The sequence below is a fragment of the Pogoniulus pusillus genome, chromosome 28 (genome assembly GCF_015220805.1).
Source record: "Pogoniulus pusillus isolate bPogPus1 chromosome 28, bPogPus1.pri, whole genome shotgun sequence".
In the NCBI taxonomy this organism is placed as follows: domain Eukaryota; kingdom Metazoa; phylum Chordata; class Aves; order Piciformes; family Lybiidae; genus Pogoniulus; species Pogoniulus pusillus.
Window position 1 is genome coordinate 9,039,691 of NC_087291.1, and position 121,896 is coordinate 9,161,586.

The 121,896-nt window shown below is 42.1% G+C and overlaps 1 protein-coding gene across 6 annotated transcripts; it reads right to left on the minus strand.

The window, feature by feature from the left end:
- Positions 1–12,570: 12,570 nt before the first annotated feature.
- STK31 (serine/threonine kinase 31) lies at positions 12,571–121,666 on the minus strand. 6 transcript variants are annotated; one of them, XM_064166957.1, is made up of 28 exons: positions 121,547–121,666; positions 121,357–121,409; positions 119,888–119,986; positions 118,652–118,726; positions 117,730–117,888; positions 116,027–116,370; positions 114,021–114,189; positions 112,620–112,705; positions 111,645–111,804; positions 109,061–109,183; positions 106,373–106,552; positions 103,727–103,843; positions 102,687–102,806; positions 102,107–102,238; positions 100,971–101,072; positions 100,453–100,533; positions 98,976–99,101; positions 98,180–98,305; positions 97,773–97,859; positions 96,735–96,884; positions 95,199–95,324; positions 94,000–94,068; positions 89,977–90,050; positions 55,373–55,491; positions 20,948–21,038; positions 16,330–16,484; positions 13,788–13,873; positions 12,571–13,013 (listed from the first exon to the last, which is right to left on the minus strand). In XM_064166957.1, exons 1-24 carry the CDS (start codon positions 121,572–121,574, stop codon positions 55,467–55,469), a joined length of 2,811 nt encoding a protein of 936 aa, XP_064023027.1. In that variant the 5' UTR covers positions 121,575–121,666; the 3' UTR covers positions 12,571–13,013; positions 13,788–13,873; positions 16,330–16,484; positions 20,948–21,038; positions 55,373–55,466. The 6 variants fall into 6 exon arrangements, with proteins under 6 accessions (XP_064023027.1, XP_064023028.1, XP_064023024.1 ...); XM_064166958.1 differs by lacking the exon at positions 89,977–90,050; XM_064166954.1 differs by lacking the exons at positions 12,571–13,013; positions 13,788–13,873; positions 16,330–16,484; positions 20,948–21,038; positions 55,373–55,491 and having other exon boundaries at positions 89,910–90,050.
- Between the last annotated feature and the right edge of the window lie 230 nt (positions 121,667–121,896).

Here is a 121,896-nt window from a genome sequence, read left to right on the forward strand (position 1 = left end):
AGATCCAATCACACTTACTCAGAGAACTGTCACACATCTTACCTATAGGGAGTGAATCAGAGGCAGATACAAGAAAGACATCTGCAAAGGCTTCTGAAAACATTTGCTATGTGTATGCATTTGCAGAATATTACCACTTACTGATACGTGCACAGAAGTGAATTCAACTGGAGCCGAAAAACATCCTTATGCTTAAAATGCTGGTATTACACACCACCCCAGAAAAATTCTCCTCTGCAAGCAGAATCACAATCCAAACAGCCTGGATTACTTCTGCTTCCTGTCCTGCAGCACTGTCACATTTGAGAGTTAACTTTCTCCAGTATGGTTTCATAACTTTGCACGCATCGAATGTTTTATTGCTTGTCGTGGCACGACGCACAGGAAACCTTCAGTGCCAAAGCTGCAGCACTTTTTAAAATCAGATCTAAACATGGCAACAGGGGTGACAGATTGATTACATTTCAAAGTAATACAAGATGGGATTCTCCTCTGCTAGCTTTAGCTATCCAAACTGTAGGCTCTTGCTTTAAGAATTGGTCCAGGTTATCCTTACTGTCAACAAATGAAGATAAAAAAGCAGTGGCTGCAGAGCAGTTCACCTGGGATAAACATCTATCACAACAGGGAACCCACCAGGAGATGCTCCTTTCTCCCTGACATTTCAAAATATAGAGATCAGAGGCTACTCAGTCATAGACAGTGGAAGAAACTGAAGAGCAAATGGCACACAGGTGACAGAGAATCCTTCACCACCAAAAGGACTTGGATACCGCAGAGGATCACAGCAATTGTTCATACTAGAGGCCCTTCCTCATTTATAGCCCTATGTGCAACACTTGAAATGACAGACCTAGGATTTAGGAAAGGGTCAGAGCTGTAGTCACTACAGTGGTCTGACAGAGCAGTGACACGTGGAACTGTTTTGACATATTCCTAAAAACAAACATCCAAATGGTCTTAGTTATCCACCAGCCTTATGCAGTTTGCCTGTGTCTCAGCTAAGGGTTTTTCACTCCTGCTAAATGGATGAGTTCCATCAACTAAACTCCAAGTTCAGCCATCAATTCAATAATTCTAATACCAGGAAAATAATGTTTACCCTCTATTCTATGGGCTTTCCCCTTGCATATTGGTGCAGTTCAGAGCAAAAAAAAAAAAGGCAAGAGAGCTGTAACAGTAACGGCGGGCTTATTCTATATATGACAAGCATAACAAGAATATGGATTACAGACTCTAGCATTGAATCATGCCTTCTGAAGTTCTTACACTGTTAATTATCTCTATCATAATTTACTTCTGATCATCTCCTCTTAATCTGCTCAGGCATATTGCTGTCAAGCACTAGGGTCTTGGTAAAGTAAATTAAAATGCATCCTCAAGAAACACGACTGCAAATCTATTCTGCCTAAGTACATTTATTCTTTTTTTATCCTTTTGCTTGTATTTTGATAATAATTTCTCACCTACTGATAGAATACATTATTTTACTTAAATGAGCAGTGACATTATTTATACAAATAGAAGCAGTTGAGCAAGGTGTGATATGGTGCCTCTCATCCTACAGCTGTGGTGTCTGTAGCGTCACCTGGTAATTGTTGCCTGCTGATAGACTGTGTGAGTAAACATGGGAGTTACTGCTTTGTAATCATCGTGGCTATATTTGAGTTTAATATGTTGTGGTAATGCCTTTCTTTCTACGCTTTCCCATGAGAGAAGGAACAGATTTAAACACTTTTGTCTCTCTCTCTGTATTATACTAATCTCCCCTCAAAGCAGGAAAAGACAAAGTTTTTTTGAGAGCCATAATGCTTGAACGGGAACAAAGTTCTGGGAAGCATCAGTGTGGGTCAGATGAAGGGATCAGCTGCAGGCTGGAAGCCAAAGGAAAATGCTGCCAGCCATGCTACATGTATAATACCAGGGTTCTGCTGACAGCTGGAGTGATGGTCTACAGAGAAGACAGCAGACCAGGCTTCAACTCCGCTCAAAAGCTTCAAGTAAATTCTTCACAAGAGAAAATTGTGGTACAGCTTTTGACCTTTGCTCTGCAAAAGGCACCTGGCAAAGCACAGGTTTGCTACACAGGGCGTCTACCCTTCAGCTCCTGAAAGGTCTGTGTGGATGACAGCACTGTTGTTGTTTATGTAGGCTTGACACTCTCACTCCCATTTGTTGCCCATGTGTGTCTGAAGCAACTGATGTGAGGAAGCTGTCATTTGTCAGCACTTATCACAACCTCCCTCCACGATTTCTCAGCCACCTGGCAATGGAAGGCTGTCACCTCACTGCTGAAGAGTCAGCACCCATTCACAACAAATGTATTGGCACAAAATTCACAATTCTTACACAGGGATTAAAGTATTATTAGTAAAACATATTCAGAACCGTGTTCTTCACTGAGGAGAAGAAAAGACATCCAAGACTTTTCTAAGGTGCTCAGTCCCACAGTATTTCTCTGTAGCCATATGAAATATGCAGGCCTGTGAAATTATCTCTGCATCTGTTTCTGCACATATAAGAACCTGCCACACCTGTGACCATTCACACACTTCAGCATGTTCAAATGGAACCAATAAAGAATTGTTCCCAAGAAACACAACCTCAACTGCACAGTGCAGTTCCCTAGATGTGTTTCATAGCAGATTTGATAGACATTTATAAAATCAGAGGAAATTTCTCCAGTCATAAGAACTGACATGATCACTAAATATATTACAAACATTGTCACAGATATCTGTTCTGTCTTTTTCTTCTGCTCTTAATTGCTCAAAGTGTTTTCTCATTTCTCAGTTTTCAGACAATTTGTTTTGGTTTTTGTTTGTTTGTTTTGTTATTTTTTTTCCAGACAGAAGAAAATCACACTTTAATGATTATCCATTACTTAGCAGTATTCACAGAATCACAGAACGTCAGGCACTGGAAGGGACCTCAAAAGATCACCCAGTCCAAGCCCCCTGCCAGAACAGGATTACCTGTACAACATCAATGTCTGAAGGAAGGCTGGGGAGGAACTGTTTAGAGGAGCTTGTAGTGATAGGACAAGGGGCAGTGGTTTGAAACTAGAGCAGGGTAGATTTGGGCTGGACATTGGAAGTAAGTTCTTCACAATGAGGGTAGTGAAATACTGGAGCAGGTTGCCCAGTGGGGTGGTTGGGGCCCCATCCTTGAAGATATTCAAGGTCAGGCTCAACAGGGCTCTGGGCAATCTGATCTAGTTGAGGACGCCCCTGCTTACTGCAGAGGAAGTTGGACTAGGTGAGCTTTGGGGGTCCCCTCCAACCCAGAGCATTTTGTGATCCTGTGATTCTATGATTACAGATGCATCCAAGCATCTCATTCACAGCAGCAAATTCACCTCCATGGTGGCCTGTGAAGTGGGAAAGTGATGGGTTTGTGTTCGGGGAAGGAGTGATGAGAACCAGGGGAGATGAAGAACCTCAGCAAAGGGATCCCTAGCAAGAGTTAAAACGCAGACTCAGAGTGGTTTCATTTGCCAGACTAAAATACAGCCCCATTTACTATTGAAAGCAAGCTGCTAACAGTTAATGAGCACTGTCTTTGAGGCAAAAACCCTGCAGTGTCTTCTGCAGGAGTTCAGCATGAATCTCCTGTGTGGACTAGAAACTCAGCACACCCACTGAAGCTGTTACTAGACAAGCAAGTGGTCCCTCAGGAAATGCACAGCCTCCAAATCTTGGCCAGTGACTTAGGCACCCATATCACACCCCACTTCCAGCTTAGGTGGAACACAGACAGTGGAACTTATCCTTATTTTCATTCACTATATTAAAACTACTCCTGAGAACAGCATTGGCACCAGGACCAGACTGTGCAGCATGACTCTGCAAGCATGAACACGGAACTAAGCTAGGATCACCCAAAATGAGGAGCTACCTGCATTTCTGCCTCTGAGGAGTGCTCTGCAATTTCTCCATAATTTCAGATTTCTAGGGGATCAGGTCTGCATCGTGCTGGAGCTAGTGCAAGAATTGTACCTGTTGGTGACTCCATAATTCCTCTCACCTGGCTTCAGCACTGCTGGTGAAGATACACTAATTCTTACCAAAAGTACATTTCCACATGGAGGAACTGTGTACAGGAGGAACTGGAGTACTCTGTGCAGTTCTGGAGCCCCCAACACAAGAAGGACATGGAACTGCTGGAGTAAGTCCAGAGGAGGCCACAAAGATGCTCAGAGGGCTGCAGTAGCTCTGCTACGAGGACAGGCTATCAGAGTTGGGGCTCTGCAGCCTGGAGAAGAGAAGGCTTTGAGGAGACCTTATAGTGGCTTCCCAGTGTCTGAAGGGGACCTAAAGGAAGGCTGGGGAGGGACTATTGACAAGGTCTTGTAATGACAGAACAAGGAGTAATGGATTTAAACTGGAAGAGGGGAGATCTAAACTAGATGTTAGGAAGAAGTTCTTTCCAGTGAAGGTGGTGAGACACTGGCACAGGTTGCCCAAGGAGGCTGTGGCTGCTCCCTCCCTGGAGGTGTTCAAGGCCAGGCTGGATGAGGCCTTGAGTGACTTGTTCTAGTGGGAGGTGTCCCTGCCTATGGCAAGGGGTTGGAACTGGTTGATCTTTGAGGTCCATTCCAACCTAAACCATTCTATGATTCTAAGTTGTGCCCACTGAAGGAAAAAAAATAATGCTACTGCAGAGCACACTACAAAAGAAATCATCCTCCCTTGGAAAGTGTCTGGGTGTCAGTTTGACACCAATTTATGTGAACTGCCTGTTTTGCACAAGTTTCTTAAAACCATAATGGATGCAGTTTGCAATGGTGCAAAAACCTATCATAGCACAGTTGAAAAAGCATCTGCATATGCATGAAGAAAATTTTCTTCTTGTTATGTTCAGACTTCAACCAGTGCTGGACTCCAATATAACAAACAGCATCCCAACACACCCTTCCCCAAGCCATAGTGTCTGTGCAGTCAGTCACTAACATCTGGTTCAGTTTCCTTTCTGGTTATTGCATCATTTATGCTGGCAAATAAAGCTGTACCAGGGTCTTCAGAAAGGTGCTGTCTTCATTGGGGTTTAGCCTGGGCCCATGTAACTTCAATGAAAGCTGAACATCACCAACACACATGTGTGCTCATGAAACACTTACAACTTGCTCCAGAAAGGGCAGAGGAAGGCTGTCCTGGGTTAACACAGCCTGCTCTCACAAACCACACTCTCTACAGACACCCCAGAACAGCACTGGCCTTCCTGGCCACCAAAGCACATTGCTAACTCATGGTCTACCTTCCATCCACTAGGACCTGCAGGTCTTTTCCCCTTCACTGCTCTCCAGCAGGTCAGTTCCCAACCTATGCTGATCTATGGAGTTGTTCTTTCCTTGGTGCAAGACTCTACACTTGCCCTTGTTGAACTTCATTAACTTTCTCCCTGCCCAGCTCTCCAGCCTGCCTTAGTCTCATGGAATGGCAGCACAACCCTCTGGTGTGGCAGCCACTCCACTCAGCCTTGTGTCAACTGAAAACTTGCTGACAGTGCACTCTGTGCCCTCATCCAGGTCATAGATGAATATATTGAACAGAACAGGTCCCAGTACTGACCCCTGAGGGACTCCACTTGTTACTTGCCTCTAACTAGACTCCATCCCATTGATTGCAATCAATTGAGACTTGACTGTGGAAATAGGAACGTACAGGAAAATTATATAGAGCCACATAGCAGAAATGACTGCATCTGCATTACAAACTGCAATGATCCAGGTCACCCCTCTAGCCATGAAGGCAAGATGCCAACACAGCTTTTGTCCATGCAGCTCAACTGCTTTCTCATCCCTAAAACAGACTGGTCTTGTGTGAATAGCCTGTCACTTTCCTGGTCACCTCCAACACGTGCTACCTCTTGAAAGCTTACTGTTTGCAAAAGCAAGCAGCTTTTCTTTCACAAGATCACAGGATGTTAGGGGTTGGAAGGCACCCAAGGACATCATCAAGTCCAACCCCCTGCCAGAGCAGGACAATCCTATCTAACACAGATCACAGAGCAACACATCCAGACAGGCCTTGAAAGTCTCCAGAGGAGACCCCACAACCTCTCTGGGGAGCCTGTTCCAGTGCTCTGGGACCCTTACAGCAAAGAAGTTCCCCCTTGTGTTGAGGCAGAACCTCTTTTGCTGCAATTTACACCTATTGCTCCTTATCTTATCACAGGGAGCAGAGAGCAGAGCCTGCCCCCCCCCCCCCCCCCATCCTGGCCAGCCTTCAGATACTTATAAACATTTATCAAATCCTCTCTAAGTCTTCTCTTTTCCAGACTAAAAAGTCCCAAGTCTCTCAGCCTCCTCTCATAAGCCATGCCCTCCAGTCCCTTAATCATCCTTGTATTGCATCCATTCACTGCAATTACTTTTTAAGGAAGTTGCTAGCCCTCATGAGTCCAAATCACTGGAGATAATAGGATCAGTGAGCCAAATGTGAATGACTATTTGGAGATGTTTCTAGAACAGATACAAACCAATTCTTCCTTATTATAAAAAGTGAAGCTCACAATTGAGAAATAAATAATGGAGGGGGGGGGGAGGGATTATGTAGATTTGAATACAGATTATGAGCTAAGAATTTTAACACAGGAAAACTGGTAAGTGAAGCAAAGGGATGCAAATCTATGGTAAATAAGGCAAGCAACAGTCAGAAAGATGCTTTGAGCATAAAGAGAGCAAAAGAAATCCTAATAGTGGAACTGGAAATTATACAATTGCCAAAAATAATCCGGAAAAGGCAGAATTGTTCAATAAGTAACTGTTGTGTATTTGGCTAAGGATGAGATGATGTGATCATTTCATAAGAAAGTCATGAAACAATTTTCACTCCCACAGTGCATCAGAAGGACGTCAAGTAAGAGCTACTGATTTTAGATGTATTTATAGCACTGTCACAAACAGCATATGAGAGTTTAAAAGGAGCTCCAGACCATTAGTGCTGATTTTTCAGTAACTGCCTTAATATTGAGGAAGTTCTAGAAGATGAGAAAAAGAAATGCAAGTATTATGACAACAAATAAACAAGAGAGAATAAATGATACTACTCAGATAATAACAAGATTCTCAGACTAACATCAATCCCAGGCAAATAAAGGAATGGCTAATATTGGATGCAATTAAGAAGGAATAAAAGAGAGGCAGCATAATTATTGTTACTCGGGGGGGGGAGGGAGTTGGTTGGCAAATAGATCATGTCAACCAGATATCCTCTGATGAGATAGCAAGTTGGCTGATAGAGGTAATGGTGCCACTATATTTGGGCTTCTACAAGGCATTTTATGCAGTCACTACCATATACTGCAAACAGCACTGATTAGGAATGCTGTGAATCAACACTGCACACACTAAATGGATTAAAACTGGCAAGTGGTTACTACATACCAAAACATCACTGTAAAGATGTGTGGTTTAATGAGGTCCAGTGGGGATCCATCAGTTAACTCTTTTGGGGCTTGGGGTTTTTTGGCCTGAGATGTGGAAGGAAGCATAAAGTTATCATTGGCACTTAATGCCATGGTCTAGTTGACTGGATAGGCCTGGGTGATAGGTTGCACTGGATGAACTTGGAGGTCTCTTCCAACCTGGCTGATTCTATGATTTTATGATAAGAACTGTAGATAAAACAAAGACTGGGTGATAAGCACCTAATTAGGATGATAAGTTGCTGATGCAGAGGGATTTCTGGCGCTTTATGATGTAGCAGATATATCAGATCCATGACATTACCACTCATCCAAAAATGCACATTTTCTTCTGTATAGACATAGACCATCAGGAAGGGACATAAAACGGGGAACATAGAAGTAAACAATCAATGCTTAGTCATATTCTACCACATGGCAAGGTGGGCAGAAGAAAAAGACATGGTATTAAGACCAGCTGGTGGTCATATGTCTAGAAACAAAGGAAGGCATGCATCTCTGGGGACTTGGTTTGGAGAAACAATGTCCCTTATGAATATGAGATCACAGCCAAGCAGGAAAATAATTCCTAGGAAGGAACATGTGTGCTCAGTTCAGTTCTGTGGCCAAAAAAAGAAGCCTCAGATCTCCTAAAAAGATGAGGCACTGGTCCTGCTTTTGCACTGAACACTGACGTAATCATGACTGCAAGATCATGTTCTGGAAAGGACATTGATAACTGACAGGGATCAAGGCAACACTGGGAAAGATTAAAGAACAAGAGGAAGCAGCTGTTAGCAACACTGCAGGAACTCAATCTCTTCAGTTAATGAAAGAAAAGGTTAAAATGTAATTTGATGAGTTTTTAAGTGCCTACCAGGCAATGTGACTTTGCTAATGGGTTATCAGTTCAACGGACAAAGAGCAAGTAGCTGAAAATTAAGGCTGGAGATATTTACAAAAGAAATGAGACACAAAATCTGGGTTTGGTATAAAACAGCCTTTGAAGCATGTTTTCTGGCAACAGCACTTTTTAAACAAAGGCTTGACTGTTTTTCAAAAGTCAGCACTCTAGATCAAACCCAAATCAACTTAGGAGAGCCCTACAGCCTGTGACATATAAGAGACCAGACCATGGGGCATATTTCTAACCTTACCAGTTATTTATGAGCTAAAAGTGAGTATAATTTTCTAGGGAGACATTGCAGAGATGGCAGAGAACCTGAAATAAACATCAAAGAGGTCAGACAGCACTGCCACTAAGCTCAATAACGTTACAATTGAGCTTGCCGAGCTGGAGTGTCCAGTGTGACATCAGCAGAAGGTTGCAAATCTGATAGAAGGAAACAGAAGCAGACAGCCATGAGCCTGCAGGTGTATTGCAGTTGGCTGTTGAAGCAGTGAGATGCCGGAGCCCAGTGAACTACCATCCCAATTAGGTGACAAAGTGTGTTGGGGAAAGGAATAAAGCTATAGAACAGGATTCAGTGGTTCCTAGGGCACCAAGATGGTTTAGCCCTCCCTGGAGAGTGATGCTACAATAGACCACTCACCTTTACAAATTCTCTTACAGGAACTGTGAATTCTAGATGCTAAAACTGATGTCTTTATTATCCCTTTTCTACTCTCAGAGCACAGGTATATAAGGAAGGGGAAACACTGTTAGCCCTGTAAGACTAACATGCAAGAGATAAGCAAAGAGGAAGAAACTAAAGCTGGTCTATAAACGATGAAAACCTTTTTTGTATTTATTATCAAAAGTTACACACATTGAAATGTATAGAACAAAGGTTGGAGAAAGAGTGTGGACACTGAGGAACCATAGAAAAGGAAATGAAGTAGTAAGAGGAGAAATGTTTAATAGAAGCACCTTGTAAAGAAAAGAAGGCAAAAGCCATATCTAAGTCTGTGTTGTGTGGTGTATAATTCAAGATTTAATCTAGATGTACCTATTTCCTTCACAAAGCAATAGGTGATACTCTAAACTGTCAAATTAAAATGGGGGTAAAACATTATCTGCCACCTACTGCTTCTTGTATTTTGATGGTTAAAACCCTTCACTTTACTTGCAGAGCGCTTTAATTTGAGCCTTATGTTTTCATTTTCTCTCAGATCAAGTCCCTCACCTCCCTGAATTCTCCACAGATTTGAGGCTGGCACAAGAACAACAGGCAAATCACTCGTTTTTAACAATGGCAAATAGAAAATAAGCAAGAAAAGAGTCACACTCCTTGCCAGGTCTTGCAATTATGAGTTTGGCTTGGTTCGTGCTAGTTCAACTCAATCCAGATTTTTCTGTAAATGCTGCAAGTCCAAATCCTTCAGAAAAAATGTTGCTGGAATTACACAAAGAATTAATCTAAGCCAGAGAGCTTAATGCTTGGGTGTTTCTCGTGTGCACGTCGCTGTTTGGTTTTGTCGTGCAGGAAGCAAAAGCACAGATTATAAACCACCAACAAAAGCGTTTCTGAATGAGGAGCAGCTGACATTTCTGCCAGTTCCAAAGACATTGCAGGTATGGGTCTTTTCAGTCAATGCAGAGGCTTTTTTGTGCTAAATCTTTCACAGTATCACCAAGGTTGGAAGAGACCACATAGATCATCAAGTCCAACCCTTTACCACAGAGCTCAAGGCTAGACCATGGCACCAAGTGCCACGTCCAATCCTGCCTTGAACAGCTCCAGGGACAGCGACTCCACCACCTCCCTGAATTGTGCATGGGCACAATTCAGTCATATTTCTACTCTTTTTCCTGCATGATCAATTATTTTTTTGCAGTCTCACCCCAGAGAGAGCCTCCCTTAGCCTTGTCACAGCAGTGTCGCATGGAATAGCCAATGTGCCTAAAATGATCACTGAACTGGTGCTCATCAGGAAGAATTTGATTCAAAAGTAGGTGGTAAATAGCCCCCCAAAAAGGGCCATTTCTAGAGCAGTACCAGACTCGAGAAACATACAGAGAAAGAGGTGAGCCAGAGTTGAACTCCAGCCCAGAAATATAGGTTGCCATAGCAAATGACCTTTTTCAGCTTCAGCTCAGGTATTGTAAATGCAAGCAAAAATGCAGCCAAGATACAAAGAGAAGAAGTGAAAATATGGTAAAATCAGATAGATTTTATTACTGCCATAAAGGCAATGCCAATTTTAGGCATGTTGAATTCACCTACATCTTTTCTAGACTTGCACATTGCACAGGTGTGGGCCTGTAATTATGCACCCTTCAGGATAGCATAAAATTTCTGCTGGACACATGAAAATACCATGATCCCCTCCTGTGCACAGGCCAGTTCTTTAGGCTTTTTCAGATCCAGTTTGACATCCTTACTCCTTATCTTTGACCCAAAAGGGAAAAAACACAATTATCTGTAGCACTTATACATTTGGTAGAAAGTATCCGCTTGTGTTTTGAATCACAGAATCAATCAGGTTGGAAGAGACCTCTAAGACAGGCAGTGTGCATTTGCAGCCCGAAAGGCCAACCAGATCCTGAGCTGCATCAGGAGAAGTGTGGCCAGCAGGCTGAGACCCCACCTGGAGTACTGCATCCATCTCTGGAGCCCCCATTACAAGAAAGATGTGTATATGCTGGAGCGTGTCCAGAGAAGGGCCACAAGGATGCTCAGAGGGCTGCAGCAGATCTGCTATGAGGACAGACTGAGAGAGGTGAGGTTGTTCAATCTGCAGAAGAGGAGGCTCCCAGGTGACCTTCTTGTGGCCTTCCAGTATCTGAAGGGGGCCTGCAAAAAAGCTGGGGAGGGACTTTTTAGGCCATCAGGGAGTGACAGGACTAGGGGGAATGGAGCAAAGCTGGAGGTGAGGAGATTCAGACTGGATGTGAGCAGGAAGTTCTTCAGCATGAGAGTGGTGAGACCATGGAATAGGTTGCCCAGGGAGGTGGTTGAGGTCCCGTCCCTGGAGACGTTTAAGGCCAGGCTGGATGAGGCTGTGGCCAGCTGGATCTAGGGTAGAGTGTCCCTGGGCATGGCAGGGGGGATGAAACTAGATGATCCTTGTGGTCCCTTCCAACCCTGACTGATTCTGTGATCATCCAGTCCAACCTGTCACCCAGCCCTATCCAACCAACTAGACCATAGCACTGTTTCATCCAGTCTTTTCTTGAACACCTTTTGTTTTGTTTTTTCCTAGCCTGATCAAGCACACAAATTATCACCTGGCTGAGAATTTTACAAAATCAATTGAAGAATAATTATTTTTTGACTAATAGCATTGTCTCTTAAATGCTTAAGGCAGGGGTAAGAAAGGCTTTGACATTTAAGGAAGAGATCAATTTCCACAGTATTAACTGGTAATTCAAAGATGTGGTTCAGCTCCTTCATAATCTGGACAGGTTTGTTAATGCTCTGAGAGTCTGCAGATTGATTTAACTCTGCATACTAGAATCTCTCTTTACAACATGTGGTGCTCACTCACAATTTTATTGCATTTGAACTGGAAAATTTCTTTCTCAGGCCTTTTTTTTAGGCCAGAAGTGTTTAGAAACCTCTTCCTGTCTATAAACTCCTTGAAAACGTGATTGTGACACAGGGAGGAAACTCCCTTTTGTCTGTTTTTGCAGCATAGAAATCTCATTTTTGTTCAATTCAGCTTAGTCAAATCTCCCTTATTTTTCAGGAAAAGAGAAGTTTTGACTAAGTCACATCCTTCAGGTCTCTTGCTAAACCAAAAACTGAGGAGCTGTATATAAAGCTATAGTCTTCCCATTGAAGTATCACTGCTCCTATAGCTCAGTCAAGCTCCTTTATTCCGTTCTTTGACCTCATTATCCACCTGTGGCTGAAAGTGGCCCTGCACCGAGGCAGATGATAAGCTAACATTACAGATTTCAGAGGCCACAATCTCAAAAACAGAGTAGTGAGTGCACAGACAGTTCCATCAATAGTCATTAGAATGAAGGTACCTAACTGATTCTAGGAAATTATATTCAAATATTTAAGCATAATGACTGTAAAAACCCTTACAATGAAGCACTGCCCACTTGTAATTGCTGATTTTATGCTGGGGTTTTCAACTGAGGCTTTTTCCTTATTTGCCTTATTATCACAAAATTGGGCAGAGATAGTTAATATAATGCAGACATACACACACACACACACACAAATAGACCTTGCTTGCACAGAGCAATCTGTACTTTCTTTCCTCATTTTTAGGTTTATTAGAGATAGCACTAAACAATTTCATGTTAGGACAGAGTGAGGCATAATTGAATACATTTCCTCTCATGTTGCACATTGTTTTATATGGCAAAAATATGAAGTGGCAAAAATACTGAACTAAATAAGAATCACTTCATTAACATCTTAAAGCCATTGCCCAAAGGCATACGTGCACCTGCCTAAATTCTCTGTGGGCTTTTTCCCCCTCCACATAGTTGCTTGCAAAACATCTCCCTATCTAGGACAGAGAGCTGTTTACGTTCTAGCAGTGTTTACCCAAGCAAAGTTCTGTGACACTTCATGAGGACTTAGAGTACACAAGCTGTGGTATCCTGCCATCTACTTGCAAAAAGGACAGAAGAACCTACTGTTACCTTTATACACCAAGTGTCCACCTCAGAGCATCCTTGGTGGCTGACCTTCAAAGGCAGTCTGCAAGAACAAAGAGCAAGTAGGTTTAAGGGGGTTTTATGTCTGCTTTACTTCCACTCTTTGCCTAAAGGATCAACACACCCTCTCTGAGAGCCCTTTGGAATGGTAAGCTATGGTAGAAACCACAAGCTCCACACGTACTTTCTTCCCTGGGCTGAACATTACTCTTTTAATGAACTTCTTAATGACAAGAGTTGGGTTCCAAAGTTGCAACTGGCAGCCTGCAAGTTCTTTCCATTGCGTAACAGTATCTGCAGGACAGATGTTTCTGGATATACGATACCAGAACATATTTCTGTGTTCATGAGCTGTGTGCTGGATAGTAGCCTGGTATGCCTCCACGTTTAACTCAAAAATAGGAGAGAAATGGGGTGCTTCAGCAATGTTCAGAGAGAAAATGCATGAACAGCCAAATCCTCAGCATGAGAAAAGAGAAGAAACCACAGACATTTGGTCTTAGTCAATGTTTTTCAATTGGGAGCTCTCTGCATCATTGGCTTAGCTGTCCCCTATCTGCTCCAACCTCAGTCAAGTGACTGTATAGCAATAACCTTCAGCCCAATCTCTGTGAAGCTTGGACAAGCCTGTGGATGAATAATAAAACCCTCCTCAGAATGGGGAACGCTTTTGCTAGCTTGCACTGAGCGTCTTCACTGGACAAAACAATTTGAATGGGATCCTCAAATGCCATAACCAAATATGCACTGTTCATGCATCTTGCTGAGCTATCTTGGGTGGTTTTCAGTGTCTTCTGCCTCTCCTTATCCCTCTCACCTTAGCTGCATAAACAATCATGCTCTGCCAAACATGGAGATGAGCTTCACTTCAGGGAAATATTTCTCATGTGCTTTCTATTGACTCTGTGGAGAGAAAGAAGAGACTAAATTATGATCTCTGAAGATCCTTTCCAACCTCTAATATTCTGTGATTCTGAGGTTATCTAATATCCATGCATAGAAAGAGTCACTGAATTCTTGTTACAGGTGTAATTTTAGTCAAACAGCTAAAGGCTGAATAAAACTCTACTGTTTAAACTATTTAATCACTAATACATTAGTGTACCAGTAAGTCTGCATTACTGACATATAGGAAAAGAAACAGTACATTCAGCAGCAAAATATCCCAGCAAGCTGCTAATAAAAAATAAATTAGCATAATGTAGCCATTCTAATTTAATAATCTTCAGCTTCTCATGATAGATAGCAAAGTAAGAAAGCCTTGTTTGTTGCTTGCACATACACATTTCACACATAGAAATATATTTGACATCAGTTTATAGGCACAGTTGTGCTCTTTCCTAAGGATTCACACATCAAATGATATTCAAATTATATCTGGCTCCAGAAAATAAACCCTACTGGGATACACAGCAACTAATTGAGTTCATTCAGAACTATTAGTGATCATTTTCAAACAGGAATTTACAGAAATAAGCCTATACACATATTTTGTGTAATTAATTGGGACATTTTATCTACCAAAGCTTCTTAGAATAGCTAATTGGTTTTCCAGCATCTGTGCACGGTAGATCTTGGTTAGCTGTGCATTAACAAAGGGCAACTCACTGACCCTGCACAGTCAGACACCATTATTTTCAATTAGACCAGTCAGTTTCTAGGGTAAATTACAAATCCATCGAATATCTCTGTTTGTTGTGCCAGTCAGGGAGTTCATACATTTGACCCAAATGGAACCTCCCTTGCTTTCTGGCATTTAGAGATAAAAACTAAATTGAATTTCTTGTTTATTTGATGGTGTCTTTTAGAAAAATTACCACTTGCCTTTTTGTTTGGGGAAAAAAAATCTTTTCTAATTGGTTTTTTTTTCCTTTGGTGTAAAGTGAGAAGAAAATACACCTCTGATAACCCCTGTGATTATTGCCCTACCTCTCAGAAAGGTACCACTGGAAAGAGCAAACTTAGCCTTGACTGGTTGACATAGAAATGCAGTACTGCTCCTGTCATCTCTTCAAAACTCAGTGTTAAGTGAAGCAGGTCAGGAATGGATTCTGGCTTGCAGCAGGCATGTGTGCCTGCAAAGTTGCCCCTTCCTCTTTCTGGTACAGCTCCTCCTGTGTTTTAGCTCTAGCCAGTAAAAGCAGGTGTATGGTTTATGTTTGATCTCTTCCTTGGAGCAAATGGAAGAGAAGATCCTTTAAAACCGTTCAAGTCAATGGCAAACCTCCCCATGCCTTCCCCCTTCCCTTACAACAAGAGAAGAAACTTTAACAAAGATAGGTATGTTAGACAAGAAATTACCAAAGCTTCCTGTTTATAATGCTAACCTTGAAATAAAAATATGAGTGACCATCTCAAGAGTTAGCTGCTTTTCCTCCACCACCCAGCATGTTTTTTCAGCACTTGGTTTAAAGGATTCATAGGTTTTCTTTGAGCATATTAAGTAACCTTTGGAAAGAAAATCCAGTAGTATGAGGAAGATGATGTTGGTCAGCAATCAGAAGCCCAGGAACACACAAATTAAGGTTTTCTTCTTTCTGCTCAGGCACATGCAAGGCTTTCCCTTCACTTTCTGCCATTTGACAAACAGTGTAATGCAGGCACTGTGGCAAGGTGCAATGTTTGTGTTCCCAGAAGATAGGATATCAGCATGCTTGCTATTTATGGACCCCTGAGGACAGGAGAATCAGAAACCTGAATTTTTGAATTCTCAAAGAAGACACATCAAAGTATTTTGACTGTTTGTGAATGTCTCCAACACAGTGTTACACTGCTGCAACCTTCCCCATAGGCATTCTTGAGAGCACTACAGAAGACACAAGGGAAAGGAAGGACATATCACTACCATCAGAACTTATGCAGACACCTAACTCAGCCACTGAGATGTCTGTGCTGCAGAAGCCTTGTTCCCAGCCATGCAGTGATCACTAAAGGCCACATGAACAAAGGTAGACACATCTCTGCAGATAATCAGGACCATTCAAGTTAAAGGTTCACCTCTTCACTGACTTTAGAGAGGCTAACTTGGATATTGTCATCCTCCAGCTTCAGGCAGAATTCAAGAAAACAGGATCACACAGCTTAGATTATTGTTCTAATAAAGCAACACTTCTCCTTCACCACCTTCATTGATATCTATTGAGGATTAGCCATCTATGTGAAGGACACAAGGCTTCATAAGCCAGGGCAACCTCTTCCAAGATTTTTAAGGTGTTTAGGTTTCTCTAGAGCCAGTCTTCTTACTGTAGGCCAGGAGATGCTGCTACATTAGTGGTGGATATTATTAGCTGTAATGTGAATGAATTAGAACCAAAGGGCAGATCCAACAGTTTCCCAGGGAAACAAGACAGCTCGGTTACCTGGAGTTTAGGACAGCTGATCTTAGCTCCTCATTTCACCATTTTGTGCCCTTGTGTGAGATGCTGCATCTAAACCAAACAAGTTTACTTTCTCTGTTTTTCAGATTTCCATTGGTAAAATCAGAGTCAAGGCTCTTTGCCACTTCAGAGGGAGGCTGCAAACATATTACATGAAAAAAAACTGTGAAGCACCACTAACATGAATATTTAGAAGAACATCAGAAGGTATAAACCTCTCCCTGCTCCCAGACCAGCTTGCTCTTTCAACTTTTTGTTGTTGATGAGTTGAAGCAGAAATTGTAGCTGACCTCTACTACGCTTAACAAGATGCTCAAAGTATCCCTTTTAGAATGGTGATTCCTACACACTTCTCACTTCCAATCTCCCAGCTCCAGACCCAGATGCAAATCCTGGATTTGTGACAATTTCTTTTGGGCTTGCAGAGACACCTGAGACCCACAAAGAGCTACAGCTCAGTAAAATCACTCTTACCAGAAAGGCTTCCTGTTCCTATCAGGGAAGGAAACCTTGTTTCAACGCAAGTCTTAATTTCCAACAGTAATGGCATTTAAAACATTGTGGTATTATGTTAATATCACAAAAAATAATAATGCAATCCTGGTTTTGAAGCAAAAAGTTAGAGTGAACAACAAAATTGAGGTTTACAACTACATCCACCAGAATCCAAGTCATTGCTATTAGAAGATTCATCCATTTCATCAATATATACTTTTTAACTTTTCTCTCCCTTTTTTTCATTATTTAAAGTTGTCTTTACATCTCAATCCATATTTTTCAGTTCAAATATGTTCTCCCTCAACACTTGTAAGACTTGGCTTCTGTATAGAATCTTACTCATCTTTGCCAGGTCTGTGCAGCAGTGGAGAAAGTGACCCTCTCCTACTGTTGTACAAGTGCATTAAGTGAAATCAGACTGCTTTTATGACCTATTTTTAAAACATTCTACATTGTTTACTGTTGTGTTTATAACATTATGAGTAACAGGGCACATATTCTGAAAGCAGATGAATAAACAGGCTTGTTAGTGTATAATTATTGTATATGAGGTTCTGGTTAGCTGTTTCTATCTCGCAGGCAAATAGGATGCACTTGAAAGCTTCAGGCATCAATTCAGCTCAAATACTGGTACAGCAGATGGATATTTTCAAGGAGGAGTAGAAATGCCAAGTCCACTAACAAATTTACAGTACAATATATGGAAAGAGGAAAACAGTGTTTATGAATTATCCTCTCCAACCTGGAACTCTTTATCCTGCAGAATAACACTTTAAAAGCACATTGACTAAATGTTTCTCCTCTCAGTGGAGTCTGTATCTTTAGACTGGATGCTTATTCTATACGTGCATTTAGACTGGGATAGCAAAACTACAGAGCAAACTACAGCGAGAGAGTGGCAAAACAGAGGACACTGATGAAAATAAAGCATAGCCATGTTCTCTAAAAACAGTTTGTCCAAAGCAAGGTTACCAGCTTGAGACGTCTCTTAGCTGTTTGGTCACACTGCTGCCATGCTCTAGAGAAAGGGTTCTCTGATCCAACCTGAGTGGACACAAAGCAGCTCCAGACCAAAAGGTGGAAACACCTACTACATCTCAGTTGTGATGCTGGTCTCTTCTCACAGGTAAATAGTGACAGAACAAGAGGGAATGGCCTCAAGCTGAGACTGGGTAGGTTTAGACTGGGTATTAAGAAAACTTTCTTCACAACAAGAACAGTCAGGCATTGGAATGGGCTGCCCAGGGAGGTGGTGGAGTGGCCAAACCTGGATGTCTTTAAAAACCATCTGGAAGTGGTGCTTGTGGATATGGTTTAGGGTGCACCTTGTGGAGTAGGGGTAATGTTTGGACTTGGTGATCCTGAAGGTCTTTTCCAACCTGAATGTTTCTGAGATTGTGTGTCCAGTTCTGGGCTACTCAATTCAAGAGAGATGTTGAGATACTGGAACGTGTCCAGAGAAGGGCAACAAAGCTGGTGAGGGGCCTGGAATACAGCCAGGTGAGGAGAGGCTGAGGGAGCTGGAGGTGTGCAGCCTGGAGAAGAGGAGGCTCAGGGGTGACTTCATTGCTATCTACAATTATCTGAAGGGAGGCTATAGCCAGGTGGGGGTTGGTTTCTTATCCCAGGCAACCAGCAGCAGAACAAGAGGACACAGTCTCAAATTATGCCAGGGGAGGTCTAGGCTGGATGTTAGGAGGAAGTCCTTGCCAGAGAGAGTGATTGGTATTGGTGGTGTCCCTGGAGGTGTTGAAGAAAATACTGGATGAGGCAGTTAGTGCCATGGTCTGGTTGACTGCCTAGGGCTGGGTGCTAGGTTGGACTGGATGATCTTGGCAGTCTCTTCCAACATGGTTGATTCTATGATTCTACGATTCTACAATTTGCCTGAGCATGGTGCTGCAACCACAGAGTATGGCTCTTGCAGCACCCATCCAAAGTGAGCACTGGCAGTGTTCAAAGCAGCTAGAGCCGGAGCCCAGGGATTTGTCCTGTCATCACATTGTGCCTCTGGCCACAGGGCTCCAGACTCTGATCGCGATTTCTGCAGCAATGCTAAATTACTGAAGCAGCAGTAAGTACAAAAAAACAGAGGGTAGATGTACTGTGAAAAGAGTCGAGCACAAGCAAGTTCCTTATCAGGAATAACAGAAGGCATCAGCCAGGTCTCTCCCTGCTCTACAAAGTAAGCTACTGCACCTAGCCATTCAGTCAGTGAGCCTTTATTTCAGCTAGTAGCAGCAGAGACATGAGACTAAAGCCCCCCCAAAGACGCTCAGAATTCAGACCAAGTGTGTTTGTGCAAGGAGCTGATGCAACAGCTTCTTGCTCTTTTGACACACTGCCTACATTATCCTGCCTAAACCTGAGATCTGGATAAACACTTGGCAAAACAGCCATCCAGGTTCTGAACATGAAAGTGTGCTGGAGGAACAGAGCAAAGACATTCCATCTTTTGAAGTCCTCATCACATCAGATTAATTTAGCAGACCACACTTCTGTCTGCATTATCACAAAGTGCTTGACTGACATCAGCATGAAATAAATGGATATCAGTCAAAGGGTATGGATCATGAACCAGAGAGACAGATACAGGGATCAGACTGTTAATGTTTTTACACTCACACGTTATACACATGTTTATATATAAAAAATTGCTTTTGCAAACATCAGAATGTTCATTACACTATTCAGAAACTGTGACAATCTGCTGAAAACTGCCTCTGCAATGACAGCAGGAAATCAGTCACTTATTTTGCTGGATTGTTCATAAAACTGACAGGCAGGCTCCAACTGAATTCAAGCAGCCTGCACCTGGTCAGAAAACTGTGAGATCTGACAACAGTCTCTCTGTTGCTAATAATTATGTGCCAGTTTAATCACCAACGTCATGCTTAGCAAAATTGAAAGCAAAAAAAACTGGGCTAATGATGAAGCTATAGGTATTTAAATCATACAGCAGTTTTTGTTCAATTGGCATGGTGATGAGTTGCTCTTTTTTTTCATTCTAGATGCTGACAGTATTTAAAACCAAGGTTTGAAATCTACAGCAGAAGATTCTGACTTGTGACATATGTCATCGAATATGTCATTTTGCTCTGAGCCAAATACGGCTTGTTGATCATTAATAGCTCAAAACACCTGTGATGCAAGTAAGATTAAAGCTCTGTTTGTTCTTTCCTCTGCACAACGGCCACTTCTTTGATTCCTACTTTGCATTCAAATGAGTTCAACTGCAAAAGAAAGCATGGATACAAATTCTATTATGCCATTAAAAAAGTTGTTCTGCATCAACTGAAATCCATTACTCCATGCAAAGACTTAAGGGAGATGTCCATGGGAGGTTAAGGGACATTTCCAGGCACAAATCTCCTCTGTTGGCAGATGTGTGTATGTTTTGGGGTTGGGTTTTTTGGTTGGTGGTGGTTGTTTTGGGGTGGGTTTGGTTTGGTTTTCGCTTTCCCCTACAGGGAAAGTAGAATCATAATGGTTTAGTTTGGATGGGGCCTCAAAGATCATCCAGTTCCAACTCCCTGCCATAGGCAGGGACCCCTCCCACTAGAACAGGTCACTCAAGGCCTCATCCAACCTGGCCTTGAACACTTCCTAACATCTTGTTTGAATCTCCCTTCTGCCAGTTTAAACTCCATTACCCCTTGTCCTGTCACTACCATTTCTAGATGTTTAGGTGTCACTACTATTACTAGATGCACTACTATTTCTTCTTACACCTTATGTTCTTTTAATCATGTTACTCCTCAATGGCAAAGTACTTGCACTATGTCTCACATTTGACTGGCTTTTAACAGCAGCAAAGAGTTATAAAAGTGAAAACTTAGTTAAGTGTACTGAAAAAGAAAGCTTAAGGGGAAAAAAGTAGGACAACATGAGTCTCTTTTAGGGGCAATAAGGACACTGATCTAATTTCAGCCTCAGTGTTGTACTAACATAGCAAGTGTCTACTCGTCAGTGGCTGACATATACCAGATTGCTTTTGTGTATGGTACAGAACACACTGAACTGCTCTGTGTAGCTCCTGTTGCTGTAAAGTGCAGAGCTCTACTAACAGAGGCTGGCACTTCTGAACTCTTCTTTTGCCTACCAGGTACATGGTGTTGTCTGAATTCTGTGAGTTGCTCCACATTTTGCTCTCCTAGGGTCCATGAAAAGCCAGGTGAACTTTAGTCCAGCATCTGTCAAGAAGGAATAGGATGAAAGAAAGTGATGAGACCTCCCATGACCTTCACTGCTCCTGCAAAGGTGCAAAGGACAGCAATATAGCTGAGCCAAGCAAGCTCATCCTACACCACATAAGGGAACAAAAAGGAACAGCAGACAATGTCTGCTGGTGGTCCAGTCCCACCTCAGCACACAAACACAACTTGAAATAGCAGCAGGAAGCCAGGCTCTGTTCTGGTCTGCTATAGCTGGACAACATGCTCAGCTGCCCTAGCAGCATCTTAAAATAATCTAACAAGTTGCTTAGTTTTATTCCCTCTCCTGCTATAAGCCTGTCACACATACTGGACTGAAGCTATTTATCACATATAGAGAACTGACATTTCTTGACATCTGATAGCCACATAGTTTGCTGTGTTGATCAGATAAAACATGCATGCCAAAACAAGACTTGTTTAGGCTTTCAGAACACATTAAATAAAAACTTTAAGTAAATGATATTTAAAAACTTCTGTATCATATGATCAAATGCCTACATTTGCCTGAAGGCAGCCTACTGAGTTGCATTCTAGGTGACTATTCATCTCAGAAAAGCCACTGGACACAGAAGGACTATATTCAAGAGCAGCTGAGATCCATCAATTACTTTAAATCACCCTCACTCTTCTGCAATAATGTTTCCCCTGGGAAAAAGAGGTAGGAAATGGCTGGAGCTTTCCAGAGCAGCATATAAGGGAAGCAGAGAACTGCTTTCGTGCAAGAGTCCTATTCTGATAGAAAGGCAAACTGCTGCCACGTATCAGAAGGTGCAGACACTGCTGCACTGACGCAGAGGTGAGACACTGCTGAAGCACTCAGGAAATGAGAGATAATACTGGAGACCCTCCCATCTCTTGTTATTTTCAAAGATGAGTGATTCTCAGCACTTTAAACATCATGCTTCTGTGGTACAGATATATATTTAAATGCATCCTTTATGTCCTGTCATTTCCAGCCAGTTTAAATCAGCAGCATGGAGACTCTCCAGCCTAGAAAATTCTCTAAGTAGGCTTTTGGAGTGACAGATGTGTACATGAAAGGGTTTAGGGGCAGGGTGCACTGAGAAATCTCTTCTGAGTATCAAGTCTCTAGTGGGTGATTCTTTCCTGGTCTTAGAATGCTCCACTAATACTCTGAGGTTGACAAAAGATCCATCAGTCTCAGTGTGAGAGAAATTAGACTAAGGAGTCTAGATTGTTTTGGAAACATAAAACTTAGAAAACAATCACATCAAGAGATTCAGGAGGGCAAGAGACTGTTTTTCACCCCATCTCTGCAGTGGGGATAAAAGCTATGATACTGCACTTTACTGCTAATGACCAATTTACATCTGGTTCATCCTTGTTAACCACATAAACTGCCACAATAATAAATATATTCAACAAATATTATCACAGTACATTCAACATTGGACTTTTATAGTTTTATAAGGATTTATTAAAGACAGAGCCAATTATTCTCATGCAGAGTTATAGCTACTTAGGACTATTTTTAAAAGGGCGGGGTTAGTTTTCAAATCAGGCTGCTCTCAGCTCTGTGAACTTCTACTTAAAAGTTATTAAATAGCCAAATCATGCACAACAGTTAATTTTAGATACATACTGCTCTATTTATTATATTGCAGCACAGAACATTTCTGCGCAGGGACCTTATAATATCTCCTAACCCACCACCTCATGAATTTTAATCACATGTGGCAAAGTCCACATCATTGAGGCCATAAAAGATGTATTATCTTAGCCCTTCTTGCAATTGCCACCTCAAACCAGAGCCTTGAAAAACAGACACACACACACGTGATACACGTGATACAATCAGTATCTCCAGAATGATTCTGTTATTGTCTGGTGACAGATGATAACAAGCAAATACAACAGAACCATTGGATACGCAAGTGAGAGATGTCACAAGCAGCTCTGCCCTTCATTATGCTGTTTTCAGATGATTTATAGACACTTTGTCTGGAAAAAAAAATATATGAAAAGAGACTTACTAGAAACTGAAGTAAGAGAAAACCTGGGATATACTGAAACAGAAATGGGATAACAATACTTAGCAATTATTCCTTTGGTTTGGGAAGTCCATAAGGTCATCAGGCTGGCTCTGGCCAGCCTGATCTAGGGTAGGGTGTCCTTGCCCATGGCAGGGGAGTTGGAAATAGATGACCCTTGCGGTCCCTTCCAACTCTGACTGATTCTATGATCATCAAAACAAAAAGTCTTTTTCTCCTTAGGATGGATGTCTACAGAGACTACAGCACACGACAGAAAAACCCAACAGAGTCCTTCCACTTGTCATCTGCAGAAGAATTTATGTATCTCAACGGAAATTCTTTCATAATTTCAATAACTTGCCTTCTTATACATTGGTATTTATGGATGTCTATATTATACATGCTTCTAACAATGTCTGTGAATGAACTAAACCACAGGCAAACAGCTAAGGAGAAACCACAGGGAGCTCTTTTCAAAACACAACATCGTTCACAAGCTTTGTCCCACCTCTTCTGATGGTTATTTAGAACCACATTTTTACATACTGCCCACAAAGAGTATACTGCAGAATAATAGCTCTGTGAGCCAGCTAGGGCGAGATCATACTTCTAGGATCAGTTTCCCCTGCTTTTATCCAGTCATAGAAGCACAAATATGCATGATACCAAGAGAACAACAGCTTAAACATGCCCAACAGTATCAAGCACAACACCAAAAGACTGCACCATCTCGTGTGTAGAAGCTGAAACAGGGCTCTTAAAATTAGCACAGTAATTTACAGACATAAGCTTTGGGGTTGTTTTTTGTGGCGATGTACCTGCTGCCAGGTGTACTGGCGCAGCATAGCCTTTGGCCTCCTGTCACCAGCTTTTGCTGGTGCTGAAGAGGAGTCTTCAGAAAGAGCAGCCAACAGAAAGGTAATTCAGTTCTGCTCATCCATTATCAGGTCAGCAGCACACTGCTTTGGATGAGAAGCAGATTTTTGCCTCTTGGCCTTTGTAAAGGGTTAAGCCTCCTGGGGGGGAGTGGCCTTGAATCTGACCCCAGGTCCTCCTGAATCCTTCCAGGAGTGGGGCTGTACCTGGCCCCAGGTGTAGTGGTTCACCCACTCCCACCTCTTGTCAGGCCCCCTATAAAAACTGAGGAACTTCTGTTTCCCTCTTTCTTGCCCTGTCTCCCTGCCTGCCAGCACCCCCCTTTTGTTCCTGCTGCTCTTTGTTTTACCAAGAGCTGAACAAACCCTTTGCCATCAATCTGCTTATATATCTATATTTTGCTATCTTGTTTTTCCTTTCCTGTACCTGTTTGTATCTCCCCTACCTCAAATACCTCTTATTTGTTGTTAAAGTTTTCTCTCTTAACTTCCAAATCTAAGTGAGACTATTTATTTGGGTGTGTTTTACCTTTTCCCCTCTTCATCTAATCCCTTTCTTTCCATAAGAGGGGAAGGCATCCTATAATTGTATTGGTTCTGTTAGCTATATATATTTTAAGTCTCTGGTAAATTTAAACTTAAACTGAGATAGCCTTGAAAAAGGAGGCAGAGCTTGTGAAGAGCCTGAGAAGAATGGACTAATTCCTCTGTAGGTAAGCTAACACACAAGTAGGCAACAGAGCAAGAGCCTATCACTGCTATCAGAATGGTTGACACAAGCTCATCTTTACAAGCACAAATGTTTCACAGGTGGTGCTGTAGGCAAGCTGCATCAGAGGCTGCTAAGAGGTTTTTTAACTTTAAAAACCTATTACTTTTCTTCTCATAATGGATGTGTAAATATTTCCTACTAATAGCTCCATTTTGCAGTTCACAGAAATTATATGTATTCAAATTCCACATAATTAATTGTGTGGCATGTTATAACTTCTCTTGGAAGAGATAGGTGGTAGCTCTACTCCCTGGGTGCTTAACAGATTTGTACTTTGCCACATTACTAACCTGGGAGTGCTTAAAGTTCATTGATTTAGTGTTTAATGAAATGAATGAGAAAGGAGCAATATGAAGCCTAGCTGGGAAGAACTGTAGAGGTAATATACAACTGCAAGAAAAATAATAAATGGCACCCTGCAGTTATGAAAATTACTAACAAAGGTAAAGTCGAGATATACTTTCACACAGCACCACAGAACCTTAGAGGTTGGAAGGGACCTCCAGAGATCAAGTCCAACCTCCCTGCCAAGGCAGGATCCCCTGGGGTACTTCACACATAAATGCATCCAGGCAGGTTTTGAAAGTCTTCAGAGAAGATGACTTCACAACCTCTGTGGGCAGCCTGCTCCAGGGCTCTGTCACCCTCACTGTAAAGAAGTTTCTTCTCATGTTGAGGTGAAACCTTCTATGTTTCTATTTGCAGCCTTTGATCCTTTTCTTATTGCTGCTGACCAGCAAAAAGAGATTTGCCCCATCCACTTGACACCCACCCCTCAGATATCTGTACATGTTGATCAGATCTCCTCTCAGTCTTCTCCAGACTAAACAGCCCCAGGGCTCTCACTCTATCTCCATAGTGGAGATGCTCAAGTTCTCCAGTCAGCCTTATGGCTCTCGGCTGGACTCTTTCCAGCAGATCCCTGTCTCTCTTGAACTGGGCAGCCCAAAACTGGACACAGTATTCCAGGTGTGGTCTCACTGGGACAGAGTAGAGGGGGAGAAGAACCTCCCTAGGCCTGCTGGCCACACTTTTCGTGATGCACCCCAGGATGCCACTGGGTCTCTTGGCCACACTGCTGGCCCATTCAGAACTTGCTGTCCACTAGGACTCCAAGATCTTTCTCCACAGAGCTGCTTTCCAGCAGCGCAGCTCCTAGCCTTTACTGCTGCATATTGTTATTCCTCCCCAGCTGCAGGACTCTGTACTTGTCCTTACATGTGGTTAGCTTTCGTCCAGCTCTCCAGCCTGCCCAGGTCATGCTGGGTGGCAGCACAACCTGACAGGTGTCAGCCACCCCCCACCAGTTTTGTATCATCAGCAAACTTGCTGAGGGTGCACTCAGTGCCTTCATCTAGATCGTTCATACAGATATTGAACAAAACTGGATCCTATACTGATCCCTGGGGAACACCATTGACTACAGGCCTCCAACTTAACTCTGTGCCAGCTCAAGCAGATGCTGGAAACTAGCACTGTAAAACGCAGACATAATGAATGCTCATTATTTTAATTCATCCTTCAAAAGGTCTAAACTTTGCCTTCCTGAAATGAACATGTGTAAAGACAATCTGCAATTCAACCTTCTTTTACAGCTCTGGAAGAACAAGGCTTTGAATAAAATCTGTCTGAAGCACCACTACCGTTTGTCATGCAATTACACAGTGCTGCACAGAGACAGTAAGAAGCAGCCCTCCTGAGACATCTCTGCTCCAACACTGGTTAGTAGGAGCCCTAATTCAAGTCAGCCCAAGGGTTAAATGTCTGCCCTGCAAGTGATAACCAATTTACACAGCACCATAAGATCTGAAAATAAAGTCTTAATGTTCTGATATGGCTAAGAATTAAATGTCACCCCAAGAGCTCAAAATCAAAAAGTCAAAATATTTATCAGCTCTGGTTTTTAAATCAAGCCATGACTAAAGGAGACTGCAGATCAAACTGGACTTTGAATCCCCCTCAGCCCAAGCTCAGTGTCTTAGGAACACATGCATCCTTCCACAGCAATGAAAAAGACACCAGCTGGAGAAATACAGGGGATGTGCAAAGATTTAGCTCCAATCTGGCAGCATTTTTCAGAGCATGATTAAGAGGTTGGCTTGACAGGGAACACAGTGCTCAGCACTTTGCAAGTTCCAGTCTGAAACTGCTATGTCAAGAATCAGAAAACTGAGGAAGAAAAAAAGATCAAAAAGCTGTAGGATTTTAAAATGTACAAGCTGATTTAACATGAACCTTTCTATCAAAAGATTTGAGTGTGTTTCAAGGATAATTTTGGTAATGCACTGAGAAAAATAATCATTGATCTATGGTTACAGCCCCAAGGCAAACAACTTATTTTGATGTGCTCAGCCCAGTCCACTCTGTAAAAACTCCTCAGAGTGAAGAGCTAAAACACTCCTGGGAGACTGAATCAGATGATCTTTCGAGGTCCCTTCCAGCCCCTGACATTCTGTGTTTCTATGGTTCAATGTTTGAACAGCTCAGTTAAAAGACTAAATCGGTGGTTTATGACCTTAAGCATCTTTAAGTGCACCTTGAGTTTCTATGAAATACAGCAGAATTTCTAAAGCAAGGGTCATTAGAACATATTTTATGCATCTAAATATAAGATACACAGGCAAGCTTGCAAAGTATTACCTTGAAGAGCTTCACAGAGTACATATGGCCAAGGCAGTGAAGAGCATAGGCTTTGGCACGTGTGTCAATATGAGTTCCAGTAAAGGAGCTCGTTCTAAGTGCCTTGCAGGAGAACCAAGAAAGTGTAAGGGCTTAAGTTGATCAAAAGTGAGCAAATACCTGAACCTCAAATTTTAGAGAAGAATCTGTACTAGCAGAGTAAAGATGGCACAGAAAAATTGCATGGATCCTCCTGACTGAATAAAAAAAGATTCAAAATATTACAAGACATTTTCTTAGTTTCACTTCATTGCTTTGATTAAAAATACCACAGAATCTTAGAAGAAAAAAAAAAAATCACAGAGACACAGAATTAACAAGGTTGGAAAAGACCTCTAGGATCATTGAGCCCAACTTATCACCTAACTATTCTAATTAACTGAACCACTGCACTAAATGCCTCATCCAGACTCCTTTTGAACATCTCCAGGGATGGTGACTCCATCCAACTTCACAGGGTGAGGTTATGATATTTTCTTGCTTTAGCAGCATCTGCAATTATCTATATAAACTCTCTTCTGTATTACATGGAGAAAACTACTCACACTCCTGCTCTGAGGTAGTGGCACTGGCTCATGTGAGCAGTCCCAGCTCCTGCAGAAGTAGCATCTGACTTCTCCCAGAAAACCCTCAGAGCTGCCAGGAGATGAATAACTGTGTCTGAAGGTAGAGATAAGTTACCTACAAGTTCTCCCTGAGGCAAAATAAGGAGAAACATTTCATTTCTGTCAGGCTGCAACTCCCAAGTCCCACTACACATAAAGATATCACTTAAGGTTTATGAAGCAACGATGAGATGACAGGAGAGACAGAAACCTCCCAGGATAAAAACACTTATTTCCACACAGACTGTTAGTGAGGGGTCATTCAAAGCATGTATCTCTAGAGATAAGGCAGGACAGAAATTCTTTCCAAATCTCCATAACCAATGCAATAGAAGTTTCAATTTAATCTCTCAAAGTAAGCTGAATATAGAAAATTGGTCAGAGTCCCTGTCTTGAATCTCTAGTATCAGCTTGATCTGTCAGGAGGCCTCAAAAACAGATAACTTGTTTTCCTCTTGAAGTGATGTGTTCATAGGATCACAGAATGGTTTAGGTCGGATGGGGCCTCAAAGATCATCCAGTTCCAACCCCCCACCATAGTCAGAGACACCTCCCACTAGAACAGGTTGCTCAAGGCCTCATCCAACCTGGCCTTGAACACCTCCAGGGAGGGAGCAGCCACAACCTTCCTGGGCAACCTGTGCCAGTGTCTCAGCACCCTCACTGGAAAGAACCCTTTCCTAGCATCTAGTTTGAATCTCCCCTTTTCCAGTTTAAACCCATTACTCCTTATTAATGTTTAATTGAATAGATTATAAGGAGGTCTTATTAAAATATCACTATTATTATTGTAGGTTGATGATTAGATTCAGTGATCCAAAAGGTCATTTCCAACCAAAGCAATTCTATGATTAGCAATAACTTGCATATACTTAAGCATACTCTTGGGTGGGAGTCCAACAACAATGGCATTCTTGCCCCAGCTAACAGGACAGAAGCCACTGATGCTCCTAGCCTCACAGAAGGTTTTGTTTCCTTAGGGATTAAGTATTCATGTACAAAGAGAAAAAACGTTCCTTTCCTTTTCCCCCATTCACTGAAAACTGAATTTAAAAGAAATTTTATGTTACTGAGAATATTTGGGTTTAGTATCACTAAAGGTCAGCCACTCTGCACCATCACTCGTAGAATCACAGATCTAACTCCAAACCTCTACCATGGGTAGGGACACTTCCCACTAGACCACGTTGCTCAAGGTCTCATCCAGCCTGGCCTTGAACACCTCCAAGGCATCCACAACCTCCCTGGGGAACCTGTTCCAGTGTCTCACCATCCTCACTCTAAAGAATTTCTTTCTAATCCCCAGTCTAAATCTCCCCTCTTCCATCCCAAAGCCATTGCCCCTCATCTTGTCTATGCAAGCCCTTGTCAAAAGTCCCTCCCCAGCTCTCTGGGAGCCACACACACACTTAGGGTACTGGAAGGCTGGACTAAGGTTTCCCTGGAGTCTTCTCCAGGTTGAACACCCCCAACTGTCTCAGCCTGTCTCCATAGAAGAGGTGCTCCAGCCCTCACCTTCGTGGCCTCCTCTGGACTCTCTCCAACAGTTCCCTGCCCTTCTTGTGCTGAGGGCTCCAGAACTGGATGCAGTGCTCCAGGAGACAAGCTCCTGTTCCATTTGGTTAATCGATTCCATTTAGCATCACACACAACAATCAGACATATCCTTAAGAGTAGGAAGCAGCAGGAGAACAAAAGGCATGTGTGTGCTGTCTAAGATTTCCTTGGAGTGAATTACACTGCATGAATTATTTGAAATTATTCAGAAAGATAAATTGTTTACTATTCTATCATAACAGATGCTCCAGACAAAGAGAAGAGGAAGCTGCTGCAGGCTCTGATGGAGCCATAGCTTTCTGCAGCTGAGCATGGTTGTGCAAATGAGCTGGTAAACTTTATGGAAGAACCCAGGAAGATGCAATTAGAATTACAGTGCCCGTTAGAGAATCTGTAGTTTGTAATCAACCAAAATTGTGCAGCTTTCCATATTCTTTGCTGATAATGCAAATGTAACCTTTGAAGAAAACTGCTCTGCATGTAGCACATCCTGAAAGCAAGAAAAAAATACTGAAGTCCAAGCAAATAGCTTTGAGAACAGTAGCTTGTGTATGTCTTGGTCACAATCAAGAGACTGTGAACAAACTCTACAAAGTACACATTTTTGTCAGTGGCAAAAAAAAGGGCAGAACAAGATCCTCAGAGTAAACAAGAACCATAAGGAAACATGGACAAGCTTAAGAATAGTGTGCCCATGAGGGAAAAAAATGTTAGAATCTGCATTGCTCAGGTTGGAGAAGGCTCAAGGGAGACATGAGAACAGTTTTAAAACATACAGAAAAGTAAAAGAGGAATAAAACACCACCTCAATACTCTGGAATCAAGACAGAGAGCAATGAACATCAAATGTAAGAAGAGGCAATGTGTTAATATTAGGGAAAATCTTTTAATAGTAAAAATAGATAAGTATCAAAATTGTAAAGACTGTAAAATCTCAGGCCATGTGATCACAGAGTGGATCAGATTTGCCAGCCCAGATTTATGTAGAGGAGATTCTCTGTGTCACCAAAGTACCACAGAGTAAATGGATGTGTGAATACCTTGCAGATCTCTTATAGATTTCCCTGTTCTACCTTCTTATATTGCACCAGACAAAAGGAAGAAAAATCATTCCTGGGCTTGTCTCATTTCATCCCTACCAAAAATACTCTACTGAAGTTTTATCTGAATGTTTTGTGCGACACTTTTGTGCAAATTCCAGATGGAAAAATTGTCATTTGCTTAGGCCCTGCCTTGGAAGACCAAGATAATATTTAAGGATCATTTTCAGTACCTTCTAATAATTAGGCTGTCCTTCATTTTACACATACTGAACTAGTTGTGGATCAGATGTTACATCAATCCAAAGCAATTGGTTTCTTACCACAGAAAGCATTCCAACTCTTCAATCTCTCACCCTTGGCCATATCCTTCTGGCACATCTCTTGTGTAAAATCATCTGCGTACAGAATCAGTCAGGGCTGGAAGGGACCACAAGGATCATCCAGTTCCAACGCCCCTGCCATGCCCAGGGACACCCAAACCTAGATCAGGCTGCCCACAGCCTCATCCAGCCTAGCCTTAAACACCTCCAGGGATGGGGCCTCAACCACCTCCCTGGGCAACCTATTCCATGGTCTCACCACTCATGCCGAAGAACTTCCTGCTCACATCCAATCTGAATCCAGCTTTGCGCCATCCCCGCCTAGTCCTGTCACTACCTGATCCTGTTCGAGGCAAAAAGCAGGAATGGGTAGTTAAAGGAGATCTGGTTAGTGGAATCAATCCTTTTGGTATCTCAGCACGACATGCAATCCCATGTAACACGTAATGCCTCAGTGTTAGCTGGTGCTACGGCAGGAAAACCTGTTCAAAGCTACTGAAATTCACAGTCTGTCCATTAAAAGATACTGCAGAATTTGGAAACTGGAAGTTCCTGCAAGTACATCATAAACTGTACAATACTGATACAAACTGGCTAGGATTTCCAAATAACTCTAGTGGACAGACCACGTGGAAGTATTGGACTAAGTCAAAGCAGTGCGTGGCTCTACCGTCTCATTTTAGCCATCTAAAAGCATTTAGACCTCCACTACCTCCAGGGCCTGCCCTAGAGCAATCAACACTTGACTGCTACTACTTAACTTCACAGGGATGAGAGCAGCTTTAATTAGTACTCTCAAATGCTTTGAAGACCATTGGCTCAGCACAATGCATAATTACTCCATAAGTAATTACTACACAAAAGTTGTTTACTGTCCACAGTAAATAGGTTTCTAGGTCCCTAATTGTCAGAGTTTTTCACAGCTCTGCTTTACATCACTTTTATTGTAAGTTCACCTAATTCAGTTTCCTGTCCTCTTACCAGGGACAGATTATACAATGACATTTATCTGTCCCCCCAAGATTTACGGTTTGTTTGGTGGTTTATGTTTTCGGTTTGGTTTTGGGAGTTTGTTGATTTGTTTGCTTGGGGTGGGGGGGGAGTTGGGTTTGGGTTTGTTTTTCTTCTTTTTATATGATTGTCATAAACTCCAGTGTCTGGGTTTGGTTTAGATCCCATTCATTCATTTTTACAAGATTTGTTCAGTTGCCCAGAGTGCCAGCTGGAAACTTATAAAATTAAGTGAACATTCAGCTACATTGTATGGCACAGAGATACAAACCAAATACAAATAATTGCTTTCTTTGTCACTGCCAGTGTTGCAAGCTTTCCCTCCCACCACCCCATCCTGATGTGTGTTATTGGATGCAATAGAATTTCTGAAGATGAGAAAGGCTAAATGTCAAACATATAATGATGTTCCACAATACCAGAATGTGTCATTGCTTTAGCAAGGGAAAAGAATAAAGTTGCTATTGGAGTATATTGCCAGCACTCTGTAAAAACTGGCTAGTCACTAAAACGTCTCAGTCTTTCTCAGAAATCTTCATTGCTCCTGTATACAGGTAAGTCACAAACAGCACAGAATTCAGCACTGTAACTCCCATTTTCAAAAAAGGTAGGAAGGAGGAGCCAGGGAACTCCAGGCCAATCTTACCTCTGTGCCGGGCAAGATCAGCGAGCAGATCCTCCTGGAGGGCACTACTGAGACAGGAGAACAGAGAAGAGGTGATGTGGTACAATCAGCATAGCTTCACGAAGGGCAAATCCTGCCTGACAAACCTGGAGGCTAAGCTGGCAAGCAGTAAACACTTCACGTTCGTACCTAATTGTGTTTGCTACACGCTACTACATACAGACCAGTCACTCCCTTGGAACCTCAGGTCTTCCCTTTATTGTGATTGGTTTAAGACAATTCTCTAGGACTTTCTCTCCCATTTTTGCACTGTCTACAAAAGAAAGTAAATAAACAAATAAAATATGTCCAACAATTAAGATACTTTAGTAATGTGAGTATTTCCAGGAGCAGGCCACTACTGCTTCCCACACCTTACCCCAGAACAGTTGTTCTCTCCATAGAAGTCTTTTGGTAACATCTTGCTTGTTGCTGCTATTAAAACTTCTACTTCCTACTAAAACTGCACTTGGGTGCATACGAAGCTAAGAGTGCTGAGTACTTCTACAAATCCCTCTCACTTCCCTTTTCACCTACATGTCAGAAAAGCCAGCCCCTATTTACAGTGACTGGGCATTAAAATAGCAGATGTTAGTAAGGGGAATAATAATTTCCATCCCTGGAGATGTTCAAGAAAAGACTGGATGAAGCACTTGGTGCCATGGTCTAGTTGTTTGGCTAGGGCTGGGTGCTAGGTTGGACTGGATGATCTTGGAGGTCTCTTCCAACCTGATTGATTCTATGATTCTATTCCTTCTCCATTCTCTTTAAGCTCTCTTGATTAACAAGTCTATTGTGCTCCTTCCTCTGCACATCTCTTCTCTGCCCGGCTTCTCCTGTTACAATCAGCACAACACAGCACTAAAAACACCATAAATCATGCATCTTGGGGAACAATAATTCTGTAATCACCCTACTGCACTTGTAACATTAATTGTACTGACAGTTTAGTTTAAAAGCTAAACATGACACAACAGATGTTAGAATTGAATTTCAATGCTTAAATCAAACAAACACAACCTAATGCTCCCACCATTGGTTGTTTTAGGGTGATGCCATCACACTGACAACAGAGAGCTAAGATCTTTCCTTGAACTATCTTCTACACCACTTGGCATGAAGAAATGGACATGAAAATTTTAGTGACTGCTGATTTAAGTCAACTAGAGCAGCATGATGTTTTTTTTAAGAATGCAATTTAAAAAAAACCAAGGGTTTCTAAAATTCTTGGATCACAGTGTTCACTATCTTGTAAGCTTTGAGTTGCAGAGAACAAAGATTTAGAAATCTGCAGTTAATCAATATCAGCACACATTTGAGCCCAATTCCAGAAGACCTAGAGAATACCTTGAGACACAAGGAGTCTGCTGTGGCTAAAGCTAAACTGGAATGTAGGAAAGTCACTAGTGGTGTCCCTCAGGGATCAGTGCTGGGCCCCATCCTCTTTAACATCTTCATAGATGATCTGGATGAGGGCATCGAGTCAGTCATCAGCAAGTTTGCAGATGACACTAAGCTGGGGGCAGATGTGACTGAGCTGGAGGGCAGAAGGGCTCTGCAGCGGGACCTTGACCGCCTGGACAGATGGGCAGAGGCCAATGGGATGGGGTTCAATAGCTCAAAGTGCAGGGTGCTGCACTTTGGCCACAACAACCCCATGCAGAGATACAGGCTGGGGTCGGAGTGGCTGGAGAGCAGCCAGACAGAGAGGGATCTGGGGGTACTGATTGATACCCGCCTGAACATGAGCCAGCAGTGTGCCCAGGTGGCCAGGAGAGCCAGTGGCATCCTGGCCTGCATCAGGAGTGGTGTGGTCAGCAGGAGCAGGGAGGTCATTCTGCCCCTGTACTCTGCACTGGTCGGACCACACCTCGAGTACTGCGTTCAGTTCTGGGCCCCCCAGTTTGGGAAGGACACTGAGATGCTTGAGCGTGTCCAGAGAAGGGCGACGAGGCTGGTGAGAGGCCTCGAGCACAAGCCCTACGAGGAGAGGCTTAGGGAGCTGGGGTTGTTTAGCCTGGAGAAGAGGAGGCTCAGGGGTGACCTTATTGCTGTCTACAACTACCTGAAGGGTGGTTGTGGCCAGGAGGAGGTTGCTCTCTTCTCTCAGGTGGCCAGCTCCAGAACAAGAGGACACAGCCTCAGGCTGCGCCAGGGGAAATTTCGGCTCGAGGTGAGGAGAAAGTTCTTCACTGAGAGAGTCATTAGGCACTGGAATGGGCTGCCTGGGGAGGTGGTGGAGTCGTCGTCCCTGGGGCAGTTCAAGGCAAGGTTGGATGTGGCACTTGGTGCCATGGTCTAGCCTTGGGCACTGTGGTAAAGGGTTGGACTTGATGATCTGTGAGGTCTCTTCCAACCTTGGTGATACTGTGATACTGAGAAATTTGGACATGAATTTTGGCCAGAAGCAAGGTTCAACATCCAGACCAGCAGGTCCCAGGCAAGAAATCCATGTCACTTGAAGTATCCAAGGAGGAATCAGCAGTGCTAGGAAAACAGGCTCAGAGATTGGCTGTATCACAGAGTTTCTGCAATTCCATTCTCCCTCAGCAGGGAGAGGACCAGCACTGCTGAAATGGAGGCACACAGGCCCCAGGAAAGATTTAGGCTCCTTGTCCCTGGATGCCATGTCAGTTGTCCCAGGCACATGCTGAGGGGGGGGGCTGCCTACTCCCCCTCATGAGCACGATGCACACTGGCACAGATTCCACACAAGAGCATCTGATTGCTGTAACAGAGTCGTGACTATCCCTCCTCCAGCTGATGGGGGAGTGCAGTTCTACAGTTATGTCAACGCAGAGGTTGTCTCACAGGTAGCCCTATCCAAAACGTTTTCCCTTATGAACTTCCCTTATGGTTTTATGCACATAATCTAACCTGAAAATCTTATATCCTAGTCAAAGTCTTCCCTGTGGTCACTGAATATCCCAACACAGAAGTAGTTCACTGCTGCACTCCACAGCAGTTGTACTATTGAACAATCTCAGCATGTAGCCACATACTTTACAACTTCCCATCCTGGAATGGGCCCAGCTGGGATAACATCTGTACTGAAGAGAAGCATTTCAGCACTTGGCTCAAGCAACACAGACAGTGCTGCCTTTTCTGTTACTGCTGTAGCCAAATGCTTTCCCCACATCCAATTACTGTCTTGCTCAACCAGCAGCCATACAAAAGATGCTGTTTCTTCTGGTAGCTTCCTTCAGCCCACCACCACCATTGCTTATTATACTGCACCTAATTAGTTCAGTGCAAAACATGAGGTGATGGTTCTTCCCTCGGCCCTTTTAGTCCCACAGCTATGGGGACACCACTCTTCTCAGAGGCAGCTCATGTCTCTTGACAAAATTTCTATTTGGTTTCACAAAATCTCTGAATAAAAGAGTAAAGAGAGAGAAGCTCTCAATGTCCTAAAAGGCAGATTTAACTACTCGCATCAGCTGTCTTTGCATCATGAGAAAAGGAACAACCACCACCTCCTGCACTCCACTAGGCAACACAGCTCATTACTTATCACACAATCAACCAGGTTGGAAAAAGACCTTTGAGATCATCGAGTCCAACCTATCACCTAACACCTTCTAATTAACTAAACCATGGCACTAAGCGCCTCATTCAGTCTCCATATTATGGTACATCAAGTTCAGACAGATGAGCAGGGTGCAGGAAACCTAAGGAGCTAAAACAAGCAAACAAAACCCCAGGTCCTGCTGTCCAGATACCAGACTGAAGCACTGTTGTCCCAGGTACTGCTCTCATTACATGTTCAGAAACCATTGGCATTGGTTATCTTCCCTCACACATGAAAAAGAAGATAATCTTAATCAGTAATGGCTATAGTAGTGAAAACTGTGAGAGAATAGGTCTCATGTTGTTATGTCTTCCCATCACATAACCATAGCTTCACAGAGGAATACCCTGTAAGCGTATGGACTGCTTCCACAAGAGGTGGAAGTTCACCTGGAGCGGAAGTAACTTCACCAGGAAAGCAACATGAACTTACTTCACTACAAAGAAATGATTCTCCAAGTGAGCAGAGAGAGAAGAGATACCAGGCTTTGAACTCCTGAACTGTTGTGCTGTGACAGAAACTATAACAGAGAGACTAAAAGATACTTATAATGTGGAAATCCACCAAAAAGATATATAGACTTCAGAAGCAGTTGTTCTAAGCAAGATATTTTAATCTGTGGCTTTCCCTCTTCCTCCCTTTCTCATCTTCTCTGCTGTAGATCATGTGCAAATTACTGTGACCTCTGAAACAGATCAATGAAGAGGAAATTTAGAGGCCAGTATAAAGCATGAAAGAGGACACAAAATTATTATGATGCCCTACTAAGCTATCCATAGAGGCCAAAGTGAGAAGAACAGCCTGATCTTTTGAGGCTGCTTGTAACCACAGGAAGCTCCATTAACTCCTGAACAGTGCACCATAAAACATAAGCTCTTGTGCTGTGGGGTGGATGTAGAACAGGCACCCAACCAGGAGGGATAATGACTGTTCTGTGGCAACAGCCACTGTCCAACAACCTCAGCACTGCAGCTGGGGCACGAAGATGCCCAAATTTATCATCAGAACTCACAGTCACCTAGGACCACTTTGGTTGCAGAGAAGGCATGAAAATCAGAGTGAGTACCAAAGGATTGTCATGGGCAGCAAAACACTCTGCTGCAAGCATTGATCTGACTATTGACACAAGCTGGATCTAGCATCATTACTTATCCCGAGTTTGGAGTTCAGAACTGCTGGAACTGACTGCTAAGGTCTTCATAACTAACTCACCAAGATCCTTCACAGGATGGTTTGGGTGCTACCCACCCCCCCAGCTCTCATGAAATCACCCAGAGTAGACTCAGCCATGCTGAAAATTAAGATGAAGCTTTATATTTACAGCTTAGCACAATATACAAGCAGGTATTTACAATATATACAGATATAGACAGAAATACACAAGTTAAAAAGTAATAATGAAACACAACAGCCCTCCCAGAAACCTGAGTCCCCAGGAGGGGTTCCAGACCACCCTTCCACCCCTCTACCTTATTCCAGACTTTGCCTTACGTTCAAGGTGAGTTGGTTAGAAACCAGGATTAGTTACACAGACAGCAGGTTAGGGGGGAAAGTGCAGGCAGCCATAGCCAGAGAGCAACTCTGTTATCAATGTTTGTGTTCTTGTTTTTATCCATCTCAGCAAGCCTATGAGTGCAGTAGCCATCACCACTGTTTCCTTTTCACAGCCTATAAACTAATTCTTCTCACCAAAACCTTCCAGCTAGCCTCAAACTAGCACACCTTGCTACAAACCCTTTGGCTTAAATCTAAGGCATAAAGAGACTACAAAAGCATCTTTCAGGAAAGGCATCACACAGGCTTCAGCCTGTAGCTGTGACAGTTCAGGACATAGGATTAAATAAATTCTCATTCTGGGAGAACTGAATATCACAAACCGCACCATCACTAGAAATCCACTGGGACAAACACATCCTTGCTTTTCTCTTAAACTCCTCCAGAGATTTTCATTATTATTATTAGGATCATCCAATAGTTCTGCTTAAAAACTGAACCCACAAAAAATGATTTTGCAACAAATGGCACAAACAGGATACACCTAAATTACATCAATTTGTTTTGACAATGTGCAACAACAGTTTCACAGAAATCCATGTTACTGAATGTTTGGCAAGCTCTCCAGGAGATGCAGGTATGCTCACAGGACCACGAGATGTTAAAGGCTGGAAGGGACCTCTGCAGATCATCGAATCCAGCCCCTCTGCCAGAGCAGACCACAGAATCCAGTGTAGGTTGCACACAAACACATCCAGGAAGGTCTTGAAAGTCTCCAGAAAGGAGACTCCACAACCTGTCTGGGCAGCCTGTTTCAGCACTCCATAACCCTTACAGTAAAGAAGATCTTCCTCATGTTGAGGTGGAATTTCCTGTGCTGTAGTTAGCATCCATGGCCCCTTGTCCTATCACAGGGCGCAACTGAGAAGAGTTTGTCCCCTCCCTCTAGGCCTCCAGCCCTCAGGTATTTATAAACATTGACTGGATCACCTCTAAGTCTCTTCACCAGACCAAAAAGCCCCAGGTCCCTCAGCTTCTCCTCAGATGGCAGTGCTCCAGCCCCTTCATCATCTTCCTAGCCCTCCATTGGACTCCTTGCAACCAGTTCAAACATCATCTACTGGGTTCAGGACAACACTTGGGCAGCTGCAGTAAAAAACCCATTAAATAAACTGTATTACTAATGTCTGAAGATTTTGAACATGATCACCTTTCAATCACCCCTCTGAAATTTTCCCTTCATAATGTAGCTGTGAAATGATGCAAACTGCCTTGCTAGCAGGCCACAAAAGCACAACATGCTGCTTTTTTAATGGTGAAGTTTAACTGCAAACTCCATATAGGCCAGCTCTGCCTGTCTTAGCAGTGGGGTATTTGTCATGTGCCTCATATCAAACATTTCCTATTGACAATCATCTCTCCCATATATAGGCTCCAGAACTAAACCAGCACTTCAAGAATTAGAAGTTTCTTTTAGCTCCAAAACTCTGACTGCGCATGGAAAAAAGAAGTAAAAGAAAACATCCCTATCTGTAAAGCCTGCTTTAAACATGAAAAGGGTTTGGATCTTTTTTTTTTTTTTTGGCTTGGTTGTTTCATATTTCTTACATCTCCTGACATTCCTCAGGATGACAACAGTCACTTTTTGAGATACGATTTGCTTCACACTAACTGCTGGGACTGGCTGCCAATGTCTTCATAACTAACTCCCCAAGACCTCTCATGACAAAACCTTTGGTTTAAATCTAAGACATAAAAGGAAATTAGTTAGGCAGATGCCAGATAGACTTTAGCCAGAGCTTATTTGAAGAATATTTTTGCATAGTCTTGATAGAAATAGAGTTTATTATCTTCTAACCCACAGATGGCATTGTAACAAAGCATAAAGGGTTACGGCAAGGTTACAACAGGCTTAGTGTCCTGCTTTTAACTGGATTTACTAAGTCTTGAGGGGGGTGTTAGAGGAAAAAGGAAAAACTCAAGTATGCTTTAACTTGTATATTTATACTGCCTGTATGTTTCCATTACAATAATTAGCCAAATTGATTGGTTGGGCTATAAAAGTTGTTGAAATTACATTTTATGATATTGCAATAATGAAAAACACACAGAATATATATATAGGTTACTTCTGTTTTATAGTTCAAACAACGTTAGAAGCAGGATATAATTAGCTGCTTCTCAGTTTTTGTTTCAAAGGAAGGACAAAGTGGTATGTTCAGGGGGTGAGGTTACTGCTGACTGTGGCATTACACAAATTCACCTTAATAATCTCCACACTCTAACTTCACATGAGTCCTGCAGAGAGGACTCCTCACACAGTGAGGTTGTCCCAGTCCCGCACAACCAAAGCTCCAGACCTTCCAGGCTCTCTGTCACAGACTGCCACCAAGCTGAGCTGCCCCAGGGAGGTGGTTGAGTCACCACCCCTGCATGTGTTTAAGGATCATTTGAATGTGGTGCTTGGGGATATGCTTAAGGTGATTCTTGTAGAGTAGCGTTATAAGTTTCACTTGATGATCCTGAGGGTTATTTCCAACCTGGATGTTACTGTGATTCTTTGATATAATGATGATAATTATTATTACAGTCATTTTTTAACTCTACTTGTCATGAGTACCAGCAAAGCATTTCAGATTGGACAACTAAAATGAGAGGCACCCAAAACTACTAGATGCCATACAAAATTACAGTCTTACATATCTGGACCCAAATACTGCAAAACCTTTGAGTCTTCTGCCCTGTCTTCATTTCCCAAGTTCTATTCCCAGCCTCCACAGGGTTCTATAAAACTTGGTACTTCGAAGTGCTTTTGCCAGCTGCTGGGCAGGACCTAGGGCCGTGAGAAAAGGCATGCTGCCTTAACTGCTGCATGGTGCTACTTTCTGCCTTATCAGAGGTGGGACACTGAGACAGAAACCCATGGGCCTCCTACCAGCAATCAAAGGGCTGTCTTCCCTTGTAAAATCTCACCTTCACTTGCAACAGGTCACCTTAATCACCACTATTAATTTCTTCTAACTGCTTCTTTCAAGTTACCTATGAATTTGCTGTAGAGCATTTGTTTTCCTTTTCTTTCCAAAGAAAATGCTTCAGGAACTGTGATGTTACTTGAGGATTTATGGCTTGTATATGCTCTAGCCTATGACACTAGGACAATTCTTTTTCTTTACAGGCATTTCTTGGAAGGTATTTGTCTCCCTGAAGACTGTAGGAAATCTTGTTAATGCTAATGAGGCAGATGCCCTAATGGCAAAAGGGAACAAACGATGCTGCATTAGAAGATTAAGGGCACCTTTCTTTCTTTCTTTTCACTGAGCCTCTCTGAAGTCCTATTGTTCAAAAAAGCCTACAAGAAATTCGTATCTCTCTCCCACGAGAGTTACTCAACAATTATTCTGCTTCCAAGAGAAATTTATTTTGAGTCAATGTTTTTAAAATGTATCTGTTCATCGGGCTTACTCATGCATTAAGGTTGATTTTCAGTGTTCAGTAGAAGCTCCTGAAACAAGGAGCAATTAGAAGCATCTGATTTCATCATGCATTTTCCTTCCAGCAAACTGAGCAACTGTTTCCGGAAGGAAAATGGAAAAACTTTCTGTCCTCCAAGCAGTTATTAAGCTGTACAGCAGAAACAGCTACATTTCAAAAGCTGAAACACAATCACAACAACTTGCTTTGCAATGAAAGTTGTCAAATGACTGAATTTAGCTGTACAGCAGCAGAATAAACATAAACATTAACTCTGCTCAACTCAACCAAGCAAAGAAATGACTAACACAACAAGCAACAGCACCCATCCAAGAGCACAGGTCCAAAGTGGTAGTTTTGCCCTGGTTTTGTTGCCTAAATTCAGGCAAGCTTTGCAATTGTTTTGCTCCTGTCCTGAAAACCTGCAATGGGCTCTATTCCACTGATACAGCTTGCAAATTTACTGGATAAGAGTGAGCATTAAGAAATCAACTGTACCTTTTACAGGTGCCTCCAATTAAGCACATATTTAAGTATAGCAGTGATTCTGAGACCCAGACCTGCCAGTTCATGGGTTTCTGCTGTGAACTCACCTTCTGCTTCTGATCCTCTCCTGCATCCTGTGGCCTGAGCACAGCAGAAAAGAGAAACGTGCAGGTACATGGGAGTCCTCAGAGAGCCCTCTGATATGTATCTAAACATAGGAAATTCCTGGTGTCCATGACAGAAAAGCAATTTGTTTGGCCTTTTTCTTTTGCAGACAACAATCTGCTCACTAGCTCGCTGTAGTTTTTGAGATTAAAGATCAATTTATAGACAGCTCCATCCCTAGCAAGAAAAGAAACGTCCAAAAGTACTTCTGCCAGTGTTTCAGCTGGTAATAGTTTAAGAAACAAGCAAAATAGGTCTCAACAATATCTGGGCCTTTCATCCATTCTGGTTAATTACTTCTGACACTATAATGTCTAAGTGATGGTGTGTAACTAATGGCTGTGCAAACACAGCTTTTCTTGGTCAGAGTACACAGCACAGATATTGCATAGCACCTTTCATTGAAAGCATGATGGCCTGGCTAGGAAAAATGGAATCACAAAATGTTAGCAATTGGAAGGGACTTTGAAAGATCACCTAGTCAAACCCTCTCTGCCAGAGCAGGACCACCTAGGGCAGGTCACACAGGAAGGCATCCAGGTGGGTTTTGAATGCCTCCAGAGGAGGAGGCTTCACAACTTCTATAGACAGTATTTTGGTGCTTTTCTACTCTCAGAGCAAAAGGGTTTTTCCTTATGTTTCCATGGAACCTCCAGTGCTCCAGTTTGCACCCACTGTCCTTTGTCCTATTGTTAGACATCACTGAGAAGAGCCTGGCTCTATCTTCCTGACACTCACCCTTCATATATTTACAAATATTAATGAGGTCTGCTTATCACAAAATAAAAGATGCACATGGAACAAAGGAAGGAAACACTAGTAAGGATCTTGGAAAAGCAATTCTTACTACTTCACCTTTTTTTTCTCTGCCACATAAACAGATGCAGAAAAGTTACATCACAGAATGTGTCTACTTCTCCTATTTTTCTCCTCCTTGCTTTCTTTTGTGATTTTATTTCATTTCTCTCTTCTCTAGACACACAGAACTGGCCCTGTGGACACATCTAGTCAGATAATGTTCACAGGTGAACTTGCAGTATCATGGACAAGTTTTCTTGGGGGAGAAATGTCAGCACAATTCACCAGCAAGGAAAAAATAGGACTAAAGGGCAGGGACTGAGTGCAATATACTCTTCCTTTTCACCACCACTGAGAAAAACAGCCAAAAGATGATAAAATAGAAGCAGGCAGCAGTCTAGGGTACTAAAGTAAATATAATACCTTAAAATAAAGAGAAAGAGGGAGAGAGAAGAAAAAACAGAGAGAAAGAGGAAGCTATTTCAGAAACTATATTTGAACTAGGATTATCTTTACAGAGAACTCTGAACTGGGATGCGTTCCATCTGAAGACAAGGGTGAAGTAGTAACCTTCCTAAATTTATTCCTGCAATGTTAAACAGCTCCCATCAGTAAAATGTAACTCTGCAACAGTTACTTCAGTGGGAACATCAAGGGCAAACATCCTCATCAGCTGATAGGCAGAAAAATGAGGAACTGTGTAAAGCCTCCTGCGGTACGGCTACCAAGAGCATCCATGGACTGGGATCAAGAATCTCAGAGAGCTTTTCCATTCCTGAATGCTGGAAGTCTGACACTCTACTGCCCTGCCTGTGTAACACCCTGGTTATGCATGCTTAACACAGCATCAGGTTGGACTTGATCTTGAAGGTCTTTTTCAACCTGATTGATTCTGTGAAATTAATCAAGGTTTTCCTTACAGAACAAAGATGAGGAGGGAGCCCTCTTAGAGAGGTCACAGACTATATGAGTGGTGCTGTGGCTTCCCAGAATCAGCACGGGGAGACACTACAGTGAACATCATCTGCCTTTCCAACTAACAGTTGCTGCTATTTAACCATTTTCTTTATATTCTGGGAAAATCTCAAGAGAGCCAGTGCTTTGCCCATCAGTAACTGAAGAATGCAGAAGGAGCCGTTTTGCCACACAGGTAAATCTTGTGTCCTGTGACTATATCACCATTCGGATTAGTACCTAAACATTTCACAGGAGTTTACCATACCTGTCACTGTGTTAGGGAACCAGAAGCATCTCCAAAGAGAACTGGGATTACTATTAAATGACTGGTTTTAAGATGTAGATGCTTCTCTGTGTGACAGCAATGGAATAATGACTTCAGCAATGAGGTCATGATCTCAAGTGATTTTTTTTCATCTCCCACTCATGGAAGCCCTTCCCTACTCTAGCCTTCAGCCACTGTACATATCCCAAACAACAGCCCCCTCTTCTGAGAAGTTCCATGGAAAGGAAGTAAACAGCATTGTCAATCATTGAAAGAAAATAAATGCATACAATAATTTATTCTCACAGTATCATTTTGTTGCCGTCTCACTTGGACTGCAGGCTCTCAGAGCTGAACCAGACAGCATTTTCTATCTTGTTCAGCATGCTGTGGGCGCCAGTAGAGATGTTTAAAGTCTGTTGCAGTGCTCCACCAGATAGCAGACTCAAAAATTCAGGGAAGTTATGCAGCTGAATCCCTTATTCATCCATTTATGTTTCCCTTTCCTCATAAATCAAAGGACAGGAAAGCAATTTAATCATAAATAAACACAGAATTAGCAGTACGATTCAGCTCCTTACATTCTTTTCTCATTGCTTTTGATAAGTAGAGTCAGCAAACAGTCAAACAGCAAAAGGAAAAAGAACCATAGTCAAAAATTAAAACCTCAGTAGTATCACTGTGCTGCAGCTTGCCAGGCTGAAATAGAATATTTTTCCTATTTTTTCTAGTTCAGTGCAGTCTGGTTAAACAATTGGATTTTCAATTTCCTAATAAGGACCCAATACCATTTTTGCATTACTGCGAAGCTCTGCAGCTGAAGACTGCACTGAAGTATTTGTTTTATACAAACACACAGTCCAGTCACAATCAAAAACCAACTGAGTCTGAGCAAGCAGTGTTCCCAGGTGGCCAAGAAAGCCAATGGCATCCTGGCTTGGATTAAAAACGTTGTGTCCAGCAGGAGTAGGGAGGTGATTGTCCCCTTTTACTCGGCTTTGACGAAGCCACACCTCGAGTATTGTGTTCAGTTCTGGGCATCTCAATACAACAGGGACGTTGAGGCGCTAGAGCAAGTGCAGAGGAGGGCAACAAAGCTGGGGAAAGGCCTGGAGAATAAAACTTATGAAGAGAGACTGAAGGAGCTGGGGATGGTTGGCTTCAAAAAGAGGAGGCTGAGGGGAGACCTCATCACTGTCTACAGCTACCCGAAAGGACGCTGTGGAGATGCTGTGCTGGTCTCTTCTCACAGGTAAATAGTGATAGAACAAGAGGCCAAAACGGCCTAAAGCTGCCACTGGGTAGGTTTAGACTGGACATCAGGAAACATTTTTTCACAGCAAGAGTGATTAGGCATTGGAATGAGCTGCCTGTGGAGGTGGCTGAGTCGCCAACCCTGGATGTGTATAAAAGTCATCTGGATGTGGTGCTTGGGGATATGGTTTAGAGTAGGGATACGTGTTGGACTTGGTGATCCTGATGGTCTTTTCCAAGCAGAGTGTTTCTGTGCTTCTGCAAACAGGCAAACAAACAGATACTTTGAAAGAGGCTTATGAAGAAGAGCATGTGCTGTATTTTTGGCTGCCAGTAGCAGCCCTGTTGACCACAGAAGCTAGCTCCAGGGGATGTGACATCTCTGGTTAAATTCACTATGAGCTGTGGTCACTCCTAGAGCAGGTCTTTGCAGTCTCCACAATCTCAGATGCTGCTCTGCACTTTCTGACAGTCAGTATCCACAGCATCCAACTCCACAGAGCCCTCTTCTGAAATTATCCTATTACACCTAATGGACTTTAAAACTAATTAATGCTCATCTGCAGTAAGACGCCATAATTAAACTCTCTCTCTTTTCATTTAAGACTGAATGTGAATGAGGGCATGATGGCACTGCAGCACAGTAACATTCACAAAGGCAATGCCAACCTTTGCAATGGGTTTTTTTACATATAATTGCTATGGCTTCCAACAACATCAGGATTTTGGCTTTGAGCAATATACATTTCTATCCACCCCAGCTTTTGGCAGTATTAGATGAAACATGCATAGGTGTTGATAGAGATGTCCTCAAGGAGAAAACAGAAGTCTTCCAGACATTTTTCCCCTCAAACTGAGCCTGTCTATCTCCCACACACACTGAACAGTGACCCAGTCTGAGTGACAACAGAGAAGAACAAGGTGGCATTTTCTGACCTTTAAGATGCATTTGCTGATCAGCACTAACTGCACCATTTCACTCATCTTGTTACTTACTAGTTTAGCCATAAGAAAAAACAAAGGAAAGCTGAAATTCAGTGTATTTCACTCCTTATGGGATACTACAAGCACTGTCCTGTTCTCAGTGCTACAACTATGTGTCTTCAAAAGGAGGGGGAGGTCCCTGGACTGCTGTTTGCATTCAGCTCCCAATGGAGGCAGAAGGGCTGAAAATATCTGGCATCAGATAATGTACATACATTAAAGAACTGGATTTATTGGCTTGACCAGACTATTCAGATACCTTCCCTTTCTGGTAACCACTACTACCATTATAAGCTTTCCATTATAAGCTACATCCACAGGCAGTATCATTCTCCCACAGGGCTCTCAGAGGGATGCTGCATAAAACAACAGTCTAGTCAGGTCAAAAGACCAGGTTTCAACTATTCAAGCAAGCCTAGGCTAGTCAGAAGTATCTATTACCAATTATGGTATCAAGACCAGTAATTATATTTTTTTCCATATTTTTAGGCCTTAACTATTCCACAGCACACAGTTCCTTCATTATTGACAGGTACTTATGACATTAATTTTGCAGATATACACACTTACACAGGTGGGGGGTTGATTTGTTTTTTACATATATCACACACTGATATATCTACTGCTGTATATTAACCATAGGTTCCACCTCAACACAAGGGGGAACTTCTTTGCTGTAAGGGTCACAGAGCACTGGAATAGGCTTCCCAGAAAGGTTGTGGGGTCTCCTTCTCTGGAGACTTTCAAGACCTGTCTGGATGTGTGCTATGATCTGTGCTAGATAGTATTGTCCTGCTCTGGCAGGGGGTTTGGACTCAATGATCTCCTTGGGTCCCTTCCAGCCCCTAACATCCTGTGAGCCTGTGAAGCAAGCAGTATGCCAGGAAAACCAACATTAGTGGATATTTTAAAGTATAGAAGTAACATGGAAAATTGGGAAGTGTGCCTGTGTGAATCTCGTGAGGTTCAGCAAGGCCAAGTGCAAGGTCCTGGGTTTGTTTTTAAATAGCCACAAAGTAATCCAATATTCTGAGACAAAACTTCTACATCACACTTCACTCCTTGCTCTCCTGACTTAACTCAGCCTGAAGGCTCTTCTCCATTATTAACTCTTTTTCTCCTCATTTTCCCTCTTTTCCTTCATGTTCCCTGTTCACAAACTGTAAATTACTGTTTTGAACTAGAGAGTTAGTTTTGCAGTACAGCTTGATCCCACGGGCCACGAGGTCACAAGGTGTACTCATGCAACAATGCACTTCTCCGAGCAAGCACACCATAGCCTGCCTCATTTCATGAGTCTAATTAAAAGTTTTCCAAGTGGGATATGCAAACTGATTACCTGCTCTAAGAGCAGAGTTTCAGCATGAGCAAAAGGCATTTTAATCTGTCCAGACTGTGCTTCAAGTATCTTTAATTTCCCATTTTGAAAAAAAACCAAAACCCAAATGGTTCAGATTTTGTTTTTTCTACAAGTTGGCCATATTATTTTCATTTCAATATTCACATAGAGCAGACATTTATGTGAAGCATGAAGTTAGTAACCTTCTACCCTTAAAAAAGAAAAATTAAAACATTCTAAAGATGCCTGGCCCCTGTGCACCAGCCTAATTCCTACATTCCCTGTCAAGTGAATCTCTGACAGCAATTCTTTGAGCAACCTAAATCCCTTCTTCTGTGACACCTTGTCACACTATTTTTCAGCATATCCTTTCTCTTCCAAATTTTCAAGACCTGAATAAAAATGAGAAACTATTCTAGTGCACAGAATAAAAAGAGGCTGCTCTGTACATTTTCTCAGCAATTACATTTCATGCAAATCAGCACATTTTAACAAACAGATTGTTTCTCCGGCTTCAGCATGTATAATCTGATTTTATATCAGCTTGGGAACAGCTTTCAGACTAATCTCCCCTAATCTTTCAGATGCACCATTTTAGTGTACAATAAAGATCACAGTAAAGCTTTGGCAGAGTCTGAGGAGTTCTATGAGGTCAAGGTTCTCCCCAAAGAGCATAATTCAGATCTAATTTCAGAAGGAGCCAGGCAGGATTCACATTTCTTAATGTACATAGGACATACCTGTGGCTATTTAAGAAAAAATTCTTCAGATTCTCCCAGCAACTTCTTGTCCCAGTGTTGCTAAGGAGCCTTCATTGCCAAGATAGATAGGCAACCAAAAGGAAAAAGTTTTCCACTGTGAGGGTGACAGAGCACTGGAACAGGCTGCTCAGAGAGGTTGTGGAGTCTCCTTCACTGGAGACATTCAAAACCTGCCTGGGTGTGTTCCTGTGTGACCTAGTCTAGGCGATCCTGCTCTGGCAGGGGGCTGGACTTGATGACCTTTTGAGGTCCCTTCCAATCCTTAACATTCTGTGATTCCATGAAAAAGTTTTTGCTGTTTCTTAGGTTTATTAAACACGTAGTATGTATTCAAGCCATTGCACACTCCTAGTGCCTTAGGGGGAAAAGAAGTTTTCTCTGTTCTCCTTGTCTTTTGCACATTTTTTTCTTGGAGTTTCTCAAGAAGAAACATTTCCTTTGCTGGAATAAGGACTGATGCAGTTACTGTCTCAAGAGTGCTCCCTGTCTGCATGCACTGTAAAAGATAGCATCCCTCAAGAGAGATAAGGCTCCAGGCTATGAATCTGATGCTCTTTAAAGCAGAGGGCATGGTGCCTTTGATTCACAGGTTGATTTTAGCTACTTTCCTCTATGTCATAGATTAAAAGAAAACCACAGCAAACTACTAGCCCACCAGTGACAAACATGTCAGTGTCCACAAAACATTTAACTGCCACTGCCTTTCTCAATTATTACATTTCATAGCACTTGTACCATATGTATTTCTTCCCTCTGGCTCAGATACATCTCCCACATCACAGCAGGCTTTGTTTGCTTTTCAGAGGAAAGCACCAGGTGAGGCAGAGGGAATTTTTGGTCTTTGATTGCAAAGGTCCGAGACCTTTGAGGTTTCCATTTCTGTAAGTATATACTTGGGAAACATTCTGACAAGGTGAAATTGAACCATGGCTCACAGGCTACAGTGAATTTGATCTTGATTCCATCACTGAACTCACAACAATTAATTTTCTTATCTCTAAACCACAGAAATATGCATTAATTAGGTTGTGAGCATCTCTTTTACCTCCAGATGAACTAGCAGCCTCAGCTTTTCTTTAGCTACTAACACACACAAAGAAATCTGCTGACCTGGTATCTAGAGTATTCTTTTTCCATCCACCAGTCCCACCATTGCTCAGAGCCTCTATTTGTCCTTAGCACTGAAAAGTGATTTAAATGGGAGGGGAAAAAAAGCCTGTGCAAAATCCAGCTGGATGTAATGACACAGTACAAGTTTGTCACACAAAAGTAAAATGTACTTACCTGTCACTATCCAGTTCAAATCAAGACTTTTTCAGGAGGCTGAATGAAACCATTCTCTGTAAAACCACTTTTGCACCTCCTCTTTAACCAAAGTTTTACATGACAATACACTGAAACACTGTGTTTCCTTAGGGCAAGATGTTCAAAGTTATGACGAGCTGAGGCTTCCAGGGAATAGCAAGAGATGGATGCCAGGCACCTTCATCAACAGCCTCCAGCACAACACACCGAGACACACAGCAGTGCATGACAGCACAGCTGTGCAGGCACCACACTGCTACAGAGACAAACTACTCCAGGTAAGAATGCAGAACTCCAGGCACTTAGCCAAGTTACATTTGCTGTACCTCCTGTTGTCATTTGAGGCCACGAGCAACCCAGGGCTGGATGACAGAAGTGACTCTTACTCCTTTCAGAGCAAGAACAAAGATGCTGCGTGCTGACTGGAAGTTCGAAGAGAGATTCTATTTACAGGTGCAAAAGGCAATCAGGTAGAGCAAATACAGCCACAAGCCAGGCCAAGTCTATCAGACAAAACCCATCTAGAACCCTCCACCTGTTCCACCCTCGGCAGGCCTGAGAGTAGGCCACAACTGCTCCCCCACCCTCATCTTATCCCTACGAGGCCTCAGCAGGCCGCATGGCACAGCTCCAAATTCCCTGCCAGCCGGGAGCCATCTGCCCACGCACACCATGGGGTCAGAAGGGAGGTGTGCTCTGCCCGGAGACAAGAGGTGAAGGCAGGGAGGAAAAAAGAGCAATATCAACCAAGCACTGGCTTGATAAGCTCTGATACCAGAAAATGGGATGGAATAACACTATCAGAACAGCCTGGGACACCCAGATCCATCCCCTGGGATGGGTCTTGGTCCCTGTAGTTTTCTTAGGGGACTTTTCTTTCTCTAGGACTCATCAAACTGAGGCTGAGGGAGCTGGGGGTGTGCAGCCTGGAGAAGAGGAGGCTCAGGGCTGGCCTCATTGCTGTCTACAACTACCTGAAGGGACATTGTAGGCAGGTGGGGGGTGGCCTCTTCTCACAGGCAACGAGCAACAGAACAAGGGGACACAGTCTCAAGTTGCGGCAGGGGAGGTCTAGGCTGGATGTTAGGAGGAAGTTGTTGCCAGAGAGAATGATTGGCATTGGAATGGGCTGCCCAGGGAGGTGGTGGAGTCACTGTGCCTGGAGGTGTTCAAGAAAAGCCTGGATGAGGCACTTAGTGCCATGGTCTGGTTGCCTGGCTAGGGCTGGGTGCTAGGTTGGACTGGATGATCTTGGAGGTCTCTTCCAACCTGGTTGATTCTATGAAACTACAACTTTCGTCAACACCTTTCAGTACAACACACCAAGACATACAGCAGTGTATGACAGCACAGCTGTGTAGGCACAACACTACCATAGAGACAAATTACTCCGGCTAAAAATGCAGGACTCCAGGCACTTAGCCAAGTTACATCTGCCATACTCACCCATTGCATATTTGCACATATAGACACACCTGCATCTAATGCACTTCAACAAAATCTTGCCCCCAAAGATTTCCATCGTATTTGCTACCAGAGAGCTGCAAGATGATTGCACTGCAGCCACTGCAGCCAGCTGCTCACACGGTCACTCCAGCACTGATGGTTTAATCAGAATCTCCAACACAGGAAGGTATTTCTTCATCATCTATGTGATGGTTTGGGTGTTATCCACCCCCTCACACCTAAGAATATCACCCAGACTAAACTCAGCCAATTTGGAAATTGGAGAATGAAACTACATTCACATCTTAGCACAATACACAAGCAGATATTTACAATCTAGACAGCTAGAGACAGAAATACACAAGTTAAAAAGTAATACAGAACCATAACAGCCCTCACAGAAACCAGAGTTCCCAGGAGGGGCTCCCAACCACCCTTCCACCTTCTTCCCACCCCTCTACCTTACCCCAGACATTGCCTTATGTTCAAGGTGAGTTTGGAGGGTCAGCCAAGAGGGTTAGGAAGCAGACAGACTAGTCAGACAGCAAGCCAGGATAGAGAGAGAAGTGCAGCGCAAAAAGCCAGTCAGGAAAAAACTCTGTATTACCTATGTTTGTGTTCTTGTTCTTATACATCTCAGCAAGCCTATGAGTGAAGCAGACATCACCACTGTTTCCTTTTCACAGCCTATAATCTAATTCTTCTCACCAAAATACCCCAGCTAGCACAATCTACACCAACATCCTGCTCAAAACAATGTCAGCTACAGCAGGATAACAGGACTGTGCTCAGACAGGTTTTGGTATCTCCAAGGATCTCCTCAGCCTCCCAAAGAGACCTGCTTCAGAACTAACCACACTTGCAGTGAACAAGGTTTGTTTCTTGCATTTTAGTGGAAATATGGTGAACTTCCTGCCCTTCAATCTGTGCTCATCTTTCCTTGTCCCGTCGCCAGACAAGAATAAGAGTCTTGATCCATCTTCTTCACAATCCTACATCAGGCATTTACATGCACTGATGAGATCCTCCCTGAGCCTTCCCTTCTACAGGCTGAACAGTCTCAGCTCTCAGCCTTTTCTAATGTCACATTCTCTGATCTACTCAACATCTCAGTGACCCTTTGCAGGATCCACAGATCCTCTCAGGATCTTTTCTACAAACTGCTTGTCCATTCACATAAGTCTTCTGCCACCTTTGATTTCCTGGTGTCAAGATGGTCCACTCCTAAGCTTGGAGGTGATTCCTGAATAAAAATCAGTCATCTCTCCTGGACTGTACCCAGTGGGTTACTAATACCAGTACATATGGCAATGTCCACATACACCTACTTCCCTGATCAAATCATCTAACACACTAGCATCAAAGATTGACCTGATATAAATGTTGTCTTAGGAGAAGGTATCAAACTAAAGGTCCAGCCCTCCAGGACCATCAACATACTGCTAAAGTCATCAACCCTTAGGTGTCTCGAGATAGTCTGAGAAAGCCAACAGTAAAGCTAATGGGAAACCTATCCCATGGATACCAAGAAATTCACACAACAGAGTGTATTCAAAGCCCAGACAACCTGAGTCCCCTATGATGCTAGGTTATTCATTATCACTGTAAAGGCTGTAATTTCTGCATTGTTTGCTGCATCCCTGCACCTGAACTGACAATTTCCAGATTAGACAGCACCAGCTGGCTAGTTTTGGTATGACGACAGCTACACCATGTCAGACAAGAAGCCATTAATAGTCAGAAGCAGACACTGAAAAAGCATGAGAATATTCTGTACATGCCCTGGTTCCTCTTGAAGGTGTTATTCGCACTTCCTGCAGCCAGTACCTCAGTGTCTTCCTATAACCATGCTCCTGAGAAGCAAGAAATGATCACTTGTCTTCTCTACCCCTTTATTACCTCATAGATTTTTCCCATTTCTTAATATCTTTACAAGCTGAAGTCCTAATTCAGTTATTCTCCTCTCAAAAAAAAAGTTATTCCATGCCCTAGGTCATTCCTATTTGCCTTTTCTGCACTCTCTCCTAGGTCAGTTAACTTTCTTTATTAGATAAAGCAATAATCAAGATAGGAGCTTACACATGTGCTCATACAGTAGCAAAACAGCCTTTCTTCTTCAGTTCTCACCTTCCCTCTTAATTTTTAACGGACTACGTCTGACCATTGGAAAGCACTGAGTTGTGTTTTAAGAGAGCTGTATTTTAAGAGAGCTGTTTAGTATAATTGCTAGTAATTAGAGCCCTTAATTTTCTAGGCACACTGTGGAAATTTTTAGCTCCTGGGTTATTGCTTGACATTTAGTGACCTGGAGCTCCATCAGTCAGGCAGCACTTCTCAACGTTCCCCCTGATCTGGGGATCCTGACTGACTCTGGTGGGCTGTTCTTAAAGAAAAAAACACCATGTGAGGCCTTTCCAAGTTACTGTGGCTGTATCCTTGACAACCTTTAGCATTGGGGAACTAACTGTCCATTCTCATCAACCTAGAAATAACAACTGCCCCTTTACTACAACCTCTGGAAGCTGGGGCAGACTGACACTGGGTTTGGAATGCTCTGGTTCACCATGTAAATTGTTTGATATGGCCGGCCCAGATTGCAGGGTGTCAGATTCCTCAGCCAGCAGTAAGAACCCAGACTGTGTGCTCACTTGTACCTGTTCACAAACTCTGAGCCAAACTGGAGCCAAACTGAAAGAACATAAAATTATTCCTCTGGTACTGCAGCAACAATTTATTTCCCAACTGTTTTCATGTCTCAGGTGCAGGTTAAACACAAATCTATCCTTGACTAATTTTTTCAAGTATTCAGCACGTTCTAGAGCTCAGCAGACCTTCAGTCATCTCATACTGTCTCATCTTGCCCTACAGATTCCCCAAGTACGTGCCCTGTTTAATCCAGGATTTTGACAGAGAGGCTCTGGAAATACAAATTCAATTTCTTCACAGGCAGACATTTCCAAAGCAGCCTCACAGACCTATGTGCACATACATGCAGCCATCACCCTGTAACTACAGTGCTATATATACATAACTACACTGCAAGCACTAGAAGCTTCAGGTTTTAAAAATTCATCCTTGCTACACAGTTTTTCTGAGACAACCTTATGGAATGTAACTCAAAATGATCTGAACACAAAGAGAGTATCTCCAAGATTCCCTCCACTTTCTCCTTCTCCAATTAAGAAAATATTGATGATGATTTTTTGATCTTTTCAACAGAAAAAAAAAATCCATGGGCATCTGTTTATTTGAAAATGTGCTAAGGAAACCAGCAAGACATTTCCCCCTAGAGGCATCACCAGAAAAAAAATTATCTCCATATGAAGAATTCCATGTTTTTGTGAGCTCATTTAAATGTACAATGCTAGCCTTGTACTCCATAATGCTTACCCTTGCTTTCATTTTTCTGCCCAAGCTTAAAATGTTGGGCTTGACACTTTACCTCACAAAACTGTTGCTTGGTCTGCCAAAATAGAATCAGCATAAACTTTACTTTGGAGGTGAAATATCATTGTGCTTCTCCTACGTTTAAAAAGTTGTGTGTTGTAAAATCTGGCACTGAACACACTATTGTACATTCCAAATTCCACATATACCCAGCAAGCCTATCTAAAACAACACACACCAGGTAGTCTTTTAAGCAAAACCTACCCCTGGAGCAAAATCTGACAGGTCTGCATAGTTGGGACAGGTTTAAGCCCTGTCTCCAAAATACTTTGGGGAGCTTTTCTCTATATATATGGACTAAGAAGAAGAAATTCTCTGGAGTTGGTGTGAGTTTCCAAGACTGGATCCTGAAATTTTAGCATGGAGTATGAGAATAGCAAGAATTATCATTCATGGCAAAAGGAGTCCTGTGGAACTCCTTGGGGATACCTGTGTGTACACAGATATGTAACTCCTTCACGTGAAAGGTACATTGAGTGAGATTTGTGGCCATCACTCATGGTTTGTATCAAGTTAGTTGTGCAAAGGCAGAGCCCTAAAATCTATGCCTGTAGCTAATCAGCTTTCTTCAGACAAATGTCTTTCAGCATTTATTCCATATCCTTTAGCATTCTGCATCTCTCACTGTCTTTTGTAAGATTCAGTAAATCTTTTACACCGCTTTGCTGCAAAACCAGCTACAGCCTTCCTGGTTGTTCTGTGGCTAATGTGGTAAAAATAGCTCTTTTGAAGCTCAGGCTATTTCACAACATGACCATGCAATCTGTATTAACAGTGCTGGGAGTCTCCTGTTTTTGTCCAAGATAAAGTTCCATCCCTTTGTTAATGTACATTATATTGTCTCTGAACACATCCCACCATAAAAAAAAAGAGGTGTGAAACCAGGAATCTGTAAGACTGCAGACTCACATTGCTGTCTGGTTTTGCTTACATTCACTTGGCCTTCCCAGCATGCCACCTTCTGTGCTAATCCTACCTAGCAAGGAGAAAACCCTCCTGTGTTTCACTCTCTCCAGATGACACATTACCCCCATAGAAAAACAGTACCTTTAAGTAGTATGTTTATTCAGAGAGCCTTGTGGAAACAATCAGTAGTGTTGGAGTTTCTCTGCAGTCACTTTGTAACCTGGATCAAGTTTTGTCATCTTTCAGTACCTCCTTTTCTCCTGTAAAAACAATGTTCAAGAGTTAGAACAATTCATATCTAAAAATACGTTCTAAGTATATCTCAAGAACTTCAGCTTGGGTGCCCAGCTCTCCTACTGTGTACCTCAGTCAAATTAATGTTCCAAACATACGTGAACCCCCCATGAGAGTTACACAGCCAAAGTGCTCCTCTTGGTTACTTCCACTTCCAGAGGAGACTTCAGAGTGTTATAACCAATAGGAGATATGATAGCCTTCAAGCAGAGCTGGTTTCACATTGAGTAGTGTCCAGTTCTGGGCCCCTCAATTCAAGAGAGATACTGGAATGTGTCCAGAGAAGGGCGATGAAGCTGGTGGAGGCCTGAAGCACAGCGCTATGAGGAGAGGCTGGGGGTGTTTAGAAGAGGAGGCTCAGGGCAGACCTCATTGCTGTCTACAACTACCTGAAAGGAGACTGCAGCCAGGTAGGGGTTGGTCTCTCCTTCCAGGCACCCAGCAAGAGAACAAGGGGACAGTCTCAAATTGTGCTGGGGGAGGTCTAGGTTGGATGTTAGGAGGAAGTTCTTCACAGAGAGAGTGATTGGCATTGGAATGGGCTGCCCAGGGAGATGGTGGAATCATTGTCCCTGAAGATGTTAAAAACAAGCCTGGATGAGGCACTTAGTACCATGGTCTGGTTGATTGGCTAGGGCTGGGTGATAGGTTGGGCTGGATGATTTTGGAGGTCTCTTCCAACCTGGTTGATTCTCTGATTTTTATGTATCCTATGGGAAGATCTGAGCCTTGCTGAAGCAAGCAACTTTTTGGACTCACCCTAACCAGTACACACATGAGGAAAAAACTTTCTTCAGTGATAAATCTAGAGCCTACAGCTAGGCAGTACCTGATGTGGAATATGTGGAAGAGTTGTGCTGAGGTGATTGCTGGGATCAGAAAACATCCAAGACAACTTACACCTACACCACAAGAGCATTCACAGTGCTAGCCCTCCAATACAGAGTTAATGGAAAGCTGTTATATGCTGCCTCTCTTTCTTGGCAGTCCCTCAAATTCATAACTAGGAATGGTGCAAGTGTGATTAGAATATTCAGCAAAATCTGAATACTTTATGGCTTCTACTAAGTTATTTCCCATGAATCCAAGGAACTCATAAGATCATTCTGAATAGTAGGATAAGTTATTCTTACAGGGACAAGGTATCATTATCTAATATTCATCACGACAGAATATAGTCATCTTACAATTCATGCTGCAGTATCCAAGGCACTATCTAACATCCATTACCAGTGATGATTTCAAATGCTTACACTGCATTTACTTAAAGAAATTCAGGCAGGTGAGGTGTTCTACAAAGATGCCATTTCCAAAGCAGCAAACAGGAGGGATGAAAGGCATTGACTGCTATAATAATGTAACAAACTCCTAGTGACGTCTCAAACTCATTACAGTTCACTAACGAGCACAAAAGCTGATTACTTTGATGAAAGAAATGGAGACAAACAGTTTCCATGCCTGGAAAGGAAAGGAAGTATGATATCTAATCTTCACTGCACCAATCCACCTGACTGTTTCTCTTGGCCATCTGCTCAACATGCTTCCCAGCTTTTTTTTTTGTCAATGCTACATTCATGAAATAATCCTTCCCCCTTCACTTTGTCATGCCATGCTTTGAACACAATTTAAGATATAAGGGAGGCAATTTGCAGGGTTATATATTGACTATTTCTAGGGAAGTAATTTAACTGATTATTTCTTTTGCAAGTCCGAGAAGTTAAAGAAATTATACAGCACAGCTGATATGCCAGTTCCTTCCTCTAGCTTACTGATCATAAGATGCCAAGAAATTTAGCATCATTCAGCTAGGGAACTTGGTACCAAATAGATTTTAAAATATTTCATCCTGATGAAAGCTGTGCATAAAAATACAAAACCCAACAGTCAGGTTCATCTACAGAATCACCCTCTCAGCACAAGCTAGCACTAGTCAAAACCACATGGCTGGTTCCCCTGTGGAAAAAATGAGTTTAAAAAAAAAAACTATTTTGGAATAGTAGTGGTTAGTATCTGTCACATAAAGACAGGATCCTGATGCCAAAATATGTATCTGGAAAAGAGAGTCTTTTTGGTTTTTGGGGTTTTTTTCTGTGGTGACTTTCCCCATGTTTTGTCCCTAGCTCAGCCACACCATGATTTTAATCTTGCCTGAAATTTTCATAACCACATTCTTACTGAAAATGTTAAAGAGACAAAGTCAAACTCGGTAGCATGTCAGAGGACAAGTTTCCCTAGAGCCTAGGAAGAGTGAGAGCAGTTCTTCTCCACCCACAGGTGAGTTTCAGCATCAGGTGAGGTGGGCAGCGAGGTTGTGGCCTTCCTCCCTTGTCACCTCTCTACTCCAAAATCCTTCTACTGCCACTATAAAGCTCAATTTGCCAGTGATGCCAAGAAGCCTGAAGAGAAAACAGGACAGATAATAGAATCACAGAATCATAGAATCAGCCAGGTTGGAAGAGACCTCCAAGATCATCCAGTGCAACCTATCACCCAGCCCTGTCCAATCAACTAGACCATGGCACTAAGTGCCTCATCCAGGTTTTTCTTGAACACCTCCAGGGATGGTGACTCCACCACCTCCCTGGGCAGCCCATTCCAATGCCAATCATGCTCTCTGTGAAGAACTTCCTCCTAATATCCAGCCTAAACCTCCCCCAGCACAACTTGAGACTGTGTCCCCCTGTTTTGTTGCTGGTTGCCTGTGAGAAGACAGCAACCCCCACCTGGCTACAGCCTCCCTTCAGGTAGATGTCCCATGCTAAGTGCATTCATACAGATAAAGCTAGTTCAGTTTTGTTTCTATGTTATGAATGAAAAAGGAAGCCCAGACACTGCTGCTGTCAGATATCATTTTTTCTTTAAAGACAAATGCATAGGCTGATACTATCTAATGCTGCTATAAATCAGTAATTTGATACAAAAATGACTACTCATTTAAAGATTAGATCTCACTACTTTCATTCCAGTTTGGTCACGAGATGTGTGCAGCAAGTCCTACTTAATCTCTGGCCACAGTCATATTAGAAATTATTTAAGGGCTAATGCATTTAATTGCTGATTCACCAATCAGTCTTGACCTCCAAAAAGTTGAGGGCAAGTTACTTTCCCTGAAACTTCACTCACATAATTGGTACGCACAAGAAATGCTCTCTCCTAGAATTGTTCTAAGCCAGAGCATACGGAGTCAAGGACCCAATACATGAGTAATAAGGTGTCTCAGAACAGCCTCATACAAAACATCTGCCTTTCAGCTTTCTGAGACTAATAGAACACAAACATAAAACTAAAATAATAACAGAAATATAATCATCACAAAAGCAAGAGTATTGAGGTCATCTGAAGCACTTCCTCCCCTTCAATTTATCACAACGAAGTTTTTCCATATGGTTTTATTGATGCATCTCAAAATCTGTCACTAAAAGTTCCAGAAGAAACACAGGACTGAATTCTTGAAGCAGGTGTGAAAATCTTTACTGGTCTATATTTTCCCCTATAGAAAACTAACATAATAAAGAAGAGAAAGGGACATGTGCAACTGCCCTTTTCTATTTTCTCATACACAGGACACACAATCAGTTGACCCATTCATGTGACATTTCCCAGTCAGTGGTGCCCCAAGGGTCCTGCAGATGTCCTGGCAGCCCTCCATGGGAGATCTCCACCAGCCCCATCTGTGGCTGGGGTCTTAAGAGACTTGATCACTGCAAGCTCTGGGCAGCTGAAAGGCTGGAAACTCAGAGGCAGACCTCTGTGCTGCCTGTCCTGTCTACAGTCTTCTCACATGGTTTCCCAGACAGCCCTACTAACTGCTGCTGGTCCCACACGGAAAGAGGCAGTTGCTTTAAAACTTCTCATCCCAAATGACTCCTGGCAGCACCCCAAAACTGGCACCTAGCCCACATCCTGGAAATCCCATGAGGCTACTGGACTGCCAGCACCACCTGTATCCCAAGAGCTCTGAAGCAGGGATGGTCCATCACTGCCTCAAAAGACCCCTACAAGCAATGGGGAGCAACAAACTCCTGTTTCTGCTTAGCCATGGGGTAAGACTCTACATATCTCACTGAACCAGAGGAAAATAAACGCCACAGGGGTTGCAAAGGAAGGCTTCAGCCTCACACACCTCCGCGCAGTGGAGGTTCTCTGTGCCTGTAAGCACAACTTAAAGGACTGAGGTCAAAAAACATTTAAAGAATCCCTTTCCCCATTAATTCATGCATTTTTGGTGCTGCTAACAATTAAGGCATAATGCATTTAATTGCTAATTGCATTAATCAATCAGTCTTCACTTCCAAAAAGGCAAGGGAAAGTTACTTCTGCTGAATGCCTCTCATGCAGTTGGCATGCACAAGGCAGTGTACAGACCGAAATAGGAGAAGCAGTGGGTTTATCTGTTGGAGCCTATATCCTTCTTCAGTTCCAGGCTGCTTTGATGACAACAATTCTGGCAGGATTTGCTGCACAGTAGTTCTATACTGCAAAAAAATAACCAGAGAGAAAACTTTGCAATGCAAGCTTTTCTTTTAGGAAGATAATACCCTATTAAAATAAATGTACAAATGTGCAATCTTTTAAATACAAGAACTTAGAGGAGAGATGCCAACAAGTTTTTAGCAAGTAACATTATTTCATTGAGTTCTCTATGTGAGCTGCAAGCCTGACCAAAAAAAAGCCTTGCAGTGGTTCTGAGTTGTTGTTATTATTAGACAATAGCCTATGCAAGCATCTTTGACACATTCAGCTTGTCACCACATTTCAATCTCAGGGGGAGCCTAAATAAAATCTTTGCCAAGCATGCTCAATAATGGGCTCAACAGATAAGAGGGAAAGGGGAGGGCAAGATTAGGCATACAAGCTGCAGAGTCCTTGAGTCCCCCAAAGCAATGAGAGTCAGCAGTGGCTGGCTTAATCTTTTATTTCCTTTCCATAAGGAGCCTGCCTCTATGAATACAGTTCTCTTGCCTCTCAGGTGCTTTCTGTCACTTCATAAAGCAAACATAGAAAACTGCCAAAATTGAAGGGTTTTGGCAGTCCTAGTTCTGAAACCAACTCTCCTGTTGATCCAAAAAGCCAGCAGTTCTCAGTCCCATCCTGTCCTGATTAGTCTTGTCTCTCCAGTGCAAAGATTTTTCTTCAACTTGTTTTTTCCATGATTTATCTCCCACACCACAAACCAGAGAATCTCTACTAAGCCCAAGCACATTTTAGCCCTAATAAGGGAAACCAAACCTAGAGATGTTTCAGGACAGCAACACTGCACCCTATAAACTGCCTGGTCTACAGCTGAAATGAGTTTTTCCTGACAAAACTTCAACCATGAAGACTGTTACAGGACAAGGATGAACAGTAAAAAATTCTCCCAGTCACAGCAGCATTACGAACACCCAGAGAAAAATTGCTTGCTGCTTCTATTAACCAGCATCTGGGAGCAAGCACATTTTGGGTCTTGTCACTTCTTCAAGTTTGCAGCATATGAGCAGTGCTAGCTAGGTTTGTAACATCTTGTTGGAGCAGCTATATTTAATAAGAACAGCTGCTCTGGATCTGACAAAGGAGCTGTCGCCTATCCCACATCCAGGCTCCCACAGCAACACGTAGCAGATGCCTCCTATACAGAACAAGAACTGGGCAAGTATGTCACAATACCTCCCCCAGTGCAACTTCCCTGCTTCAAGCAGACTGAAATTCAAGCATATGCTCAAGCAAAATATATGATCTGCTTTGCAGTCAGAGGATTTGTCTTCCTTTTCTATGTTTCTGAGCACGGATAAAACATTGGGAATGAAGCCTTCTGTAACAGTGAACATCACTGTTAGCCAGATGCTGCACGAGGAAGGACATCTTTTGGCTGATTTGCAGCCTTCACAGACCACTTCAAAACTGCTCATTCTTCTAAGTATAAAAAGTTGTAACGTCAAACATTCCCTTTTCACTATACTGCTGCATTGCTTAAATCGTAGAGAATGCAGCATTTCAGCCACAAACATATTTTTATTGTACTTTTCAACTTCAGCTGATTTTCAAATTCATACTAATGAGCTCATCTTTCATTAAACTGACAAAAAAGGACATGCTGTCACTTTCCAAATCTGTGAAAGTCACAAATAGTTTGCTTTTAATCAAAAGCTTCTCTTTTTTTGTTATTTTAATAGGTAGAAAGAGATTAAGATATTTATAAACACTCACTGGAGAACAAAACAAAACAAATTAATCTTTTCTTTAAAAATATTCTTATCAAAAGAAGCTTCTGGATTCCTGCCTAAGAGTCAGGCATTAAAGAGGGATCTAAACATAAGTATTTTAGCTGCAGTGACTGGCCATCTAGTTTCTTGCAGATCTGCTTGGGTGCAAAGACCACCATAAGAAAGCTTCCTTGCCATTCCACATTAAAAAAGGAAAAGGTAAATGTTGATGTGGCTTTTCAGCTCTTTCACACATCACTTCTGCTGCAGAACCCTGAATGTGGCCTGCCTTAGACACAATCACATACATTGAAAGGAAAGGAACGTAAGAACACACAGGAAAATCACATGGACATTTGGCAAAGTAATCAAAGATGCACTTTAGATGTTTAAGAAATCCAAGAAGTTTGTTTAGGGTCATAAGAGACAACTGTATTCAGTATATACACTTAGAAGTCTCCAGACTATATAGAGATGTAGACTCAAGTAAAGAGAAGCAAACAGATCAAGCCAACAGCCTTAAAATCCCTGAAAGGCTATAGGCTGAAGACTACCCTTTATCATCTGTCACTCTCTGCCTGAAGCAAAAGCAGGAACGCATTGGTTTGACTTAATTAACTGAAAAGCACCTGCGTATTCTTTGCCTGGCACCTCAGCCTTTAACTCAACACTAAACACTCCAGCAGACTGCCTTTGCTAACACTGTCCTTGTGCAAACCCTGGAGATTTCAGTTAAGTACAAAAAGTCTGCCAAAGTACAGTTACACATTCTGGTTGATTCCAACTGTTCCAGGAAACCTTAGGTGAAACCAACACTAGAGCAAATCCCAAGTGCAAGGGACATCACAGAATCATACAATTGTTTCAGCTGGAAGAGACCTGTAAGATCGAGTCCAGCTGTTGACCTAACACTACCAAGGCCACCAAACCATGTCCTGAAGTGCCATTTTTGCAGAGTCACATGGTGGAGACAAGGACTAATGGGCACAAATTGCTGCTGGGGAGATTTGGACTGGATACCAGAAGAAAAAATATTCAGCATTCAAACTGTTAAACATTGGAATAAACTCCCAAGGGAGGTGGTGGATGCCCCTGCATTAGACACTTTCATGGACCATCCCATTTAAACTATGTTCTTACTCTGAAAGGTTGGACTAGATGATCCTCAAGCTCCCTTCCAATCTAGTATGATGTACAGAAGGTTCCATGTTTGAGGTATAGGAGGTTCCATGTGAATCTGAGGAATAATTTTTTCACTGTGAGGGTGACAGAGCACTGGAATGGCCTGCCCAGGGAGGTTGTGGAGTCTCCCTCTTTGGAGACATTCAAGAACCATCTGGATGCATTCCAATGTGATCTGCTCTAGGTGATCCTGCTCTGGCAGGGCAGCTGGACCAGATGATCTTTTGAGGTCCCTCCCAGCCTCTGACATTCTATGACTCTATGATTTCATGAATCTATGAGTGCCTACCTGATTTCTGATCACCTCCAAGGCTGGTGACTTCACCACCTCCCCAAGTCTGACCACCCTCTGAGTAAATATTTTTTTCCTAATATCCAAAATCTTCCCTGGTGCAATTTGAGGCCCTTTACTCACATTCTATCACTTTATACTAAGGAGATGAGATGGACCACCACCCCTGGAGGTCCTTAAGAAAAGACTGGATGTGGCATTTGGTGGTATAGTTTAGCTGATGCCATAGTGTTAGGTCATAGGCTCAACTTGATGATCCGAGAGTTCTTTTCCAGCCACAATGACTCTGTGATTGTGACCCCCACCTCTCTACAACCTCCTTTTAGATAGTTGCAAAGAGTGATGAGGTCTCCTGTGAGCCTCCTCTTTCCTAGACTCAATGACCCCACTTCCCTCAGCTGCCTCTCACAAGATTTTTTTTCTCCAGGCCCTTTACCTGCTTCATTACTCTTCTCTGGACATTCTCCAGCAACACAACGTCCTTGTAGCCGTCAGAGGCCCAATTACATCACAATGCCACATGCAAGACACAGAGCAAACTCTCCACGCAGATTTATTCATCTGCACTTGGGGTTTGGTCTTTACCTTAGGGAAAAGTTAGCAGAGGCAGATCCAGTATCACTTCTTCCCTCACTCCACCTCCCAGGTCACTCAGCACACACGTCTCAGCGCACCAAACATCCTAGTCCCTAACAGACTTGTCTGCACAGTTGCTTCTAGCGCCAAGCAGCTGTCACTAAAGCAAAGTTAATAATGCATGTAACCCATTTGTGGATATTGAGTCTGCAAAATGCTTCCACTTGCTCACTTTTTAGTGAAGCAATCAAAGCCATGCAAACTACTGTGTTTGGACATGCAAGCGCACACAGGCAGAAAATGCTAAGAAAATGCTTCTAATTAAAGGGTCTGATGGCGAGACATTTCCCAGCAAAAAGCATCTGGACTTCAGAACAGAAAAGCTTTAAAAGCCCTCTGTTAACTTCAAAGCATTAAGGGAGAATGGCAAAAAAATCTGGAGATACTCCAACATTTACAGATGCATTTTTCTCCCTTTGAATTAACATGTTAAGGAAAAAAAAACTAGAACACAAAGTGCAAAACCTTATTAAAAACATCACATAATGAGGCTAATCAAAGCTTAACTGGTTACATTCATTCATAATCACTACCACTGCAAAGCTTGCTACTGGAGCAGCTCAGGTCTGGAATTCCTCCCCCTGATGGTAGTACCAGCAGAAATGGTTAAAAAGCACTCCACAGCAAAACTAATTGAAAGAGAAAAAGCTTTGCAGTGGGATAGGAGAGGTGTTCAGAGGGGGAAAATTACTGCTTACAGTCTTAATATGCAAGGGGCTACTTTGAGTGCCACTATCTGTTCACTCTCTATCTCTCTCCCACACAAAGCAATTGTTCCCACTATGAGTGCTGCTGCTGAAGTTAACAAGTTAGATCCAAACAAACTTGTTGTTCATTACCTGATAAGCCCCTTGCACCAGCAGATTGGCCTATCCCCTCCTGGTGCACTTTCACAGTTGGATGAAGATGATCTAAAGCCACCTTGTCACCAGATAGGATAGAGCAGCCCCCCAGCTACATGTTCCTGTCCTGTGCCAGCAGCAGTGCTCACACAACCATCTGGCCAGTCAGATCCATGAGCTGATACACAGTTGGAAATTAACCTTGAAAAATAAGATTGCTGACACCTTAACACTAACAGAAAACAGCTAGATGAAAACAGATTCAGCTCACTGCACAGCTGCCCTTAAGTCAATGCTGGCACAAGGAAAGGGGCAGAAATAGGTAGGGCAAGCAAAGGGCAGCAGCAAGCATTTCTAGATGTGGCACAGACTACGATGAACTTCATCTGTCGCTGAACTAGCCCCTGAAATCAAGCCCTGCACTGCCTGTGAGGCCCTGTCTCCCAGGCATGTTGTTTGTGATGTCTTTTGCATCAAATTGTAGGTTTAGAACAACCAGGGGCACCTACCCAAGGACTATCCCCTCAAGAAGCCCTATTCAGTCTCCTCTGCTCTATAGCCCATCCATACATTACAATGATACATAAAATTAGCTCAATCCCCAAGGATTAGCACCTGAAATAAATCACCATTTTAAAACTTCTCAGACCACATGAAAGCACAAAGAATCCTTCTCTTTCAGTGTAGCTTCTCCTGAGGACATTCCTTTTATGACCATGTTCAGCTCTGGCTTAATGTAACTGGGAGACCCAGTGCAAGTTGCACAAACACAAGTGTGCAAGATTGGTATAAGGTGGTGATAAATGAAATGTGGAAAATTACCTGAGTGCCATTTATTATCAAAAGACTATTGATTCCTCATCAGCTCAGCAGCTAACGATTACTGGCTTCATCATGGTATGCAACAAGCTTAGCGCTGCCAACTCTACAGAATCTCCCACCAGAGATGCAAGTACAACATATTCAAAATGAGGGACGGTTAATTTGGGACATCTAAACCACAGATTAAACTCTGTCCTTCGAAGGACTTTCTCAGTACTCAGGGAAGAACTGAGTTACATGGGATGAAAGCCACTCCAAGAAAGGAAAGGTCCAAGGATTAAGACACTATCAGAATATAGGCACTCAAGGTCCATGTAAGCATCCTTTTGATGAGAATAAGCATTGTGTTGGTCCTCATGTGAATGCAACAGATAGAGAGAATGCAACCAAAGCTCAGGATTATGTTTTTATCACACTTCAGGGCTGTAGGATCTCCATAAGAGACAATTCAAACAAAAAGCCAGAGAAACAGTATACCTTCCAGTTTCTGAAAATGAAACCAATCAGAGAGCAATTATCAAAGTTTCAGCTATTTTTTCCCCTTTGAAAATAGAACAAAGCAGCAGATGATGAGATAGTTGTAAAAACAAATGATTCAGGCTGTAACATGTCTCTAACCTGAATTTAAAACAGTGTTGCAGTGGGGGGGGGGTGAGGGAAGTTGCCAACCAGCCAATAAAGGAGGTTTTGCCTTTTATTTGATTACTAGCATGAAAGTCACTGAATCCCAACTCTCCTGATGAATCATTGAGAGTGGGTTAACATAAACCACCACTCTACATTTTTTTGTTTCTCCAGAGTTACGTGTTACAGCCCAATAAAGCATATTTTTCTTGAGTCATCAAGTAGTCAGCTATCAGCATTGGATTTATTCTCATTTGCTGAAAAGTGTTAAGGAAAATCCACTTAAGCCTAATCATTGCTGAAGCAGACAAGAAAGCTAACTTGTTCTGGCAATGGAAAAGGGAAACATTTTTAAGCTATCACACAACATAGCTGCTTGTGAATTTATAAATAAATAAAATAATAAATCAACAAGCCATGGTCCTTTCTCAGTACCTCCTTCTCACAGCTTCCAGGAAAGCAGTAAGTCATCAACACATCTGAATATCAGAGTTTGAATCTGAAGGGATCCATTTCCTTGCCAGTGTGATTTATAGCCCTTTTATTACCACAGCTCAGAATCTATGCCTCTTTGTCTATGCCACCCATAGCCCTGTGGAGTTAACCAACAGCATCTATACAGATTGAGCTCCACAGGGGATTTTTGGTAGCTGTCAACATCCTATATGGCAATTATTTCCACAATATTTCCAAACAACTAAGCCTTAGATAGAAGCTATCACTGGGAAGAAGACTTAGATAGAAGCTATCACTGGGAAGAAGACTTAGATAGAAGCTATCCCTTTGCTAGGAGAGACAGATGCTATTAAACATAATCAAAGCAGCTGCCATGCAAACCTAAAACTCACAAAAAATATATAAGCAGGTTTATAGAAAATATCAGAAAGGGGAAAAAAAAAACCCACACACCACATCGAAACCAATCAAAACCCAATGGCTCAAGGCCAAATGTGATCACAATTTTTCCAAGTATTTTGGCACACAATAAACAACAGCCTTCACAACTGACAGCATCTGCTCTGTGCTTTTCATTCTAACCTGTGAAAGCAGGTCCTTCAGAGTGAGCCAAGAGCAGAAGCATCTCAGAAAAGACATCACATTGCACGCAGCTAATGCTATGTTTATCACTACTGCACTGAAGTAGGGAAAGTGGAATAGTGTGGTGGGTCAGGAACTCTTCACACACACACGCACATACACACCCCACAATTAAAATTTACCACACCAGCTCAGACAGCTTGAAAGATAAAGCTGTATTTTACAGCCAAGCTACACAGTCTCAAGTTGTCCCAGGGTAGGTATAGGCTGGATATTAGGAAGAAGTTCTTCACAGAGAGAGTGATTTCCCATTGGAATGGGCTGCCCAGGGAGGTGGTGGAGGCACCGTCCCTGGGGGTCTTCAAGAAAAGACTGGATGAGGCACTTAGTGCCATGATCTAGTTGACTCGACAGGGCTGGGTGCTAGGTTGGACTGGATGATCTTGGAGGTCTCTTCCAACCTGGTTGATTCTATGATTTAGAATTATATTTACACAATTTACATGTGTTTACTATTATGTACAATTTAGAAACAACACAGAAATCAAATCTTTCCCCCCCCAGCTCCCAAGACAAAGAAAGCCCAGAAGGGGCCAATGCCACTCTCCATCTCCCCATACAGAAAACCAGCAAAGCTTACATCTTATCTGGTCAGTCAAGGTTGGTGGAGATTAGAGAGAAAAGTGAAAGAACAGTGAGCAGATCCAGTGCCCAAAAGCTAAGAAAAATGAATTGTTTATATATTTGTTTTTTATACCTCTTACCAAATCAAACCAAACCAAATACAAGACTTTATCATTATTACTGTTTTACAACCAATGGTCTGCTTTAGTTAGGTTCTGCATTGGTACTTTCAGGAAAGTACCTATTTCTCCTATTGGAATATTCCAATAGCCTTGAACTGCCACAAATAGCCTTTTTGATCTTGACACACTGACTATACTGAGGCCATTGTTATCAGCTTTCCCAGAATACACAATCTGGCACTAGAAGCATGCAATCAGCCTGGGCCCCAGTTGTCAAAGTTGAAGATGAACCTTCAGCTTCATACAAGATGCATGGCAATGGGCATCAGGTGTGTTCAGCACCTTTCAGCTGCAATCAGACAAGAAGTACTTCTCCCTCCCATTTCTTATTACATCCAGTTTACTCTGTGGGTGCTTTGTCAGAACTCAGCCTTGGCAGGAAATATTCCTTCTCACAGCTGATCATCTCTTCTCATTTTTTTCTGTGAGTCTATTCTCATGCTGTTCATAGGAAAAAAAGAGCTCTTTTTCAGAAGTACAAGTGAAGGTGGTTTGGGGATATCTCCTTCCTTGGAGATATCCAAAAGCCATCTGGACATGGTCCTGGGAAACTGGCTGCAGGTAGCCCTGCCTGAAAGGGATCAGATGAACCCCAAAGGTCCCTTGCAACCTCAACCGCTTTGTGATTCTGTGATGTGCAACCTCATCTTAGGTGCCAGGAGAATGATCTATAGTTCTGAATTATAAAGAAAGGCTTCCAGTATAGAACTAACTGCACAACAACAGTCAGAATATTTGAGAGACTCATCTAAGGTATGCAGCAAGGAGGTAGTCTTCAGCTGCAGCCTTCCTCTTGGCTTAAATACCTGTATCAGTTTGGGTTTCACAGAGCAGGAGCCATTGCAGAGGCTGGCTGCTAGCAGAAACAGCTCCCAATCCTTGTACAGTAATATCACTGTCCAAGCATCCCAACTGTGCTGCAGACTAGACTCCTGCACACTCAACCATCAGAGAGGTTCCAGCCGGCTGAGTTTAGTCTGGGTGATTTCATAAGGCAGGAGGAGGCGGGGGGAGGAAGCAGGTAACACCCAAACCATCACAGCTAGAAAAGCCAGGAATGAATATAGGATGGTATTAAATAAGACATAGTAATACAGGAGAACATGAATTGTGTAATAACTGATGGTTCATTAACTCACTTCCCTTGACATTACACAGTGATGAATTGCGAGGAAAGATGCAAGAGACAAGACTATTAGCATCATTTGTGGGATAAAAGTTTGAACGAGGGAACAGGATTTTTCCTGCCTTAGGAGAAATAAGCATTCCTGCAAGTCACTGCTTCAAAACAGTAAGACTACCAAGAAGATATATCTAGAGTACTGGAAGGTAAATAATAGCTTCTCTCTTTTTTTTATTGCCATTTATAAACCCTAGATTTAAAATTCATCTAATTGCAAACAGAACGCAATCTCCTCTAAGGATTCAATTCTAAGTTTGTTGCTAATAATGAACAGTATAAATTTAATCTGAACTCCATAAAATCTCCTTCCTTTTTCTTGGCAATGGCCATAAAGAAGCACTGTGCTAATAAAGGTAGGAAAATTTATTCTTGAGGACAGCAATACAAAGATGCTGCTCTAGAAGCAATTGTAACATACATCAAAAGGCACACGTTTTATTTTTATTTCCAGACAAGAAGATTATGACTGCATAGCCTGGGCTGCTCTGAAGCACCAATGACAGACAATACATATTGGATTGCACAAGTGGCTGTAAATTAAGAAATCTTATATCTATGAGGAGAATCCATTCGGCCTAGACAAAAAGCCTGCTTGAAGACTCCATCCCCCGCAACCACAGAAGCAATTAAACCCAACCTTTTTGTTACCTGATTGTAATCATCTCATCTAGGACAACATTCTTTCTGACTTCAGCTCTTTGGAAAAGATGCAATACAACTTCAGGACAAGGACTCAGCTCTGCTCTTTATAAGCACCCAGCTTTGGTACCCTCAGCATAAGACTAGTATTGAACTGCTGGAGCAGGTGCAGAGAAGGGATCAGAGGGCAATCAGAGGGATCAAAGACGATGAGAGGGTTGAAGCACCTCCCAGTGGGGACAGGCTGAGACAGGTGGGGCTGTTCAGCCTGGAAGGGAGAAGGCACAAGGAAAACTATATAGTGGCCTTCCAATACTTGAAAGGGACCTATTAAAAAAACCCTCAGGAATGGCCTTTTTGCAAAGGCTTGTATTGATAGGATGAAAGAGAACAGCTTTAAGATTGAGGAGGGTAGATTTAGGCTAGATATTAGGAAGAAATTCTTTACTGTGAGAGTGATGGAGACACTGGAACAGGTTGCCCCCTCCCTGCAGGTGTTCAAGGCCAGGCTGGATGATGCCTTGAGCAACCTGATCTAGTGAAAGGTGTCCCTGGCTATGGCAGGGGGCTTGGAACTACATGACTTTTAAGGTCCCTTCCAAACTAAACCATTCTATGAATTTATGAAATTTATTTCCATTAGGGCACTGCACTCCACAAATCAGCATTCTCATTGCCATTAAGACAGCTGTGGGTTCTAAAACCTGAAAGGACAAAGAGTCCACCAGAGGTACCATCAGCTTGTTTGATGGGCTCAGCTGTATCATGCAGTGGGTTCATGGAGGACTAATCTCACTAAAGTCACCCCAGCATCCCCTCACTGCCAACACCTTGCTGGAGGCACCCAATACAACAGGAAGCACACCAGCACATGGAGCCATGTCAGAAAGCATGGGGCACATCTGCATAACATGAGGCCACACAGCACAGAAAAGACAGAAGCAGAGCCAGCAACAACCCTCGCAGGAGCAAGCTACTGGTTTCTGCACCAGCTGCCTTGCCTGTAAATAGCAGGTTTGGGTGTTCTGCTCCATACCATTCATTTCTGAAAGCTTCTGAGGCACTGGACACATAAGCAAGGCATGAGGACTTACTACATAAAGCCTTCTAAGAAAGAAATGAGTGAGAACAAAGAGAGATCCAGAGAGGACATCCTTGTTGGTTTCAAAAACCTACCACATAACTCAGAGAAACTAAGCCTGGGCAGGGAGCAGAAACAGGAATGAGCTGGTCAGTCTGTAGTGCCAGGAAGGAGAAGAAATGTTTTGGGGTAGTTTTTTAATGCAAAGTGTAAGTCTTTTAATAATGTCTTTGCAAGCTCACTGGCACTTCAGCAGAGAATATGCCAGGATTTCATTTTAGCACATGGTAGTGGTACAGGGTGGAGCCACCAGGAATGTGTCCCCACACTGACAGCAGATGCTCAGCAGTGCATTACAGCTATCGTCGATACCTGGACTAAATCTCTGTCACTGTCTTCTGTCGCAAGGAACATTGAACTGCATCAAAGCTTTTGAAAGCAGCAGTGCATCACCAGGCCCAATAGGGTAGATGTTACTATTATATATAGCTTCTGCACAAGACTGAGAAGGAAGAAACAGATGGAAGGACTACTCTATATCTTAGAGAATTAGACCAGATGTTTACTATGAAATTTTCTTAAGTCATACGAAAAAACTACACAAGAAGCTTAAGTTCACGGTTTTTAAGCATTAGGCAATAGCTGGAGACATTTCAGGCAGATAATTTACAGAATGAAACACAATGAAACAATTACTGCTCCAGGATTCAATCATCAAAACGCTGCAGCTAAGAATCCAGGTTATTATTCTGTTTGCTATGAGCACCTTTGTAGAACTACAGCAGAAATCTGGCCACAAAAATCTGCACTTTTCAGAAGTATGAAAATACTCAGGGAAAAAAAACCCTGAAGTTTAGATTTGTTAACCACAAACCAAGCAACTAAACAGTAAAAGTCACCAAAAGTCAACAAAAGTCCAGTGACAGGACCAGGGGGAATGGAGCAAAGCGGGAGGTGAATAGATTCAGATTGGACATGAGCAGGAAGTTCTTCAGCATGAGAGTGGTGAGACCATGGAATAGGTTGCCCAGGGAGGTGGTTGAGGCCCCATCCCTGGAGGTGTTTAAGGCCAGGCTGGATGAGGCTGTGGGAAGCCTGATCTAGGTTAGGATGTCCCTGCCCATGACAGGGGGATTGGAACTGGCTGATCCTTGTGGTCCCTTCCAACCCTGACTGATTCTGTGAGAAAAAAAACCAAATTAATTGAAGCAACAAAAAAGGCTCTCTCCATTTTCAAGCTGTAGTCTCTCTCACTCAATAAAATCCAAAGTACTACTGCAACAGTTACCCAAAGGTATTATTCTTTGCTCTGCCCTTCCTTTTCCACACACACCCCCCCCCCCCCCCCCCCCCATTCAAGTAATGCCCCCAGTCTTTTCTTCTTCATTCTCAACACAGTTCTCTTTAGAGATGGCCCTGCTACAGCAATCAAACAGTGCTCTTTTTTCTCAGGTATCTTTTCAGTTTTGACTAACTGACTAAACTGTGGATACTCAGTGTTGGTGATGTTCTAGAGAACATCCAGATCGCAGATCACCTCAATCAAACCACACAGAATAAACATTTCCAGTTCAACCCCCTACTGATCAACATTCAGAGCAACAAACACACATCTCCTCGTAGTGCCGTACAGCCCAACAGGAACAAAAACCACCCAACACTTGCATCAGCACTGACTCTTGAGACCTAATGTCAAGAATAAACACACAAAGCTGTGACATTTACTTCTAAATACATTTCATTACTACCTGACTGGAAGTCACAGTGTTGGTACTTTCTACTTCATCAGTAGTATAAGCAAGTAGCTTCACAGCTTTGCACTCAGCAAGAACAAGATGAGCATTGGATATAACTTCAGGATCTCCGTGACATTCATTTAATCTTTGATACTCGGTTTGGCACCCACAGTCAAACAACACTTCTGAGATTAGGCCCTGAACAGATAGAGCTAAAAAGCAAGATAAAACAAGATGAAGGTTTCAGCAGCACAAAGCCAGTGGTGGGTGAAGGTGAGGTTTTGAGCAGTTCTCTTCTAAATGTCTGCTAAGGCACAGGACACTGATTGAACACAACTGTGTTTGAATGGCTGCTCTGACAACAGTAATTAGTCCTACAGTTGCTACATGCAGGTGTCTAATTACCAGGGTCTCACTACCTACATGTTAGTATTAGATTGGCTTTACCCTTTTGTGGACTTCCACTGATGTGTGTTCAGACTTGATAGGGACAGTACCATTGAGAAGGCAGATCTTTGCTCTTCAGGGTTTTAGTCACTCAAAGCAAGTGGAGGGAAACACTGACATGCGCACACCCCAGGCTAAGCATTCACAGGAGAGCAAACAGACTGTGCAAGGGTTACTCACTAAGGCAAGTCCTGAAGGAAGCAAGGATGCCCATTAACTCCTATCTCCCAGGACACACATCCCCTTTAACCAGGCAAGCCCAGATCAGGAATACAATTTTCACTTATTCAGGACAGCATCTAAACTATGTGCACTCTGCCAAGGCTATTTTTAAAACATGGTTGCTATTTGCATTAGATCAAAACCTCCACATCACAGCTTTCTAGTGTGGCAGCCACTCCACCCAGTTCAGTGTCACCAGCACTTGCTGACAGTGCACTCTGTGCCCTCATCCAGATCACTGATGAATATATTGACCAGAACTTGTCCCACTACTGACCCATGTGGGACCCCACTACTCACTAGACTCCATTCCACTGACCACAACTCTCTGGCTTCTTTCCTTCAACCAGTTCCCAATCCACCTTACTATCTGATCATCCAGACCACTGCCTCAGTTTAGCCAGAAGGATGCTGAGGGAGACAGAGTCAAATGCTTTACTGAAATCAAGATAAATCACATCCACTGCCTTATCATCAATCCACCGGGTTATGTCCTCATAAATGGCTACCAGGTTGGTCCAAAATGACTGCCCCTTGGCAAAACCACGTTGACTGCTCCCAGTGACCCCATTGTCCTTGATATGCAGTGTTAGGCACAATTTGCCTGAAAATTGCTTTCCAACAGAGGAAGCTGTACCACACAAAGAGATCTGCCAGTGGAGTAGAGCAGAACATCAGAACTGTCAAAGGCCTGAGCAAGGCTCACCCAGACAACCTCAAACCCATGCATATGTGCATTTCCTCAATGCAGGATTTTATGTGACCTCTGTCTCCCCCAATGAAAGCAATATCTCTGTCTACAAAGCAGGACCCTTGCTTTTATTCATCAAGATTTCAGAAACAAAAATACATTCCAAGCAATTACCCTCAGAGAAAAGGCAACAGCAAAACTGGAATGCATTAGCCATAAATGAGGCAATTAAGTTTAACCTTTGCTAACCTGGTAGGTCAATGGTGTAAGCAGTATGCCAGGAGTTATTTGGGTCCTATAGATGCCCTTTAAAAACCCAATTATCTGGAAATGAGTGACTCTGTCAGATGACAATATGGCAGTCCTTCAGAAAGTGGTGGGAGGGCAGTGAGGGTGTCTCTCTGCCTGGCCCCCATGCAGCTTTCCAGTATAATTGAACAACTCTCACTGTTCAAAGGAAGACAGAGGTTTGTTTCAGAGGAAGGTCTCTGGAATTAATTACACTGCCTCTTACCAGGGAACAGCAAGGCGCTGTTCACAGCACTGGCACCGTTCAAAGCACTGCAAAGCATTGCTTCCATGCTATGTCAATATGTGAGCAGGTTTTTAAGAGAGACAGAATAAAAGTACAGAAGGAAAGCAAAAGGAAGAACAGATGCAGCAAGCTGTGTAAGAGTGCCAAGTCTTCCAAAAATGCCAGGACGAGACAGAACTAACTGAGCTTGAGTTACTAAAACCACAAAAGAAAGCACTAAAACAGCCATCAGGGCACACATGTAAACTACAGTTACAGTGCAGGTAGGACTGTCACAGAAAGGGAAAGGTGTGCCTTCATATCTGTTTGGCTTTCAAAACTAAGATATTCATCTATGGGCTACTTGAGGAAAAAAAAAAGGAATAAAAAAGCAACACATCAATCCCACCCCAGTAACTTCTTCAGATGACACAGTAGGTCTCACAGCAGGCATCTTAATCAAGGATGAGAGTCTAGGTCCCAAATATAGGCCTGGGCTCAGTTCTTTTTGCCTCAGCCCTGATTTAGGTCTGTGAAGCAATCTAAATGGCCTTGGTCCAAAACTACACCACCCTTTTCAACAGCAGAGGGCAGGAAAACAGTGAAGTGCTGCAAAATAATTGTATGCTCAGCTTTGACACAGACAGGATGACCACAGCTTTGGAAAACAAAACATCACTATCACAGCACACAATGTAAGTAAAACAAGCAGTAAACCCAGCCACATCCATCAGCTCTGTAACTATCCCACACAGCCCCACTCCCCAAAACCCTTTAAAAGCAGTCATTAGTTTCTCACCCCAGATTCAGATTTACAACAGTAGACTGTTTTCTCCAAGGACACCTTTACAGCACTCTTGCTCCTCAACAGCTACTGGTCTGTATCAGCAGCTGGTCCATGCCAGGCTGTTACACAGGTGAGCTGAACAAAAGGCATCTCCCTCCCGGGGTGCTGCACATTTAATGAGCTGGGATCTCTTAACAGGAGTAATTTTTTTAATGTTGTATTTATTAGAGCTCTCAATAAAAGCAAGAGACCGTTAATTAAGCTGCTTTTCAATTGGTTACACTATCAGAACTCCCTATGGCACCCTATGCATTTTCCTGTGTTTAATGGCAGTAACATTTGGTGTAGCTGATCTTCTCATCAGAAAGCTTTACAGTTTCCTTTTGGAGAAAAATGTATCTGCAGTAAAAGTGACCCTGTGGTCTTTTCAATGAATTGTAAGGCAAAGACTGCATTGAGCTCTTCTCAGCAACACCAGTCTCCCCTGTTATTAACTTCCCACTTAGTCCACTTAATGTATGCCTCACTGACACTGGACCTAGCAGCTTGTTTCTTACAAATGCTTAAACAAAGTCCTACTAATTCATCTCTGGCTTTTTTTCCATTGCTATGTTTTTTTCCATTTCATTAACTGCTTAGATATGGTTTTTCCTCCCATTTATGTTATCTCAGCAGTAGTTTTTATGCACCTCAAGCCACCTCCTGTTCAATAATCACCAAGGTCTCAATGCTGCCACTGGCTCCATGTTGATTCAGTCCTGCTGAGACGGTCTAGGATTAGGCCTGCTCACGCTACAGCCTGGACATGCACTGCCATCAGCTTAGAAAGCAAAAAACATTAGTACAAAGGGCACAAACCTATGATCTCTACTTAGTGCTTCTGAAATCAATAAGAGCTCTTGTTCAGATCTGACCTTTAATAAAGCTACACAGGACAACAACAAAAAAAAACCACAAAGCCCAAAGATTACTAACAAGCAGTGCTGGTAAATCTCAAAAGCCTAAGGAACACTCTTTGGAAAACAACAGCAAATGAGCAGGGTAGACCAAACCTAAGTATTTGGCATCACTATAGCTCTGTGATGCAAGCTCAGCAGAGCAGACTTCCTTATTTGCAGATAACATGTTGAAAGTCAGCTCCTCTGCCACTAGGCTTTACCCACTTTGATGAACTGGCAATGACATTAAAGAAATCATAGAATGGTTTAGGTTTGAAGAGACCTCAAAGATCATACAGTTATAACCCACTGCCATAGGCAGGGACACCTCCCACTAGAACAGGTTGCTCAAGGCCTCATCCAACCTCTAATTCATATTCAACATCAAAGTTGAGACAATACAAAAGTTTGAGTTGTTTGGGTTTGGCATTAAAATAATGTGCAACAGGTAGAACCTGACTTCTTGGGAAACTAAACTGTCTTTAGCTATCAGACTGAGAAAGACTTTTCAGATCTCTTCAGCCTTAAGTTCATGTGACTGTGTTTAGCTGGGCTGTATTGGGAGTAGTTCATCATATACACTAAGGTCAAGGGGCATGACCTTTATCTCACCCTTCTTGAAAAACAAATATTGTATTTAATTCTACCTCAAATCAGTCACTTCTTCAGCACCTTGGAACATTTCCTGTCCTCCTGAAATCACCACAAAGTTTTTACTGCCAAGCATCATAAAGATGGTGTTCACAGGCCTGTTTGCACACATGCTTTCTAGTCTGAGATTTCTTCTTTTCTGCATATGCTTAAGCATCACTTCACATGGCAGAAGTAACCCTAACAGTTTAGACACATCAACAGTCCAGTGGTTCTACATCTAGTGCCCAGCCACAATTCTTACTAGACATCATTCAGAGACAAGCTTGATTTCTGCATCTTCCAAAGCCTAATGTTTCAGCCCTCTGTACCACTGCTTTTCAAAATAAACCTTTGCCCACAGCTCATGGCTCTGCTTCTATTTTTGTAGTGCATCACATGATGTTCAGGACCTTGCAGACCATCAGCAGCATTCTCCCTCTCTATGATTCTAGCAGTGCACAACCAGCACCTGTCCGTTTGTGACATGCTCCTACTGCTTAAACTCCAGGAGCGCTGCGTGAAGTTGGTACAAATTAATCCTTCGGTCCAACTACACACAACTGCCAGAACTTGCATGGAAAATGATATTAAATGCCTTCAGGAGTGAACAGCTTCAACCTCTCCCTGGAAATCCAGCAGCTTCAGAAAAACAGGTGCCAAGCAGTCCTGTCACTTGGAAGTCTGAAACCCATCACAGCAATGGGTAGCAGAAGATACCTCAAGTATCAGGAGGGAAAAAACGGAGGCAAAGAGGAACAGCACCAAAAATAGAAAACACTCATCCTAAAAGACTCTGAATCAAAAAGTACCTTTAATAACAATCCCCAGAAATCACAATGTTCCTTCAAGGGAATGCCCATGCTGACAATCAGACTGAAGGAAAATTCTAGACGTAGCATTTGAGTTTGGAACTGTTTAAATCTTTGCATTTAGGTTTATGCTAAACCAAATTTGCCTGTGTAACGCACAGAAAAAGTAATCAAGGAATTACTTCTATTCATCTGTTTGGGTTATTCTTGCCTCACAGTGCTGGAACAGACACTGAATTCCCTACTCATTTTCAAAAAAAAAACCCAAAAAACCCAAATGATTGCCAGTTTGTTTCCACACTCAAGCCCGATATAAAAACAAGGATCCCACACACTCCTTGGCAGCTTTCACGAAGTGACTCTATTTTGGAACAATTTACATTAATATGGACCTTCTTCTGCAGGGGCTCAGCAAACAAAAATAAAACAAACCAACCAACCAAAATAAAACAAACAAAAAGCAAGGATTACAAACTCCTGTTCTATTTTATGTCCTGGAAAGGCAGCCCAAAGGATTTGCTTTGTTCAATCTAAGACTTCTTTTCGCTTGGCACTTTTGTCAACGAAACTCAGGGATGTTGGCAGTGTTCCACCTTTCCTTCCCAAAAAAACCCTACAAATACTGGGTAGGAAATAGGGTTCTGAATGTTTAGCTGCAATAGCTTTTCTCCCTTCTGTCAGGATTTTAAGAGTAATCTATTTTGCTGTAAAATCATAAAAGAGAACTGTAAATGGTCTCAGAACAAAGAATCATGCTGCCTCAGCTCACAGATTCATTTGCTTGTAATGTGTGATCCCACTAGCACTCCACTCCTTCAGATCAAATTGGGTAGGCAAGATAATTTTGTAATATGAAAGCATACAGAAGTAGGAATCTGAGATGTCATTCTAATACAACTTAGAAGAGTAACAAGAAAGTCCAACTCTTCTTGCCTTTTGCACTTGACTAAATCAGTCACTTCGGAGCTGCACGTTTGTTTGCAAATGCTGTCTCTACCACAAGAAGCTTCAATTAAATTAGTAATTAATTTGGTCTAATAGAAGTTACACTATTTCTATGCAGACCTACTTGGTTTTATTCAACAGAGTTTCACTTGCTTCATCTTTTTAATCAGCTTAAGCAAAATCAATACATGAGAGCTGATGCAGGCTGTTGGTAGTTGAAGGATTCTAAGTCATTTAGTGAATTTGGAAAAAAACCCAAAGTCTGCCCAAATTGACATTTTCTCTTATCTGAGAATCAATCATTTGACTTGTGAGGAGAGGTTGAGGGATGTATCACTTCACTCCACAGCATTAAATGACTAATTAATGTTTTCCAGGTAACATTTTAAGTGAGGAAAAGAACTTAGATAATAACAACTCGTCAGAGCTTGAAGAAAACCTGCTACACAGAATAGCCACAGCGGTTTAGCAAACATGAGCTCCCACAAGCTGCTCCACACCAACAAGTTTGATGTAGTTTTGACTCATCTTCCCTCTCTTCCCACTCACTCCCCAAAAGATTTAAGTGTTTATCATTCAGATCTTCCATTCAATATTTCCTTCAGGTCTTCTTGTGTCTCCTTCACTCATTCTTTGTCCTCTTAAAATCGTCTCCTGTCCTTCTCTCCCTTTGTGTCCTGCCTACTCCCACCTCACTCTTCCCATTCCTCTCCAAGTCCATTCCCAGGCTCTTGTAAATGTGACTGCCCAGAAGCAGAAAGGGAAAACCCAGGCATCAAGGGAACCTTGCTGCCTAAGCCTAACCTAAAATAGACTGACACGGGAGCAATTAGAATGCAATTTTATGTAATAAGATGATTTATTCATTAGTACAAGGGAGGGATAAATGCTTACAGCTGATGAGAGAAGCAGGTCTGTTACAGCTGTCAGTTCCACCAGCAAAATGTATTAGTCATTTAATTACTTTTCTTTTTAAAAAGACACCCCAAAAGCATCCCATAATTACATGTATATGCCCTTCCTCATAGAAAGCAGCTTTGCACAGAGTTATTTGCAACAATTAAAGCATCATGAGATGACTGGTCTGTCAGTGAGTTTGATTGACCCATGTATTACCAAACCTTTTTTATTTCTTAATATGTACTCAGAAGATCTTGGAATCAAAGTATCTACTTCTCCCTAGTACAGAGGCTACTAAGCATCAGGTACTTAAAGCACACTACCACAGAGATCTACGCATAGAGAGTTGTATTATTTTCCAAGGATAGCTGCTTTAATAGAACTCAGCTCTGAATTCTTCCCTGCTTTCAAAGCAGTCTCAGCATAGAAGTCTGAGTATCAACACCTAAAGCACCTCTAAAGTTGGATTTCCAACTAACGCTGCTTTGTCTCAGAAAAAGATCATCATGAGTAACATCTGCATCACTAATGACACATGGAAGAGATTTGGTTCATTATCTCACACTAGCCACAAAGTCTGAGACTCTGTAGAAAGTAAAGAGCACCTGCTTTGTCTTTCAGCAATTATGACAACAGAGAACACTTTCCCCTTTACAGTAGCTCCCAGGTAGAATTCACAGCAAATGGGAGCACTTAAAGCCTGTCCCAATGCTATCTGCTGGAGAACAATAGAAACAGACCTCAAGCAAAACCATAGACCCAAACACAGACTTAGCACTTAGTGGGAACGAAGTAGCAGGAAGAAAGTGTAGAAAGGACCCTTGCCAAGCATCAGGTCTCCTGGGCCGTTCCATTCCCCACTTCATGCCTGCTCTTTGAGACTTCTGTGTCCTTCAGAATATGAAATTATGGGCTAAGTACCAAGGAAGGGTTCTTACTGCAGAAACACTTCAGATGGTTCACTTCAAGCAAGGTTCTCTAACTGTATGGGCCAGACCTCGCTCTTACGCTTCACCACCCAGCAGTGGAGAGCATGAGCAGCACCACTGCACTGTTATGGGGGGCTGGTTTGTTTTCACATCTGACCTCGCAATTATATTGGCACATGTAACCCTGTTAACACTTCAGACAGTGAGATTACACCCCTAAGATTCAGTTGTGATGGAAAGGAAGACAACTGGCAGTTTGTGGCATCCACTAAGATTGGTAAAAAGACATCACACACTGAATGGAGTGAGGCTTGAGACCAGAAAAGTGAAGTGTGACAATAGGAAATGACAAAAAACAAGGGAGACTACATTCTGTGTCCATGGATGTCTGTGCACAAGGACAAGTTGTTAGGGTTTCAGACTGCTTTGACACCTGATCTAGGTAAATTGCTAAGAACAGAACCTCATCTTTGAAAGATAGTGAAGAGCAACAATCTGTCGAGCAGGTGCTCTGTTTCCAAGAGCAGCTGTGATAGGTGTGAGCTGTATCTTTAAAAAATGGTTAAAAAAAATGAGGCAAGAACACCTACTTGATTTTCTTTACAACTCCGATCATTAACTTCTGCCACTAAATACATCATCATTATGCTCATTTCTGAGAAAGAAAGCTGTCAGAAAAATAAACCCTTTTAAAAACTATATGAATCTATCTGCCCAGTGTTGCAAATGCCATTGGCAGCAGGCCCTTCCTGCAAGGACACTTCATTCGCCCTCACTGGAAGGAAACAATCCACCACTGTAAGATACTGTTCAAGCAGCAGGTACAAAACCACAGTGGCAGAGGTGTTCACCTCTATTTAAACCACAGAAGCACTACACAGAAAGAAGTCATGTCATACAACACACTTTGCTCTCTACCTCACAAGAAAACATCAGCATGAAAGGCAGCAGTTCAACATGTGGAGCTCCTGAAGGGAGGCTGTGACCAGGTGGGGTTGGTCTCTTCTGCCAGGCAAGCAGCAACAGCACAAGGGGACACAGTCTCAGGTTTTGCTGGGGGAGGTCTAGGCTGGATGTTAGGAGGAAATTGTTGGCAGAGAGAGTGATTGGCATTGGAATTGGCTGCCCAGGGAGGTGGTGGAGTTGCCATCCCTGGAGGTCTTCAAGAAAAGCCTGGATGAGGCACTTAGTGCCATAGTCTTGTTGATTGGATAGGGCTGGGCGATAGTTTGGACTGCATGATCTTGGAGGTCTCTTCCAACATGGTTCATTCTCTTCCAGCCTGGTTGATTCTATGATTCTATGTGAACAGACTGACATTTGCACAGACCAAGTGGGCTATAGGGAAGAGATTTCTCAGAAGAATTCCCATTCATTTCAGTTAACACTCCCTGGAAATTCATCCAGGCATGTCCTGAAAGCTCTTGCCAATGGATGGCTGACATTTCCCTTGCAGCATCTGCAGCAGGTGTCTTCCACTTTTCTCTTCTGCCTCTACACCAGTCCTGTAAAGCTGCATTCACAGGGAAAATAGCCAAAAGACACACAGTGGAAGCAAGAGACTCGGTGCAGAGGAAGACAAGATTAAGCAAAATGCACAGACTGCAGACTGAAAGTGAGATTGAGATGTATCACAACTCCTTTTCCACCCTGCTCCTGCATGGGGCTGAACATTCATTGGCAAGGGAGAAACGGCACAGCTGAGGTGAACTGGTCTGTTAACATCATTTCAAAAGGTCACTGAGACTTAGCCAAGGAGGTCCATGTCAACACCACCTCCTTTTGCCTCTCACACACCAAATCTAAATGGTGCTAATGAACTAAACCTAATCTGCAGAAAACACTGGCACTGATCTCTGGATGATTGTTGTCTATGCCATCACAGAACATTTTTAACTGGAAAAGACAAACCTCACAATTAAAAAGGTGTCAGTAGGACAGTGTCAACTTATGCCAAACTAATTCCCAGTGCATTTGGATATTTTGGCATGGCACAGCAGTATGAAACTTGGCATCTCACTGGAATTCAGAAGAAGTTTCTCCTCACTTTCATATTTAAACCAGTCCAGAAAAGGAAGATGGAAAGTGTTCAAAGAGCAAAACAATAACAGCAAACTGCACCATGCCAGAAAAAATCCAAACACAAACAAACAAGCCAGAGTAACAAAACCCACAGAAAACCAGCCCACCACATTAAGAACTGAAAAAAAAAAAAATCCTCACAAACACATGAACCAAACCAATGTCACTGCCAAAACGTCAGCAGCTCTTCAGTTTTTACATCATGTTAAGCCATTAAAGGTGAAGATATTTAACAAGGCTAAATGCAGGGTTCTACACTTTGGCCACAACAACTCCAAGCAGCACTACAGGCTGGGGACAGAGAGGCTGGAGAGCATCCAGGCAGAAAGGGACCTGGGGTGCTGGTATATAGTAGCTGAACATGAACCAACAGTGTGCCCAGGTGGCTAAGCGACCAAATGGCATCCTGGCCTATATCAGGAACACCATGGCCAGCAGGACAAGTGAGTATCCATGTACTCAACAGTGGTCAGGCCACACCTTAAGTACTATGCCCAGTTCTGGGCTCCTCAAGAGAGATGTTGAGGTAGTGGAATATGTCCAGAGAAGTGCAATGAAGCTGGTGAGGGGCCTGGAATATAGCCCTGTGAGGAGAGGCTAACAGAGATGGGGTTATTTACCCTGGAGAAGAGGAGGCTCATTGCTGTCTACAACTGCCTGAAAGGACACTGTAGTCAGGTGGGGGTCAGTCTCTTCTCCCAGGCAACCAGCAACAGAATGAGAGAACACAATACTCAAGTTGTGTCAGAGGAGGCATAGGCTGGATGTCAGGAGGAAGTTGTTGGCAGAGAGAGTGATTGGCATTGGAAAGGGCTGCCCAGGAAGGAGGTGGAGTCGCCACCCCTGGAGGCGTTCAAGAAAAGACTGGATGAGGCACTTAGTGCCATGGTCTATTGACTGGATAGGGCTGGGTGCTAAGTTGGACTGGATGATCTTGGAGGTCTCTCCCAACCTGTTTGATTCTATGATCTATGCCCTGCTTCTAGGAGTCCTAAGTTAATGCCACCTCAGTAAAAGACAGCCTTCTCTCCAACACATTTAGTGGAAGGCAAAAGGGAAGAACCCATCAGCCCATCAGGACAAGTAAGAGCTTCCAGAAGGCACAAAGCAGAAGTACACTGCTGTGGAAATAACAGCTTATTGTCTTGTTAACAGGCATCAGAAACTCCCCCAGAGACCCAGCACCGATGAGGAGAGAGAAAGGACACAACGGAAAGATGCCACAGAAGAACTCTTCCTACCCATTGCACCATTTCAAAGCTTCTGTTGCACACAAACCCTCACACAGCTAATGAACTCTGACAGGGAATTCCTTTCACTTGAATGGCAAACTTGGCAGTAATTTATCACAGTTTGGGGAGCTGCCCATAAGCAATGGGATCAATCTGACTCAGGGAAACAGTTTCGTTTCCAGTAATCATTTGCATTTCACTTTGCTACCCTAGAGTTACCATTTCTTCATATTGAGTGAAATTTCAGTAGTGCATACCTTCCAGAACTATAATCCTCTTCCTTCACCAATGGTCCATCAAGTTTCACTTCCATGAAAAGCAGTCTTTCAGAAATCTCTCTCAAATGTAAGAGCAGCTGCATATTTCCTTTCCCCTTGGATTTTAGATGCATTTCTTTACATGCTTGGCTTTTTTATCAAGATCTTTTTTTCACATTGTGTAATAACAGAGACTTCCTCAGTGTGCTTGGTGAAGGCTGTTATTAGTTCAACAAACACCAAGCAGAAAAGTTACATCAGTAATAACTTTAAAGGATACTTTCAGTCCTAAACATAATGTCCTGCTGCCTCTCTCTCAAAGGTACACTTCTCCTCCTGTTTTCCATTAATGCCATGAAAGTTTGCATCATTATTTAGGTCAACCTTTTTTAAAAGTCTGCAAGCAACATTACCTGAGTAACATTTCATCTTCAGTTCCAATCAAGAAACACTGCATGACTACCAAAAAGCCACCAAGTTCACATGACAGTGCCCAGATATTGCCTAGTACTTTCAGACTTCAGCATTATGTTAGTAGGTGGCAGGTACTGTTGCTGCCGTGGCACCTAAAGAGATGTTCCAGAATGAACCACACCTTGAGTACTGTGTCCAGTTCTGGGCCCCTCAATTCAAGAAAGATGTTGAGGTACTGGAACATGTCCAGAGAAGGGCAACGAAGCTGGTGAGGGGCCTGGAGCACAAATCCTATGAGGAGAGGCTGAGGGAGCTGGGCCTGTTTAGCCTGGAGAAGAGGAGGCTCAGGGGTGATCTTATTACTGTCTACAACTACCTGAAGGGACATTGTAGCCAGGTGGGGGTTGGCCTCTTCTCCCAGGTAACCAGCAATAGAACAAGGGGACACAGTCTCAAGTTGTACCAGGGTAGGTATAGGCTGGATGTTAGGAGGAAGTTTTTCACAGAGAGAGTGATTTCCCATTGGAATGGGCTGCCCAGGGAGGTGGTGGAGGCACCGTCCCTGGGGGTCTTCAAGAAAAGACTGGATGAGGCACTCAGTGACATGGTCTAGTTGACTGGCTAGGGCTGGGTGATAGGTTGGACTCGATGATCTTGGAGGTCTCTTCCAACCTGGTTGATTCTATGATTCTATGATTCTATGAAATCACATCTCTTGAGGATCTTAAGCTGAAAAGGCACCCACAGAGAGCAATGAAAATATTACATTTTCTCTAACTGAAGGAGACAGTGACCACTCCAGGGCCTGATAGCACTGGCTTAACGTTAAGTAAATGCTGATTGCTTACTGTTTGGGTCAGCCCAGGATCCCTCTGCCTGTTCACTGGTCTATGTGGGAAGTCACCTTCAGCAAATGAACAGAGGCATCTCAAAACAACTTGTACAGAGTATGAATCTGTTGGCTGGGGCTGTGCTCATCTGATAATCTGCATGGCTTCAGCAGCAAGTGCTCCACCGAGGCACAGGAAGCTGTTTCACAGATTTAAAAGGTCAGAGGCACATATTTACTACGTATAGGCAGGACCAATCAAACCTGCATTCTATCACTGGAGTGAGACAAGAAAATTCTGCCACCTTACTGTTGAACTATTTATCTGATTGTATACTAAAAAAAGACATGAATAGACTTATGAATCATGAAGTGAGAGCAACAGCAGCAGATGATGAAAATTCATGACTCAGGCTACTAAGATTACCATGTTCCAAATTACACTACTTGCTTTTCTTTTATTTATTCCTTTGAAGCTAATATAATTCGTAGATGTCATCAATTAAATGACAGTCCTACATGAACTTCCAAAAGGTAAAAACTGAGTCATGATGTTGAGCCAAAAAGCTCAAAAGGTTAACTTTATAAATGCCCTAAGGCACACCAAGCTAGTCTGCCACTATGCTCTGACTGGAAGATGGTTTGTAGTTTCAATAAATCAAGTTTGGCCTCTTGGCCCATCTAACAGCACTAACAGGATGCTTCCTCCTACTACATTCTTGCAAAGAACTGAAGCAGAATCTTCTTGTAGAGCTCAGGAAGCTGTCAGGAAACAACACTGCTTTGCTGTGCTTTGAAATGGGTGGGATGCGTAGACACTATCAAGGACTTTCCAGATGTGTTACTTACAACAAGTTTCAGTGCACACTTCTTAACCTTCCTATCAAAAGCTGTGTTTTCTTAGACTTTCACTGAAACAGAGACACTTTGGAAGGAAAAGGCAGTATTTAAACAAAGTCACTGGTATGCAGTATCTCCTTGAGATGCCTCCACCATTTCAGTCTTACTAGTGGGAGCAGATAACTATAAAACAGAGTGAGGTTTTCAATCCTATCTTTCTGGTTTAGCTACTTGCCTAGTAAAACTGGAGGACAATACACAGCACACACCACAACAAGGCTGGAAGCATTGTAATAGTAAGTTAGAGGAAAAAAGGCTGCTCTATAACAAGCCACTACAGCATACCAGAACCACAGAAAACATCCAGTTGGAAGAGACCTCAAAGACCATCCATTCCAACCCTTGACCCAGCACTGAAAGGTCAACACTAAACCATGTCTCCAAGAGCCAGGTCCACACTCTGCTTAAACACTTCCAGGGATGGTGACTCCACCACTGCCCTGAGCAGACTACTCCAATATTAGAGAACCCTCTCTGTGAAGAAGTATTTTCCAACACCCATCCCCACCCCAGGCACAGCCTGCCCAACCATGCACTCCCCAGTATTAAAAGAATTCCCTACCTATGGGAAGGTAATGACCATGGGTGTTCTTCCCAGAAAAAGTCACATACCATCCTTGTCAAAAACCCTCTGCTGTGTTCTACCTGAAACCACTGCAAAAAAAGATGGCACACATGAACTGTCCAAGGCCTGCCTCGCCCCTTGACAGAAGTTACTACTGTCAAGAAGTATCTCACGTGGGTAACAATCAGGAAGTTGTGCAGAACTTGGGAGTAATGGTGGATGAAAAGCTGGATGTGAGCCAGCAATGTGTGCCTGCAGCCCAGAAGGCCAACTGTATCCTGGGCTGCAGTTTAAGAAACACGGCCAGCAGGCCAAGGCAGGCAATTATGCCTCTCTGCTCCACTCTGGTGAGACCTCATGTGGAGTATTGTGTCCAGCCTGGTGTATTCCGCACAAAATCTACTTAAAGCAGGTCCAGAGGAGGGCCACAAAAATAATCAGAGGGTTGGAACACCTCTCCTCTGAAAGAACGCTGAGAGAGTTGGGGCTGTTCAGCCTGGAGAAGACTCGAGGGAGACTTTACTGCAGCCTTTTAATACTTAAAGGGGAACTCTGAGAAAGATGGGCTATAGTAACACGAGAAGGAATAACAGTTTAAAACTAAAAAAGGGCAGGTTTAGACCAGAGATAAGGAAGGCATTTTTGCAATGAGGGTGATGAAACACTGCCACAAACTGCCCAGACATGCGGTCAATGCTCCACCCCTCTATACATTCCAGGTGTAGGCTGGACTCTAAGCAACTTGATCCAGGTAAATACGTCCCTGTCCTTCTACCTGTTCGAACTCCTTGATGCTTAAAGATACCTTTCCACACAAAACGTTCTGTGATTTTAAGGGAACTTGAAATGCACCCAAATGTTATAAAATCCAGCATGCAAGTGAAATACCTGACCATATCTCTACAGAAGTTATAGAAAACGTGCAGAGAAAGCAGACAGTCACAGCAGTCAGTCCTTGGGCCAGTGAAGAGTTGAAAGAGGCTCCACTCATCCACATCAAAAGAAAAAATCCAAACTACAGAAATAGAAATGCAGAACAACAACAAACTTTACAACAGAACAGCGACAGCTGGAAGAACAAATCCTCTTGCTGGCAAGGACAGAGGATAAAAAAAATACAACCACACACTCACAAGGGGAACACTTCAAAAACAGGCTGGTATTCTTTATGGAATCACTATTTTGATAACTAAATTAGTATTGTGATAACTAAATTAGGAGAAGAAAAACTGCTATGGAACAGATCCGCATTTCCCAATAACAGATTTCAACTTAAGAATTCTATGAGTGGAAAGAAACAAGGCTCTTTTTTTCGGTTTTTTGTTTGTTGTTTTTTTTTAATAAAACCACTTCCAGCAGCCTCCACCTCCATCTCCTGTGGCACAACTTAAGATTTCAGGGCAAAAACCCCACAGGACAGAATTCAGATTACCCCGCTTTGCCCATCCCTCTTCTCCTCAAGGAAAAGATAGGCAGAGGAGGTAAAGAGTAACAAAAGGGCTTGCATGGAATCGGAAGAAAGCAATTTTTACAAGTAATAAAAAGCATTAAGAGAAAAGGGATTGTTGCAGGTTAGCTCCTAGTCGTAAAACCATAGAGAACTCCTCCAAAGGGATAGAGTAGCAAAGGATATCATAATCTGTTACCCCATTCCTTATCCTGTATGTTAGCTGTATAAGGGGCTGACCTAGTCATTGCTCACTCTCTTCTCCCTTGCTCCTCTTGTTGATCTGTGCTTTTAACGTCGTCTGGGTTTGCTGTGTGGGAGGGAGGCATAGATGGCAGAAGAGTGAATTTTTTTACTGTGCAATGCAGCATGTCTTGGGTCTGGCCCAGACAGGGACTGGGCCTTTGCTGGGTTGTAAATATCCCTTGCCAGGCTGTCTATCTCCTTCTCCTCTTACTACATTTTGAATCTTCATCTGCTTTTGTAAATATTATTTTATTTAATTGCCAATTCTGTGCAAGTGTTGTTCTTTTACTCCTTTGGGGTAAATTCCACATTCTGTCTGGAGCAGATCAGTTCAAAATCAGCACATGGATGTACAGAGATTGAGAGAAGGAATATATACAGCAAAACCCAGGGGTAGTTGACAGTGGATTTCCCCACAACACATTAATGCAGGACTGAAACACATGGAAGCAGGCCCAACCACACCAAGGTTTCCAGCAGCCAGCAAACAGCTCCCTGCCAGGCAGCAAGACCACAGATAGAGCTCACTGGAACTTCCTGTCTCCTTAAATAAAGGATAGGCAAGAAAGGGGAGAAAATAAGGTAACCCAGGAAAAACTTCATTGGGGATAGGGTTCCACCTGCCCACTTGTTAACCCTTTAGCCACAACATCCTGACACAGAAGTCAGCAAGATTTTAGTTTGCTGCACCCATCCAGCTCTCAACACAGCAACTCAACCAAAGTATCTTTGCTCTATCTGCCCCAAATTAATTCTCCTGGTTTCACTTCTCAGGAAGGCTAAATTCGTTCTGTACACTGAAAAGGGAGGTACTCGCACATAAGCAGTCCTCTGAGTTTTGCTAGCTCTACACACACTGCCAATTTTACACTGCACAAGGCTTCTTGCATGTTTCTTCAGTGTTTCAGCTGGTAGCACTTGCACAGTTTGCAACTGAACACTCTCCATGCAAACACAGCATAAAACCCCAAGTGTGCTAATGGCCACTTCAAATTCTTCCATCAAAGATCAAAACACTCAAAGGACTGCCTACTGGGTACATAACTCTTGAATTCTCCTCCGAGAGTTGTCCCTGTGTCTACTCTACTCCTGCCTTGGCAGCACAAGATTGGGCAGCAGGCAGTAACTCCATCCACCAGAGCATACATAACACATTACCAAAAACTTGAACTTCAGAGCTCTGACTTTCAGGTTCTGCTAACACCACAGACTGCCTTTGAGAGCTACAGAGTTATCTTATTACCAGACTAAGGACAAGGAACAGGTAGGCTGTTAAATTAGAAGGAGAAGCAGCGGCAATGCACGGAGGACTTGGTAGGTCACAGAGAGAGCACAGCAACGGTTCTCTCAGGCCCTGTCTCAAAATGAAATGAATAGCAGCCAGTCCATTACCATGGCTATCCAGCTCTAGCAGGACAGCTGTGCAACATGACCCCAAATCAAACCATTTTTTCAAGACCACCAGCAAGGGAAAAAAAAGTAAAAGATGGACAAAACAACAAAAGTACCACAGAAAAGGCAGAAACAGAACTGGTGATGTTAAGGTTGTCATCTACATTTAATTCAAATGGAAAGACTGCCTCATACCCTGACACTCATACCTTGCACCAAAAGGTCTCCAAAGTTCTACTGCAGGTTGGTTTCTTGGAGATTTTGTTCTTTGATTTGTTTTTAACTAAATCAGAAAAAAAATCACCTCACATGCTAGGTTCCACATGTAAAATCCTCTTACTTACAGCTGCTGAGAAGATTCTGAAGAGACTGACATTTTTTCATCCATCAATCATACATGGAGACTTCTGGTTTCCAAAACTCAGGGTCAGCAGTTTGGTGGAGTAAGAAGTATACTTCAGGTGACATGAATTCCAAAGCATTTATTCCAATCCACGTGACACAGCATAACAAATAACATCAGGTTAATGTCAAAAGCTTAACAGATCTTGGAAGACTTAAAGGTAGGCTTTCATTAACAGTGAAAGACTGCAATCAGTATTTAGAGAGAGAAACTTTATTTTCATTGACCAAAACCTAAGCACCATTCTTCTGCAATTAAAGATTTTATCAATGCTTGCCCAAAACTCTACATTCAGAATGGTTTTTAACAAAGATTTTGTTTGCACCAGTTACATATACATGAAAGATCAGGGTTCTTATTTCTCTAATGAAAAACTGGATGATCTATCTTACATGCCAGCCTACAAAAAACAACTGAGAGGTTTAACGGATAACAAAGTCTGATATTGCAGATGGACCTGCCAAAGTGGTATCTTCTGTCCACTGCGGACTGCACCCAAGGACTAATTCCCCCTGCTGCTGCTTCATGCCCACTCCACATCACTTTTCACATTCATCCCACAACAAGCAGCTTCGATAACTCCTCTGCAAAATGCTCATCTGTCAACAGTGCTGTCCAACAGCAACACCCAGAGGCTAAATATATTGCTACAGCAACTCGGCACGTGTTGAACTGCTTCTTTCCAAGAAGGAAAACCTTCATAAAGATAAGCAACGACTTCCTGTAACAACAACTGACAAAACTCTTTCAAAGGTAACATTAACAGCAAAGTGGAGCAGGCAAACAAACCTGCTCGTGAAGAGCACACCTTTATTGCTAATGGGAACAACATTTAGGAACAGATAATACACACACTTCCACTGAACAAAGCAGCAGCAGGTTTTGCAGATGTGTGTTTACAGTATAGTGGTTGGCAGGAGTGCTGTAGAGGAGTAACTAGAGGAATATCTGCTCTCTAGAAAGCCAACTGCAGTTTGTAAATGCAGAAAGACTAAGAAATGCAGGGTGCTCTCAGTCTCCTACACCAGTTGTCACAGTAGGGCTTTTGTGGTTTTCAGTTTGGTTTGGTTTTCTGGCACTGGCTTTTGTTTTGGTTTTGCTCAGTTCTGGGGCAGGGAGGGGTGTTGGGTTTTTTGATTTGTTGGTTGGTTTTACAGAGTTTATTTGTTGGCTTTCTGAGAGTTCTTTAAATCTTCAAGGCTTTTCCTCTAGGAACAACTGGTCTATGTGACCACAAGAAGTCTCCAGCAGCAAAGTAGCACCTTAGAGAGCATCTCAAAAAGGAACACATTATCCAGAATCACAGCAAGAAAAGGGATAGAAAACTAGATACAAAAATACATATCTAAAGAGTCATCTTAAAGACCTCTTGTCATCTATCAAGCTCATTCTCTGCAAGTGTAAAGCCTACACAACAAAGACAAAGGCTGACAAACTACAAACACAATCAATAACACTACACTCATAACCCCAAATACTTCTTTGGAGTTCAGATCAGGACAATGACTTAAAAGCCAAACAAGAAACAGAATTCTCAATCAAACACCTGATGAGAGTTCCTTATCTATTTGAGTAGGGCTTGCTTCATCCTCCTCAGTTAAACAATTTTATTTTCACCTGTTTTCTCAGAGACATGCTTTTCACATGGCCCATGCTCTTCACCTGGCCACAGTGAAACTGGATTCATATCAACTCCCAGGAAGCAATCATCCCTCAGCACCTGCTCAGCACTCAGTCTGCCACAGCACAACAATTTCAGGAGAAGAGATTTAACTCTATCATCCTGCAAACAGAGGAAGAAGGATTTCTCATCAGTAAGGAAAACAAACTCTATCACAAGTAATAACCAATTAATTGAAGAAGACATCTTAACTGCTTAGAGTACAAAGCTCTGGCCAAAGGTTGCACCATCGCATTCCCAATGGTCAGCAGCACTTGACATTCACAGTGCTGCTCATCAACTACTAAATGAAAGCAACCATTCTGCATCAGGTCTGTCAAGCTGGTGCCAGCACATTCCACAGGTCACAGCATGAGTAGTTACACTATTTTAAAATGTTGATTCACTCAACTGCTGTCTATTAGAGCAATACTGAAGCTGTGTTTCTCCTCAGTAGAAAGGCCAACAGGTACCATTTGCCTTCTACATCTTCATCTTCTAACTTCTGGCCTATTGCTTTCTCTCTCTATAAGGGCACAGAGTCAGAAAGGAAGAACACCACCAATGTAAAAAACTAAATCAACAGCAGCTATGTTGCTGTTAACTCATCACACTCAGGCTCTTTGGATTTATCAGAACAGATTACATGCCTACATGCTTAGCAGTGCTAGACTCCATCCACCCAGCAACAAAACAGAGCTGCTCTACATATGCATAAGCGTCAGCTGGTGAGGGAGGAAAAAAGCGCACAGTGGGTTTGGAAAAGGGGAGAGCATCCAGATTACCAACTCTCAATGGGAACAGAATGCTTCTGTCAGAAGGCTTGCTTGTTCAGACTCCAAGGCAGCAACCTTCTGACCAGGCTCAGTAAACCAGCAAAGCACAAGAAAGCAGTGCACCTCTCACCTAGCTTCATTGCACTTGAAGAATCATTTTGATGCAAACAAATGTACACGAGCAGTCAGAAACTTAGAGAAGAAAGAGGCAATCAATTTCTAACCTTTTTCACTAATTAATCAGAGTGACTCTGAAGAATGAACCACTCCCTAAGTAACCTCAAACCTGGGTAAAAAGATGATATCTGAAAACTTGATCTTACAAAGGCATCGTAAAATATTTATAGAGGATTTTAACTTCTCAAAAGAAAATAATTAAGAATTCAAACATGGGCAGGAGTGAACCATAACTACACACTAAGTGTAGAAGTCTGAGCATTTCCTGACACCATCAAATGGCTGTCAACAACATGTATTCCCTTCTCACTATCCTCTCCCACTAAGGAAACTGAAACATGATTTCACAATGATGACTGCTATGGGACAAGGTTTACTCCATTTCCTTTTGTTTCTTTTTTTTTTTTCTTTGCTAACACAAAACCAGATGCTGAAACACACTGATCCAATACTGTAGCCTGGCTTGATTGAATGCCTCCAAGACCTTCTCTCTACACTGCTTTCTCTCAGTTACCCAACATTATCATCACAGGTTTAAAGCTTGTTTTCCCATGGCAATTTCATGTTTGCTGAAAACAACAAATATTCTATGAGTTGCGAGTGTGCAATTCCTTTGGGCACAAGACTAAAATGGAAGGGAAATTACCAGCCTGTCAAGAGCCTGCAGATGGGCATGCAGATAATTCTGAGTAAGCTGATTATAGATGTGCCACTTAAAAGAGATTTTCCCCAAGAACTGGGACAGGGATTAACAGCCACAGGTCTAAGAGATTCCCCAAGACACCACTGAAACATATTTATTAATGTTTCTTAGTAAAAACCTCAAGCATGCTCCTGTGCACTGCAGGCAGTAGGGACTGCTTTCCAGTTGACTCTGGTGGTCAGTGCACATGCACACACGCACACATCCAGAATGCATCCTCAAAAACTGCCCACAACACCACATTGATGATATCAAATAGTTACCCATGAAGAAATCGCTCCTCTTAAGACCAGAAATAAATATGAAAAAAACTCCTGTGGCTTTTACTTTCTAAAACAGTCAGATTGTTTTGTGCATTTTGTGCTATTTAGAATTATCAAAATAGGCAATTAAGGACACTTTCAACTCAGCACTTGGAATTAAATGTTTGACTTCAATATAAATGAAAGAAAAAACAATCAACCTCTTATAAACACGACTATTCCAATTTTCCTCATCTGACAATTAACATACCATGACAAGCACATCCAACTCAGGTGTTCCATCTTCTTTTACATCCAGCTCCTGGTTTTGAACACAAAGCTGTAAATGCAAAGATATGTAATGGGTAAAATTGGTGGGGTTTTCCCTTTAAATTAACAAAAGCAAACACCAGTCAATGGATTGTTACAGGAAAACGTCAAAGAAAGGCTTTTCTCCTAGTTTCACAGCAAGGTAAAACATGCAAGGGGCTCAAGTTCACTTACATAGAAAAAACACAGAAAATATTATCAGAGGAAACATTCATGGGTCAAAATAAATAATCTTTAAAAAAAATGACTCAAAGTACAACTCACAGCTTACATTTCTGTTAAGAAGAGTTTTTAAGGTGCTACAGCACAGCGGTGATTACTGAAGCCATCACTGTGCAGCTAGCACAACTGACAGCGTTTCCCAGAAATACCCCTGTGTACCTGGAACTCCAACTGCTACTCAATGAACCAGCTTCAGTGTATCAAGTGCTCACACAAAATTATTGCCCGGAGACGTCAGGACTGGGTGGCTAGCTTGTGCCTTTTCAAGTCTGGGACATGTCAAGTTTTCCCACTCAGAACACATGGCACTGACACCTTGAGTTGTGGAGGCAGTGATACAGTGCAAGAAGGCAAAGAGAAGTTGGAGGAGACGCTGTGCAATATACTACCTAAGACAGGAGAGTAAATTCCTTTCTCCTCCCTGGCCTAACCTACTAACAATCAAAACACATACTAAAACAAAGAAAAAAAAATCTCTAACCAATCACCATTGCCAGTAACAAAGCACATGACAGCCCCATCATTGCCCTCATCTTCCCTCTTATATAGGTAATTCCTCAGGGTCACACAAAAAAAAAGACCAACCAACAAACAACAAAATTAAAATAAAAACAGAATCAAGCAAAAAAGTTTCACAAGAAACAAATAGGAAATGCAGCAAGAACCGAATCCATAGCACGAGGAACAAAGGCATCGTTTCTGTTCTTATTACAATACAAATTACACTGCATAATTTACAGGAAAATGCAGTGGGTCTTCTGCACATAATCACAGCTCCCACTTATCCACACCCAGCAGTCACCTCAGAAGGCCAACACTTAGATTGCCAAAGCACTTCAAAGCAGAAGTTGTCGCTCTTTAAAAGCCTGCTCTAGGCCCACAGTATTACTGGAAAGTCTCCCACAAACCATAACATACCCAGAGCAGAAGGCAGCCATAAGCATACATGTCAGAGGCTGAAGAAGCTGGCTCTCCCATTTTCAATTCAGGAGAAACTAAGCTCAGGGTACCGACGACCATATTGTTCGCAGCAGCACGCTGTTCCTAGGGGAGAAAAACTGTACCAGTAATACCAAGCACAACTAATACTACTTTGAGGAAGATTCCTTTCCCCCCCTCTGCCTTTTAATATGTCACACAACTCTACCATACATTTCTGTGCTGATTCAGACTGAAATGTAAAATCCTCCTTTACTGATTAAAAAAAAACCCACTATGTAGAAAAAGAGAGATAATGTCACATATCTGTCATTGGTAACTGTAAGGAAAGAATAGGATGACAGCTGTTACTTCATAGTAGAATTATTAAATCTCATAAGGTGTTAGAGAATACAGACTGCAACACTTCCCACATTAGAAAAAAAAATCACAAATATTAAAAGATCTTGGGTGATATTTTGGAGAACTTTAGTTCTTAATTTCAGTCCTGATAACTTTTCTATTTTCATTCTCCATGCTTCTCATCTTTACCTGAAATGCTGCTTCCTCCCTCCTACACGCCAACATATTTAAGGTCTGTCTACTCTCAATATGAAAGATAGATCCTGGGTTTCTATGCCCCTCCATGACAGCAGCCAGCACTATCTATATCCAGCTTGGAAAAGACTGATCTCTAGATTGCCAAGAGTACTTAGCAACACATCAGTTACCAGCTCCACTCTGGCATTCCTTATCCTGCAGAAAGTACAACCACTGAACACAAGTGATGACCCTATGGAGAGGGCACAAGCTGCATGTGAGGTGTGAATCACAAGTGTGACTTTCCTGCTCTATCATACATGAGCTGCTCATTTCAGAAGCACAGCCCATACCTACAGGGAGGTGTAAACAGAGATAGCCTTCCTCAGCTCTTGCAAATTTCACAAGAACACCACCTCTACTGAGCACAACCTTTCAGAAAATCCAGCTGTCAACAATTTTTCAACCATCTCTTTGGCATGTTGTGAATTGATATTTTTTGCTACAGAAGCATTTTGTTGTCCAAACATTTGGTACAGCCAATGTATATCCAAAGCAGAAATAAAGGTTCTCAATGAAACTGACTTCATTATATTTACATTTAAATAAAGATGCATGTAGTCAACACAAAACCCTATTAATTTACCAAATACCACAACAGAGGCACAGAAGTCACATGAGCCTGATTAACCCTTCTTCTAAGGTGAGTTCTTATTCTGCTGATGCTGCTTACCATTAACTACACAAAATAATCAAGAAACAACTACTGCAACTTCTCTACCTTGTTTCACTGTTTCGCTTACCCAGAGCTCACACTCAGCAATTCTTCACCTCTTGAAAAATTTCAACTAGAAGCAAACTAGTCAACCCTATTCAGAACACAAAATGTGAGCCTCATTATTAAGCACAGTGTTTATCAATCAATCTTTGAACTGCAAACAGTTGTCTATCTTTATATATAACACTCACTAAAAGTCACTAGAGAATTTTTTTTACCTCTGATTTGGTGAAATCGAAGTCGCCAACAACTCCTTGTTCACGATTTACAGCAAAAACATTATTTCCATGCAGAGATCCATGTACTATATCAGCTCCATGCAATGCCTGTAGACCTTGGGCCACTCCTTTCATGACTTTTAATGCCTCCTAATAGTGATTTAATTAGGGTATTTATTACAAAGATTGGTATGGGGAAAAAAAGCACAGTATCAAGTCAGTTCCTCTTTAGAACTAAAACTTTGGGTTTAAATGGTTGTAAATATTCAAAGTTCACACAGATTCTGTAATCCCATTCCACAAAATTTGGATTAACTCCCAGCAAAATTATTATGACAACTGGCACAGCAGCCAAGAGTGAAAAAAAATATGCAGTCACCAACTGACAAATAACAAACCTGAAAAGATACGCAGGGAGAACAACACAAATACACCCAAAAAATCCAAGCAACTAACAAACAAAACCAAAGCAACACTAAACAAACAAACACAACACCCCCACCAACTCAAAACGCTAAACCATGCAAGTTTGAGCTTTACAGATAGATTCTAGTTAGGAAACAGAACCAGAAAGAAGACTTTGTTGGCTTCTAGCTACAGATTCTTGGAGAAGGGAGGACTACCCAAAGTGCATACACACATTGTGTGGGGAGGATGGAAAGGAAAAGGAGAGGGATGAATGATGGGGAGGAGAAAAGAGATCCAACTTACACACAAGATTTTTGTAAAACCTCAAAACAGAAATGCCTCAACCCCAGCACTTTTAAAATATACTTGAAATAGAGCCGAGGCATTCCTTTCCACACAAGAAAAAAAGGGTATCCAAGCAAAATCTTCTAGAAAATTACAAACTACTGCATGACAAAATGCTAAGAATACCAGTCAAGCTATCCTGTGCAACTTACTTTATCACTGTCACCCACCAAAGGGAGTACAATAGTAAAACACAATCAGCATTGTAAGAGACAACAAAACACCCAAGAGCTCAGTGTAGAAACATACAAAATAAAAGCTGATATTGTAAACACTTATACTTACTTCTAAGCTTAAAGGTGCACCAGCCTGTAAAGCTTTCAGACTTGCTCCTGGATAGTATGGGACCATTAAGTACACCAAGGGATCAGACTTTAACAAAAAGAAGAAAAGGACAAGTAGATTGTTTAAAATATCAGGAATATTGGGAAGTTTAACACTCACTAGATGTGCAACAGAATCATAGAATCAATCAGGTTGGAAGAGACCTCCACGACCATCCAGTCCAAACTATCACCCAGCCCTGTCCAATCAAAAGATCAATTCATGATCATTACTAAGTTGACAGTTTCTCTAAACTCAGAAAACAACTACTTTTCTGACTCAGTGCTCCCACTCAACATGTTTTAAGTTTTAAGGTCCAACTACAAGTTTTTCAGCTTAAACCAGACAATCATTAATTTGAATCTTGCCTTGCAGAAAAGAACAAACAACAGTTGCAGTAATCCAGACTTCTCCTTCTGCTGATTCCAGGCTCTGTGATACTTGGCAACTCTTTCAATCACTTCCGCTTCTGAGCTTACATCTACAAAGTAACCCTCAAAAACAAAACACAAACTCAAGTTACTACTCCCAATACCTGCAATATTATTGCATTCAATTCTGCTTAAAGAAATGCATATTGTTAGATGCCAGCAAGTAACAACTTCTACTTCACACAAAACTCCATCCTGAAAGCCATAGACTCATCCCATACATTCTTATTATCCATCTGTAAAAACAAGATCAGGAGTGTGTCTCTATTCTGAGATTTAAATAAGCCAAGTCAAAGGCAAGAAGAATATGTAGATCTATGGTTCTCATAACACTACAGCCCTTGGCTTCCCAGTTGCTAGCAGAGTGGTACAGAAGCAGCACAAATAAAAAGCAGCAGTTTCTCCATTTCTCAGTGAAATTCATCAGCAAAAAGAGGCAGCAGTAGTGAACATGAGAACAGGTCCACCGGGTACCAGAAAGAACAGACAGTAGAGAAGCACTGTTCACCACAGCACTCCCCAAAAGAAGTGAAAAGACAGTCAGTTACATCAAAACAATCAAGAAGGAAAGCAATGCTGTGTGTTCTACACAACCCAGCAAAAATAGCTGCCATCAGAAAAGGGCTGTTAAACACAGGGATAGGAAAGGAAGAGCAGAGTTTATTCACAACCTGCACTTTGCAAAGGCCAGACCTCACCTGCAGTGCTAACTCAAAGCCACTGCCAACATTACCTTTAGAAGAACTTTCTGACCCCGAATTCCTGAACACACTAAAAGTCTCTTCGTGCTCAGTTCCTCCACAGGCTCAGCATCCAAAAGCTCTCGCTCCAGGCTGCATGTCAGAAGTCCACCAGAGTTCTGCAGCATGTGCACACAGAGATACCCAGAGTAAGCACACGGATTTAACATCTGGTGAGATTCAGGGGCTTCAACTACCTCTCCTCTCTCTCAATCAACTTAAAGCACAATACCAGTAGGGACACATAAAAAACCTACAGCATCTGTTACCAAGGGGCTGGCTGCAATGAGGCAGCTACTGAAATCACAGAATCATCATCTTTTTGGTAGGAATACACCTTTAAGATCATGTATTGCAACTGTTAACCCAGCACTGCCAAGTCCACCACTAAACCATCTCCCTTAGTACCACATCTGTATGTCTTTTAAATACTTCCAATGACAGTGACTTCACCACTTCCCTGGACAACGCCTTTCCAATGCTTTACAACTCCTTCACTGAAGACATTTTTCCTGTCATACAGCCTAAACCTTCCTGGTGCATCTTGAGGCCATTTTTTATTTCCCCATTGCTTGTTACTTGGGAGAAGAGACCAACATCCACCTTGTTACAGGTGGTACCTGCACCCAAAAGGAGGTCCCTCTGGGTAGTTGGAGAGGGCAAAGAAGTCTCCCCTCAGCCTTTTTTTCTCCAGGATAAACAATCCCATATAACCACCCCTCATAAAACCTGTGCTCTAGAGCCTTTACCAGCTCCCTTATCCATTGTTAGGCACACTCCAGCACCTCAAAGTCCTCCTTGTAGTGAGAGCCCCAAAACAGAACAACAGTATATGAGTTGCAGCCTCAGCAGTGCCACGTAGAAAGATACAATCAATTCTCCAGTCCTGCTTTGCACACTATAACTAATATAAGCAGGGTACTATTTGGCTTCTTGGCCACCTGGGCACACTGCTTGTTCATTTTCAGCTGACTGCAGACCAACACCCCAGGGTTCATTCTCACCAGGTAGCTTCCCAACAACTCTTCCCCAAGCTTGTAGTGCTGCATGGAATTGCTGAGATCCAAATGCAAAACATGATATTTTATCTCTGTTTAATCTCACACCACTGGCCTTGATCCATCAGTTCAGTCTTCCTAGATCCCTCTGTAGAGCCTCCCCATCCTTAAGGAGATCAACAACTCCTGCCTAACTTGGTGTCATCACAAACTCACTGAAGATACATCCTATCTCTCCTTATCCAGATCATTCACAAAGATACTGATGACAACTGGCCCAAATACTGAGCCCTGGGGAACATAAATGCATTCTCTGAACATTGAGAAGAGAGGGAGAAGGAGAATGCCCACAACAAACACCACTCAGGATATATGTCCCCCAAACAAAGACTGTCAGAGCATTGCTGGTGCAGAGCCTTTACAGCGCCTGAAACACTAACTGACAGGGTATTCAAACATCATCTCTTCTTACCATATAGTTCAGTATTCCTGCTTCTGGATAAAGAAGTGGTAACTCAGGAAACCATTTCTGTGCCAAAACAGTAAGCTTCTCCTAAGCAAATGAAACAAGGCCCCATATTGTCAGGTGAGTGGCTTCCAATATATACAGATATACACTGAATTTAGCAATGTATACCCAGGACAGTCAAACCTACACTGACCACAGCTGTAGCTCCAACATCAAATCAAGGTAACACTGTCATTTGCTTTTTTCAAAATACACACACACTAAAGAGAAATAAATCAAAACAACACAAGCTCTTCTGGTTGAGAACTTTACCCATCTATGGGGAGGTGAAACGGAAAGAAGGCTTTAGGAAACTGTGTTCAAATAGACATGAAACTGATCAGCCTCCCTCCCTTCTCACATCAGTTTCACCAAAAAAGAGCCATGCTAACATTCAGCACCACAAAAATAACACATTAAAGCAAATGAAATGCAGATGTGACACACAGATGTTTTAGTTACCACAGCAGATCAACACTTACATATTCTTCTTGCTCCTTGGATATTTCCTGAAGAACCCTATCTCGCAGATCAGCAATTTCCTCTTTAATCCTTGTCATTTCAAATGCACTGTAGTCATCAGACTGCATTAGGCATACAAAAGTTAGTGTGTGATTCTCATTCTACTATTTCACCAAGTAGCCTACTGTATCTAGACTAACACACAACCCCCGTATCAGTTCTGGAGTTGAAGCTGTTCTCAAATGCCTCTTTCACTCAGTCTCCTCTCTGGAAACTCAAGAGGAGCTCTTAACAATTTATCACTCAGAAAGGTGTTCCCATTGTTAATATGACAGACTAAATATTCCAGCCCTTTTCCTGATGCTTTCAGAAGTCAAAGAGGTTTGTTATTTTTGTTATTTTTTTTTCCCAGTAGCTAACCACATACAATTCTAACACTAACATCACTGATCTACCAGCAATGCTAGGTTCCACAATCTATTCACTTTAGCTCCTAAGCAGGAACTCTCCTCATGTTGCCTTTTTCATCACAAATCCTTTTCCCAGTGGGTTTCATTAGAATGTCTCCTTTTAAAATCCCTCTTGGAAGTTTACTGCCCCTTTATAATGCTTACAGAGAGACATAATAAAGGTTTTTTTTGTTGTTTTTCCTTTAAGCATTAGAGTAATTAATATGCAATCATAAAAACAGCACTGAAGATGAGGTAATACTTAAAAGGCTTTGCACTCTGACGTGGCATAGTGGGGAACCCTGAAAACTAGAACAGATTACTTCTGTGCCCAAAGAGGAGGTAAATGCATTTCTGATAAGTGACAACTCAACTCATACAACCAGCACAGTAAAAAACACTAGACAAAACTGTACATGTGAACAGCAACTGTCACCAGAGGAATGTTAAAAGCACAGTGCCATGGCTGAGGGCTGAAAGTGACTCTGTACTGATTTTTTCCATTTTATGTTTTAAGCCATTCAGGCTCGGTCTCAGAGCCCTGTAAAACTTCCACAGTGAAAGGCAAAGTTCAGGTCAGAAAACAAGCTGTTCTATGTAGTCATCACTTACTGGGCATAGACAACATTGCTTCTAAGCCAATTTAAAAAGACAACAGGCAAAAAACACCAACACTGTACTGCTTCCATAGGAAAATATTTTCATACTTCCTCAAAGTTGTTCTTTTCAACCAGCTTGCACCTTAACTGGGCCTTTAAGCTTTTCACCGTTTTCTTAACTGAGAGCAAGATGTTAATGTTGGGTCTTCTATTCAGCCATTCCTCACAATGCTTTTTGAACTAGGAGGAAAAAGAAAAAAAAGATAAAAATGAGAACATGTTCCAGCATTCCAGTTTTATTTGCTTTAGTCCAATGCAGGACAGAAACAGCCTGAAGTCTGTCTCAATTAAGCTCGCACAATCTTCCACTACACAAAAGGGGATTATTTGTGTTTTGTTCTAACAACATTAACAACCTCCTGCAAAACCAACCTTCTACTCACAGTTCCATCCCCTCAGGTTAGTTACTACTCATTTGTAATCAATCTAGAGAGTGCAGCTTCCACTGCTTTAAACTGAACGTAGCATTGGCTGAGGTAATGCACAACTCTAATTCTCAAGTCAATCTCTCATCACCAACATACTCCCAGAACGTCCTTATAAAACAACCAGAGGGTATTTCTTGTTAAGAGGTTATGTCATACTTGTACAGATCAGTGTGACAGCAATAAGTAAAGCATAAACTCACCTCAACACCAGATGAGTATCTCTGCTGTATCACAGTGATCATACTTTGCTCTTGCTGAACTTTATGCAGAAGTTGAATGCAAGCACTCATGATTATTCTCTTCTCTGCTTCATCCTGCTTCTAGATGGAATTACACAGACTGAGATTAAAGACTGAGCTAATTCTTCATTCATACACACCAATGTTTAAGATGTAAAACCTTCACTGAGAAATTCCACTCTAAATGGAAAATTCATCAGAGTTTTCATCTCTTCACAAAGAGATTCTAGAAGGCAAGTCAGCAAGGCTAACAGGTAACCCAACAGCTTCAACACAGTGAAACCAATCTGTCTATGCAAAAGTCCAATCTCATATTCTACATGCTGTCAAATGAGTTTTAAAGACAGCACAGTTCAAGAGGTAGGAAGTATTAAAGCAGGCAACTGTTCTTCTCAATGACAGTCACTGCTTCTATCACACACGAAAGTCACAAACAGACTAATTACTGGATTGTTGTTAGTATGATGCTACAAAGCATAGGATCAGCTTTTGCTGACATGACCATTCTCTGGCACAGGAAAATCCTATCAATAAGGCAATAACATTTGCCTCATACAAAATTTAACTGAAGAAGAACTGTTCATTTTCTGAAGACCAGAGAAAGTAAATTTATCCATACACATTCACATGGAGAGGCATTTCCATATGAGCTCATTTCTGATCACCTGTATTTTCAACACAGCCAACAAAAACTCAGGCCACCTTAAAGAAAGCTTCTTTGCACATAAAGAACCAGTTTTTCCAGTACTGCTTAGGCCAGTCATACATGCAGCTATGTTACTGTAGGCCAAAGCTAGCCCCTGACAGCTGCCAGCAAAACACAGTCTATTCTCTATGTGGAGCACCCTGAGTGGCTTTCCATCACATCTCCATGGAAAAAAAAAAGAGGCTGACTTGTAGCAAATAAACTCATCTGATACATTAAGCAAAGCTTTAAACTGAAATAAAAGACGTATAAAACACAAACGAGTTATGGCACAGTAGGTATGATTAGAACTTACATTTAAGTCATTATCCAGTTCTTCACAAATAGCCAACTCAACCTTTTTGAGAATTTCATCTGCATTGCCAATCCCTTCCTCCAAATCTGAAGATGCTTCTGACATCATGTCAAAACACTTCCAAAAGGGGAAAGAAACAATTCAGTAATAATCAGCCTTGCAATTGAAAACAAGAATTTAGCAAGCAGGCAGCAAATCAAGTAAGAAATACAAAGAGCACTACTGGAAATCTAATCAGGACTTGAGTCAGATTTCACCTTTAACTGCCTCACTTTTGAGTGATGTAGTGACTTCTTGAACTAACAGAGTTAAGATTCTCCAAGCAAGAAGGAAGATGATTCTTGCCTTGGTCAGATTTTACTTTCTCCATTTCAGTGAAAAAAAATACTAAAAACAAACAACAGAAGAATACCAAATCCTTCTCCTATGAAGTCTAATGTCAAAAATCAACATACATGCTGCCCCCACAGGGATACACAAGATGTTTAGTATGGTAGTTTCACAACTGAGTGATCTTTCCATTCCTATATAGTACCATCTGAGATAAAGACATATCTTGTGATCTATTTCACAGTTAATCAAGCATGAAATACATTTAAATTCACCAGAAAATCCTACATGGTATACAGAAGTCAAAAATAACTTAGCTTTGCAATCAACGATATAGGACATGCCAGAGACATATCAGCAATTAGCTTATAAATATACTGAATGGGATTTTCAGCTAAGTTTTGTTGCTCCCATCTGTAGAAGAAGAGGTATCCAACTGGCAAGCAGAGTTAGAAATCAAGCTATGGTCCTGTATTTAACATACAAGATACACAGTTATAACAGAAACCTGTGACCTCCATCTCATTCATTTTTTAGCTACCAAGCTGGCATTTTCAGAATCTTTAGAGGAATACATTTCATAGCCTCAATCCTAAATGAACTGAAAAGAAAAACTCTCAGCAGCAGAAATTCAAACAGTAACCTGCTCCCCAAAGCTTCAGAGCTTGCATATCGGAAAGCTCTCCAAATTTCACTCTCCGCCACAGACCAATTTCCTCCTGGAGATTCTGACTGATTTTATACAAGATTAATTTGTACCCAAAGAGAAGAGGCAAATCTATATAGAATAAGTAAAGGTGAAACACTTGACAGAAGCATTTCCTCTACACAACTGCTCACGTTTATTTAAAAGGAGCTAGAAGGTAAAATGTAACAGAATAATTGTATACCAAAAGCTGAAACTATTAAGATGAATAGTTGGAAATTTATTCCTTGCTCTACCTACCAATGCTTTATCAGCCCATGCAGGAAGTGTATACTTTTCATGGCTCTCATCCATTTGCACAAGAGCTCAGACCTCAAACAGGCAACCAGAAGTTCATCACTAACAAACTTCAGTCTCTTTCACACATGCTGAACCACCCTGAAGCAACCACTGAAAGCCGCCCACAGGTTTGTTTACCCCCTCTAATGAATGACATGATTGCAAACATCTGCAAGTAATTATATGCATTAACATTACACTGCACATGACATGCACAAGTCCATACTGCTGCCGAACAGCGTTTATCACCAGGTCAAGGAACACTTTTCCATAATATCACCTGGCCACAGCAAATGCTCTGACTAGAATCAAATGCAAGGGCAGAACAACTATTCACTATGAAAGAGCACAAGCTTTGTGGACTGTGTGGAATAGAGGGAGAACATCTTACAGTCTTCCCAGGAAAATCATAAATCCAAACCTGAGAAAGAGCATAGCGATTCAGCACAGACACGGAAAAGCCACAAAGTTACCTCCCCACTTTGTGACATTTTTGGGTTTGGTTGGTTGGGGGTTTTTTTGCTTTTGTTTCTCGTGGGGGTTTTGTTTGCTTATTTTATTTTTTCACAAGCAGAACTCAGGGGATGGTTAACTCACAATTCACATCCTTTTAAGCAAAGTAACACCCACTCAACTTCCATGCTCCAAACCTCTTACAACTCAGTCTGAGAGACACTGCATCAGAATAGTACTGCACAAAATACTGCAAGATGAGCAAAAGGTAGTGGACAATTTATCCACATAAATTTTCCACACTCAGAAGTTCAATGACAGGGGGGGAAAACACTACTCTACATTTGGTTTGCAATCTGCACCTGAAGCATAGCAAGTCAGATTGGCTGCTTCCTTGCAGCAACCTTTCAATACCTTTCAGTAGTATTTAGAATCATCTAAAACCTTAAGTCTTACCAGCCAAAAGCCAGTCCAAAGAGCTAGTTAAAGCACTGCCATCCCAGAATGAAGTGATAGAAAACAACCATACAAAAGATTTTATAAAATACTTATGTATTTTTATCACATTTTATACATAAAGAACTATCACTGTATTTGTAAACATTCTTAGCATAAAATTATGTACTGCTCAATACAAAAGATGTCCTTTCATAAGGAAGAATAAACTCTGGTTTACCACAAAGGTGCACTAAAAATAAATTAACATTTCATTCCTCCACACATTCCCTTTCTCTCTGTACCCAGACACTGTCATTTAGTGCCTCTGCTCATATACAACACTGCCACATGAGGTTATGTCTACTAATGCCTGCTCTTCACAAGCTTACTGTCCTAGTTTGTATTTTTCACGAACAGGAAAGACTGACTCCTCACCTTACCTTTAAGTTTCCCCCAAACCAGTCAGCAAGTATCTGCAGAGCTGTGTCCGTATTATTTCTGACATGGATTAATTTATTCATTTTGACACTCTTCCATTCAAAGAACTGCTGAAATGCCTCTACAGAGTCATCTACTTCAGAACCTTGACCAGCCATCATCTCCAGAGAAGGAGACAGTTCCTGTGTATCAAGTGAATCAAACAAAAACAGTGGGATTTTAAAACACAAGCACACACCTGGATAGATGGCATGGAGAAGCCAGGTTCAAAAGGAACAGCTTGAAGGAGAGAAAGAATCAGCCCACTTAACAGCAGCCAGGTGTCAGCAACAGTACTGAAAAGGGTTCAGTAGCAGTTTCATACCCATTGTCACACTCTGTTCATTAAAAAAAAAAAATAGTCTCAGTCATGCCATCAGGCTGTCCTCAATGAAAGAATTCTGGAAGTTACGGCCTCTTTATTCTCATTTATTTTTTTACTATAAACACAAAAAGGACTCCTTCAAATACATTGCAGGAAAAACTAACATGAGGCAATGTAGCACCACTTCTGAATGAGGTGGATGCCCTGGTGACAGAGGATACAAAAAAAAGTAGCCTTCTTTGTCTCAGACTATACTGCTGGAGACTGTCCTCAGGAGCCCCTGACACCTGAGACACCAGAGGAAAGCATGACAAAGTAGCCTTCCCTGGTTGATGAGGACTAGGTTAAGGAACAGTTGAGTAATCTGGACATCCATGGGTTGTGATGACATGCACCCATGAATACTAAGGGAGCTGGCACAATTCATTGCCAGACCACTCTCCATCTTCTTTGCTACTGCACACTATCCATGGGGCAGAGGAAACAACTTTCTCACAGACAGCTAACGGAATGACTGACTGAATGCAAGTTCAGCTCACATTCTAGCTTGTGGGTATACACAAATTCCTCTAAAGCACTCTCAGCCTTCCTCTTAACCACTGCAGAATTATCATCTGGGAAGCAGGGATCTCACCAACTGGTTTGAGGGATTTTTGATCCTAGACGGCAGGACCAGCTGTGGTTGGAGCTGTCTAATTTTTTTTTGAGTTCTCGCTGAGAGGTACAAAACTTAAGTCAGAAGAGATGCATGATGCAGAAGACAGATTCACAGTACACAGCCTCAATCAGAAGGTCATTAGCTTCCGAGTTCCGGTTCTTCTGTGAGCCACTATGAAAAGCTACTTGTTTCTCTAGCTCAGCACAGTATGACCTCTTCAAATCTAACAGCAACCAAGGTTCGCAACCATCTTTGGTAAAAAACTTTTCTGTTTCCCTACTTGAGAAAACTATTTTGATCCTCTAGCTCCCAATACAACAGAGAATGGATCATCAAGACTATTAATCTAACACACAAAAATAATTTAACACACCTAACAGCATTTTAGTATTCCAATATTTACAACTACTAACATTTCAGTACAGTACAACTATCTGGAAGATGCTTAATGCCCACCACCTAGTGGATTAGCACAGCATAACCCCTTAAACAAATGAAAATATTTTTTTTTAATAAAGTAAAAACCCTAAGCAAACACAGACATGAAACCCAAAACCCCACTACAAAACAGAAAATCCCTAAGACAAATTTTCCTCTCTTTGAAGCAGAAGCCACATGGGGCCTTCAGTGACAGAAGCCATGAAATCCTACCCATCCACTATTTATTTTAATTAAAACACCAAACTGTGTATCAGACTAGAACCGAAAAAATAACTTTATCAAAACACTTTTTTTAATGCATCTAAAAAATAATTTGTTACAAAGGGAATAAGTAACTCCATCAGCATTTGAATGCTTCTATTTATTAATGCTGCTCCAACCTTATAGAAATTACACGTAGCCTGTAATCATGGTGAATTTTACTAAGAACCCTATCTCATACATGTGTTTCAGAATACATCTCAGGAACATGCACAGTCAAACTGTCAAACTAATATCCATCTTTTCCCCTTTCCACACATCCTTCCGTAGTAAAAACAAAAGCAAGTTAAAGTTTAAAATAAGTAACTTCTAACAGCAATGGCCAGATACACCAACTTCATGTTTCTCTTGGTAAAGTCCTCTTCAAAAGCTTTTACTGCTTCTTGAAAGCCTATCTCCCCATCTACCTCCCCACCTTCTGTTGTTGAGCTGACTGGAAGGAAGTCTTTTGGTATACAAACAGCTGCTTCTGCAGTGTTTTGCCTCTCACCTTAAAAAAACAGAAATGCTTTGGACATTTTACACTTTGGTCCACTAGTTCAAACTACATAACCACCATAACAGAAAAGACTAGGAAAGCTTATAATCCAACCACAAAATCCAGTGCTACAACTAACCACACCGGCTTTCTAACTGTAGGTTCTCTCATTAATACCTGCACTTAACTAAATACTCTGTGCTTCATAAAGTCTTGTTAGCCACTAAGCGCATTACCATAAGAGAAAACTTGCTGCTCAAATAGAGTATCTAGACAGTAATTTTCATCTAGAAACACAGCACACAAGAGATCTGGATCACAAATAACACTGAGAACTAGAGGTGTTCAGTGTACAACCTGAATCAGAAGTGCTAAGTTCACGTATCACTAGTCAAGGTCTCAAACAACAGAATAGTTAACACTTAAGAAACATCCTCCACAGGTTCTCAGTGTTCCAGAATAAAGACAGATAAAAGCAACCTCCTTACCTGTAACATTCTTGAGCGCTCAGACAGGGGCAGCCGATCCACTTCTGCAATTAATTCTTCCACTGCTGAATACAAGTTCTGCTGCACCTCATCTCTCTTGGTAATTAATGTATCTCTTTCATCCTATAAAGAAGCAAAAGCAAGTCACCAACTCAGACTCAAATGCTACATACACCATGTGGAAAGTAATAAAAAGTATTAATCCTTTCCCCATCCCAGGAAGAAGAAATAAATAACTAACTTTTAGAATGTCTATTGTAGATGGCAACTAGTACAACTCAAAAACCAGAAAGTTAGTCATGGTATTAATACCAGTTTCACATGAAGCCAAAGAACAGCAGAACAAGCACTTACTACTAAAAAGCAATATATATCTGTAGTATAAACATGTATACACAAACACAAGTTCTCAGGGATTTCAAGTTTAGTTTATCCCGTAAAACTTAGAAGTTGATTTAATCAGGAGTTTCTGTATTCACTGAAGACAGAGTAGAAATCTTTTGCTGTAAAAGAAAAAGGCACAACGAGACCCAATGGTTGGAACCTGAAAGATGGACAAACTCCATCTAAAAACAAAACACCCAAGCTGTAGCATACATCGCTTTAAAACTTAAATTAGCAATTGATCAGGTCTTTTAATTCAGCCACACATTAGTGGGATGTACAATACAAGTCAGCAGACTAAGTTTTACCATAGAAAGTTAACACAACATACTGATTTAGCACTTAAAAACATGAACCAAACACCACAAAAAGGATTTAATAAGCACTTCTGCACTTTTTGGCTACTTCTGCAACTGCTATTGCCTCACTTGGAATCAGGGATACACCCTAAGAAAACTTGAACCATGTGAATCCCTAAGCAGCTCTGGTTCCTGGGTAACTCACTCTCTAGCTATTCTTCTGTACGTTACTCCCCTCTATACAAGACTGAAACATCATCTCTTTATTAACCTTTCCATTTAAACCAAGTTTAAACATTTCTTCTGGTATTTAGTACACAGAAGTTTTTTTGCCTACAGCATTCACAAGTATGCCATACCAGAGGGATCTGAAGTGTGAGAATTGGGTGTGCAGGAACCTCATGAAGTCCAACAAGGCTAAATGCAAAGTCTTGCATCTGGCTCAGGGTAACCTCCTGGGGAATGAAGAGACTGAGAAAAGCCCTGTGTAGAATGACTTGGGGTAGCATTGGATGAAAAGCTGGACATGAGCTAGCTATGCGCGCTTGCAGTCCAGGTGGCTACAGGTATTCTGGGCTGCATCATCAGAAATGCAGCCAGCAGGTCAAGGGAAGTGATTATGTCCCTCTACCCTGCTGAGACCTGACCTAGAGTACTGTGTCTCACTCTGAAGCCCGCAGCAAAACACAGACATGAACCTGTAGGGAGTGGGTCCAGAGGAGGGCCACACACTTAACCTTTCTTCATAGGAGAAATCCTTTGATTAAGAGAGTCTGGGTTGTTCATCGCGGAGAAGAAAATGTTCCACGGAGACCTGACTGCAGCCTGTGAGTACCTAAAGGGGGCTTACAGGAAAGCTGGGGACAGACTTCTTAGCAAGACGGGACCAGAGGCAATGGTTTTAAACCAAAAAAGGGCAGATTTAGACTTAAAGTCTAAAGATAAGAAAGTAAGTATCTCAACGAGGGTGGTGAAACAGTGGAACACCTAGCCCAGACAGTTGGTAGATGCCCCAACCCTAGAAACATTCAGTGTTAGGTTGTACTCTAAGCAATCTCATCCAGCCAGGATAGCTGGACTAGAAAACCATTCAAGGGTTCTTTCCAACCCAAAGCACTCCACAGTTCTCTGCTACAGATATTTTAGTACTTGTCCCTGCACAAGTAACAAAACTAGAACTTAACAGGCTTCTCCTCACGGCTTGTTTTCTAGACCATTTCATGAGATTTGAATTCAGTGTAAAACAGCATTCTAACATTCTAAATGTTTGAAGCTATACTTGAAACTAACTGCAACACATTTGCTGCCGTTCTCCCACAAACCATCTCTTCCCTGCCTCTACCACAACTACTGCCACAGCCTGGGGAAGCTTCCTCTTCTCCAGAGCTCATCGCCACACACAGACCCAGCACACAACTATCCTTACCAACACAGCCCCGTCTACCCACCTACGCAGGATTCTTCGGATCTGTGGTTGCAGAGCAGTTGCACTAGATGGCAGCTTTCCCCTACACAAGTCCATCTTTCCGAACAATCACATTCTCACAACGCTCTCCCCGTGTCTCCCCGACGCCAGCTAAGCTTACGAGCACAGGCTACGCAGCAGCATGCTGCTTTAACACAAGGCTTTCAAGACATCCACAGCAGATGCACAGCTGAAGCTAATTCTAATACAGCACAAAACCTTTTTAGCTAACACTGTCTGACTGCCTTGTATTGCTCTACAAAACCCAAGGGTGTCGGAAAGTCTTCGTTTAACAAACAAAAAGTAACATCCCAACGTCATGGCGCAATGCTCACTCTAACTCAGCTACACTTAAGACTAAAATACCCTGACAACAACTGTTAAATAGCTCCCGAGAAAAAACAAACCAACAAACAAAACAGTAATTCCAACCTACCACATCTCTGCACAACTGAATCCTCTCTTGAGCCAGCTCGTACTCTTTCCAAATTGTTTCCATTCTTTCCAAGGAAGATGGAACAAGGAGACATCCCTCTGTAACCACTCCTATCATTTCTGAGAGCTGCTCCAGAAAACAATGGTTCTTGTTTGTATGCCTAACGTGTAAAGAGGAAAAAAAAAACATTTTGCCAAGGCTTTTTTACCCCGGAATTCAAGCAGTTTAAAAAATAAAATCAAATCAGTGCTACTCAGACCTTGAATGCACCCATTTTCAGATTATCACCTGCCACGTTAATAGTCTAGTTTCTTTCAAAAGGCAACACCAGTAATTTATCTTATTTAACTGCAGAATATTATCTGAGGAAGGAGGAATGATCAAGAATCCATTCATTATATCCCAGTATTAAAGTCACACATGAAAACTCTCTCCTGCTCTTAATTTCCCTTTGGTGCTACTTTCTCTCTGGGCTCCTTGGGTTCTTTTAACTAGTTCTCCCCAGATATATATAGCAACATTTTATTTTTGTTTCCTTCTCCTAAAGGAGAGGATGGTCATTTCCTTTTCAGATCTTCTTCGCACTGCAGATCTCTTCCTAGAATTACCCTAAAACTAGAAGTCTAGTTTGGTCTACACAAAGACATACACCTCTCACAGCAATACAGACACCCAAGGAACTATGTCCCCATATTTAAAAACTAGCTGCATTTTACTAATCAGCATTGTCCTGGAAGATAAAAATCAAAGTTCTTCTTGCCACAGCTATGGTAAAAGGAACAGAAGTGAACTGAAGTAATCTGAAAAGCAGGCAACTCCAACACCATTGTGAGCTCCTCTCCTCCATATACAACACTGCATTTTCAAGGAACAGTAACAAAACTTTGGAGAAACCAGAAAAAAGAAAAAGCATGCATGACTTCAAGAGAGAATCAGGTCAATGGCAAGTAGTACTACTGCAGAAAAAATACTTACCTAACTTCTTTCAGTATCTTCACCTTAGCAGCCAAATTTCTCATCCTCACGCCAATGTAAGTACTTAGGGTTTCCTCAAAGTGGTGCTGTAAAACAAGAACTCAGTGTACATACAACCATCCTGACCTTCCTAGAAAGAATATTTTTGACTTAAAAAGAAGTCCACACACCAAATCAGGCCACAGTTCTCCCAGGCCAACCGAAATTCAAAAGCTCTTACTCTCACATCGCAAAGATGCTTTTATCAACTCCACCTCAGGTAATGAAAGACAAATTTCAGACGTTGTTAGCCTTCAAGATTTGCTACATTTACAAGAGAAAAAATGCAAAATACACATACTACAAACCCCAAACCTACAAGGATTTAAGTAGCTCATATTTGAATGTAAGTACCCCTAAAATCCACCACCAATCACCCTTCTAAAACAAATCAGTGCCTAAGATAGTGTTTTCAGAGAGCATTTTCTTACTGAAGACTGTCTACAAACTCTTCCTTTAAAGAAGTGTACTTGCAGTTCAACACAAAATACCAAACAGGACTTGTAAAAACAGTTTGGTTTTTTTTAATATGACCATATATAAAAAAATACTTCTAGGAATTCCTCACATTTGAGTGCTATTTTCTTAGTTGCAGACATATTCTACTGTTTGTTAATTTAGTTTGCACAGAAGTGCACAAGCATCCTGTCTTCAGTGGATGCAGAATCTGTGCAATAATAGATTAGTATCTGCAGAAATAGAGGTGCTCTAGGTAGAGGTAACTGACCAGCAAAGGCAGTTACAAGCAGTCTGACTGCTCAAGAAACATTTGTGTGCAAGCTCAGAACTGGGGGCATCAAAAGTAGGTTTTCCCATCTGTAGAAGTAAGTTTGCACAGCGTTTTTCTGAACTCACACAACATACATCTTCCTATTACTGCTGTGGATCACACTTAAAACCATTCACAGTATTTTAAGCCTATTAGTAACTACTACTACATACTCACTTCTGAGATAGTGTTAAGAAATTCCCCTGGAAAGAAACAATCACCTTTTCTACTAAGAAGCAATTACAGAAACAGTAATTTCTATTCCTGATCATTATTTACCAGATCTAGAATTTCCTGGTGGCTATGATTTGGCAACACTTAGGAATTTTCAGCCTAACACTACCTCTTTTTCCCTCTTAAGCAAGTGAAAGAAGGAAAAAAAGGGCAAAGACGATATCCCTAAACACAAAATGTTTTGAACTGCAAAGCTTTGACAGCATGGCCCTGCATCAGAGCAAGACAAGCCTTCACTGAGCCAGCTTAGTGCTTCTTTATCCCAAACTGAAGTGCACACTTGAATTGCACTATGATGAAACCATAAGACAAAAGTATTGTCAGAAACACTCACAAGGAGTGTTCACACTTCCACATACCTGAAGTTCAAGTTTCAGCTGATGATTCTCCAGTTCTAGTTCCTTCTGCCTCTTTAAGAGATTAGCATTCTCTCTTCTGAGAACTTCTATCTCTTCATTCTGTTTCCAATCTGATCTTGTTTGTGCAAAGCTTGTGTCTGGCACTGAGGCAGAAGCCTGTATTTTCTCTCTTTTAAAAATTAAGAGGAGTCAATTAAAAACCAAACAAAACCAACACCACAATGCTATGTCAATTCTTTCATGCTACTATAGTACCAGTCACGACTAGAAAACACTACCTCAAAAGGACTACAGAAGTACATACACGATCACACTTCTTCAGAATGGGTATCCCTTTCCACACCACTTCACAAACGCTACTCACATCATCAATGAGAAACAGAAACACCATCATTTGAACACAACACTCTGTATGTTTTCAGTCATTAACTTGAAGTATTCCTCAGCCAACACACGTGATATCAGTCTACAATGCCATTAAAGTCCATTGTCAAATAAATCTTCTATCTACTACAGAAGCCAATGCACTTTGTTATTGGTTTGGGTCTCTCTCCAACATTAATTTTGATAATTAAGAGCAATATGAAGCCATCTGCCTCTGAACTACACAGCACCAATGCTCCACTAAACCCCACCTCAACTTCACCCTCATCTGCATAGCTTCAATTACATTCTAGCATCTTTATCCATTTCCTTCAGATGCGCCACCCCAAAAATGCCTGTGATGTGCAAAAAGTTAAAGGATACCAGAACATATAGAAATTAAAAATGCACTGTGCTGCTGGCTGCTCAGGCCACTCAAAATAGCTTTGTACACAGAAGTATCTCAACACTATGTGTCATGAAGAAAGTGTGGGGGAAAAAAAAAGAAAAGCTATTGTTTAAAAATCAGATTCAGAGTATATCTGTAACTCAGAAAAGGCAGAACAAGAGTATCAAAATAATTCAGGATGAAGCACTTTACTATAAACTTACACTTCTTTTAAAGAGCACCCCATATGAATAATAGATTTGTTAACAGCATTGAATTGCTTCAAGGACATAATTTTAAAACAGATCTGGACACCATGCTGATGTGTGAAAGGGTGTGCCCTCAGGTGATTCACTGAGAAGCTTGAGACACTGAAATTAGGGAAAAATAGCAAATTTTAAAGCGTTGAACAAGTTTTGAGAACGCTACTTCTTATGCCGCCTCAACTTTCCGAGTGCAAAGTACCATCTTTCCCACCCACAAACCACTTTCTCAGCAGCCTGTTGCCATGGAAATCCTAGCAACAGTAGGACAAATCTCTTTAAAAAGATTTCTAATAACAACTGTAACTGCCAAGTTACCACCACTTCTTTTCAACATAATTACAAGTTGCAGAGACACCACTTTTCCTGAAAGCTTGCTTCTAACTGCAGTTACTACCTTTATTTCTTATAGGCACACACTAATAAATCCCTACACAACTAAATCATCCAAACGTTTGTCCCTCTAAGTATGCACACTTGCTTTTCACCCTGGTGTCCAGTGAGTTTTTAGCACAGGTAAACAGGAGCTAACCACAAAAAGTCTCAGGAACAAGCCTATGGAAATGACACAGATGCTAAGGAGAGTATCAGCATAGTGCCCATCATCACAAAATCCACTAAAGGTCTCCTGTCACTTTCAATTTAAGCTTTCTAATATCTTCTCCTCTGCCCACTAGCTGCTATCCTTCCATTAAGATACATAAGGACAGTCCATCAAAATCCAAGGAGGAAAAACAAGGTATCCAACCAGCAAGAACACTAAGAAATGCTTTTACACAGCTTCCTGCCTCAATTACCACCACCACAGAACACAGACTCAGAAAACTTCCCTTCCATTAAGCACACCATCACTTGACATTAGAAAGACAAAATCTGAACTTTGCTTTTTAGGTACTCACTTCTCCCTCCATCTTCTCACATACCCACATCCCAGCAACTAAGCAAACCAGATCACTCATACCCACAATTTCTATGACATCCCACAGCCTTACTTCGGGGCAAACATACGGTTTCCAGTATGATTCTGTTTCCTTGTCCCAACAGTTACTTGGTCAAATTGCCCTCTTGGGGTGTGATGAGGCCTGTTAAGCCACTGCGGAACTGAAGCTTTTGCCTTCTGATGAGGACTTTGCACGACATCTCCCCTTCTCTCTTCCAGGTCTTTAGTGTTTCCTGGAGATGACCATTTCTCAGCAAACCCTGCCTTGGCCACCTCCTCTCCAATATCTGTTTTTTCATATTTTGCCTGGGCAATAATACTACCATCTTCATGTTTGGCTTTGAGATGTATTTTAATTACTTTGTCATAAATCAGGCTGCTCAAAAACTTCCTGCCCTGTAACACAAAAATACAAGGAAATTCTGCACTTCACACTTGCAATACTTTTACCTGAAACACTTTTAGCCCATGCCCCTGTGCTCAGCATTGGTGAGACACCACCTCAAATGTTGGGTACAGTTTTGGGTCCCTCACTACAAGAACATCAAGGTGCTGGAGCATGCCCAGGTAAGAGCAATAAAGCCAGTGAAGAGTCTGGAACACAAGTCTCATGAGGAACACCTCAGGTAACTGGCACTGTTTTACTCTGGAGAAGTCTGCAAGGAGACCTCCTCACTCTCTACCACTGCCTGAAAGGAGGTTGTAATGAGGTGAGTGTTGGTCTCTTCTCCCTAGTATCAAGTGATAGAATGAGGAAATGGCCTGAATTTGGGCCAGGGGAAGCTCAGATAGGTATTAGTGGAAAAAAAAATACTGAAAGGGTTATCAGGCATTGGGATAGGTTGCCCAGGGAGGCAGCAGACACCATCCCTGGAGGTATTCAAGAAATGTGTAGACATGACACTTGGGGATGTGGTTTAAAACCAACCCACACAACACCACACAATCAAAACCCAGGGAATTATGACAGATTAAAATCTCTGTTCTCAAGTAATTAAGCAATGTCAACAGGATTACAGGAAGAGACTATAAAACAAGGGGTTCAGGATCTCCTCTAAATGACAGCAGGATACCAGAAAGCAAGCAGGACAGCCATTGCCTGATTCCTCCCCCATAAACTGCTGTTGCCCAGTGAAGCACAGGCACTACCAGTGACAAGGCTTGCAGAAGAATGCCACCAAGACTGTAGGACATGCCCCAGAAACAGGGGACTGCCACTGGTAAAACTGCCACTCAGAAGGGCTCAAATTTTTTACTAGTCCTGCTGACATCAGCATTTCATATTCATTGTTGGCCAAGAACAAGAGTTCCTACTATCACTCACATTTGCTTGCTGTTCTCTCTCCTGACCATAAATCTGTAGAGTACCCAGGCACACAGCATTCAAGCAGCTGATGGATGCAAGAGAATTTATCGCAGGCCCTGTGACCAAGGGAGCTACTCTCCTCCTGATGGGGAAACAGAGGTGCTTTGTTTCCTCTGGGCCAGAAAGAACTCAGGTGAGACAGAAATAGAACTGCACTCTGGAGATAGCAAAATTCTGCTCTAAAAATCATCACCCTGAACAACCTCAGCTGGTTTTGAAAAAAGTAATTTTCCTTTCCAGAGTATGTTCAGGGCTACAGATCAGGCAGTTATTTCCAGCAGTTGCCTTCATAAACATACAGCTTTCAGATGACTCATGATGACATCATGCTGATATCTGGCAGTATCTGCTACAGATTCCATCATTTGCTTTCAAATCTGGCTACTCACCTGGTCAAACATGTTTAAGTTGTGATTATTTGGTATCTGCAGTCCCCAGAGTCTGTACTTCTTGGCAGCACTTGGACATTCCAATTCTGGTGGAATTTCAACTATGTCTGATCTGTTCAGAACCTCAGAATTTCCATAGTCAATATACAAGACCCGACACTGCAACAATACAAAACATAGATCAGGAGAGGCTACACAAACTTCCTAGAGACAGACACTCTGACACCTTAGAACATAAGCATTTTAGCACACCTGCATGTTGCAGAGATCAGAATCCTCCACATAACCTGCAAACACCCTTCAGAGGTACAGTTAGAGAATCTTTTTATGTTGTCACTTGTCTAAAAGCTTAGCAACAAAACTTTAACAGCTGGTGGCTGTTGTGTTCAGTTCTGTTTTTTTGGTGGTGTTTTCTTTTGTTGTGGGTTTGTTTTTTTCTGTAAGGGCTACAGCTTTGAAGCAATATAGAAGACTTCCTTCAATGGACAGATATGTGAGCTAATGTTTCCATGACAACCACCTTGCCTAGAAATTAGTACTTTAAATAGAACTACTAGCCTTCTACATCAGCCACCTAATATTGATTAACAATTATTTCAGGTCATTTGCACTTCTGTCAACATGTCACAGGAAGGCTGCCACCTTCATCACTCAGATTTCAAATTAAGTTACATTCCTTAACAACATAAAGTGCCACTTGCAAATCTACTTTTCAAGAAAAAACAGCAATTCACAAGTATTCCATGTTTTGACAGCCTCTTCATCAGCATTTTCCAAAATCACAGGTCACCAGAATTTCCGTCCCACACATGCATTCAGTGTTTAAGTGCATTTGCATCGCACATTTTGAGAAGGTTGATTCCTATTGGCCTGCATGTAGAACTGATAGACAGCAAAAGACTTGTGAAAGAAAGATTCCTGCCTTTTCACTGTTGATCACTTGCTGTACCATACATCTGTACCAACACCTATCTTCAGAAAAACAGCCACCATAAATCTGGAGAGAAAGGAAAAAACAGACAAGATCATTCTGAAAGATGTATGCATAGCCCAAAACAGTATTTGTAATACATCACAAATCTTTTCCCACTGTATTAACTACCCCAACAGCAGTATGAGAAGCTGGTGAGGGGCCTGGAGCACAAATCCTATGAGGAGAGGTTGAGGGAGATGGGCCTGTTTAGCCTGGAGAAGAGGAGGCTCAGGGGTGATCTTATTATTGTCTACAACTACCTGAAGGGGCATTGTAGCCAGGTGGGGGGTGGCCTCGTCTCCCAGGCAACCAGCAATAGAACAAGGGGACACAGTCTCAAATTGTGCCAGGGTAGGTATAGGCTGGATATTAGGAAGAAGTTCTTCACAGACAGAGTGATTTCCCATTGGAATTGGCTGTCCAGGGAGGTGGTGGAGTCACCGTCCCTGGGGGCCTTCAAGAAAAGACTGGATGAGGCACTTAGTGCCATGGTCTAGTTGATTGGTTAGGGCTGGGTGATAGGTTGGACTAGATGATCTTGGAGGTCTCTTCCAACCTGGCTGATTCTATGATTCTATTTGATGTCCTACCTCTCAACAATATACACTAATGCTTAAAAAACATAATCCCCTACTCCAAAAACAACAGCACAAACAAAGTTTTACAACTACAGCAACACCAACACTTCACACAGCAGACTGCTGCCTTGCTGGTGGTGCATTCTCTTCCTTTCAAGAGGAATGGTAGAAGGTCATTTGCATACACAAGCAGCTCAGGCGACTTTAACCTTACTTTGCAAGAAGCCATCGGCAGTTCACACATTCAAAAAAACCCACAAAGTTGCCATCATTCTTCGCATGCTTGTCCTACAGCTCCTAGTAACTACATCCTCGTTATCCTCCTAAGAGTACCTTCTCTAATGCATTTAGCATTATAGGGTTTTGACAGACTTTCTGCACTTCTTTAGATGGAGCAAAGACTCACTCCTCAGAAAAAGCATTGCTCTCTTCTTAAAGACAACCCAGAACACAAGCCAAACAGAAACCTTCTCTAGGAAAGCCAGCGGTTCTTAAGAGACTACAACGGACAGCAGAATCAAAGAGCAAGAAAAGACCTAAGAAAACAGCTGCACAGAATTAAGGCTTTTACGTGCAGATGAAAAACATCCAAACACAACCTACTTACCTTACTAAAATCAGGTTTGCCAAAAACTGCATTGGCCTGAGGACAAGCTTCTGCCAGTGCAGAACTTATTTTCACTAAGTCATTACATCTACTGACACTCTAAAAAGCATAGAAAAAAGTACAAGTTATTCATGGACACTTGTAATAGATGATTGATGGCTTAAAACAACCAAAAAATTAAAACAAAACAGTTGAGACAAGTAACGCCCCACCTTACGCTTTCAATATTCATTATTCTAGCTGCACTTTGAGCCTGCTCTCATTTTCTTTCAAAATTTAACAGAGATCTGATGTTTTTTAAACAGCTGAAATACCATCTTCTGCAAGCACCGTGCAGGTATTACTTACCAATCGCTCCTCACAAATTTTTGTATGCTTTTAGTACTCGTTCTCTTTCTCTGCTCAATACAAGCAGACAACAGCTAGCTCTACCATACTCCTAACTTGCTTCACATGCAAGACTTGGGTTTTGGTTTGGTCGAGAGAAGTGGAGTCTTCCCACTTACAGTTCAGTATTTGAACCACCATAAAACTGGGCCAGGTGTAGTAACGTGGCACTTAGTAGAGAGCATTCTGCTCTGAAATGAAAGGACAGGAGCCAGACCTCAGAACTGGAAAGAAAACACTAGTGCAACTAAACACTGTTAACCTTGCAATTATGCAACCGCCTTTTGTACCTTACAACAGTCAACAGAACACTGTGACTAAGTCCCAGAATGCCAGAAGAACAACATAAAGAACCACCTAGGACTGCATATCTACAGAACCCCTTTATTAGGACTGAATAAATTCCACAAGATGAAGAAACAAGTTTGCTGCCCTTCCCCAAATTCCTATAGAGACGTGCAAACAGCATTACTTCTTCCCACTGTCTCAAAGCTACACAGATCTTGACTGAAATGCACACCAATTCACCAATAAGGCAGAGAAAAGGCAATCTGGTGCTCTGAGTTTTCCTCTCTTCCTGCTGCACCACCCACATTAATACAAACAATTCACTCAGTTTTTACTTTTTCTCATTCACTCCGCCCAATATCCTCCTGCACATCTACACTAAACTGGAAAGGATCCCGATTCCTTGAAATAACTCCAAGTCAAACTTCACTGAAACTGACACAAATGCTTAGATATTAAAGGATTCACCTCCAGCAGGGCTCCAAGCACCTCCCACAGTAATCTTCAATCAACACTAAATATTTTAACCTACAGTTTATTTACCTCCTTAGTCCTGACAAACAGTCAAGAAAAACCTGGCCATAATTCAAAAGGATAGATGACCAATTGACATTTCATAAAGGAAAAATTCATTCCACTTCAAGAGGGAACAATACTTGTGATTCTGAAATCTACATCAACTTTTTAACATCAAATGCTGCCTTTCAGTCTCACTTCTACAGAAACTTTTTTTTCTTGGGTCAGGAGAAATGATTAAACATCTCAGGTAGAACCAAGTACTTCTCTGAATTCACCTGTGCCCAAAATGTTACAGCATCTTCAACGTAGGAGCCCACAACATCTTCAGCTTTAGGGGAAACAAACAAAAAAAAAGAAAATTACTCTCAAATGTGATTTAAGATTTGGAGTTTTGCAAGGGATTGTTGGGGTTTGGGTTTTTTTTTGTGTGTGGGCATTTGGTTTCCATAAACCACCTCACCTTACCTCTGTCGTATTCTGTGTCTCCATCCATGACAACAGATTCTGAAGCGTTACACGATGAAGTCGTTCGAAGTCCTGGGGCTATGCCAGAGCCCCGTGGTGCAGGTGCAGGTGAAGTGGGCACCTCCCTCCTCGTAGGCCTACAGGACTCCTCCCTGCTCTTAACGCCGAACGAGGTCTCTGCTCCGTGGGCTCCTGCTCTCCTCTCACCTCGGCCCCACGTCTCCTCTCAGCCCTTCTCCCTTGCCAACACACACACAGACACAAGCTCCTTTAACTCAAAAGCGCTTTCTTTAGTGAGGGTGCGCCAGGAAGCGGCCACAGCCTCGAATTCCTGACAGCAGAGCTGGGCC

What these genes read in the sequence shown, in the direction of transcription:
- STK31 (XM_064166952.1), bottom strand. Translation starts at nt 121,574, where the DNA reads ATGGATGGAGACACAGAATACGACAGAG. An exon ending in AGCTGAAACTTGAACTTCAG is followed by an intron (nt 112,706 to 114,020) that starts GTATGTGGAAGT and finishes CTTGTTTTACAG; the next exon opens with CACCACTTTGAGGAAACCCT. An exon ending in ATGGCTGCCTTCTGCTCTGG is followed by an intron (nt 94,069 to 95,198) that starts GTATGTTATGGT and finishes TTGCATTTACAG; the next exon opens with CTTTGTGTTCAAAACCAGGA.